Source organism: Neovison vison, chromosome 6, assembly GCF_020171115.1.
Source record: "Neovison vison isolate M4711 chromosome 6, ASM_NN_V1, whole genome shotgun sequence".
Taxonomy (NCBI): domain Eukaryota; kingdom Metazoa; phylum Chordata; class Mammalia; order Carnivora; family Mustelidae; genus Neogale; species Neogale vison.
The window spans coordinates 150,617,336-150,761,514 of NC_058096.1; positions in this window are offsets into that span (position 1 = coordinate 150,617,336).

Below are 144,179 nucleotides of genomic sequence, written 5' to 3' on the forward strand. Positions count from 1 at the left end.
GGTTTCAAAGCACTTTGCCACAAAAGATCTCCACCTTCACTCCTTTTTTTAATCTAAATATAAATGGAGGGCCCTAAGGGTTAAAGTTCGGTAAAGCCCTTTGAACATTCAAAAGAAAAAGCACTAAAGAAAAAAGTTATTTCTCATCATTATAAGATCCAAGTGGCCGAGCAGGGACCACACAGCCAGAAAACTCTCCCTCTGAAGAAAGGCCACGCCTCCACTCCAATGACACGCTTGCTAATTAAAATCACAATTAAAACCAGCAGGGAAGCTGGAGAGCAGGGGAGTAAAACGCCCTTCCCCAGAAACAGAAACACTCACGCCTGACTCATGCAGGATATATCAGATTTTCTACAGCAGGCATTTGGAGAAAAGAAAAGAAATTCGAGTCCAGGCCGCCCTCCATCTACTGACCCAGGAAACTCCATGTCTGAGTCGGTGACACATCCCTGAGTCGCAGCCACCTCAGCAGAGTCCCGGTGCTGGACGAGCCAGCTTGGCTTCCGGTGCGTGGAAACATTTGCCTCTGAGTTTTTCAGCAAAGTAAAGTCTCCAAATCTCCCCAGTTCCAGCATGTGAGTCATTAGTGGGTGTTTGTATTTTGGGTTCTGGGTTTGAGTTTCCACCCTTCCTGCTGTTGGTGTCCTCCATCCAGGGGGAGCAATGGAGAAGAGAGAAGGAGCAAGGTGTGTGATGGTAAAAGCGGGTGCCCCAGAGCGGGTCAACCCAGCAGTTGTACCAGCAGCTCGTGGTAAAGATCACTCTTCCGTCCGTAAACAAGTATCTGACATTTATAAATAACAGTGGGAAAGAGGAAGGGGGAGGAAGGAAGAGAAAGAAGTCAATAAGGATGTGATTGAGCTAAGCGGAAGTAGAGTCTAGTCGAAGTAAAAATAGGCAACTGCCTGTTTGTCCCCTAAAGGAGGGATGGGCTGCTTATGTTGATGAAACTCTGCAGTATGGCTCTGTGGTACCAGTCCTCGTGGCCTGGCAGTGTGGCCAAGGGGGGGGGTGGCATTCGTAGATGGGGCTGTCAATGTCCCAAAACAATTCTAGAATGTGGAAGACCACCCTGACTTTGCTTCCTGATGTTCTCTCCCTTCAGTGCTATGCCTGGCACCTTTTGTTCCTGGAAAGAACCTCAAGACCACCCAGAACTTCTACAACAGGAATGTTCTACAAGGTCCCTGTGCTGTGCTGAGACCAGGTGCCAAAAAACACCAGCTTGGAAAAAAAATGATCTGACAGTTTGAGCCGCACTAACAACTGGTTTTTACTTCACTGACACAGACTGTGGAAGATGTTTGGAAAAACTAAAGGTGATCATAAAAATATAAACACAAAACAAACAAACAAAAAAAACACAAAAAACCCACCAAAGTTTTAGCTCGTGGACAGTTCAAGCAGATCTGATCACAGGCTCCTGGTTTTCCTCTAAGAGAGCAGAGAGACTGCAAGTGAAAAGAACTTAAGCTTTTCAACTGGTGTGAGTGTGGAAGGCAAAACTGGACTGGTTGTATGCAGTTGGAGGCTGGATACTATGTTTCATTTCAAGAATATATAATTAAAAAGATATCTGAAGGCCCACACACTCTTGCTACATTAGGAACTCGATGAAGCTCAGGAAAACAGAGCTCCTGCCCTACCAGCATCCCAAATGTTAGCCAACCTACACAAATCCTTGGCAAAAAAGTTGAGACAATGCAAATGAACTCTGTTGTCACTCTAGACTGAATCACAAAGGAAGGAAGAAGTACTATTTGATTCAAAACATTCTTATTTGGGGGAGAAGAAATCATAATGCACATCACCACTAAACAGAAAACAAAGGGGGGCGCCTGGGTGGCTCAGTGGGTTAAGTCGCTGCCTTCGGCTCAGGTCATGATCTCGGGGTCCTGGGATAGAGTCCCGCATCAGGCTCTCTGCTCAGCGGGGAGCCTGCTTCCCTCTCTCTCTGCCTGCCTCTCCATCTACTTGTGATTTCTCTCTGTCAAATAAATACATAAAATCTTTTTAAAAAAAAAAAAGAGGAAAACAAAGGTTGTAAACTCAGGAGCTGTTTTCCTGGGACCTTGACATTTTACAATAAAAGCCTTCATTGTTTACAGAATACTTTTCATATTAATGTCTCAGTTTCTTGTTCTTCAAGACAATTATCTGTGGATATTACAGAACTTCCTGAACTACCCATTTTCTGTGGGCACATACATTTGAAAGATGCCCTAGGCATCTTTCCAAAACAAAACAAATTAAAGCACACTCCTGATTGGGACATTTTGTTTAAGTCATTATTCATGACACAGCTTTAAGAATTCTCGCAAAGAAAGTGAAGACCTAGGATTTGACTCCAGAGCTATTTCATCTTTCCCAAATAATTCTCTTAACCAACTCAGTCTTGGGTGCCACTTCTTGGAAAAGCGACTGATGAGATGTTCTCAAATCTCATGTCACCTGGGCAAATAGCTTCCCTATCCAAACTGAGCTTGTTGCGCTAAGAATATTTAAGTAAACTCATCGTGATCATGTGTTTTCTGTTAACCCTGATTCTTTAGCTATAGATTATCCATGTAAGTTCCAGACCTGACCCAAGTCAGGCCAAGTAAAGAAGTGCCTTGGAATTCTGTCAAAAGTGCAACATAGCAAAGAATCCCATACTCTCTTGATGAGAGCATGAGATGTGCAAGTCGGAGGTACAAGTTTCCTTTTTTTCCCAGAGGAAAAAGAAATGAGCTCACACCTAGAAAGGTGAGACAGAGAAGTGCTGGCTGCCTTTGAGTTTTGGGTTCCATTTGTCCCCAAGATCATTCAGCGTGTCTTCAAGCATCTGATATCCCAGAATCCTTTAAAAAATGATCTCTGCTACCCTTTCTGCCACCACCCCCAATCTCCTTACTTTTTTGACTCACCAAAAAAGAGTATCACTATTAAATATAGTGATCCATTTGATTGTGAAAAATAAATAAATCTTTAGCTAAAGACACAAGGGACTCCACAGAGATATTTATGTTGTTAAGACTCTTTCAAGTGTCTGGACAGCACATACTGGATGTGCACCCTTATAGCTGTAAGACCAGGGGACAGCATCTCCACCCTTCTAGGAGCTTAAACACTTGTCTGACTTATAATTAGCTTTGTTTGCACAGGATTTACTGCTTCTTGCTTACAGTATATTTCTGGACCCCCCCTCCGAGCCTCCCAACAGGAGCTATACAAGATAGGGATGTTGGTTTTGTTCATTGATGTATCCAAGCACCCAGAACAGGACTTTGCATACAGTAGGCTCTCAAGAAAGATTTCCTAAGTGAATGGGCCAACCTTTGTCTGTGTCCAGATCCAGTTAGGTATGTTAGCTCTTCAAGGATGCTAGATGAAACTGAAAAGAGGGAAGATAGACACGAAGATACTTGGAACAAAAAGCAACCTTAAAAGTCAAAAGAGAACTATTTTTAAATTTAAAAATTTGGAGGGGAGCCTGGGGGTGGCTCAGAAGGTTGAGCGCTGGACTCTTGGTTTCAGCTCAGATCATGATCTCAGAGTTAAAAGATCAAGCCCGGCGTCAGACTCTGGATTCAAACAGTTCTGCCTGAGATTCCCTCTCCCTCTCTCCTTCCCTCTCCACAGCCCCCCACTGTTCATGCTTGTGCTCTCTCTTGCTAAAATAAATAAAATCTTTTTTTAAAAAATTAAGAATTTGGATGCCTTTTGCTAACATCTCTGTTTTAGCAACTGATCAATAGTGAAACAAATGTATCTCTCTCCTTCCCACCTTTTAATCATCTCCGTTTTACTTACTGCCGGTTATACCATTATATATTCTTTCTTTCCTTTAGTAATAGGAGCCTTTCACTTTTAGTTAAACAAATGGCAACCCAACCAAGAAGCAGCAGCTAGAAGGTCAAGTGACTAAGCTTTGACCAATAGGATAGTAGCAGAAGTGATTTTTTTTTTTCTTTTTCTGAATTGTGCTTTTCTTTTCTTAAGGATTTATTCATTTATTTATTTGGAAAGGCCGGTGAGAGAGGAGCAGAAGGAGAGGAAGAGGGAAACTCAAGCAGACTCTGTGCTGAGTGAAGAGCCAGGGCTCCATCTCACAACCCTGAGATCTTAACCTGAGCCCAAACCAAGAGTTGGACATTTAACTGACTGTGCTACCCATGTGTCTCTGAGTTGTACCTTTAAAAGGCATGATTATGCTCACTCCTTAAACCTTTTTTTTTTTTTTCCCCATTGACTGATACAAGTATGATGGCAGAATGTTGGGCAAGGTCATCAAAGACATGACTGCTGGCTGATCCATGAGCTGGACCCAGGCACTTGGAGGCTCAGCGCCTTCCCTGTTCCTGGAACGTGGGTTCCAAATTTATTTCCCACTCCCAGAGGCTGCTCCAAGGACACAGCCTTGAGACAGTGATGTGATTTTGAGAACACCTGCACAGTACATATGGCAGAACCCAGTTAAGTTCTCTCTATGAACTTTTAAGATACGGTGGGAAGGTGGGGGGATCCATTCATCTTGCTGCTGCCCACTGCAAGCCTCATATGTAAGTTCACTTTACTCATTAAACCTGACACCCACCACCTTGGAGTGACCTGCATCTTTCTTCCATCTTTCCCTGCCCTGCACATATGGGGGTAGGTTTCAGTTTATAACCAGAAATCTCCTGAAAGGGTTGCAAACTGCAACAGAACCCAGAATACACTGCCAAAGGGAAGCTTTATGCCAAGGATGGCAGAATAAAAAAACAGAAGTTAAGGTTTATGACATCATACATGTGCCATATGAACCCCAGACAGCTCACATTTGAATAGTTAACATGAAGGAAAAGTAACTATTTTGTTTTGAGACACTTTTGTGTTTGGATCTTTGTTCTTATACCCGAAGCTGCAAAGTAACTAACACAATAATACAGTCAAAATTTTTCTGACCTGGAACTTTCCCTGTCTTCAGTTGGCTCACTCCACATTTATGTTTTTTAAGTTTTTTTTTTTCTTTAAAGTTTATTTAAATAGATTTTTACGTATATTTTTTTTTGAGATTTTATTTCTTTGAGAGAAAGAGTGAGTGAAAGAGAGAGAGAGAGAGAGAGGAAGCATGAGTGGGGGAGGGGCAGAGAGTTCCTATAAAGACTCGGCTCTGAATAGAGAGCCCACCTTCTAACCAACTGAGCCACCCAGGTGCCCCAAAGATTTTATTTTTAAGTAACCTTTAGGGCCCATGTGGGACTGGAATTTACAACCCTGAGATCAAGAGTTGTGCCGTCTTCTGACTGAGCCACCCAGGCACCCTGATAAAGTTTTTTAGAAGAGGTAGCTTAATCCAGGCCCCAAATTAAGGACAAACATTAAGGAAGCAGGGACTATTCCCGAGTTTGATGGTGGGGAGGGAGGACAGGCAGAATGAACAGCCGCCTAAAGACAGGAAAATGCATACCTTATTCAGTCAGCATTGATAGTTCACGTAGGAGGTGTAATGAACATATTTTTGGTTTTGTTTGTTTGGCTTCCTTTGCTTTCAGGAGCTGCCCCTCCATTATTGTTTGTGATTCTGATTTTTGGCCCCGCCTTCCACCTCATGGGAATGGCTTTGAGACTCAGTCTGTCCAGCCAGGGCACTCTATGCACCTGTTCTAGAACATGGAACAGCACAGGAGGAGGCAAGTGACCTACACTGAACCCATCAGAGTCCTTTGCGAAGATTAATAAAGGCTCAAGAGGAAAAGGAATTATCTTCTCTTCTGTGTGATTGCTAGCTATGAAGATGGAGTAAATTTAGTTTTGCCATGGGCATAACTGATGTTACTGAGAAAAAACCTGCCTAAGAATTAAGTCAATTTGGAAGGATAAGGAGCCTTGAGGAGAAGTAAGGAGGTCCTGAGGGCAGAGTTTGAATCCTTGGAGCCAATTGCGCCTGAAGCAAAACTCTCCTTCCACCCTGGGCTCTCCAGTTACAGGAGCCAATCAATTCTTTGTGTGCTGCTGCTTTGTTTTCAGTTTTGTCACCTGCAACTGGAAGAAACCTGAGTAGTGCCAGACTAACCAAAGATGAGATTAGAAAGTGGACACCAGGGTGTTAACGGTGGCAGCCCTATGTGCTTAACAAAAACATTTGGACTTGCCTCTGAAGACAACAAGATGAGCCCTTTATTTATTTTTTAATTTATTTTTATTTATTTATTTATTTAATAGCCAGAGATCACAAGTAGGCAGAGAGGCAGGCAGAGAGAGAGGAAGGGAAGCAGGCTCCCTGCTGAGCAGAGAGGCCAATGCAGGGCTCAATCCCAGGACCCTGAAAACATGACCTGAGCTGAAGGCAGAGGCTTTAACCCACTGAGCCACCCAAGCACCCCAGAATGAGCCCTTTAAATGAGGAAGCTGTTCAGGTGGGGTCCTGGGGATTCTTCGATGGACAGAGAACACCGGCTGCTGAGTCTAGCCTTACTGCTTCCTGCCAGTGTTTTCTGTTCTGCAGAATGGGGATAATTTCAATTCTTGCTGGGTAGCTGGGAGAAATACATTTAAAAATATATTAAGCACCTGATACATTGTCTGGTACATTTTAAGCATAATAACTCTTCCTATAGTGATAACGGAGGCGGTTGTTCTGATGATGGAAAATGGGGGAGCAGGGGAGGAGGAGGAGCAGGAGAATGGGAGGGCTGCTCCTGGTTAAGCTGGGCAGTCAAGGAAATGAATAAGGATGGTGTTGAGAGACGCTTGCAAACAGCAGGACTGTATGCAGTCTGGAAGTACCAAGTGAGGGAGAGGCAAAAGTCAGTTATGAACCAAGGTTAAAATATCTGTGGAACTGATTTCTTGAACTTTCTCTTCTTCTGCATCCATACGATGAAAAATAGGAACAACAACAGTGAAACAATGTTACATGTGTGGCTGTAGCAGTGCTTGCGAATGGGTGATAGAAGACTCCAAAGACTCCATTAAGTATTCTTTCTACCCGTTTCCCACGACAGAATTTGCAGGGTCCTGTGCAAAATGAAAATTCATGTTCTTTGTTCAAAAATTCAAGAAAACAGTTTTTTTCTTTCTTCTAAGGTCTTTTTCTTGATCTATGTAGGCATTTTTGTTTGCTTGTTTTTGCTTTTCAGTGTCACATTATCTCAGATATAGAGATACTTAACAGTGCCAGCACAAACCCTCCACGTGCCTGGGGCCCTGCCCTTCAACATGGTTAAGTGCCTGACCTCTATCCTTTCTGCACTTGTGCCCAGGCCCACTGCTGGGAGCAGAGGGCAGCAGTGGTCACTGGGCAGGGATATAGGAGCAAGCAGACAAGAACAGGAGGGGTGGGAAGAGGTGGGAGGTGGGACTTTCCAAAACTCAGCACATGCTTCAATGTCCTATTGGGTTTCGATTAGAAAATACAAATAAAAGATAAGATTGGGGTGCCTGGCTGACTCAGTCAGCACCGCATATGACTCTTGATCTCAGGATCCTAAGTTTGAGACCCAGGTTGGGTGCAGAGAGTACTTAAAAATAAAATCTTAGGGCACCTGGGTGGTTCAGTGGGTTAAGCCTCTGCCTTCTGCTCAGGTCATGATCCCAGGGTCCTGGGATTGAGTCCCGCATCGGGCTCTCTGCTTAGCAGGGAGCCTGCTTCCTCCTCTCTCTGCCTGCCTCTCTGCCTACTTGTGATCTCTCTCTGTCAAATAAACAAATAAAATCTTTAAAAAAATAAAAAATAAAATCTTAAAGAAGAGAAAAAGATAAAATTATCAAATATTTCTAGATGGTGACCACAGACTATTGAACTCCAAGCACGTATGTGATCCCCTTCTAGGATGGTTAATTTTCTATAACAACTTGACCGGCCCGTGGGGTGCCCAGATATTTGGTCAAACATTCTGTGAGTTTCTGCAAGTTTCTGCAAGAGTGTTTTTGGATGAAATTAATATTTAAATTAGTAGACTGAGTCAAGCAGACTGTCTTCTTTAATATGGATGGAACTCATCCAGGCAATTGAATAAAACAAAAAGTCTCACCCTCTTCCAAGTAAGAGTTTTTCCTGCTTTCAGACTCATACTGAAACATCAGCTGTTTCTGAGTTTTGAGCCTGCTGGCTTTTGGACTGGCACTTACACAAATGCCCCCACCCCCCAGCCCCGATTCTCAAGCACGTGGACTCAGACTGAAACTAAGCCATCAGTTTCCCTGGGTCTGCAGCTTCCTGACTCACCCACCAGATCTTGGGATTTGCCAACCTCCATAATTACATGAGTGATTGAGTCCTTATAATAAATACCCCCCATACATATACTTACATGTATGCATATCTCTATCTCTATCTATCTCTATCACTTTCTCTATCTCTGTCTCTCTATCTATCTGAATCTGGACAATCCCGACTTTCTGGGTACAGGGCTTGTGTGACTACACTGATCATATAGCTATGAAGCCGACACTGTCCCTACTTTCCCCACTTACTTCCACACCCCATACAAAGGAGGAGAGAAGGGGAAATTGACTAGTGGGGAGAAGAAATTGCCTTGGTTCTAATGAGCTGCTAGTAATATCTTGCATGATAAAGTACAAGTAAATTTTTAATGTCTAACAATAATGTTATAGACCCCATAAGACAGCGTGCAAATTTCTAGTGTTCTAAGATCACATATTGAAACCAATAGAGGTTAAAAAAAATATATACTAATTTCATATGCTAAAGGGTAAAAATTCAGAGGTAATTACTGAGTGAAGGTCCATCCTGTGTACAACGAGCTCAGCTCTTTACCCTGTGCAAGGTCAACAGGACATTTTGTGCTGTAGGATGACAAGGCCTTATCCAACACCCTGGGGCCAGACGTCAGAATTCAGAATTATCTTGGAATTTTACAAAAGTAGTACAGTGTAAGTACTGTATATTATTTACACTTGCAGCAGACTCTGGGACAGCACTCTGTGCTAAAAAGCATTAACATTTCTGAAGTTAAACACGTGAATATTTATGCTAGTTGGCCAAAGACTGTAAATAGCCTCCTGTCAGTCTAGGTAAGATTTTGCTTTCAAATGAGTTCAGGTAAGGTCAGATTTTGCTGCCAAATGAGTTACAAAAACCCAGTTTGTAGCGCTTTCTGGATTTTGGAAATGCAGGTCAGGGTTAGTGAATTTGTAGTTCCCGTTTCCATGGCTGGCCTTACCTGCCATTCATATTCACTTTCCTATTGCAAAGAAGTCTGAACAAAATGGCGGGGGAGGGGGGAGCTTGAAGGGGAGCATCCTGTGAGGAAAGGCCCCAAGGAGGGCTTAGGATTTAGCGTTGCAATTGCTTTCCACACCCTTTGGCCCAGTCACTGAGCGCTACATGAGCCTAGAAAATGAATCAGAACCAAGATGCAGGAGGCAAAAATCCCTACAACCTCTCCTGGAATTGTTTCTTCATGCACTGTAGCACACCCACAGAAACTTCCTCCCAAGGCGTCCTAATGGCAGCTGCTAGCCCTTGGGGCCCCAAACTGGGAAAAGTCATCCAGCTCTTTAAAAAGCATTCATGTCTGTCCACTGAGGGGCTGGGTCATATTTAACTTTGAGGAAAGGGTTTTAAGAGCCTGTCTGCAACATCCAGTCCCAGGGAGATTATTTGGAAGCATTGTCTTCAAATACACGGGGTGGAGGATTATCTGTGACTATCACATACACAGCTAACTCCCCAACCCACGTTCTCTCAGCATATCTCTCATCATGCTGTCAGTTCAATTGGTGTTTAAAATATAGCTGGAGGCCTTGTTAGCATTCTTCGACGCCATCTTGGAAATTCTCAGGGCACTGTAGGAACATTGTGGTTTTCTTTAGAGGATGTAATTTCCAAGCAATTGAATTTTCTTCCTGTTAAAGGTAAAGGAAGGCTTTGCCCACAGGGACCCTTCTGCATGGCAGTGCCACCTCATCCACCTTGGAATCTTACCTGCCCTCAAAGGACTAATGCCATCACTGCTGAAAAAACCAGGAACAGAGCATTTCCTGGTTCCTCCAGTTGAACTCTTACATCTGAGTTCTCACTGAACATTTTCAGGATCTCTTATGTAACATCAATTACTTTTTATCTTTCAAAATTATATCTTATCTCTAAATAAGACTGGTTTGGGGTTTTTTGTTTTTTGTTTTGTTTTTGTTTGTTTGTTTGTTTTTTTCCAGAAAGCACTCATTTTTACATCTGAGACTTCCTAGGCCACAATCTTAAATGGAAGAAAATACTTAACAATGTTCTTAACAAATGAATGATTTTGGACTTATATTCATTTTCCTTGTGGCAATCTGGGTTAAAAATTCCTAGTAACCTAGTAATTACTGCATTTTCCAGCAAATGCTCCATAAATATGTTAAGTGGTGTAACAAATTGTGTACTAAAGATTTTTCCCTTCATTATTATCAATACCTTGTTATACTCTGATTTGTTGTTATGAATACTGTGCACTTAACCTTATCTGCTTGTTTCCTTATTAGTTCACTAAGCCTGGGTGGCTCGGTCAGTTAAGCATCTGCTTTTGGCTCAGGTCATGATCCGGGGGTCCTGGGACAGAGCCCCACATCAGACTCCCTGCTCCTTAGGGAGCCTGCTCTTCCCTCTGTCTCTGCCTCCTTCTCTCTCTCTCTCTCTCTCTCACTCTCTCTCTCTCATGAATAAATAAATAACCTCTTTAAAAAAAAAAAGGAAAAGGATATCTGATAAGTTATTGGTGAAACTGGATTAGAAAGATACAGTGTATTATTTTTAAAAATCAGATTACTCGGGGCGCCTGGGTGGCTCAGTGGATTAAGCCGCTGCCTTCGGCTCAGGTCATGATCTCAGTGTCCTGGGATCGAGCCCCGCATCGGGCTCTTTGCTTGGCGGGAGCCTGCTTCTCTCTCTCTCTCTCTGCCTGACTCTCCGCCTGCTTGTGATCTCTCTCTCTCTGTCAAATAAATAAATAAAATCTTTAAAAAAAAAAAAATCAGATTACTCACTAATTACTCAATATCAGTCACTACTGATTGTGCAATAATGAAAGTAAAATTTAAAAGCAAGAGGCTCAAAAAGGAGTTAGCAAATCAGACTATGAATGGAATGTGTAAAAGAATTAGGACTAAGAAATTTTAAGACTCACAGCTGTCCCTAGGAATTTAACCAACCACAGTGTTCACAACAATAGAGTATATAAAGGAATGCATGTTATATTGGTTCACATTAAACCAGGGCTTTGAAGTGCTGAAATTCTAGTGAGAAACCTACATAATCCCCATTGCTTAAAGAAAGAGAGAGGGAAGCAATTTATTCACCACCAGTAACAAGATCATTTGCTGTATTGACATGCTAAGGCAATAAATAATCTAAGACGTGTTTGTTGGAATTAGTACATTTATCTCTTAGACATGCAGAAATCAGTATTTAATTAACAAGGAAAAGTGCCAGATAAAATCTGGAAGGCCCAGTTAACTTTGAATTTCAGGTAAACAAAAGATAATTTTTTTAGTATAAGTATGTCCCAAACATTTCACAGAGAGTTGGGATTGGTATTTCAGTTCTGATTTTTTGTCTCCTTCTAAAGTCATCATTCATTCATTCAACACTAATCATTGAGAGCCTTACTTGATGATGAGTACTATGCCTAACGTTCACCCACAGTGGTGAGCAAAACGAGATGATCTTTTCTCCATCATCCCTGCAGTTTAGCAGGCTGATACAGAAAAGTAAAAAAAACAATTGCTCTAGGGGTGCCCATCTGTCTTATTTGGAAGAGCATGTGACTCTTGAGTGTGGGGTTGTGAGTTTGAGCCCCACATTGGGTATAGAGATTTCACAAATAAAAATAAACTTTTTAAAAAGGCAATCACTCTTCAATGTGATAAACGCCACGATTCACCAATTTTTTTTTTTTTATTAGAGGGGCAGGTAGTGCAGCCTTGGGTCAGAAAAAGACTCTCAAAGGATTTGATATCTAGAGAAGCCAAAGGCAAAAATGTTGGGGAGGCAGAGACAGGTTCTTTTTTTTTTTTTTTTGAAGATTTTATTTATTTGACAGAGAGAGAGAAATCACAAGCAGTCAGAGAGGCAGGAGAGAGATGGGGAGGAAGCAGGCTCCCTGCAGAGCAGAGAGCCCCCGACGTGGGGCTTGATCCCAGAACCCTGGGATCATGACCTGAGCCAGAGACAGAGGCTTTAACCTACTGAGCCACCCAGGCACCCCCAGAGACAGGTTCTTATCAGAGAGTACCTACCACAAAGGCAAGGCTTGGGGGATGAGAGATACAATGGAACACTCAAGAAACTTAAAACTCCAATATTTAGTAAGGCTGAACCATGGTGGTGGGAAATGTGAGGAGGTAGGTCATGGCTAGATCACCGCAGGCCTTGTTTAAGTCCAACTGAATGTTCCAGGCAGCAAAAATACATAGTCATATTAACAAATTAGAAAGCTCCCACTGGCAAGAGAAGAGAGAAGCGGCTAAAAGGGAGGACAGTGTGATTGAGGGCTTGGGAATTGGTGTGGAGAGGAGGAGATACATGCAAGAGCTTGTTGGGAGGTCACTCCACAACTGTCTTGTTCTTTGGAGAAGTACAATATCTTTGAGCCTCTCCTTTGCCTTTGCTTTGATGTATATTATATAACAAGGCCCTATTCCCTCAGCTTTGCAGGATGGTTTTGCCTCAGCCATTGTTCTCTAGCCAGCTCAACTGGAAAGAAATTGGGATGATAAACCAGATGATTGAAATTACTTCTATTAACATGTATAATAATATGTACATACTTTACCCACAGTGTGGTTTTGGTTGACCTAGATGTATTGGAGAACCAGCCTGGAAATGGACACTTTGCCAGGGCTATGGACAGCAATGACCAAGGTCCTTGCTTGACTAGCTGCCTAAGAAGGTCACCAGTTATACAAACTATATCCATATGGACAGCTTGTATTAGTAGAGGGATATGCTGTAACTTTCTTGTGAGGATGAGCTATGCCCAAACATGACGAAATAATGTGAAAAGGAAATAAAAAAGAATAGTCAATGAAAGGCAAAGGAATCAAGACCAGTGATAAGCATGGATAAATGGGAAAGAAGAAGCAGCAAACAATGTCAACAGTTAAAACAAATAAGCAAATAAGGTAGTAAAGTTACCCTTTTTTGAGAGTTGACTATACACCATGATCCATTTTAGTACAGTGTAGATGTTACTTAATTTAATTTTCACAAATGTACTAAGGAATTGATCTTTGTTCCTATTTCCCAGATGAGGAAAATTGTGGCTCAGCATATTCAAGTCACTCTCCCAAGATCACACAGCATGTGAGTGTTGGAACCAATATTTACACCACAGGTTTCTCTGCCTTGAAAGGACAGCTGTGCTACTCATAGCCTCTGGCGTGGCCATGAAAGATACTTTTCTCAGGGAGGGTCAACCTGGCGTTTCTGAAGCAGCACCCTTCTGTGCTGAACAGAACAACAAAAACAGTTCATAGGCACCATTAAGTTCATGGAATGCTGGGAGGTTCAAAAGCATCCATGCATAGAGCTGACAAGGCTGATACTAGAAGTTTTTCAAGATTCAATATACCCACCTATTATTTCTTAGTTCTACTGATTAAGATGAACATGATGATTTAACCAAAAATATATATAGAAAGAGATATCTATCTATCTATAAAAATTACTGACAGTTAACTTACGAATATTTAGAGAAGAGCAACACTCATTTGCAGCCAGCATTTGGAGCTATGCTCACCAAGATGTAGTCATGTTGGACTAGTCACATTTCCACCTTATGTCTTTGCAGTTCTGCTGAGCTAGACAATCAGGGGAATGCCATAGAAATAATCTTGATTTAATTCACATTCTTAGAAAACTGCTTTCTGATATCATTGTGAACCACTGTGAGAATGGTAAGTTGAGTGCTAGCTCAGCTGAATAGAGGTATAGAAACTGAAACAATTACATCCCAAGAGGATGACAACTTAGGTGTATTTAGTGATATACTCTAGGGCATCGTACTTAGACTTGTGTTTTTCAATATATTTTGGATGACTTGGAGAATGTGATCTATCTTTGAACTTCAGTTTCATAATAAAATAATTGCTGGAAGTCTTCATATGGCCATCCGAAGCAATTCAACCTAAAATGTCCAAAACACATCATTATCCTCTCTCTCAGGCCTGCATTTCTCCAGTCCTCCTCAGCTCAGTTAATAGACTGTCATGTTAGTGGCAAGTACTTGACCTCACCTTTAACTACCTTAGGCAACAAAGTGAAAGCTCTGTCTCGGGGAATCCAAGGAATTTTGTACAATCAAATTGTAGGAGGGATGCCAATGGGCCTCTTGAACAACTGGAGCCAGGTTTCTCAAATTTTATAGAACTCTCCTCTCTGTTTCTCCCTGCCTATGGGCTTCATTTTCTTTTGCCTCAGACCACTCCTTCTATTTGGTGAAAAATAGGGCTGCTAGCTCCATCATGTATATCTTGAAACATTGTCTTACTTCAGGCTGCTGTAACAAAATACCATAGACTGGGTAGCTTAAATAATAAACAACCTGTGAGAAATATCTCACAGTTCTGGAAGGTACAGAGTCCAAAAGCAGGACAGTGTCTGATGAGTATCTGCTTCCTGGCTTGTAAATAGCCACCTTTTCACTGTATGGGAGGTACATGGCTGAAAGAGATCATTCCTCTCATATCACTTCATATAAAGGCCCTAATCCCATTTTTGAGAGCTCCATTCTCAGGACTTAATTACTTTCCAAAGGCCCACTTCCAAATACTGTCATGCTGAGGACTAGGCTTCAACATATAAATTTCGGGGGTCACAAGCATTCAGTCCATAGCAAACTTGTGTCGCTAAAAAGGCCAGACTGAAACTTGCTTTGGTTCCAAGTTCAAAATTCTGGACAAGGACTCTGATTGATTTGGTTTGAAACAGTTGCCCTCCTCTGGATTTATTACCTGGTGCCAGTAGGTTGGGGTTCTATGATTTTCAGAGGGGAGGTGTCCTCCTAGACCAATCAGTTAAGACCATGGAGCCAAAATTATGGAAAAAAATATTATCTCCCTTAAAGTAACTTGTTAACAGTTTTCGGAAGAAAAAGTTTAATTTTTTCCTCAGTAAAGAGCCATAGGTGTCTATACTATCATCATGACAAATCCATCCATTTGAATCATTGAGAGTTATCCTAGTCTCCTATCCCTCTTGAACTCCTCTAGCCATCAGCCAACAGGTCCCCAAATGTATTAAATTTGTTCCCTCCCATTTTTCCCACTAAGTTCCACTTTCTTACTTTAGATCTTCTCTATTTTTTGCCTGAAAACTGGTGATAGTTTTCTGCTGGTACTGTCTTCTGTTTTCACCATACTTCATATAACCAACAAAATGAACTTCCTAAAACACAAATCTGGTCATACTGTCAAGATTCTCCATCACCCAATGGATAAAGTTCTCATCCTCACATACAACATAAGGTCCTTCCTAACTAAACTTGGTGCCACTTCTCTAGTCTCATCACCACTGACACCTAATTTATTCATATTCCAGGATTTGAACTTGCTTTTTCTGGAAGTTTGCCGAGATGTCTAACTCAGAAAAACAAGGAACATCTACTTAACTGTGGAGTAAGACAATTATGAAGACCTCCTTTTTCAGCTGTGGATGGGGAACTGATCTCACACAGAACCTAAGGAGGAAGTAAATAAGGAGACACTAGTCCAAACTTTTTTTATTTTTACAGATGAAATACTGAGTCTGAGCAGAATAAGATTACTTTATCTATGTGCTGGTGATCGCGAACCTACACTTTCTGATTCCCATTCCGCTGCCCCAAATCCAGATGGAAGTGAAAACAAATCTTACAAATAGAAGAGCCAACAAGGGAGGAAGGGAAATATAGCCACAGGGAATAAGGATCCCAAAGAGGAGGAGAAAGTGCTTTCGTTTTCTGGAACCATGCCTGACCCCCAAATATAAAGGAAACAAGAAAAGCTTATGAAGGCTAGGGAGAAGAGGGACCAGACACTACACACAGGAAATGGAGGCATAAGAAAAGGGGGAAAGGAACAATGATGAGCTTAAGAAATCATTTCTTTAGAATGGGGTGGGTTCAGGGCCAGGAATAAAGGGCCCAGATGGTTTTAATGATCAGACTCTGCCTCTTGCCTTTCATCTGACTGTTGCAGGAACTATCACCAGTGCCATATCCTGTCAGTGGGCTGCCTCACACGCTCCCACCGGTGCCTTGGAAGTATTTCACTGAAGCTGGGATAGTTTCTCATTCCCAAACCTCACATCAAGAAGTCTGCTTACCCATTCCCAGGACTGCTCCAGTATTCAGGAATGTGATGGAATTTACATGGTTAATAATTCTCTCAGTCTTGGGAGTCTCTTTTGGTCCTGTCCTTCATTTACTTTAACATATACATGTTGGAATATGATTTATGGATCATCTCAACCTCCTTGATAAAGGAAAGAGTTGTTGACCTTTGTGAGAAGTTCAGAAATACCAAACAACCTGAGACCAAAAGGGATACTTTTTTAATCCATTTGACTCTGAGGAAAATAGCTGGTAAAAAATTCATCTAGAAAGAAATGTCCTCTCTTTTCTCCTCATTGCCTTTCCTCAACAAAAGTTGAACTACTAAGAGATTCCAATGTTGAGGCCACCTCCAAATACTGAAGTATTCATAAAAATTTTACCCCATGATAACAAAGGAGAAAAGTTACTCCAGGACTTCTGAAGTGAACCATTGGCCTTCCAGAGACTGACCCAAACTCCTTTTCCAACACTCGAGTTAATACCAGTATCCTGAGACCCCAGACTGTGTTCCTCTTTTCCTTAGTTTGGAAAGAATGACTAATCCCTGTATACTATTCTTGGACTGTTATTTTGGCCAATTTAGGAAGAATGGACAAACACTAATAATATCCTACGTTTATAGCACGTTCACAGTTTACAAAGGCTTTTTCCATTTATTCCTCACGGCAGTTCCCAGATGAAGTGACTTGACCGGGCTCATCTGTGACCAAGTGGTGAATCGAGTATATAAACACGGGTCCTCTGAACGCAGGCTTCGGTTTTAACTGTGCACTAGACAGGATACGTAATGGCCGCTGTAGCCAGCAACCCTCACCTTTCACGGGTGCGGCGCAGGAATGCGGATTCTGCTTCCTACAGTCACGCAGGGATTCATGCTCACTCCCGTGCATCACGGTTTTCCACATGCCGTCTCCAAAGCCACCGGAGAGTGGCAGGGAGGGGAGAGCACGCACGGGAGATTTTGATGGGCCAGGCCCGGAAATAGAGCACGTCACTTCCGCCCGGGCCCTTTTATCCTGAACGTCATCTCAGGAAGAGCGGCCAGGATGTAAGTCAGCTGTCTGCCCAGGTCCACGAGACTTGGGAAGGTGGATTTGAGAGCTTTGCCTTTAGAACTTTGGTTTATCAGGCCTCCATGACGTCTGTCCTGTTGAGGACACCATGTTGAGCAGTCTTTGGAAGTGACTCTTTTTCCTTTCTAGCATCTTTTCTTCCTTTCAACCCAAATGTCTGTCTAATCCTATTTTGACCCTTTCCCAGAGGCTGCCTTGATATCTATTCAGTTCTCATTTCGTTTAACTCTTCACCCGTGTATTTGTCTTTCCCTTCATGAACCATGAGCTCTTTAAAGACAAAAAGATGTCTACTAGCGCAGTATTGTGAGATACGTTTCCTCCAATCTCCTTCATCAACCTTCCACTTTTGCACCAAAACCCTCAATTTTGCCCTATTATGTACCAGAAGCTATGCCTGGAGCCATAGGCAGAAGCAAAGAGGAATTAGCCATGGGATCTTAAAAAGCTTATGAAGAAAGCTAAGGTATATATGCAACAAGGCACACAAGTACTGTGCTAAGGAAACAGAGGGAAGAGACTGATTTTGAATTGAAGGGAAGGGGACTGGAAGGACCTCACTGAAGAATTAATAATCGGGGTGCCTGGGTGGCTCAGTGGGTTAAGCCACTGCTTTCGGCTCAGGTCATGATCTCAGGGTGCTGGGATCGAGTCCCGCATCGGGCTCTCTGCTCAGCAGGGAGCCTGCTTCCTCCTCTCTCTCTCTGCCTGCCTCTCTGCCTACTTGTGATCTCTCTCTGTCAAATAAATAAATAAAATCTTAAAAAAAAAAGAATTAATAATCATTAAAGAATTAGCAGGCTGTTACTGAGTCATTATTGTGTACTAGGGACCACATGACAGTGCCCTATGTGTATTATTTCATGTTAATGTCATAGCAACCTTAGCAGATGGCACTAGTGTTGCTCCTCTTAGCAGACTGGAACAGACACTGGAAATTTTGCAATAAGGGACATTACTGGGACACTGGTGAAATATTAATATGGGCTGTAGGTTAGATAGATAATAGCATTCATTGTATGAAATAGTAACTTTCTTGATTTTGCTCATTGCTTTGTGGTTATATAGGAGAATGTTTTTGTTCATAAGAAATTCACCCTGAAGGATTTAGGAATAAAGGGGCATGATATAAATTTACTCCCAAATAGTTCAGAAAATAGTAATAATTGTGTGCAAGAGAATGGGTGTACACATGCCCACGTGTGGGTGGGGGGAGAGAGAAAAGGGAGGGGGACAGTGAGGGAAGACAGAGATAAAGGAAATGTAGCAAAATGTTAACAGTTGGTGAAAATGGAGGACAGGAGGGTTTGTGCTGCTCTTGAAATATTCTGTCGTTTTCAAATTATTTCCAAATGAAAAGGTACAAGAGAAAAGAAAGGAAATTGACAGAGTGATAACTTGCTTGGCACATACAGCTTACAAATGATGGGCAATGGTTTCCTGCAGAATCCACTGGCTTTGCCACCTGGGCACCATAAAGGACACAGATCTTCTGTGCCTCGTCATTTGCTCTGGCACTGCCCACCTCCTCAATCATGCTGCAGCTGCCAGGACGGATGAAGTGGGAAAGCTTTCCCACTTGGCTGGCACCTGCTGCTGATCAGGCAGACACTCTTCTCCCCCTGCTTCTAGATTTGGATGAAACAGCTTGCTGCAGGGCATGGGAGGGATAGAAGGGAGAGAATGATGCATCCAGGAGGGCAAGGTAGGTCCTGCCTGCGGGCCAAACTGCCCTCAAGGGGAAGCAGGAGAAAAGCTTTCCCTTTCTTTCGGTCCCCCTGCGTCCCATGGACTTGCATCCCACTTCTGTGTGAGAGAAATTCTGTGTGCTCAGGGTCACACCTGCAGGACAGCCTGTGTGCTACATGGTAAAACATCACATCTTATTGTTCCACATCTTCCCTTATCCCACTTTTCTCTCCCCATCCTTGCTGCCTTGGATCTCTGCCCCCTGCATGCAGCATCAGCATTTGAATCCTTGCTTGGGCTCTGTTTTCTAGAACATGAAGCCTGCAAAATGACAAGATGACAGTGCTCCTAATTTGAGCTGGGTCCTAAAGATGGGCCCTAGCCTGACAGGCAGAAAATTGAGATAAAGGTACTACAAGCAGAGGGAGTGGCCTGCAGGAAAGCCCCCAGGATAGAGGTGAATCATTTGGTTGGGCAGGTGAGCACAGGTAATGAAATTAAGATGTACTAGAAGATGGTGGATATGGATGCCTGTTGTAGAGTTTAGACATTATTCCGTAGGTACCAGTTTAAGCCATAAGGACTTCTTGAGGTAGGATGGATAAAACAACAACAACAATAACAACAATAACAACAACAACTAGTGTTTATTAAACACATACTATTTGCTAAACTTTGCACTAGGCATTTTTCATAATATATTTTATGTACTACTGGCCATAATCCTATGAAATGGGTACTAATTATTACTCTCTAAGGCTTAGAAAGGTTAATGAACTTGCTCAAGTCTACACAGATCGTGAACTCCAGATTCCACACTCTTTGCCACCAGAGCTGGGATTAGAGATTTAACTTCAGGGGAAGCGTTGGAGGACTGGTTGGTGGTAGAGACCTTAGAAGTAGATTTGCTCTGAGTTGAGGATTCAGCCAGACTTTCCCAAAAAAGGAAGCTGGGAGGGGGTGTAAAACACACCTTTCTTCTCCACATGCATTTTTTTCCACAATGTATTCATTCAAGATAATAGTTACAGCACAACAGGAACTGATCTTAAACCTGGGGATCAGAGAGTGAATGAAGCGGTCTCGCCTCTCCTCGTGGGACTTGCAAATTAGTGACAGAGATAGAAATTAATCAGAGAATACTGTATCTATCATCGCAGGCTGCCATGTGCTCTGGAGGAAAAACCGAGGGTGTGAAGAGGGCATATTCCCGAGATGGGCTGGTTTGGCAGATACCTCAGAAAGTAATCCCTCTACTGAGAGGCTGGGTGGCTAGTGAAAAGTAGCCAGCCAATGGAAACAGCATGTTTTCATATCTTCTAAAACTAAGCAAGTCTGTATAAGCTCCTGACTGCTTCCTACCCTTCAGTCTGACTCCAGTGGTTCTCATTCTGTTAATGAAACCACCCATCTTCCGAGTTGCCTGACGCCAAGGCATTGTAGGCACCTCTGAGTCCTGTTTCTCAGTACTCACACGGAGTCCATCGGCAGATGCCACTGTCTTCATTGAGGAAATGCACGCAGGGTCCCAGCCCTTCCCACCATCACCACCATCACCCCTGCTACCACCCTGGGCCAGTCCATGCTCGTCTCTCAGCAGGACCATTGTGATAAGCCTCCTTCACTGGCTTCCTTTCTTCTACTCTTATTCCCTACAGTCCCTTCTCAACAGTGGTCTTGTTAAAATGTCAATCACACCATGTCACCTGTGCCCAGGACCCTCCGTCAACTCCCCATGTCTGAGAAGAATCCAGAACCTTACAGTGACCCATGGGGCTCATTGTGACCCCAGAGCCTTCCCCAGTGGCTCTGCTTACCACTCTCTGCTTCTTTTACTTTACTCCAGCCATGGCAAAATACTTCCTCTTCCTTAACCCCCTCCCTCAAACTTCCATACTTCCTAGTCCATCGGCCTGGAAATCCTTGCCCCATCGCCACCCCGCTAGCATTTCCCATCCTGCTTCCTATTCCACAGGAATCCTCACCATCTTACAGACTGTGTCTTCTAATCCATTCTCTTGTTTATGGTCTGCAACCCATCATCTCTAGAATGTAAGCATTACTTTTGGCTTACTCATTGCCGTGATGCTTGCCTTGAAAATAATATCTGCCACACGGTGGACCCTCAGTAAGTAGTTTTTAAGGAAATTAATAAGAACTTTTGAGGGCTTGTTCTGCAAGGAAATTTGAAGAGAGAAGGTCCTGGAAGCCTAGGAACTCATGGATTTCCTTGGAGATCAGCAAAGTACCTGGATACATCACCTTGGGGTAGACATTGTGATGCATACCTCATATCACACTGCAGGAATGAAGTTCTTATGCTTTCAGCACAACCCCTTCTAGGGATTTCCTCAGCTCAAGACAGCTGTTCCCACCCCCACCCATCATGGCATCTCTCTCCCAGATCCATGCAAACCCAATGGCTCACTGATGTCTGGCATAAAGGCCCTGCCCTCTTGCCCCAGTCCAGAGCTCTGAAGGATCCTCCCATCTTGAGAACTCCCTGTGAGGTTGGCTGAGGCCCTCACTGGCCCCACATGATGGCTCTCCCTCCCCATCTGCCTGACTGTACTTCATTTCCTTCCCTTCCCATCCCCAGATGGGGATCCCGGGAGCCCTCCCCTGTGAGCCTCCTGTTAGCCTCTTACATACTACCTCCATCTCAGCGTGTGCTTTCCTGGAGACCCAGCCTGTAACACTCCCCCCTCCCCAAATCAAGATGCATCTCTGATTTGGATATCCATATTCAATTTCATCGAATTGGTCATTATAGGCAAAAACAGGCTATCTCATAGAAAAAGACTGTTGGCTTCATAAAGGCCAAGAGGTCACTCACCTCTGATTTTAAAATCAGAGCATGCCATTAAGGAGAAAACATGAAGAACTTAATAGCATGCCATTAAGGAGAAAACATGAAGAACTTCCAAGAAGCTCTAGAGAAAGGGGATGTTGTCATCTGGGGACTATGGGAATTTAGTGACATGCTCAGGTAACATAGATGCTTTCAACTGGGACCTCCTGGAGATAGTTCATGCCCCTTTGCGAGGAGGATGGGAAGGCTGTGGTCTTCTCTGTACCTTGACTTCCAAAAATAATGAGGGTTAATGGAGTTTAACTTTCAGGAAGACTGGGGTAGGGAGGGACAATGTGGGACACTCAGATTTCTAGGCATACTTGTACACACATTGTTTTAACATATCAGGAGAAGGTGTTTAAGGTTTACTCATCTGATACAAGTGAACAAAATATGTAAAGACCGTAAATAAAATACATGCTTTCTTCATGTCTTTATAACTGGTGGATGTAGGAATCTCCCTACTGAAGGCATGCCTGGTGATCCCTATTCCAGTCCTTTCTACCTACTGTTGTTCCCTACAAGAAAAATCTGAACAAGTATTAAACCATTCTAGATGCTTCTTCCAGATAGTTTTTGCTGATTACTTAATGACCAAGCTCCTTGCCACAATATTGAGTGTCTTTCAAAATAAAACCACAACCAAACATTCTGGGTTCCATTCTAATTCTTGGGACAGTTTCCCTCCTCCCTGCCCCCATGTTTCAGAATCACTTCCTGTTACTTAAAGAAGCTGGGCCCCATGGGGTGCCTGGGTGGCTCAGCGGGTTAAAGCCTCTGCCTTCCGCCCAGGTCATGATCCCAGGGTCCTGGGATCGAGCCCTGCATTGGGCTCTCTGCTCAGTACAGAGCCTGATTCTCTCTCTCTCTCTCTGCCTACTTGTGTTCTCTGTCAAATAAATAAATAAAATCTTTAAAAAAAAAAAAAAAAAAGCTGGGCCCTTTGTCCCAGCTCTTTGTTTTTGCATTTGCTAATGCTCCTTTCGCCTTTCCTCAATTCTGCCCCAGTTTTAATAACACCTGTCCACCAACCTCTGACTGTCCCCAACTCTAGCCATAATTCATTGCTTCCACCTTTGTTCTCATGCAGCACCTTGTTTGATCACTGTTTTTTCTTTTCTTTCTTTTTTTTTCTTCCTTTCTCCCTTCTTTTCTTTCTTTCTTTCAAATCACAATATAAATACATATGTGTATGTACAGAAGCTTGTGTTCATATTGTACGATATAAAAGTACATAGAATAGTAAGTATGAATCCCCACCCATGTTTTGATTCAGAAGTTGGTTGGTGAGGATAGGAGAGGTACACAGGTGTTCATCACATTATTTTGTATAACTTTTCATATCTGAATATTTCACTAAAAGGAGACGGTCTTTCCTTTTCTTTGCCACTCATTGTCAGCCAGAAGTACTGTTAACAGTTTATTGTGCACTGGTTTTCCTAGACCTATGGCTGTGTTTTCAAACATATAAATAGTCACATATACACACGCAATTATTTTTTTATTCAAATAGAATCATACCATTCCTATTCTATAATTTTTTAGTTAATAGACTTATTTCATAGAGCAGGTTCAGGTTTAAAGGAAATTGAGCAGAGTACAGAGAGTTTGCCTTGATTCTGCTTCCCTATCAGTATCCCCCTGCTATCGTCTTGTGTGGTTCATGTGTTAGAACTGATGAGCTAATATTGATACATTATTAACTGCAGTCCGCAGTGTCTATTAGGGTTCACCCTTTCTGTTGGGTTCTCTGGGTTTGCCAGATACATCATGTCACCGAGCCACCGTGACAGTATCATACAGAATGGTTCCCCTTCCTGAGTACCTGCTGGGCTCTACCTGTTCATCCCCATGCCCCACCTCCCGCCCCCACCCATCTCAGCCGCTGGCAGCCATTGATCCCACTGTATTTGTTCTTTTACCTTTTCCAGAATGCCAAAGAGTTGGAATCACAAAGCACAAATTCTTTCCAGACTGTTTTCTTTCACTTAGCAATATACATTTTCGGCTTTTAGGTGTCTTTACATGGCTATAATTTACTTTTTTCATTGACATTGATTTTTTCCCCCACATCCTTACCCATATGTGTACATTTTCTCTTTAATAGCTATTATATCTATTATATAGCTAAGTATATCTCATAGTGGGTGATTGTAAAAACTTCTGTATCCTTTTCCTCCCCAAGGGACATGTGGGTTTTTCAAGTTTTCTAAGTGTATATTTACATTTCTTTGACTCCCCATAAACTTTGTACTCCTTAACCAATAAAACATGGTGTTCAATAAACAGCATTGCTTCTGTCCACAAAGAAGAATTGTACACAAGGAAAGGTTCATTTCTAAAATCAAGAAGCAACCTCAGTGGGGCCCTGGCTGACTCAGACAGAAGAGCATGTGACCCTTGATCTCGGGGTCATGAATTTGAGCCCCAGGTTCAGTATAGTGATTACTAAGAAGCGTAAATGAATAAATAAACTTTAAAAAAAAAAAGGAGAAGAAACAAGCTCAGTTTACTGGTGCTGGCGTCACAACCCAGCAGCCCAGGGGCCTGGAAATATGCCCACCCTGAATGCTGCCGGCTTCTCCAGCTGCCTGGCCTCAGCCTGGGAGAGCATGTGAGGGAAAGACAGAATCACTGTTAAGTACTTTTTCTTAAGAACATGGATATGCATGGTGTGTCTCCCAGGCAGGCCCTGGCCAAAAAAGGCAAGGAGGACTGGCCTCCAGGAGTTCTCGTTCCAAAAATATTCTTTGCTTGTGGAAACCAAGTCAGTGTGGAAGGACTCCCAGGCTGATTGCCTCACTGCTCCTGGGCTGCATCTCCCAACATTTCAGACCCTCTGATACAGAATGTGCCACGGAGCAGTCCATCTTCCTCTTCTTCACCGACGGTTCCCATACTTACAGGAGCCACACCTCAGCTACCTTGATGTCCCCTGTGGTACCCACAGCCCAGAGGAACCCCTGGGGTTGGATGCTCACTGACTATATTGTTAAGAGCTACCATTCCTAATATGGATTTCCTCAGAAGCACACCCTGAAATGAGATTCCAGTGAAAGTTGTTTATTTGGGAAGTGACCCAGGAACAACTGTAGGGGAGAGGAAAGTGAGATTGAAAAGGGAGACAGCCAATACACGGCGTGTCTTTAAGCAAGTCATTTCTGTGGACAACTGGAGCCTAACCTCCCAGGGAAACTCTGGGAAGAGCGCAAAACATGTCCTGGGAATTATCCTACAAGATGGCGGAGTTATTTATATGCCAGCTCCTAAGAGTCACTGGTGGAGGGCTACTCCTAAGGGTATAATAATTTGCAGCGCTTCAGACCTGCCATACATAGGATGACAGGGTGACCTTGTACAGTTCCAGAAAAGTCCCTCAGGCTCTGAGGGGCAGATGCTGGAAGGTGGAAGTCATCCAGACCATGATGACCTGGCAAAGTCTGAGGGCCATGAGTGAGGGGAGCATTTGCTATACCACCTTTTAGGGAAAATATTAAAAAAAGACCTGAATCCCCTCTATATATTTGTGAGAAGTGGTTGTCCCCACTCCTGCCCCCATACCTGACGTTACTGGAGACTTAGCACATCCCAGGGCAAGCGACTTCAGTGTTGGCAACCCAAGTGTTAGAAGTGCTTCTCCATTTGTTCTAAATCTCCCCATCTCTGAATGCCCCATGGGCTGCTAGTGGAGCCTTCTGCAGCTACTCAGGACATCAACAGCGTGTTCCAGCCCTTCAAATATCTGAAACAGTAATCACAGTTCTTCTGCTTATCCATGGTTGCCTCTCTCTCAAGCTTCTCTAATCCCTTCAGTATAGTCCTCACCATATAATTTTGAACTCTCAGCCATCTTTCACACACCCGCCTAAGCAAAACTTTAAAAAAGAGAGAAAAAAGAAAAGAAATGATCTACTGAAGACCATGTACAAAGTTACTCTCATACGTGGCACCTGTTCAGCCCACGTTTTACAAATCGGGAGGTAGACAAACCATAAGAGACTCTTAATCTCACCAAACAAACTGAGGGTTGCTGGGAGGAGGGGGGTTGGGAGAAGGGGGTTGGGTTATGGACATTGGGGAGGGTATGCGCTATGGAGAGTGCTGTGAAATGTGTAAGCCTGATGATTCACAGACCTGTACCCCTGAGGCAAATAATACATTATATGTTAATGAAAAAAAAATCTGTGGGCATATGATCCAAGTCAGGCCCATATGTCAAATAGCTGAAAGAAAGCAAGGAGCTCCTCTTTCCAAGACAGTTGGAAAGGTGGTATGAGCAGGAATCCACTAGGAGCCACTGTGGAAAGCCTAGTAATGGAAGCATTCAAGAGGACAACTGACATGAGGAGAAAGGATGAGACCACATGACATCACTTAAGTCCCTAGGTCCAGCAGAACCTGAAGCCAAAACCTTTAGACTTTTTAGTTGTGGGATCAATACATCAATCTCAATCTCTCTACCCCAACCTTCATCTTTCCCCTCTCCCTCCTTTCTAAGCAAGTTTGAATTAAGATTTATAATTTACAGTGGAACAACCTGAAAAATTCGAACTCTTCTCCCATGATACTATACAGACCACATTTTAGTACAGACACACGCACATACATAGACAGGCACACAATCATTTATTTTCGTGGAGCACTTTGTAAAGCACCTTCAGACCCATTTGCTCCGACAAACCGCCGAGAGAAGACAGATAGTTATTAAATTGATATAGTCATTTTTATAAATAAGGAAACTGACACAGAGAGGCTAAGTGACCTAAGATCCACACAGCTAGCCAGTGGATGACAGACCTGGTAGAAGAACCCAGATCTGCTGGGTCGTAGGCCGATGTTCTTTCCACTGTATCTTGCTGGAGTTCTGGGTTCTTAACCCGTCATGGTGGTCATCAAGCTGTGGGTTCATCCTAAGAAGTTCCTCTTTTTTGGTTCAGTTTCCCATCTCTATTGCCGGGGGCCTGGCCCTGCCCAAACTTGCGTTCTGGTGCTCTATGATTTTGCTTCCTAACTCTGCCTGGGACAGGCTGGGTTGACTCTAAATCAAGGACCCTGATGACAGAACATCCCATCGTCAGTCAGAGACTCAGCACACACACACTCACACACACACCTGTCTGATGACATTAAAGTTCCAGATGGTTCTGTTCTGAGAAGAAGCAAACATCAGTAATAACCCATGGGTAACAAAATAATTGTGTAGATTCCCTGTATCCCATCTGTTCTTCCTGTTCAGAAAAAAAAAAAAAAAAAGTGCCATGTGCTATAATCCTTTGCCTTTTGGTGCTCATACAAAATGAAATAAAGCAAGCTTTGTGTTGCTGTGTTCCCCCTGACAATGAGGGAGTGTGTTCTGCATTGGCCCCTATGTCACTCCTATGGTTTTGCATTAGGAGCTAAGGGCTGGGGCTGCTGACAAACCTGTCTTCCCCCCTCAGTGTGGACGCAAGGTTCGGACACAGCTCCTAAGCCATCCACATGCTCTCCGAGCCCGGGCCTACGGCTTCTCAGGACCACAGACAGGGAAGCAGTGTGATCCCACACTAACATATTAATGAGAATTTAAAATCCACTAGAGTTCCTGCTTGTTGTGGGCGTCGCCATGGCCTTCATTTGTTTTGCAGATTCTCTTTAACCATTCTTGGGCTTTTCTTCTTCCTGGATACTGTTTTTAAAAATTTCTGAAAGGAATAGGGGCCCAAAGTCCATTTGCCTTGCTGTATTTTGTTGAACCCCAACACAATCCTTCTCGATGCCCTGCAACCTCGTGGCTCTTGCTAGAGTCAGGATCACTATGCCCCACAGAAGGTTTCGGAGATTCCCGTCTGCATGGGAAGGAGTGCGGGCTCCCCTCACCATCTTTGTTCCAGGAGCTCCGTGTGAAAGGGAGACGTTTTGTCCTGACAAGTCAGCTCATGTTCTGTACTCTGTCTGTTCTTTGGAAAATTAATATTACACAGTCATGTGATCATGCTTTAGTGGCCCAGATGTTATTTCAGAATTCAGAATGAGCTTTAGCCAGGAAGACTTTGAACCTTTACTGGGGTGGGCGGGTGGAGTGCAGAGGAGTGTAGAGCTTATTTCTGAAGTCAGAGCCCAGCAAAACAACAGCAGACTCTATTCATTATTTCATTTATAATAAGGTGTGACACAGTCTTCTGCGTGAAGGAAGGGAGGCACTTGGGGTCATTCATACTTTCTCAGGAGTCAGAGATTTCTGGATTGACCAATTATTGATGACCAAAGTGCTTCAGAGAGAGTCTTAGTGAGTCCTATATTCTGGGTGATATGCACATTTAAAAAATTTTTATTTTGTAATATGCACATCTTAATACATCCAAAACAAAGAGTGATAAAACCTCTTTTTATTTTTTTTCTTTTTGGTAAGAGAGAGAGCATAAGCAGGGGGAATGGCAGGCAGATGGAGAAGCAGGCTCCCTGCTGAACAAGGAGCTGGGTGCGGGACTCGAACCCAGGACCCTGGATCAGGACCTGAGCCAAAGGCCTACACTTAACAGATTGAGCCACTCTGGCATCCCAAGAGTGATAAACTTCCATGGTAGGTTCCCTGCACAAGCTGACAGAAGTCCAGCTCTATATTTTAAGCTTTGGATCCTCTGGTTCGATGCAGGGCAATCCCTTGACATGAACGTCAGATGCTTCATTCCCAGACCATTGGGGAGGTAAAGACCAAGAGTATTCATGGAATAGGTAGCCCCTCACAGCAGTGCCTCCTGTTCAAGTCTTTATAACCCCAGTACCAGCTCGCTGCTCCCTGATCAGGCATAGAGCCAGATTTGTTAAAGTCTCCTGAAATAACTCCCTGGTCTAATCCAACTTTGCCAGCCCTTTTAAGGGGAAGCTCAAGCCCCCATTATCACTTCTCCCATGAAGACATTCTCAATTACCTCTCTCTGGCCACAGTTAAAAGCCTACAGTTTTAAGCCTCCTACTTCCTCCTTTGCAGCCAGAATCCAATTCGTGCTTCCCACAGCCTGGCCTTGTTCTTGGTCCATAATTTGAAGTTTCTTCTTCCTCTTTCTTCTTCTTCTTCTTAACTCGCTTCTCTGGGACTCTACTCCTTGTGTCTCATCCCCTGTGTCTGCTTCAACTTGTCCCTTGGACCTGATATCGATTTGACTTCTCTAGAAATGACCACAGTTCTTCCCTTGGCTCTAGTATTGGTACTTGCCTTTTGGATTTTGTCTTCTCATGGAAGATATGGGTATGTCCCCTGACTCATTTCAGTTCCTAGAATCTACCCCAGGACTAAGCCCTATGGTCAGCTAGTTTCTGGTTCTGTCCAGAGGAACCTGGACAACCATAGCAAGCAATGTTCTTTTTCCCTATAACCAAATGCCTTTCCCAGGTGGGCAGTAACTCTCCTGAGGTAGAGCACAGGTCATGGAACAGGCAAGGCCTATACTCATGGGCTTTGGAGTTAGATGTGCCTGCGTGTTAATTCCAGCTTCTGTTGACTTCACTTACTTACTGTACAAACCGAGACAAGTCATAAGGCTCTTAGAGTCTCAGTTTCTTCATTTTTACTTCAGTGGGAATAGTAACAATAGTACCTACTTCATAGAATTAATGTGAGGATTAAATGGGGGAGGGGTAGAACTTTGAAACACTAATAAATCTCTTTGGACTTACAAACCTTTATACATGGTCCCAGTGTGTGTGTGTGTGTGTGTGTGTGCGTGTGCGTGTTTGTGTGAGTGATGAAGAACCTTCATGAAGAACCTTCATCGCCTTGAGGATCAGTGTACCAGCACATCACCAGGCAGACATTCAATAAATGAGAGCTTAAAAAAGAAAACCAATAGAGCATTGAGAATGAACAGACGAATGACCAGTCGAATGACCAGTCCTTCCAAGTCATAAAAATAGGTGGTAACCAAGGGCCATAGCTTATGGTTACTTTATAGACTTTCCACGGTTTCAACCTGCTGGGTTCAAGACTCAGATTTCTAGAGGAGAAGCTGATTCATTATATTTGACTGGAAGGGCCTAGTTTCCAGAGAGATCCAAGGACATACTGATGGGGTCCAAATTTTCTAGATGCTATTTGTTTCTGAACCCTGGGACATGCCATCTTTAGTGCAATCATCCTTCAACATCCAGATTTTTCCTGAGGTTTGAACAGAGGCTCCTGACTGAAAAACCCAAACTACTTAAAGCATGTGCTGCGCTAGTGGTGGCCAGCAAACTAAGACCTGTGGGCCATATCCAGCCCACTGATAGGGTTTGTAAATAAAATTTCATTAGAACACAGCCATGCCATTCATTTATACACTATGGCCGCTTTTGCAATACAATGAGAGAGCTGAGCAGTTGTTGACAGACACCAAATGGTCTGCAAAGCCTGAAACACTCACTCTTGGGCCCTTAGAAAATATTTGCTGACCCTTGCTGTATATCATGTGTGTTAAGAGCTCAAATATGTCAACATATAAAGATACATTCCCTTGTTTCACCACTGTTAACTTTTATTTCTGTTATAAGAAGTACAATCTTGGGGGCGCCTGGGTGGCTCAGTGGGTTAAAGCCTCTGCCATCGGCTCAGGTCATGATCCCAGGGTCCTGCTATCGAGCCCCACATCAGGCTCTCTGCTTAGCAGGGAGCTGCTTCCCACCCGCCTCTCTGCCTGCCTCTCTGCCTACTTGTAATCTGTCAAATAAATAAATAAAATCTTAAAAAAAAAAAAAAAGAAGTACAATCTTGAAGGCAAAGACCACTCACCCATGTCTTTTGTAGCTCCTACAGAAGCTTCTTAACATGCCACTCAAGGCTGCCCAGTCAAGCACCGATGGCTCCTGCCGCCTTAAGCCCCTTCAGTTTCCTACACTTTCCAATCTTTCTAGTCTAGGCAAGTCAATCATTCTTATCTTACCTTGAGTATCTTTCTCTACCCAGCTGATTTCTCCAGGACTATCTCAAGCTCCTTATCTCTCACTACGTCTGTCTTTCTCAACACTCCAGTCAGAAGGCATCCCTCCTTTGTTTGAACGTTGTCAATTGGCTTTGCCTATTTCCTGAAGGACGTAGAAACTACTTCATTCTTTAGATACTGAGTCTCCCCAAACAAGTAGTTCGAGCCTGGAGGGCAGGCACTGGGTCTTGTGGTGTTGTCTATTGTCTCCTCCCTTCCTTACTTCACAAACTATCAATTGTCTTCTTAGTAGAGGCTGTTGTGGAGGTGGGGGTGGGTAGGTCCTGGCTGACCATCAAACAAATTTGGACTTACCGTCTTAGGTAAATTAGTACCTACAAGAATCAGTTTGCATATTGTTGCTTTGCATTAGGGGAGGGTCGTTCCAAGAGGAAATTTAGTGCCTGAAGGTGAAGAGGGTGACAGGACATTTGCTACCCAAGCTGGGCCCAGGAATTCATTCGTTTGCACTCTGGGGAGGGAAGGAGCTATTGCAAAAGAAGAAGGAGTTGAATCTTAAGAGGTTGTGTAGCTCACAGGACAATAACCCTACTGCCTTGGGGCTGGGTGATGGTGTGGCATAGAGTGTGGGGTCTTTCTCCTCATTTCTATATAAAAGGAAGGACTATAAGAAATACAGCTTTTCTTTCTTTCCTTCTTTTTTTCCACCCCCCCCCAAAGGTTTTCCCCCCTCAAAGGTTTTTCCCTGCAAAGTTTTTCAGCTTTGGGAGTTCTACCAGTTCTCCCAAAGCTAAGGAGCATCTTGGCCAAGGGTCCTGATTTTCACCAAACCCTTGTTTAAAAATATAGATCCTTACTATTACTCAGATATGATGAGGCCAACAGATCAGGAGACAATTGCCACTGGAAAGATGGTTTGTTACTCATAGCTCCCGAGAGGAGGGGGTGTGGCACATCTTGCAGGGCCACAGGGGAAACACTAGGGTCAGTTATGAGGCAGAGGAGGGGGTGCAGGAAGGAGGGAAAGAGCCTTTATTGTGGTTTCCATGGAAAAGAATTTTGAGGCAGGGCCAGCAGATTTAAGACTGCCTAATTTGAATAATTTCAGCTAGTTCTGGGCTACAGGGGCTGTCTCTAATCGTCTGGCACATATCCCTGGGGTGGCTGGGGTAGGAGATAGTGACCCTGAGTGTGAAAGCCCAGGAAAAAAGGTGGTGGGATATGGGCTCTGAATGGGTTGATTTGCATATGTACGCTTGTAAGTTTGCATAAGGCATGCTTACAGGTGAATCCTTTACTATATTTAGGAATGAGCTAGCCCTGGCGCAGGGGTGGGTGTAGGAAACAGTCCTTCCACAGTCTGTAGGGCTCCAAGATGGCAAGCATCAGAAATACAAGGTTACTATAAGTCTCAACAATCATGGTTATGGTTAAAGACTGTGTTAGTTCACTGTAACAAAATGCCACAGACGGGGTGGCTTAAACAACAGAAATGTAGTTTCTCCCAGTTCTTTGAGCTGGAAATTCAAGATCAAAGTGCTGGCAGGGTGGATTTTATTCTGATAACTCCCCCTTGACTTGCAGATGGCCACTTTCTCATCGTGTCCTCTCACAGTCTTTCCTCTCTGAGTGCATCCCTGGTGTCTCCTTATGTGTCCTATTTTCCTCTTGTAAGGACATCAGTCAGATTGGATTGGGACTGACCCTAAGGACCTCGTTTTAAATTAATCACCTCTTTAAGTACTCTGTTTCCAAATACAGTCACATTCTGAGGCTTTAGGGCTTAGAGCTTCAACGTATGAACTGTGGAGGCTTCAACAATTCTGCCCATAGCAGGTACATTGCTCAAGTAGCCTGTGGGATTGCTGGAGCTAAAGGACATACGGAGAGGTGTCAGCGAGAAGACCTCTGAGGGTCACATGAGAATAAGGGCATGGACTTAGTGGACAGTGGGGAGACACAGGTGAAAGCTACAAGCCAGGGAAATCTGGGAAGTATGTAATATTATCTAGACCTATGAGCTTTGGGAGTCTTAAGGAATTTAGCGTGCTGGGACAGTTGCTCCTGGGACAGATTATCAATACATCCATACTGAAACAAAATTCCACCCATACCAAAAGCCAATGTCCACAACCCCAGGAGATCCTCTTTAAAGAGCACAGCAATCACATTTACCTGTAAGAACGGTTACTGACGTGACAATACAGAGTCTAGGTCCTCTCTTTGACCACAAAATTTCACTCCAATCTCGCAGAGAAAAATAGTGTCAACGGACTTGAGTCTCTGAAAGATAGTATATAACGTCCAGTTTTTAAAAGTTTATTGGAGAACAAATTGGTCATTTATTTCCTTCTTCTATTCCTTTCCCAAGAGAGTCTGGTACAGTCTACCTTCCTCCCTATTCCAACTCGAGAACCCACCCCTCCCCCCACACTCACATACACACACACCTTTTCTCCTCACATCTTCAACATCCACTCTTCTAGACATCCAGATTTCTTCCCTCACAAGATACCATGCAGGGCTCTGCAGAAATCTTTTTATTCCCTCTGCCCTCTGAGATGCTGGTTGGAAACAGCTGGCAAAAGCAAAGGTACTTGCCTCTCTACTCTTCTGTATGTGCCCTCCTTCTCACAGGAAGCATAGAAGCTTTATTACTAGTAGACTTTCCTTACCTAAAAAAAAAAAAAAAAGAAGAAGAAGAAGAAGAAGAAGAAGGAAGAAGAGGAAGGAGGAGGAGGAAAAGGAGGAGGAGGAGGAGCATGGATCAGGACCAAGAACTCTGACCCCAGCCCTTAGGGGGCAGGAGTCTGGATTTGCCAATTACCATGTGTTTTCAGGAGTATCAAAATCAACCAAACTGTAGGCTTGGTGGAGACAGATTTAGACACCAGTTTCTGAAAGGCTTTCTATCAGTTAAAGTTGTTGGTTGCAGTCAAGCAAAAAGAGAGGATGTCCTCAACTGAAGGGAATCAGGAGGTGGTTCACAGAGTGGACCAGAAACAAGGTTAAGGTGGCAGGATGGGGAAACAAACCTTGGAGAACAGGTTATAGTGACCCAGTTATAGCAAATAGAATGTGTAATAGATGCCACTTCCAGGCTCAGCTTATAAAAACCCTCCATTAGTGATTCTCATCCTCTTTCCTGCTCTCCTGTGTAGGAGGAAGATGGCATCCATCAGAAGCTTTTGCGTTAAAGGTGACAGAGCCCCTGACAACTTGACCCCTATATGACTGCAAGGTGGGAGGTCTCCTTGTTCATAACCCGTACCATAAACGGCAAACATTTAATGTCCGGGCTTGGGTCATTATACATTGGTAGGTACTAGTACACTTGTTTCTTTGTTTATTCTAAGGGAGACAAAGAACGAGCACAGTCCTTAGAAAGAGACAGATGTGAGTTCAACTCCATGCTCTTCTAGTAATTTCCTAGGAGCCCTTTCTTGGTCTCTGTTGTATAAAATGCGATTAGTAGTATCTATCACAAAGGGTAGATGCAAGGGTTAAATGGCATGATGAATGAAATAGCTCTCGCGATGATTGGAACACAGTAGGTACTTAGCAAGTAGTATACCATGAGCAGGGTATGGTGTGTATGGTGGGAAAGGTGTATAAATGGGAAATTAGGAGGCTAGTCTCATTCCAGCACTGCTCCTCCCTGTGTAACCTTGGAGAAATCCCTTCACCTCTTTGAACCCTTCTTTGCTTATCTATACAGCAATGGCATGGGATGACGCCTGGGGTTTTCACAGCGTGATAACTCTTGTTCCACACAATTCTGTAGGGACCCCTCTGGGGGGAGCTGAATAGAGCCAAGCAGACTCTGGTCCCTGTCTCCCTTCCAAACAGAGAAGCTCTGATTCAGTTCTGACATACTGGATTTCCAGAAAAGAGTTTGAAGAAAATTTTCACTGCTCTTGTGAAGAAATTAAATATCAGTGTACTCCAAGGTCTTCAAAATCCTTCCCCACTCCCATACTCTAGATCCTGGTTGGGTCTGAGGGGTGATAGCTTAGCCCACTGCATTTTCTTGGGAGAGGATTTGTCCTTCTTCCCTGACCTGACCAGTTTGCCAGAAGCCAAGGGCAACTTTCATTTTCCAAGACTGCCCAGGCATAAAAGTTCTCAGGTGGGCAGAATCATGACTATGAATAAGAACTAAAAATGCAATCAACAGGTACAATCCCTGGCACCAGGACATAAAGGAAAGGCAAGTACACAATGGTCCTGGTTGGAAAATGCTGAAGTCAAGTGGAAGAGTGGACATTCCCTTTCTGACCAATAAACTGAGGAGAGGAAAACAGGCAGGCTTAAGGCTCACAGAGCCATACCTAGGAGAAAGCAGCTGGCTCCTGGTCAGGACCTTCAGCGTTCTAATAGGGCTTTCTTTTCCAATACACTATAAGAAGTGTAGCCAATAACACACACATGCCACAGAAAGAGGGTTGGCCAAAGGCTACATTATTTTACTAGTCTTATGACCTTTCGGTCCCTCGGTCCACAATTATTTATTATATTCAATGTGTGCTGGATGCTGTTTTAGCTGTAGTGGGTAGAAACAGATCCCTAAATTCTATGTTCTAGTCTAGGGACACAACATAAATTAATAATCAAATAATTATATACATCGGGGGGTGATAACTGTTAAATAAAGGGGACAGAAAATAAAAGGGGGTATTACTTTATAAAGGCTCTATAAAAAAAATAAGATCTTATTTATTCATTTGAGAGAGAGTGAGACTGCTCACAAGCAGAGGGGAGAAGCAGAGGGAGAAGCAGACTCCCCAGTGAGCAGAGAGCCCAAAGCAGGGCTCCATCCCAGGACCTGCTGATCATGACCTAAGTGGAAGGCTGATGTTTAACTGACTGAGCCACTCACGTGCCCCTTGAGAGGTTCTTTTGAGGAGGTTGACATTGGGGCAGAAACATGAAGAAAGTAGGCTCTCTGGGGATGAGTTGTGCAGGCAGGGGGACAAGTAGCCGTAAAGGCCCTTAAGGCAGGTTGGTGGGGGGAGCAGAGCACTGCCAGGGAGTAAACACACAGAGGGGCAGGAGGAGGGCCATGAGGTGGGAAGCAGCAGGGGTTTACGTCACTTAGAGCCATTGGTCCTCAGTTAAGGATCTGGAATTTATTCTGAAGCCACTGAAAGATTGTGAGCAGAGGAGTGACTTAATTCTTAAAAGGGTGACCCTGGGTGATGTGTCAGCTAACGCAAAAGTGGAATGAAAGTGAGCAGTTGGGAGTTATGTAATAATTCAGGCAGGGGATAGTCCTGATGAAAATATGGCAACACCAGAGGAGATGCTAAGCAGTGGGATCCTGGATCCTTCTGGATCCATGCAGAAGGCAGAACAACTAGTCAACCAGCAACCAGGATGTCACCACTGCCTTTGTTCTTACCACAGGTTCTTCTGCTATTCCAAGAATCTCCTTCTCCCCTTCCTCCACCCAAGAGAGAATATTTCTTCTTGAGCAAAGAGCGGGGAAAGAAAGGAAAGGAAAGAGGTAGAAAACAGGATTAGACATGAGCAAGAAAACAAAAAGTAGATAGAAAGACAACAGAAGAACAAAAACAGAAGAGGCAGGAATGCCAAGAGGAAAAAAAGCAAGAAAAAGAAAGAGATATGTTCAATCATTCTAGCTCTTTCTTCTCCTTCCTTCTCTGTTGATAGCAGAAAAACCAAAGAAAGGTTAATTTTTCTATAGGTAAAGCCCTCTTGGAAAACACGGGTAACTGTTCCGTTTTCAGGGGCCGTGTGCACAATGCCAGGTTGAAGGAACAGAAATATAATTTCAGTCAAGAAAAAATGAAAGCCAGAGCTGGAGGGTGAGCTGGATGCTCAGAGACCTCAACTCAACCCATCGTCCCTTCTCATAAAGCCCCAGTCCCCTGCACAGCAATGGGTGCTGGCCTATGACTCTATTTTCCCTGTCATCTTCCGGAAAAGAAATACCTCATTTCCAAAGAGAGAGAAATTCCCCATCTCCCCTACGTCCCTTTCAAAACGGCAAAGCTGGTTTTATGAAGTGTTTCATGAAGTCATAGTACCCTTGGGGGTAACCAGAAACCATTGTTTTCACACGGGGGAGAAAAAAAATCAACCGGAAGTTACATTCTCCTGGAGAATATAATCATATCCCCTTGCCAGCGTGGGCGAGAACATTCTCTGACCATTGTAGCTTTTTGATACTGTCACTGAAGGAAATGTTGGTCATAAATCCTGATGAAAGATTACAGGAGCCATTTCCACTTTGGAGCATTGCAATGTGTTTAAGTGTTTAACATAATCTTAAAACGCAATAACAACCTTCCTCTAATTTAATCTTCGGTCTTCAGCTGTCAACACAGATGCTTTAAGCTGGTAAACGGCGAAAGGAAAAAATAAAGAAGTGGTTGTGCAGGAACCAAAGATACTTTCATTTCCCTCAAAGCCAGGCTTAATCAACAGTTTCAAAGAGGCACACAAGAAGACTGTTTGTATGAAATTTTGCCAGAAGGAATTAAGCTGAAAAAGAGTATTTTCCCTTTAGAAACTGCAAAGTTCCAACTGGGACATCTTATATAATAGATCCACTTCTCTACTGTGAACATGCAATCTACTTAGGAAACTTACTTTAATAAATGAAAAACCCAAAATAAAGGCAGGGTAAAACCAACACTGTCCACTTCCATTGCTTTCCAGTGTTTTCTGTACTCTCTCCCTCTTTGTTGCTTATTCTCTCCATACTCTTCCTTTTTCTTGTCCTACCAAACCCCATATTCCCAGAAGCATTTTCAGGTTGATCCAGAAAAGATGGTCACCACGACATCTGTGGTTTCAAGCCTGATCTCACCTTCCACCCAAACTCAGTGAAAAACCGTTCTTTTCTTAGCCTGGAATTTTGAATTAAGTTTTGTTGTCCTTACCTCAGAAAGACAGGATGAGCTTTTACCTGGGCTGAGGAGTGGGCTTTGGAAGGAAGACCAATAGCATCCACCAAGTTCTGAAACAGACAGTGGGGCCTTCTCCACCATTTGAGCTAAGGTAATTACCCCTTCTTTCTCTCTCTTTCTCTCCTCCTCCCCCACTCCCACCCCCCACCCCCGCTGCCTGCCGCACACACAAGTCTACTGGGAGAAAGCCTTTGGGTTTTATCAGTAATTTTAACTCTGGAAACTAAGCAACTATCATTTTGGCAGAATATCCTCAGGAGTTGAAGGTCAATATGCAGCTGGCTGCCTCCTACAAATTAGGTGTGCTAGTAGCTTCTCATTTTTTATCTCCTCCTGGAGCAGAATCCAGCTGAGTACATTAGATGTAAGAACAAGGCCCAGTAATCATGGACTTTGAATCATCACTTCCTAGATAGTCCACTCTCATATCTCAGAAACCAACTGGCGACAGCTAGACAAGGTAAGGAAGTCATGGGAAGGAAGCCCATAAATCACTGACCAATGATGTCAGAAGAAAGGGTTTCTGGGTAACATGTCAGAGCATTAGAAGAATGGAGCCATTTAATTACACAACGAATTAAATTACATTTTATTACACTAATTCATATAATGAGTAATACTAGACTCCCATAGGTTTTATAATTTTTTTTATAGATTTTTTTAAAAGTAATCTCTACACCCAACTTGGGGCTCAAACTTACAACCCCAGATATCAAGAGCCACATGCTCCACAGACTGAGCCAGCCAGGTGCTCTGGTTTTGTAATTTTTAAAAAGCATAGCCTTCCTCATCCTTCTCCCTAACCACCTGAACTATTTTTCTTCCCTGAAGCATCCCTCGGGGACAAGAATTTATAAGGAATCCCCAGAGAAGTGGAAATCTCAAGTGACAAAAATATGGTATTATTGAAAATGAATATTCCACTTGAAAGGATACTTGTGTGAGATTATTTTGCTAATGTGGTTCTTTCATAAATTAAAAATAAAACAAGCTTCCTTCAAAGTGAGGACCCATCTCTTCACTAAAAAAGGCTAGTTTATTTTAGGAGCAGCCAGTAAATACTACATGGTCATTCTTTCTTTTTTTTTTTCTGGAAAAAAAAAAAAGTGGTTTCCATTTTTATTCAGCAGCATTATTTATTATTCACTTAGATGTCAAATATGTATTGCTCGTGTGCTCAGTTGAAATATGTTGGAAAAAGCTAATATGTTCAATAATGGAAAATTTTATATATATAAAGTTTAATATATTATATGTATAGCTAGTATATATTAGATATATACATATAAATACATATGTAATACATACACATACATACACAATATATATTATATTGTATATGTAGACACACACAATATGGTTTACACAGATAGATACAGTTTCGCACAACCCAGTGAAAAGCCTAGAAGAGCTACTGCTTTTGAACCACAAAGGTATGAGGAAAATATAAGTGTTTCTACCAGTTCAAGTATTTCCATGATCCTTCTAGCAGATACTGCTCGTTGAGTAATCTAACATTTTCTCACCTCTTTCCTTGTTGCTTTCTTGTCACCAGATATTTGCCTTCTCCACTTCCCTTGCTGTTGGAGAGGTACCTGGTCAAGGCCTGGCCAACACGTCATAATGACAAATTTGCTGGGGACATCCCAGTAAAGTTTCGTTTTCCCAACAAAAAGCTGGATGATGCTGGCATGTTCTCTTCTTTTTCTTCTTCCTTGAATATGGATGTGACGCCCTGAGATGCAGCGGCCATCTTGTCCCTATAGAACGATGAGCATGAGTGAGGAAGGAAATGCACTGAAGATGGCTGAGCTAATGAGAGAAAGAGAGGTTCCTGGCTATTACTCAGCTATCCTGCCAACTGCTTCCTTTCAGAATGCACCCAGAAGCATTCTTAACTGACACAGAGGCTCTAAGCCCTGGACATACACTGAAACAAAACAAACTCCAGAGCTCCAGGGTGAATACAAGTAATGGCAAGATGGAAAGTGACAGATAAGAGGAAAGGGAAAGTAGGGAAACATTGTCTAACTTGCCTGGTATGACAAGAACTCAAAAAAGCCTGAGGAAACCTCATAGCACTTTGACTTGATGTTCTTTTAAGAGTTAAAGTAAGATTGGGGAGAAAATAAAAAGTCTTCAAACAACTGCACCTTGCCCATGGGAACAATCTGAGAAATTAGCTAAGTAGTCTAAAAGCAGAACCAAGGGGTGCCTGGGTGGTGCAGTCGGTTAAGTATCTAACTCTTGGTTTCAGCTCAGGTCATCATCCCAGGGTCAGGCTCCGTGCTCAGCATGGAGTCTGCCTGAGAGTCTCTCTCTCAAAAAAAAAAAAAAAAAAAATCTTAAAAAAAAGTTTTAAAAAGCACAACCAAAAACAAGCCAAACCAAAACCAAACCTGATCAGCCCACTACTCACTTGCTTAGAGGAGAACAGCGGGGGAAACAGGAGTAGAAAGCAGAAATGGAGGGAGGATGAGAAGAAAGAAGGGATGATTTTTGTCCCATCGCAGGCCCCCAGGGAGAAGCCTGCTATTGGACCAATGCCAGTGCTTCATGTATACCCGCTAGGATTCCTTTACCATTTTTGTACTTACTACTTTTTTTATGCACACAGACTCACAGGGTGCTTTCACTCCTAACAGTCAGAACCTGGGTCTCTCAGTCAGAGGACTGTCTGTAGTTCCGGGCCTCCCTTTGTTTGTGTGCGCAGATGGCCCTGAGAGCCTGGGGATTTGTGCACTCCCGAGAGAGCCTTTAGCCACTGATGGGCACAAGAGTATAAATACTTCAGCTTCCTCCTCTCTGTTTGAGACAACACCTTCTCCAGAGATCGCCTGCAGCTTTGAAGCAGTCCTTCCTTGATGAGACCATGCTTGATACTGATTTACTGACCAGCCTCCTTCTATTCCTCATCGAACCTCCCCACTGCCTTATTATGTCATCCCAAGAATTTTTCCTAATAAAACTCTTTAATTAAATCTCAGTTTCTGGGTCTACCTCTGGTGAACCCTGCCTAAAATGCCTTTTCTATGGGATATAAATAAAATGGCTCACTGAAGGCCAGCAGAGCATAAAAGCGAAAGAAGTTAGGTAGATAGTGAGTCAAAAAGAAAATGGGAAGTTTTGCCAAAAGTCAAAAATATGAGCCGTAATTCTTTGGGCTGCCCACGCAGGCCTGATTGTCACTAGAGTGAGATAGCAGTAATTTCCACAAAAGTACAAAATAAATTCAATATCCTCACTAAACATTAAGCCATTTGTACCACTTGAACAACAAAAGCTAATATTGCTTATAGCAAGTAAGGGGGGGTCAGCAAAGAATGGAGAGCAGAACGAATACCATAGCACAGATGGAAAGTGTTCCGGAGCCCGGCCCTCTTCCTTTCATGGAGACACAAGAGGAGATGCAGAGCTCTCTCTATTTATGTATGATTTTTTTCCAACCCAAGTGAGTGATTAGCTGCGAGATTGAATTAAACAGCTCTGTGTTATCCTTCTGGTTAAGGAGCTAGCCTCTAGTGACTTCAGACTCCAACCTCACAATAAGAAAATCAGATGATGGCTCAGATGATCTGAAAATTCATGTGTCTTCATGCTCTACCCTGCTTGCTGCATGGGGAGTGATTTTAGATAGAAGATACCAAGTCGGTCATCATGGAACCAAGTTAATTACATCGACAATGTAAGGACCAGTTTCTGAGGCTTTGGGAAGACTGGTTTCACATAAAGAATAAACCTTTTTTTCTTCTTCATTTTTAATTAAATAAAGAATCTGAGAACTAAAAGGCCAAGAGAAATAGGAAACCATTGTATATAGCATGAATATCAATATGTCTAACAGGTTCATTCCTAATTCACTACTCTAGAAAGAAAATATTCTGCCTTCCTGACAAAAATGAACAACTTCTAGAAAATTTTAACCCCCTTTAGTAAGAATAACACCTTTAGTAACTCAAAATGCTGACCATGTAGGTATCACCTGAGTTGAACAGACATTTCCAAATTCAATGCTACTCCCATTATTAAAGTAGGAATAACATTTAGCATTAAAAAAAAAAAAAAGAAGAAGAAGAAGGACAGGGCGCCTGGATGGCTCAATGGGTTAAGCTTCTGCCTTCTGCTCAGGTCATGGTCTCAGGATCCTGGGATCAAGCCCTGGATTGGGCTCTCTGCTCAGTGAGGAACCTGCTTCCCCCGCTCTCTCTGCCTGCCTCTCTGCCTACTTGTGATCTCTCTCTGTCAAATAAATAAATAAAATCTTTAAAAAAAAATTTAAAAAGAAGGATAAGTGGAATGAGTCAACAGAAAAGAGATGAACTTGGACCTTTCCATAGGGCTTTATCAAATGTACTTTTAGTCTAAATGATGACAGTTTGTGATTAGTCCACAGGTTGAATTGATTTCAAAATGGATTATATTAAGGAGATAAGACCAAGTTGAGTAAGGTCAAAAGTTTACTTTTTATGGCCATAGTAGGTCACTTTGCTTTCTGTACTTTCATTTTTTTGTTGAAGTATAAATGCATAGATCTTTTATTTGCAGTTTGATAACTTTTGACAAATGTATATTATCCACATAACCTTCACCAAGATCATGATTGAAAAAATTTTGGTGCCCCAGGAACTTTTCTCATGCCCCTTTCCAGTCCACATCTTGCCTCTCAGAGTAACCACTCTGTATTTCTATCACCAGTTTTCAGTCTTCACGTCAATTATATCAAGCAATGTGTGTTCTTTTGTGTCTGTCTGCTCTTGTTCAGCCTAATGTGATTGTGATTCATATACATTGCTGAATGCAATGCTAATTTGTTCATTTCTGTTGCTCAACAGTACTATTCAGTCCTACAAATGTGCTACAATGTATTTACCTATTCCCTTGTTAATGGACGTTTGCATTGTTTCTAGTATTTGGTTATCATGCATTGGGCTGCTTTGGACATGTTCATATAGGTTTGTTTGTGGATATGTTTTCAAGTCTTTTGAGTGATATCTAGAAGTAGAATTTTTCATTGTAGGATAGGATCGGCCTTAATTTTATAAGAAACTCCAACAGTTTTCCCAAATGGTTGTACCATCATCCACTCCTCCCAGTAACACAGAAAGGTTCCAGTTACTCCACATCCTGGTCAAGATTTCAAAATGAGGGTCTTTCTAATTTTAGCTACAGAATGGATGGTATAGATAGAAATAATTTTGAAAAACAAAACAGACTCAGATCTCAATTACATCCATCCCAATTTTCAGTGAATTCTTACCCCCTTTGTAGTTTTTCCTGATATTACCTCCTTTGCATTAATTATTTCATCTCTTGGCCAGTAAGAGTAAGTTACTGTTTGAAGAACTGTGGAATGAACTATTCCAAAACAGATGAAGATTTTTAAACATTCCTGTTGTTTTGTATTATTTCTACCTCTTTATTCTTTCTGTTGTTCTATTGAACACAAATTCTCATATTAACACCTCCTTTCAAAATGAGAAATGCCTTAATAGAAGAAGCTAATTTTTAAGTGGTATGGATAGAGAGCACAAATTTCTACACACCCCCACCTGGTTCTCCAAAATCATAGAAAGTATTTTCAAGAACACATTCTCATTATGATACCATACATGCAATCATCATGTTCTTAAATTTAAGCCATATAGAATGGGTCATGTTAGATAGATGTAGTTTCAGAATAAATCCTAGGTTTTGGGGGCACCTGGGTGGCTCAGTTGGTTGAGCATCTGACTCTTGATTTCAGCTCAGGTCATGATCTCAGGGTCATCAGATCAAGCTCTGTGCAGGGCTCTGTGCTGGGCATGGAGTCTGCTTAAGATTCTCTCTCCTTCTGCCATTCCCCCAGCTCGTGTGTGCTTGCTCTCTGTCTCTGTCTCTGTCTTTCTCTCTCTCATAAACAAGTAAATAAATAATACATAAATAAATTTTAACCTCTTTCTTCCTTAACTTACCCACATATAAAGCAGGGATAATAATAATATCCACATCCTAGAGATTATGAGGAATAAAGAGCTAATATGTAGTAACTGTTCAAAATTGTGTTGAACGCATTTTAAAAGCTACATAAATGTACTATTATTATTCATTTGGAAAGTATTTATTAAGTGTGGTCTAATCGAGTACAAAGATTATAGGTCCCATTTAGGTTCAGAGGTAAAGGACGCAGTTGGTTGGTGATGTCTGCCATGATGTGTGTTGCAAGTGTATGGGGAGGGGTTGATTGACTTGCAGTACACATGCCAGATATTGGTTACCTTGATTGAGGCACTCAGAATAGTGCCTTGTTTTTGAAAAACTCACACATGTGATATGGAACTATGCTCAACCTCATATTAAGCCAGAGGTTGTCCACTCATGGCCTGTGAGCTAAATATAGGCATGGGATGCAAATAGTGGCTAACCCAATGATTGGCACTAAGTAGATGGTCAGTAAAGATTTCCCAAATGAACTTAGTAAGCAAATATGTGAATAAGCATTTCTATACCATCTTCCTTTTACTACCTAATCATTTTCCCTTTCTATGGACTGGAAATTTGTGTTAGCTTCTAGATATACCTTATTCAAGGAACAGCAAGGCCTAGTACAGTGTGGTATACGCGAAGAGTAGGTACTGAATAAATTGAGTTCTCATAACCAGCAATAGATTTAGGAATAGACGGTAGATTAGAAACAATCCATTAGGCAATAGTTGGTAAAATTTAGATATGGGGAGACCTTGACTGATGCCTCAGCTCTGCAACTTGACTAGCTCTGTAAATACAGGTAAGTCAGCTGACTTTTCAATTTTCTTATCTGCAAAACAGAAATAATAATTCTTACCATAGAAGATGTTGCAAGGCTTGAACGAGTTAGCATATGTAAAGCATAGAGGCACTCAATAAATGCTAGTTCCCTCTTTCTTTATACTCTATATTTGTTGAAAACTAAAACTAGAAGAAGAGTAGTAAACTGAACATTTTTGTTGTCTCTCTCTCATTGGATAGCAACTGTGGCCTTTGTCATAGAAGGCAACTGATTTCACCTCCCGGTCCAGGTGTGGCTCATATTTGGTTAGCCCACTCTCATCCCTTTTGCTAGATTAACTGGTTTTTTGTTGTTGAACAATTATTTTAATAAAGTAAAATAGTAAATGAAAATATAGTAATACTATATGGTATTATAATTATATTATGTTATAATATACAGTATATTTTTCATAGTAAATGAAAAGTATAAAAAGCAAAGCTAGCTCCTCCCTCTTAGGGAAGCATCGAATTAGTTCGTAGCCCCAGATTAGTGATGCAGTAAGTGAACAGTCTACAGATGAACGGGCTGGGCTGACTGTCAGCTGAGGCTAGAAGCCAGGCTCCCCTACAAATCAGGCCCAAGTTACCACTGCCCAAATCGCAGCTGTGTGAGAATGAACACCGAGGAGGCAGAACCTTCCAGTAAATCTGGGCACTGGTAAAAACATGATTTAAGTCAAACTAAAAATAGTGTAACCGTGGTGGTGTAGCTTTCATCTCTCCCACCTCCAACTAAGGAATGGACAAGATAAGACACGAACTCAAAAGCATGAAGCCGTTTAGAGCATTTATAAACAGCATAGGGCACTAGCAAGCCAGCGCTCCTGGATCTCCAAAAACTTGAATTGCATCCCCCCACCACGCCTGTGGCACTGCCCCCCACCCCCAGCAGGTAGGATTCGTTGCCTGTGGGCGCACAGAGAGCAGACCTCCCTGTTCCACCCACCCAGGCCGTCAGCCCTTCGGGGAGTTGCTGGTCTCGCAATTGGGAGCAGGGCGTGGTCTCCCGGGGCATCCATGCCTGTTGCGCTATCAGTGGTCACCCGTGGACACCTTCGTGCTCTGCAGCCTCCACATCTGCTGCTTCATGCCCTCCGCTCCTGGGTCCTGCGGGGACCGCCTGTGGCCCATGCCTTACCTCTCCCCACGTGGAGCTTCCTACTCCAATCCACACTTCGCACACACACCAGCCCTCACCATGGATCCTGCACCGGGGAATTCCCCCTCATAGTCCAGGACCCCCTGTGGCTCCTCTGTGCCCAAGGGGCGGTCAAGGGCGCTGGGCTGCAGCATCCTGTGCAGGCCTCTGGGGGAGGGGGGCAGCTGCTTGGCATTGCGGCCACTGTGGAGGACAGGAGGCCACGTCCAGTGACTGGTTGTTGGTGCAGAAGGCAATCAGCGCATGGCATTTCTCCACTGCAGGATAGGATACAGGAATGGGCAGGGGCCCAAGTTATGGACAGTAATGCATGAGAAGAGGCTCTTCTGGAGCTTTGGGGAAATAAATATTCTTTCTGTCACAAAAAGAGTTCCTAGAACCTGCTTATTTCACCCTGAATACAAAAAAAAAAAAAAAAAAAAGATAATGAAGGACTGGTGGCAGCCATAAAATGGCACTGACACACATACCGGGGCTTCATGGAACTGAACTGAGATCTTGAGGTCACTGATCTGCCAGAGAAAAAACAGCTTGGACACCTCAATTACCTCTGGACTCTGCTCAAGTGAGTCCTGATATTACCTGCATTGTTTAAGGCACTTTGATCTCAAACCTAATAATGCCTGTGATCTCATGTAGGAACCAATACGGAAACCAAGGTCACATTCCATCCCCAGCACTGGTCCTGGGTCAGACTGTAAAGTCACGTAAGTTTGCCTCTAGGCATCTCCCACCTCTCTGCTGGTTTTCTATTGAAACTCTTCTTCCTTTCCTCACTCTATCACCCCTCCAATTCTGATACCCTTTTCTTTCTTTCTTTTTTTTTAAAGATTTGATTTATTTATTTGACAGACAGAGATCACAAGTAGGCAGAGAGGCAGGCAGAGAGAGAGAGGAGGAAACAGGCTTCCTGTTGAGCAGAGAGCCCAATGTGGGACTTGATCCCAGGACACTGGGATCATGACCTGAGTCGAAGGCAGAGGCTTTAACCCACTGAGCCACCCAGGCACCCCCTGATACCATTTTCTAACCCTGTTTTCCCCCTCTCCTCTCTCACTGGAAGAAAGTGGAAAAAAAAAAAGTAATAATAAGACAAAGTACAAAGTACACCATCTCAACATACTCTCAGTTGGGGGAAAAATGGGGTGGAGCCTTATTCATACTAAAGTGTAAGTGACTGATATATTTCCATGTAACAGGAGTAAAATTACAACAAAATCCAATGACCCTGATAATGGTGAGGTTGCTAACATTGTCTATAGTAAATCAATAGGCACTACTGTCCTTGAAGCCTTTCACATCATGTTGTGAAAGCAGCTACCATTTATGCCTCCACAGCTAATGTGTCTACCCCTCCACCTTATTTAATTTTTATTTTAGGCCTGCTCTATGGCAGCATCTGGAAGAAAGCCATGGCATCTTCATCCTACTGAGATCTTAGAACCTAAAAATAACAAAGGAAGTGAGCAACTGGAAAGCATCCATCATTAAATATTCAGGAACCAGAGCATATCTGATTGTGTCACCTTATAAAGTCTCTGCCCTTCAGAAGTCTACAGGATCAGAGCTGAGTATGCCAGCCAGTGGGACAAACACAGACAACGGTGTCCCTTACTCTTTGCACCTGGACTGACCCACTTCTTTTACATTAGGATTTTAACTTCTTTATCCACCAAAATGTCCCCCATTCTCACATTTTAACCATAGGACCAGCACCTACTTTCTTGCTCCCTTTGTTTAAACAGTCAAATTCTGTGGTCAACCAGATTGTTAAATCCAACTTTCTAGGGTTGGACATTTGTCCTGTACAAATTGCACAAAATTTCAAATCCTTGAAGTAGTACCTTCCAGGAGTGTGGGTCACCCAGTGAAGACCCCATCCTAAGACATTTAGGACATGGTCCTACCCATTTCTCTAGACGTGCTTTGACCACATCCTTCTTAATTCTATCTATTTTGTTAGATTTCCAAATTCCACCATGTAAAGCCCTAAGGGGTTTGATTCCACCTCAGCTATGCATCCAAAAGCCTTCAGATCTCATCAAGTATTCTTTGGCATCTAGAGAAGAATCCTTTTTACCTCTGTTATGTGCTTTGCATAAGCTGTGTAGCTAAGACCACAATGTCTCTGAACCTGTGTGATTGGGTGACCTTCTGGGTCCTTACAGTTAACCAAAGTCTCCCTCCAGCCTGAGCTCCGCTTTGACCATCCTCCCCCAAGCCTTTATCCTCACACAGAGTGAGAAGCCCCTGGGGACTGTGGTTTATCATAGCCTTGCTGTGAACGCAGCAGAACCAGAGGCAGGATGCGGCAGAATCTATTTGAGAATGGAAAATCCAGATCCGGGCAGATGAATGTTGTATTCGGAGGAAATGCCATCACATGACCAAAGTTCCTGCTCCGAGGAGAGAACATACAGATGTTCACATACCAAAGAAGTCATGGTGCTTCCCACTGGATAAAGCAACACTTAGTATTTCCCGTCCTTCGCAACCCTCAAGCCATAGGAAAACTCAGGCAATCGAAAGGAAATGAGGCTCATGAGCAAGGACAGAAGGTTTTTCTGTATCCTAAGCAATACGGTTCCTTTCTTTATACGTTTGACAACCATGAGACAGGAGGAGAAGGGTATTTATTTAGTTCTCATTAATAATGACCTTTACCTTTAGATGAGGGAAATGTATCATTGTAGTCATAATGTGATTTCAGCAGAACATTTGATACCTTCTAGAAGATTCTGATTTTGCTATTAAACATATTTGAGCTAAAAAAATAGCATTTCTCCCTTCTTTCCTTCCTACTAACCTTCCTTCCTCCCTTAGGCGACGCAGAATGAGCTGGGGTTATTCTGTGAAGATAAAGTTCAATTGCACATTTGTTAGGTTCCTACTCTGAACAGAGGCAAGTCCTGTACATACATAAGAATAAACTAGAAATTGGGGCGCCTGGGTGACTCAGTCAGTTAACCAGCTGCCTTCGGCTCAGGTCATGATCCCAGCATCCTGGGATCAAGTCCCACATCAGGCTCCTTGCTCAGAGGGGACTGTGCTTCTCCCTCTGCCTTCCACTCCCCCTGCTTGTGCTCCCTCTCTCTTGCTCTCTCTCTCTCTGGCAAATGAATAAATAAAATCTTTTTTAAAAGAATGAACTAAATAGAAATACGCCCTTAAGAAGCTTCACGTAGTTAAAGAAGGACTAAAACAAATGGATGGCAAATGACTGTAGTATAAAGGAGAGTAATAAAAATCATGACCTCAGTGGTATGGGCTCTCAAAAAGGGGAGAGTGTCATGTAAGGCATTAGACCTTGAAGGATGGACAGATTTTAGAGCAACAGAGTGGTAAAGCACAGACTCGCTGGTTTATTTCAAACCATCCTTTGAATGGTCATGATCATTGAATTTGACTGTTCATGGGTCTTGGCAAGTATTTGGGCATCACCTTCAAACCTGAGAGGTCAATTTTCCACATGTTTCAATAGGGAAGAAACCATATACATATATTAAAGAAATCTCTAAGCCCAACATGAGTCTGAGACTCACAACACTGAGATCAAGAGTCACATGCTCTATCGACTGAGACAGTCAGGTGACCCAGAACTGGATAATTTTTTAAGGGAAGGTTTTAAGGGGAGCCCAGACATTCTTCAGATGCCCTCAGAAACCTGGCTGGGGGTCATGGTGGCACAGTAATCTGGCTGGTCATATTTGTAAAGTCCAACTCTAGAGGCTCGATGAGAAAAGACAGCATAAGGAGATATCCATCACGATGGTGTGATGGGTGAAACTGGCTTGCTACTTGGCCTGCACTTTGAAAAAAGATACAAGAGCAGCCTTTTGTGGCTGTGGATATGAGTATTTTGATCAGAATTACCCAAACTTTTCTGACTAGAATGATCGTATTTTTAAAAATGAAAAAAATCTCATCACTAGATCCTGGGAAACCTGGATTCTTTTTCCATTACCAGTGCTCTCTCGGACACGTCAAAACAGGGCACTCTCAATTCCCCTTACTTCATTTCTCCCATTTTTTTATGCATCATAAGGTTGAAACAAAGTTACTAAAGGGAAGTGCTGAAAATGTGCAGATAGCTCACAGACAGCCTCTTGGCTACCTACTGTCTGTCTCTTCTTCTCCTGTATCACACTCTAGAGAAAGGAAGACTCAAACTCCAGGCACAACGCTGATGGGGACAGCCCAGGTTCAGAAGCGCAGTCAGTGGACCAAATCTTGAAACGGTGTGGACATCTACAAGACGATACTAGTGAGAGATTGCCAGAAGGAACCAAAAATGGTCGATCTCAGCAATACCAGTAGAACAGAAAACTTGAAGGGAGACTGGCAGAGCGATGGACGGGTGTGAGCCCAGGGAGCACGCCATGGGACGTCCCTTCCCTGTGTCCTCTAGACGGTTGTTGTCAACTGGGGGCAGTTTTGTTCCCCAGAGGACGAGTGGCACTGTCTGGAGATATTTTTGGTTATTGCAACTTCGAGGGGTGGGTACTGTTACTGGCAACTTCTGAGCAACAGCTTACCTTCACAAAAAGAAATGTCCAGAAGGCCAAGCTGAAGAAACCCTGCTGGAGAGCGTAGGTAACAACCAGGTTCACGGCTTTATCATATTTACTATTTTTTTCTGGTTATAAAAAGTGATCAGTCACATGGGAAAAAAATCCCTATTTAATCTAGAACATTTTATCAATACATTAAATGATGTTTTGTCATCTCACATCAATTATGCCATAGAAGTTCATAGTCTCTTCATCCACCCCCATGGCCAGAGGTTATGAACAAATGTCAACGGCTTCTTGGCTGCTGACTGTCGCCAAAGCACATGATAAAGTCCATACTTTCTCTAATCGCTTAAACCAACAGGAAATACTTCGACATTATTTTTGTAGGAAAAAAAAAAACAACACAAAAAATTGTGGTCAAACTCTTTCCAGGAAAGAGTAATTTAACATGTTGAAGAGAGAGCAACATCTCTCGAAATGTTGGAACAAATGGAATTTGTTTCAGATGCCAAGCCGGGCTCCCGGGAGCTGGCACCTGGTGCCCAAGCCCAGCACCCCGGTGGGGCCGTGGGCGGCACTGTCACCGCGGCAGCAAGAGCTGGCAGTGCGGTGATGAGAAAATTGCAGGAATTAGGAGCCCATAGAGATGAAAAGCGCCCTGATTACATTATGGTGGTGGAGGCTGAGACAAGCTGGGATGACAAAGGACCTCCTACAGGAAGGAACAATTTGGTTCGCTTTAGTGTGCTTCCAGATGTCTGCAGCCCAGACCAACACATCAGCAGCAGCTTTGAAAAGCATTCATAGGTCTGGCTGAGACTACACCAGGGGGAAGGGCACAGATTTACTTGAGAGATGGCCTGCCTCGATTTAAATCCTTATTTGCCACTTACTAGCTATGTGATGGGAGCAAATCACTTTACCCTCCAGTGCTTCATCTGTTCAGTGGATTTTGTTGTTGTAAGTCTCGCAAGAGACATTGCCCGTGTTCTGCCAGACCTTCCAGCTGCCCTTTAGCATTTTTTTGCATCCCTTCTCTGTACCTTTGCTTCCACCTGCCCATTAACACCTGCAAGTCTCTTGGGTGGATTTCCTCAGCCTCCTGGAGCTGCTCACCTGCAGGGGCAGGGAACTGGAATGCCTGGTGGTGGTGGTGTGTCTCTTTACCCTGGTCCTGAGCCGGGGACTGTGGGGTGGGGGTGGGGGCGGGGGGGGTGTTCTCACTGTGCAGGGAAGCTCAGCAATCAAGTGCCGAGGCATGATTTACACTGCAGTGCTGCTGTGTGTGATCGGTGCTGCGAGATTGTGCCAGAAAGTGCACCTACCCTCCTCCTTCTTCTTCTTCTTCTTCCTCCTCCTCCTCCTCCTCCTTGTTCTTCTTTTAAGATTTTATTTATTTATTTGATAGAGAGAGATCACAAGCAGGCAGAGAGGCAGGCGGGGGGTGGGGTGGGGCGGGCAGCAGTCTTTCTGCTGAGCAGAGAGCCCAATGTGGGACTGGATCCCAGGACCCTGGGACCTGAGGTGAAGGCAGAGCCTTAACCCACTGAACCAGGCACCCTGCATCTACCCTTCTTTTCCGTCCTGCTGCCCCTACTCCTTTAGAGGTTAAGGGAGCACTGCTCTTAATACATCCCTCATACCTGAATCTTGCCTCAGGAAACTTAAATGACTTAATTCACATAAAGTACTTAGACCACCCCTGGTGCATAATAAGAGCTTCATAAATGATCACGGATATTCCGCTTCCAACTCTTACTAAATGTTGACTTTGTGCCAAGACTGTGTCACTTACCTCACTTTGTCATGTTGTCCTGCCCTCCCCCAATCTGTCTTTTCTACATGAGGGAAGGAAAAGCCAGAAAAATAAGCCAAGCTTGAGCTGGCAGGAGACAAACGAAGATGCGGTACCAGAGTCAGTTTCAGTGTCCAGAGAATTGCAGAACAGATGCTGGGGTAAGCCAGCAGGAGCAAGTGTCAATTATTGGTAGAGCTCACAACCTGCCCATGGAAACAGGATGGGGTTGGAGCGAATCGGTGTATGGGCTGGTAAATCCTGGTAATGACCCTTCCAGTTGAAGTGGTTTTCTGACAGCTGGGAAATCTGAGCTTTAATTAAGCCATCGGGGGAGTTGCTCAGTTTTCCTGGGGATGTCCACGTGTACACATAGGCACACATGTTAATAACTTTGGCTTGTTTTTCTTCTGTTAATCTGTCTTTTATTATGGGGGTATCCACTAAGAGCTCAGAAACCTAGAGGAAACTTGTCTTTCCTCCATTACAATGGCATCTCTTCACAACTAGATGGCCTGTTCTCTGAAAGGGGGGGGCTCTATTTTATGTTTTTTGAAACCCCCTAAAGTATTTAACACTGAGCCTTCTACACAAGTGGGTCCTCAATCGTATTCATCTGATTCATGTTTCACTGTATGGGTCTATCCTATAGAAAGAGAACTGTAAAAAAAGTAAAACACCAACGTGAATTGTGTTTAATTACAATGTGGTCATCACAAATGACACTTCACAAGCTCTCTCTCTAGCTCCCATTTCCTCGACTCCTCTATGTCCTTCGTCATATTTCAAACAGGGTGGTTGTGTGTGGGTGTTTTGTTTTTGTTTTTGTTTTTATTTTATAGAAAATTGACATCTTTATTAAACTGAGTTATTTTGTCCATAAACATGGTATTTCCCTCCACTTACTTAGGTTTTAATTAATTTCCATCAACAATGTTTTGTGGTTTTCATTGTGGAGGTCTTACCAATCTTTTATTAGATTACTAGGTGTTCGATACTTTTTTAGCATTTTATCTTATTTTTCATCATGATAAATTGTACTCTTTGATCCCCATTTCCAATTTCCCCCATCCCTCCAACCACCTCCACTCTAGAAACAATCAGTTTGTTCTCTATAGTTAAGAGTCTGTTTCTTGCTTTGTCTTTTTTTTCTTTGCTCATTTGTTTTGTTTCTTAAATTCCACATGAATGAAATCACATGGTATTTGTCTTTCTCTGACTTATTTTGCTTACTGTTATACTCTCTAGCTCCATCCATGTCACCCCAAGTGGCAAGATTTCATTCTTTTTTATGGCTGAGTAATATTCCATTGTGTATGTATATATCACCCCTTCTTTATCCATTCATCTATTGATGGACACTTGGGCTGCGCCCATAATGTGGTTATTGTAAATAATGCTACAATAAACACAGGGGTGCATGTATCCCTTTGACTTAGGGTTTTTGTATTTTGGGGGTAAACGCCCAGTAGTGTGATTGCTGGATTATAGGATAGCTCTATCTTTTAAATTTTTGAGGAACCCCTGTACTATTTCCCACAGTGGCTGCACCAGTTTGCATTCCCACCAACAGTGCACTAGGGCTCCTTTATCACCACGTCCTCACCAACCCTTGTGTCTCTTATTGATTATAGTCATTCTGACAGGTGTGAGGTGATCTCTTATTACAGTTTTGATATGCATTTCCCTGATGATGACCAATGTGAGCTTCTTTTCACGTGTCTGTTGGCCACCAGGATGTCTTGGGAGAAATGTCTGTTTATGTCTTCTGCCCACTTTTTAATTGGATTATTTGGTGGAGGGGGTTGTGAGTTTTATCAGTTCTTTAAATATTTTGGATGCTAACTCTATTTTTTGGATAACTAACTCTATTTTCTATTCTTCCTGTCTTCTCAGTGTTTTCATGGTTGGTGTACTGAGACTACGTCAACAGCTTGCATCTGCCCATCTCCCCTCTTTCTCGTCCTCCCTTCCAATAACCTGAGTGTGTACGTGGAATGAGATTTCTGCTAGGGGACCAGGAAATGGAATGTGATGTGTTGGAGAAGACACGGAGGTGGCACTTGTTAGTGACTGGTTGTTTGCACCCTCCTCTAGCTTTGACACCCGATCCTCAGTATGAGGTATTAGGAAGTGGGGTCTTTGGGAGGTCATCAGGGCATAGAGGTGGGGCCCTCTGTGGGATTAGAAATGAGATTAGTGCTCTTGTAAAAGAGACCCCAGAGGGCTCCCAGCTTCTTCTTTTATGCACACAGTGAATAAACTACTGTCTTCAAACCAGAAAGCTGGTCCTCACCAGAACCCAACCAAGCCAGCACTAGAGCCTTCCAGACTCCAGAAGAGTGAGAAATCAATTTCTGTTGTTTATAGGCCACCCAGTGTATGGCAGATGGTGATAGCAGCCTGAATGGACTGAGGCTGTGACCAATGTTTTCTGTGTTTTGCTGTGCCTCGACCCAGTTGTGAGGTCCTGTGTAGGTCACTGATACGTCCCTGGACTTGATGGTGAAATGAAGGGGTTGGGCTAGATCTTCACCACCCAATAAGTAGCACTAGCCACATAATAATGGCTATTTACACTTAAATTAATTACAATTAGGGATGCCTGGGTAGCTCAGTTGGTTGGATGTCTGCTTTCAGCTCAAGTCATGATCCCAGGGTCCTGAGTTCAAGTCCTGCTTTGGGCTACTTGCTCAGTGCGGGGCCTGCTTCTCCCTCTGCCTGCCATTCTCCCTGCTTATGTGTTCTCTCTCTCTCACTCTTTGACAAATGAATTTTTAAAAATTAATAACAATTAAATAAGATTAAGAATTCATTTCTCACTTACACCAGTCACATTGGCAGAGCTCAACAGTAGCCCCTGTCTAATGGCTACCAAGCTAGACAGTACAGATGTATAACATTCCCATCCTTGCCAACAGTTCTAGACTAATGGACTCTCAGATCTTTTCTAGCTCCAGGGCCCAAAGGCTCCACACCTAGGGTAAGGAAATAAGTTCACCATAGCCTAAAAATGTGAGCCAATGAATTCAATCTCTGCATGATTTAACATAACTGTGGAAAGAGAAGTCAAATGGTCATGTATTATTAAGAGGTCTCAACGCACTGAAAACAAAACAAAAACTGTGAGGTACTGCTGATTTGAAGAGTCTTATTCTGTCTGGAATGACCCTGGAAGCACGAACATTTGGAACCAACATGGCACCATCAATACCCTGGCTGGGCGCTAATGAGATAGAATGTTTCCCAGCTGCATTAGATGGTGTTTGCCTGCTTTTCCCAGGCTTCCTCTCCATATAGCCAGGGCTAGTTGATCAGTGTGTCCTGGCTGGCTGTTGCTAGAGATGGGAGCAACTCCTCAGAGACAGTACCCAGTAGTGCCCATCCAAGACCAGCCATCACCCAAGCCGGGAAAAATCCACTCTGATTCTGAAGTCACATGTACCCTGTGTTGACTGGAGCAATTCTTAAACAAGAGGCGGTGACGTGTTCCTATCATGGTCCTCGGTGAGGAGAGCTGGCTGTGTGTTACTACCAAAGTAAGAATGTCTGCATGCTGTTTACATGATTGTTAGGTTATTAGTATTACTAAGAATAGCAATGGGTATTTATTGTTTGTGGTATTGATTATGATGTCCCAGGGACTGTGCTCAATAGCCTACATCTCGTAGCTCATTCATGCCTTGAAACAGCCCTAGGAGTGAATGTGGCTATACGTTTCCACTGCCCTGCTCTAAGGAAGATGTACGGGCCCATCAGATGTGCGCCGCACCTCTCTTAGTCCTCCTGGTGTCTACGACCCTGACCTCCATAGCTGTGGGGGAGCTCGTGAGTGTTATGGTTCAAGTGGAATACCTGCATACTTTGGAGCCAGATACGCATCACCTTGGCTATGACGATTGGGCGTCACTACCAGCTGAGGCTGGGCCGTCTTCCCTGGACGGCTCATGCAGCTACTCAGCACAGGCCATGCTTCTCCCTGGAATGGAAACTGGAGGCTCATGGCGATGAGTACCCACATAATCTCCTGGTGCCAGCAGCAGACAATGCTCATGCTGTCTGGAGGACCCTGGAGGACTCTGGGTCTCTACATGAACCCTCTAGAGCTGGTTCCTCTATCCCAAGTCCCACCAATCTATTCCCTAAGCCACAGCAGTGGTGAAACAGAGCCACACAAAGTCTAATTTTAAGGTTGTTTTGAGGAATGAATGAGATATGAGATACAGCTCATTTTGTACCATGCTTGGCACGGAATAAACATTCACTACATTGCCCCTGTTATTTCATCATTGCCTTTGTTGATAGTAGTTATAATTAGAGTAACAGTGGCATGGATAATACTAATGCTGGTATTTTATTGTTAGTAACTCCTTCTTTGCAATTCGTGAGTACAATATTGTGTGTCTGTGAGTGTTGTGGGCAAGTTCAGATAAAGATTTGCTCTGATGCATCATACCATCTTCCATGCCTTGACCTCACCCACACCCAAAGAGTATATTTCCAATGACATTTTACAGATATGGAAACTGAGGCTCAGAGATATTAAGAAGGCTGTCCAAATGGATACCTCTGGTAACATTACTCTCACTTTTTGCATTTCCACCACACATTCTTGAATGGGAAAGAAAGAGATGAAGGTGACATCTGAGTGTGACGTGAAGACAGCTTGTGGCAGTGTTCTGAGCATGAGGATTTCATTAGTGCTCTGCGTCGTGGCTGAAATACAAGTTGGAGTATTATGCCTCCATCAGAAAGGATGAATACCCAACTTTTGTAGCAACATGGACGGGACTGGAAGAGATTATGCTGAGTGAAGTAAGTCAAGCAGAGAGAGTCAATTATCATATGGTTTCACTTATTTGTGGAGCATAACAAATAACATGGAGGACAAGGGGCGTTAGAGAGGAGTAGGGAATTTGGGTAAATTGGAAGGGGAGGTGAACCATGAGAGACTATGGACTCTGAAAAACAGTCTGAGGGGTTTGAAGTGGCGGGGGGGTGGGAGGTTAGGGTACCAGGTGGTGGGTATTATAGAGGGCACGGCTTGCATGGAGCACTGGGTGTGGTGAAAAAATAATGAATACTGTTTTTCTGAAAATAAATAAATTGGAAAAAAAATAAGAAAAAAAAAAAAGAAATACAAGTTTTCTGAAAATGTAATGTGTCACTGTCAAGAATGGCTCACAGAAAGTGATGATGTGGTGTTGCTGCTGGCTGAGCTTGAAAAAAATTAAACTGACCAGCTAGCCATGGAGTCAAGAGAGACAATGACATAAGATCAACGTGGCCCATCCCTGGAATCCAGTTGTTTGCTTTGCTCTAAATCAACCCAGTTTCAAAAGCCACAACCAGCCAAAATTCTTTTAATGACTAGAGGAATGTGGAGTTAGGGTCTGTGACAATTATCTGAAAAAATGGCCCCTCAGGCTGGAAGGCCTGCCTAGACTTTGGGCTTCCAGTGGTCCTTTAAGGAAGAACCTTGGGTCGACTCCAGAATTATTTCTGGAGCATAAGCCTGGTCCCAGGGCTTATTCTTCATTCTGTCATTTTCATTATGTTTTTTGAATTGCTTTGATTAATGGATTGGCCAAGGGCTACTTCGCTGGTCACTAAGGCCAGGGTAATAAAGTTAACTTTAATGTTCATAAAGTGTATGTTCCTTGTAAGGACAGAGACCAGTTGCAGGGTGTGGTTTCCTACGAGTTAGTAGAAAGAGGAACTTAACAGCTCAGATTCCTCTGTCAGCAGAGCAGGGTCCAAGTTCAGTCCCCCTGTCCCTTGGCTATGCGATATGGAATGAGTCATTCAATCTCTTTAAGCCTCAGTTTTCCCATTTGTCAAATCAGAATCACAAGACTATCCATCTTGCAGGGTGGCTGGGAGGATTCGATGAGCAAAAGTCCTTGAGGTGCCTGGCACAGTGCCGGACAGAAGATAAAGCAGGGTTTCCCTCGGCCGTCCTCAAACTTCCAAACAGCCCATCGTCAACACATTTAACAGCTGGAATGGGGAGGGCATGGATTCATCAGAATAGATTCTGTGATAGCCAGCGTTTTGCCACTGGTTGATACTCTGTTTCTGTTATTAAGTATTTTGTATCTCATTCGTGGTATTAATTGTTCAAGCAGTGTTAACTCTGGTTATTATTATTGCTGTTCTCACAAGGAGGGGAATTAGAAATTCACAGGGCCGAGTGCCCTGCACAGTCTGTACACACCCACTGTGTGTTGTATTCCTGAGCCTCCTATCCGTCCCCCACCTTGTTGCCAGGAGGAAAGGGCTTCACCATAGCAAAGAGCGTTCATGCGCCATCCATCAGAGGAGGAACTGTTCAGCATTTTAGCCGCGCTGAAGCAGATGAGAAGATTCCCTCACTTCCATAGCTGAACACTTCCAAACGTATACAACATCATTACTAAAAAATGACCTTGTATCTTCACCAGATAGAGGCAGTTTTTCCTACCCTTTTCATGCTCAGTGGGAAAATGATGAGATCAAGCCCAGCGAAGACAGAACGAGCATGTGAGGAGACAGAGATGAAAATGATGGAGACTCCTATTTATTAGAACAAAAGCAGAAATAAGGAACAATGCCACTTTGTATTCAGATAATGGATTCATTCATGGAAGACTTACAATGGTCTGGCATGGGGGAGGAGATTATTTCCTTCATCATCTGCACCAAAAAATGTGGTTTCCAAAATACACCAGTCTTTTGATTTTCCTCCACATGGTTACTTGGGTTGTCTGATTTATCAGAGTATTGGAACAATTGCTTCTGGTGTTAGGTCATTCTTAAACACAAGCTCTCTGAAGGAGTCCAAAAGCACACACAAGCACAGGTGCCATAAAATAAGGTAAAAACGCATTAGACATATATGCAATCTTATTTTCCCTAAGGACACTAACAAGGATATTTTTATACTTTCTCTGTGAGATTAGAATACTTATGTATTCTATTCAATACAAGAGTAGAAATACTTATGCCCAGAGGACATTTCACAGGGAAGAACAGGGAATTAGAGCACTAAAAATAACTAGGTAGTTCAGTCGGTTAAGCATCTGGCTCTTGATCTCAGCTCAGGTCTTGATTTCAGGGTCATGTCATGAGTTCAAGCCCTGCATTGGAGCCTACTTAAAAAGGAAAGAAAGAAAGGAAGGAAGGAAGGAAGGAAGGAAGGAAGGAAGAAGGAGCTTAGTTGTAATAGGATTTTCAAGTTCCTCATGTCAGATTTTTGGATAGCTCATTATTATATTTAAATTTATAGCCATTTGCCCTGGAATTGAGTTAAACTCACCATTGACAGTCTATTAATATAAAGCTGTTTGTCTTAAGAAACGAAGAGGGTAAACCAGTTTTTAGGCAGATATAAACGGTCGTAGACAGTTCTTTGTGTGGCTCCATGTTTATACCCTATGCAGTTGTCTCCCCTTGAGTCTGGGAGAAATGTGTTGCTTCCTTCTAGCCAATAGACTATGACAGAACTAATGCAATGTCACTTCTGTGCTTATGCTATGATATGTATGTTGTCAGCCTTGGAGCAGACATTGGAGATGGTCTCTCTATTGCTGGCTTCGCTAAGCCCCTGGATGGAGAGAGCTATATGGAAAGGCAGTGAGGGTGGCCTCTGGAAGCTGAGCACGGAACTATATGACTGTCAGCTAGGAAACAGGAACCCCAGGCCTACAAATGAACTTGGCCAACAACTTGAAGGAGCTCGGCAATAGATTTTTTCCCAGTCAAGCCTCTTACTAGCTCGCAGTCCTGGCTGACACATGAATTGCAGTGTGGTAAAGATCCTAAAAAAGAAAACCCAGCCAAAATGGGCACTAAGTTCCAAGATTATAAGGTGTATGTGTGAAGCCACTGAGTTTATGATAATTTGTTACATAACAATAGAAGACTAAAACATAAACTTCCTTTTTTTTTCTTTAAATACATAAAACTTTCACCAGTCAGCAAGTATTGATCTCCTCTGTGATAGGCATGTAGCCAGATGGCATTGTGATTATGCAAGAAATATAGAACCCATTTCATGCTCAGAATCTAGTTGGAGACAGAGAATTCTGGGTAGATGGAGGGGACAGCATTGGCTATGAATTTCCCTGAATCTCTCAGATAAACAGAGAAAGCAGTTAGACTATTAAAGCTAAACACAGGGGGCACCTGGGTAGCTCAGTGGGTTAAGCCTCTGCCTTCGGCTCAGGTCATGATCTCAGGGTCCTGGGATTGAGTCCTGCATCGGGCTCTCTGCTTGGCGGGCAGTTGGCTTCCTCCTCTCTCTCTCTCTGCCTGCCTCTCTGCCTACTTGTGATCTCTCTCTGTCAAATAAATAAATAAAATCTTAAAAAAAAAAAACAACAAACTAAACTAAACACAGGGACACTTGGGTGGCTCAGTCAGTTAGGAGTCGGCTCAGGTCATAACCCAGGGTCCCGGAATCAAGTCCCACATTAGGGTCCTTGCTCAGTGGGGAGCCTGCTTCTCCCTCTACATGCTTCTCCCTCTGCCTGCCACTCTCCCTGCTTGTGTTCTCGCTCTCTCACAAATAAATAAATAAAATCTTAAAAAAAAAATAAATGCACTCACAAGGGAGCACAGTGGGTCAGTGTGAGAACAGCCGCTCCAACTGGAAAGCGGTTCTGCAAGATCTGTCATCAACGCCCGTGCAGGGAGATGGCAAAGCAAGAAATCTTGACAGCTCAGGGGCTTCCTGGGTCCTGAAAACCCTAAAAACTAACAGGAGCTTTCTTCCAAGGCAAAGCCCTGCAGGGAGGTGAAACCATTAGACATGGAATCCAAGCTGAGCAGGTCTAGGACACTGGGGGCAAAGGAAAAAATAAGGTCCCCATATCAGTAGGGAAGGAAGCAGCCCAGATATGAGTCAGTCTCAGAAAGTTTGAGGACACACACAGACAGACACATAGAGTTTCTTATCACTTTGTGAAAGCAATTTCAGAGCCCTGAAATTAGAAAAGCTGTCCTGGCCATCCTTCTTTTTCTAAACACAAAGGAACATTCATTTCACTTAAAAGGTTACAAACAGAAAAAAAAATCATGGTAGAAGGCTATACAAAACTATTAAAAGAAAAAAGAGAGTAAGGAGCAGAATAATATCCTTATAGACTGTGAAATCAGGCCAGGAACACAGGGCCATGTGAATTCCCAGAATTCTCTTCTTTATAAGTTTCCAGGGCCTCAAAGGAAATTTTTTGTATGTAGGATTTGGAGAGTAGACAGGAAGCAGCAGGCATGTCAGAAGGCTGGGGCAGGTGTTTTTTGGCAGCACACAGACGCTGTTGTTTATCTGCTGGATTGTATGGCTGGCATTGGCAGAAGCCAGGCCTGCGCCTTCTCCTGGGTCCTCCTGCAGCTTCTCTAAGTCCCGGCCCACGTGTATGAAGTTTGTAGGTAGTGAAACCGACATAGAGTTCCAACTCATACTCATGGATTCCAGCCTCACACCTATCTTCCTTTCCTGCCTACCTCACATCTATCTACCTTTCTACCTATCCACCTTTCCTGCCATGGACTCCAAGCCCCAGTGTCTGATACCTAGTCTTACAGAGATTGCTTAACCAGTCAGCACAATTGCACACAAGTAAATCCCTTTTTAATTAGATTTAATTTTCAAATGGTTCTATATAATTGAACTCTGATATGGAGAAGTTACTCGGAATGATTTCAACACCCACTGTACAATCTCAGTTATCAGTGTAAAGATATGTAAAGACAAATAGATTAATGAAACAAAACATAAATTCCTATGGTTGATTGATTTTTGATAAAAGGCTTAATGCAATTCAATGGTACAAAAGATAATCTCTAACAAATGCTGCTGGAATAATTTGATATCTATAAGGAAAAAAATTACCTTCTACCTGGATATTACACCATACACACACAAATTTATTTAAATGGTTCATACTTCAAAGCATGAGAGTAAACCTATACATTCTAGAGGAAAACATGAGATAAAAATCTTTGTGAACCTGAGATAGAGAAAGCTTTTTTATTTTTTAAAAATTTTATTTATTTATTTGAGAGAGAGACAGAGTGAGAGAGCATGAGAGGGGAGGTCAGAGGGAGAAGCAGACTCCCCATGGAGCTGGGAGCCTGATGTGGGACTCCATCCCAGGACTCTGGGATCATGACCTGAGCTGAAGGCAGTCGCTCAATGAACTGAGCCACCCAGGCGCCCCAGAGAAAGCATTTTTATTTTTTTAAAAAGATTTGACTTATTTATTTGACAGGCAGAGATCACAAGTAGGCAGAGAGGCAGGCAAATAGAGAGATGGAAGCAGGCTCCCCGCTGAGCAGAGAGCCCGATGTGGGACTTGATCCCAGGACCCTGGGATCATGACCTGAGCTGAAGGCAGAGGCTTTAATCCACTGAGCCACCCAGGTGCCCTGAGAAAGCATTTTCAGATAGAACACTAAAAGCATTGCATATAAAGGAAAAAGTAATACATTTACATTCATTGAAATTGAAATTTTCTTTTCCAAAGCATCATTAAGAAAATAAAAAATGAAAAAACAAGCCACAGACTGGGAAAAAATATACACGATACCTAGATCTGACAAAGGATTTGTGTTCAGAATTTTTAAAGAACTTTCACAAGTCAATCATGAGAGACAAGCACCTAAATAAAAAATGGTAAAGTCAAAACAACTGTAATTTTAAAAATGGATTTCTTTTTTCCAGGTGTTTGTTGTCTGGTTTTTATTTTAATGTGGTAAGAAACCAGTCAGTTTCAAGTAGGGAAACGATGCAATCTGATGATTTACATAAATTACCCTTTTTCTGTTTCGTATAACTCCTAGTACTGGCACATAACTTAAAAATTAACAAATTAGCTCACCAATATTTTAAAAAAAGTATCACAGACATTAAACAGCCACATCACATACAGACACAAACATATATGTGGCCAAATAGCACATGTTAAAGCGTTCATATAAGAGATGAAAAGAAAACCACAATGAAATTTTCTTCATGCTGAGTATAATAGCTAAAATGAAAACTTCTGATAATATCAATTGTTGGTGGAGATATGGAGCAACTGGAAAGCTCATTAATTTTTTTATTGGGAGTGTTAGATGACATTACTTTGGAAAGCATTTCAACACTTTCTTAGGAAGTCAAACTTTACACATTTATCAAGCGATCCAGCAATTACATTTCTAGGTATTTATCAAAGAGAAATGAAAATATATGCTCAGTAATAGATTTGTATGCATGACATTATTCATAATAGTCCCACACTGGAAACAAACCAAACATAATCATTATAACCATCAATGGGTGAATAGATAAGCAAATTGTAGTACAGATATACATTGGAGAACTACTTGGCAGTAAAAATGAATGCATTATTGATATACACAATATCATGGATGAATCTCAAAAATATGCAGAACAGAAGAATGTACTTGAGAGTACATACTGTCTCCATTTATATGAACTTCTAGAAGAATCAAAGCCAATGTATAGTGATATAAATCAGATCAGTGATTGCCTGAGAGAAAGAGGGAAGACAGTGACAAAGGAATTTTTTTTAGAATGATAGAAATTTAATAAAATCTTTAAAAGGGGGGGGGCATGTGGTTGGTTCAGTCAGTTAAGCATCTGCCTTCGGGTTGAATCATGATCCCAGGGTCCTGGGATTGAGTTCCGCGTGGGGCTCCTTGTTTTCAAGGAGCCTGTTTCTCCCTCTGCCTGTCACTGCCCCTGCAAGTTCTTGCTCTCTCTCTCACTGATGAATAAATAAAATCTTTAAAAAAAAAAAAAAAAAAGAATGGGGCACGTGGGTGGCTCAATGGGTTAAGCCTCTGCCTTCAGCTCGGGTCATGATCTCAGAGTCCAGGGATCAAAGCCCACATCGGGCTTTCTGCTCAGCAGGGAGCCTGCTTCTCCCTTTTTTGCCTGCCTCTCCGCCTACTTGTGATCTCTCTCTCTGTAAAATAAATAAATAAAATCTTAAAAAAAAAAAATCAAGTGGCAACTGCTTAAAAAAAATAGAATGATGGAAATTCTCTATATTTTGGTAAGAGTGATACTTGTATAGATGTAAACTTTGTCAAACATCTTCACCTGTATACTTAAAATGTGCACACTTGATTGCATATTAATCACACATCAATCAAACTGTTACAAAAGAAACATGTATTTCTTAGGTCTGCCCATTGAAAAGGCCTAGCAACAGTGATTAACCATTGTCAATGGATACCTTAGCACTTTGACTGTGATGCCTTGGAAAATTGCTAATTCCAGTCAGAAGCATGTACATTTCCATACCCAAAACGAGCTTCCTGCATTTTGTCATGCCATAAAGCAAGATAGTTCTAAAGACTACTAGGGTTATTTCAAAACAACAAATGTCATATGAAAGCTCCAGTCAAAGATGTAGCAAATTAGCACCAAAGATGTAGCAAATTAGCACCAATAATAAGTTAAACCCTCAGATATGTTTAAATCCGTAAATTCCTTACAATACTTGAAGAACATCAACTCAACTAATTGGATTCCTTTGGATGTTAAAGAACTACTTCATTATTTTTTAAACTGGAAAATAAAAAAAATCAAATGTTTATCCTGCCTTTACTAAGCAAAAAATGACCAAATAGTTGATATGGGAAGTTATTCTTTATAGAAAAGTTGCAGCTAATAAATAAAAATAAATAAAGGATGAGTGATAGGGGCAAGTGCTTGGCTCAGTGGGCTGAGCATCTGGCTCTTGGTTTGGGCTCAGGTCGTGATCCAGGGTTCTGAGATGAAGCCCTATTGGGCTCTGCGCTCAGCAGTGAGGCGAGTCTGCTTCTCTCCTTCTCCCTCTAACCCTCCCCCCTCCACTTGCATGTGCTCTCTCTCTCAAATAAATTAATAAATCCTAAAAAAAAAAAAAGGAATGAGTAGAAGAGTTAGAATACTACCACCTGTATTACTGGGTGATTAATCACCACTAAGGGTTGATACGATCACAAAAGGAGAAAAACCAGACATTCCATACCTCCCAGGAGACATGCACAGTACCACCTGAGGTGTACTTTTGCCAAAATAATAAAAATTGAGCTAACCCTGATTAAGTTTCCTGAACTTAAACATTTACGGGAAACACAAGGCATAGAGAAACATGTTTAATAACACTACAGGGATGCAGCAACAAAATTCAGACTGCGGGAAAGTTTGTCAAACAACTCAAGTTACTTCTACAGAAAACTGTAAGAAGAAAAAAAATAAAAGAATGTTAGAAAAATCTATAGGTTAGAGATGAAACAAATCAAACAATCACAATCTATGGACATTATTTTGATCCAGAGTGAAATAAACAAAATGTGAAAACTATGTAAAATCAAAATGTGAACACTGGATGTTCCTTTATATTAAGGGATTATTGTTAATTTTTTTCAAGTTTAGAAATGGTGTTGTGTTGGGGGAGCATTGAGATACTAACAGATGAGATGATATAATGTCTGAAATTTGCCTCAAAATAATCAGGGTGGGGGGACTGGGTGTGGATATAGGTGAAGTAAGTTTGGGCATCTATTGATTATTGCTGAAGATGGGTTATAGCTATGTCTGATTTATTAAGCCAGTGTCTCTATGTTTTGTATATGTATAAGAATTTCCATACAAAAAGTGGGAAATATAAACAATGTACTTGAGGGTGGAAGAAAAAAACTGACACATCTGAAACAGTTAGCAAATCATGCCAACAGTTCGATGTTAGGACCTATATACAGGCTCAAAAGATCAAATTTTATTGCCCAAACTATGTTTCTTTTAGTAAGGGGGTGAGTGGTCTTAAATTCTAGCCCTTGTGGGTCTCTGTCATGGGTCTCTATCTCAATTAATTTATTCTGAACAGCAAAATATTAATGGGGAACAATATACTAACTTGGAACAACTTCAGTCAATACTGGTTTGAAATTTACAGATATCAACTAGTGAAGCTGTTTTAAAAGCAATGCAGAAATTTAATAAAGATGTAATAATTATTCTGCTCAGTTATAAATGTTGTTGGTTTATTTTAAAGAAGCTAGTTTAAAACAAGATCATTTTTTAAAAGATTTTATTTATTTATTTGACACAGAGAGATCATAAGTAGGCATAGAGGCAGGCAGAGATAGAGAGTGGGGGAAGCAGGCTCCCCGCTGAGCAGAGAGCCCAATGCTGGACTCAATGCCAGGACCCCGGGATCATGACCTGAGCTGAAGGCAGAGGCTTAACCCACTGAGCCACCCAGGTACCCTACAAGATCATTTTTTTAAAAACAACTCCGTGATTACACTGAGGAAATTGCAAATGTAAGCAAGCAGTCCTACTATTAGGTAAATAGCTACCTGAAGCTTGGGATATATTTCCTAGCAATAGCCCCATAAGGGATCTCAAAAGGGACTTATTTGGAAGTAAAGGCTTAGTGGGAAGTAAAGATGATATCATCTGGACATTGCAATTAATGACTCAAAATGTAGCCCAAGTGATGACTAAGAACTTTAGTTGCAATGAAGTTCTAAATAAAACTGTCTCAGGAAATGTGAAATAAGACCAAAAGGGAGTATTTCCAAATCAAGATACGATTTTACATAAAAAGCTATTTTAAAAACTTCTCGGTGTTTAAATGAATACATTAAACATGGTTAAGTAGACATTTGGCTATTTCTTCTATATCACCAAAAGCTTATGAAACCAAATTGGTCAAATCTCTTTTTTCTCTGGCAGGGGCAGTTTCCCATCAGGAAAATAAGTGCTTGCTTCCCACCTGGGGTTGCCTGTTATCCTGGTATGTACGGTAAATTCACTCTGCTGTAGGGTAGAACCTAGATAAATGCAGGCGGTGGCAGTCAGGGAAGTGTTCATGACGAATTGTGGGATTAAAATGGGTAGGTTCTGTACTAGTAGCATGGAGAGCTTTCCAGATGTGGAAGAAGGGATGACTAAAGACATTACCAAACGAAAATTTGACTTGGGGCTCTCACCCAAATAATAGTTGGGAAAGGACCAGGTTGTCTAGCATGGAGGGTCCAAGCAGAAGAAAATTAGTAATAAGCTGTCCATGTGGAATGGACAGGTGTGAATCTTCCTGACAGTCAGCCAGAGGGCTTTGGATAAATTACAGTCAGGACCACAATGTGACTTTCCCAGGCCCTTGGCACTTTTGTCTTTGTGGATCCCTTCCTTCACAAAAAATATAAAAACATATATTTTATGACTATATAGTATAAAGATTAACGTAGTCCAAACTGAATTTATTATTACATACATATTATTACAGTTATTTTTTCTTCCTATTTTAAAAGAAATTAAAATTAAAACATTTTTCCAGTCCCCTACAAGTATCATAGGCCTTTGGCATTGTGCCTGTTGTGTCTGGTAGATAAATTGGCCTTGATTAATGTTGGTTAATGCATGTTTTATATATGTCACAGGGATTTTATGGTTAAATAATTGTTCTGGCCATTTTTTATATGTGGACCAACCATTTTCTGAATATGGAAAGGTAGGTCTCACCTGGATCACAAAATGCTTCCACGATAGCAAAGCTGGTTCAGGAAGGATGAGATCATTTGTTGTGTCTACTGTTTGCCATGACATGTGCTCTGACCCCTGCCCCGCGCCCACCAAATGGAAAGCAGAACTTAATGGGAGAATGCAGTGTATCTGAAAGGTCTATCTGAAAGGTTTTTTAATCTGGGTCTAGTCACTGGGGAAACATCAGGACACTAGAAATGAGACAATGCTCATAATAATGGAAGTTGGAGTTGGGAAAGAAAGTTGGATGTCTTCTAAGTAAATTATACTGGGCTTTGGGGCTGGAGTGTATTGCCTTAAGATCAGATGCTTGAGTCTGATTCCCATAACATCCTTTAGAATTTCTAAGACTACTTCCTTTTTGTGCTAACTAAAACCAAAAAATAAGGAGGGGGAGTTTGGGCCTTTCTCATTTTAAAATGGCAGCAGAGCACCCTTTGGGCTGGTGTGATACTGCAGCAGAGATCACAACTGGAAATAGACTGCACAGGAGCTCCTGGGTACTCAGTGGGTTAAAGCCTCTGCCTTTGGGTCCTGGGATGGAGCCTTGCATCAGGCTCTCTGCTTACAGAGAGCCTGCCTCCCTGCCCCCCTCCCACCCCCGCCTGCATCTCTGCCTACTTGTGATCTCTGTCTGTCAAATAAATAAATAAAATCTTAAAAAAAAAAAAAAAAGAAACAGACTGCGCAGACAATGGGGGGGATCAGGAGGAGCCTGAATGTTTACCTATGTTTACCTGCTCAGTGGAGCTGCTCCAGAAGGGTCAACTAGTCAATACTCACCGCCCCCCCACCCCTGCAAACTGTTCGAGTGCTCTGCATCACTTTCCATTTCAGGGAGGTTTATTGATCCCTTTTTGAAACCACCAGGGCTGTACTGAAGAAACATTTATCTGCCAGTGAGCGACAGGAAGGCCTGGGAAAGAGAGACTCACCTGCAGGGACAGTAAGGTTAGAGGTTGGAGGGTAGAAAGGAGGGTGGTTCGAATTGAGGGGAAGGTGAGGAGGAGAGCATAGGCTAGGGCCTTACTGCTCAAAGTGTGGTCTTTGGACCAACAGGATCTGCACTAGAATATATATTTTAACAAAATCCCCAGAAGATTTATCAAAATAGTTGAAATCTGGGGAGCACTGCACCAAGATGTTAGCTGAGAGAAGGAGGGAAGGGTAGATTTGAAAAGCATAAGAAGGTAACAACAAAAAACACCTGGGTGGCTCAGCTGGTTGAGCGTCTGCCTTTGGCTTGGTTGTGATCCTAGGGTTCTGGGATCAGGTCCCACATAGGGCTCTTTGCTCAGTGGAGAGTCTGCTTCTCCCTCTGTCTGCTGCTCTCTCTCTCTGACAAATAAATAAACAAAACGTTTTTTTGTTTTGTTTTGTTTTGGTTTGGTTTGGTTTGGTTTTTTTAAAAAGAAGGTAACAACGAGCAGGCTTTGGAACCTCAATATTTCTAGAGATGGAGATGACTCAAATATGACTCCAAGAATACAAATTTGGGAGACTAGAAAACAAGTAATTTCCCAACACTCATTTGCCTACAGATAATTGACGGTCTAATTAAAAATTGTATCCATTAATTAAAGCACTGTCAGATCACATGTTTTGTTTGCCTAGTTTGATGTACCCATTAGCATTATTTTTATGCACTTGAGAATAATTAAGTTGTCTTTTCCTGCTTGCTAAGTCAAATGCTGGTTGTGCTTATTCATGTCCACTTCCTTCTTCATTATTTAATCTGGATTTTCTTTCTAATGCCGCCTTGGACATTGCTCATTGCTAGGGCCTTTGCTAAAGAGATGTAAGCTTCCTCAGTGTGTAACCTACTCAGTTACAATTAGACAGCATGAGTGTTAGACGTGTACTTCAACATGAGCCCCCATAGAGGACCAGTGGGGCACCTGGGGGCTCAGTCAGTTAAGTGTCTGCCTTCAGCTCAAGTCAAGATCCCAGGGTCCTGGGTTGGAGCCCCATATCGGGCTCCCTGCTCAGCGGGGAGCCTGCTTCTTCCTCTCCCTCCGCTGCTTCCCCTGCCTGTGCTCTCTCACTCTCTTTGTCCAATAAATAAATAAATAAAATCAAATCTGTAAAAAAAAAAATAGAGAGAGGATCAGTAAGAATGATCTGGCATCTTGGGGCTATGATAGGTTTAAACTAGCCATCATGGATGACTTATTAATAGTACAGGAATTCTAAATTGAGTGACTCTGGATTCCTCTGTTGGGCAAAAGAATGAAGAAAGGGACAGGCATTGCATCTGTATGGGGAAAGAGCGCCCTGTTGGTACTCATCTGCCAGGCAGATACCCAGAGGTTGACAGTTTCAGTGACTCATCCAATGTTTTGACTGCATGATACCAGCTTCACAGATATTTGCAAATATCCTATAACTGAATACTTCCCATTCCCATCCCATCATTTCCTTTCACCAGGTAGGCACTGCTCTACCTCTTTCCCTCTCTCCTCAGAGGCAGGGGGGAAAGCACCACTGAACATAACCCACCCATCATCACCAGGCTTCTTCCGAATTAGAAATTCTAATTTGGACAAGGAAAAGTGTTCTCGGAATCTTTTTCTCCCTGGACCAAAGGAGAGAATACAGTTGCTTTCTGACTGCTAAAGCGAGGGGATGATGAAAGCAGCATGCATTGCTTTTCACAGTACGTGTGATCTGTTCTTCAAGAAAAAGAAGTAACTCAGATGAGGGTTGGTGCCTGGGATGCTGAGAGGGATGCTGGGATGCTCATCTCTCAGGAAACAATTGCAAAGCGAGTTCAGTGGCCTACAGCTTACTTTACAAGCCTGGCGAACTGCACTTCCCAGACATTCTTGTTTCCCATCTCAGGTTCCAAATGTGTAGCCTGAAGGCTAGATCTGGCCTGCGGACATGTTTAGTTTGGACTATCCAGTGTTTTTACAAAACTTCAGCCAAAATTTAAAAATAGGGAAGTCACACATTCTTTGTAGGACAAGGATCAGCTGGAACTGGCTAGTGAGTACCTCAGGATACCATGGTCCCCACCATTCCCAGTCACTTCCCTGACCTTGAGGCCAAGAGCCTACGAAGTAACGGTACAGAACTACAGAGATAAATATATCTATATATTGGTCTCTGACTCTGTTTCCTGGCACAGAGCTCCTAAAACCCTTGTAAGTTCCTAAGTCACAGAGCATTAGGATCATCTTTTATTCTAATATTTGACCCTTGACCCCAGTTCCTGACACGGGGGCTTTTAAATCCCTTGTAATTTCCTGGGTGATAATAGTGTCTTTTATTCCAATGAGGTGACTCTCTGTGGGCTCCAGGATGGGGGCTGGTCACTAGAATGACCAGGCCATGATTAGAAGCTTGGAACTTTCAGTCCTGCCCCCAGTCTCCAGAGAGGGGAGAGGACTAGAAAAGGGCTTAATGGTCCATCCTGTCTACATAGTGAACCCCCCATAAAAATGCCAAAGTATGGGATCTGGAGAGCTTCCTGGATGGCAAACACATCTACATGCTGGTAGAGTATACCCCAACTGCATGAGGACAGAAGCTTGCATGCTTGGGACCCTTCCAGACCTCACCTTCTGTCTCCCTTCCTGTGGCTTTTCATCTGCGTCCATTATCATACCTTATATGGTAGAATAAATGGTAAATGTGTTTCCCTGAGTTTTGTGAATTGTTCTTGCAAATAATCAAATCCAAGGGGAGGTTCGTGAGAACCTCTGATTTGTAGCCAAGTTGAACAGAAGTTGTGGGTCACCTGAGAACCTACCACTTGGTGATTAGCGTCTGAAGGTGGGGGCAGTCTAACGGGATTGAGTCCTTCACCTGCACAGTCTGCCTTACCTCCAGTTAGTCTCAGAATTGGATTGACTTGTAGAACACCCAGCTGGTTTCATAATTACTTGGTATTTTGGGGGGGGCGGCGATCCACACCTCTGGCGTCAGAAGTGTAAGTGTGGCAGTAGCATGAGAGTAAGGGAGAAATACGAGAAGTGAATTTTCCTATTCAGTGCTGGTTTTCATTTGTTGATTTTTGTTTTTGCTGTAATTTTTCTAGAAGTAGAGAAATATTTCTCTGGGCCCATGACTTTATTAAGAGGGAAGTACCAAAAAGACAGAATAATGATTCAAGGAAAAGGGGAGTGTATGAATTTCTTTTTGGACTTCTGGAACATTCCTGCATATTCCGTATGGAGACTGTATGTGTGTCTGAAAGACAACTTGGGACCCTGGTGATGGCCTGGACCCCACGGTCAGGTGAATGAAAGGCTCCGTCCTCTCCCAGATCTGGAAAGGAGTTCATAACTTGGCAGTGACAAAACTAAGTTTGCAAAACCACATGACAGTGCATGATACGTTCCCACAGGTGCGCACCTTGAGCTGGAGCAGCAGGAGCTGGTGCTGTTCAGTGGTGTGATATAGGAAGTGTCACAGTATTTTCATTTCTGCCTTTCTTGGGGGAAAACCTTCTCAGCTCAGACTTCAGTCAGGAAATAACTCATGTCAAAGGCAGCCAAATAAAGATCTCTGCCACCCTCCCTCAGACCTGTAACACAGCACATTAAATAAGACTGCTGTCTGAATGAGGTTGCTCGTAACAGAGGACCATAGCCTGAGTGGTCTCCGAACAACAGAAACCGGTTTCTCACAGTTCTGGCGCTGGCATTCGGTGTCAGGGGCTGGCATCGTCAGGCACTGGTCAGAGCGCTCTTCCGGGTTGTAGACCGCCGACTTCTCCCTGTATCTTCACACCGCGGAGAGCTGAGCTCGGGACTCCAATGGGGATACTAATCTCATCATGAAGGCTTCACCCTGATGATTTCATCTAATCCTAATTACCTCCCAAAGGCCCCACCTCCTAATACCATCATCTGGTTGGGGGTGGGTGAGGGGTGGGATTTCAACATCGGAAGTTTGCAGGGGCGCCACCAGCCTGTAGTCCACAACACCGGCCCCCGCCCAGGTTAGAGAGCTGACCTGCAGCGTCTTGCAAACAGAAGGCAAATCCACCTGGGATAATGAGTGGACTAGCAGCCCAGATTCCCAGAGCGTATCGGCAGGTTCTCACCTTTGAAGAAAGCAAGACGAAGATAAGAAAAAAATTCAAACGTTAAGTAAATGCATAAGCAGACCTGAGCGTTGGGATCTTGCCGCGCGAACAGACAGAAGACAATTGGTAGAACCCTGAAGGAGAAGAATCCAGACCATAGCAGAAGGGAGTGATTCCCTCAGCTAAGACCCCTCAGCGACCCCACTCAACAGTAATTCTTGAGCGGAAAGAACCAGAAATTGCTACAGATTGCTCTTGATGGGGTGCCCAGTGGAGCAGAAACTATGCTCTTTTTTGTTATTTTGTGAGGGAGTGGGGACAGGGCAGTGAAAACGGCCAGCTTTTTAATGTTCAGGGAAGTCTCTTCAGGAATCCTTAGGAGCAAAGGATCGTGATGAGGCACTCACTGCTCTGGAGCTTTCCCCCTTACTGAGCTGTCCCCCAAGGGGAGGCAGGAGAATTTTGTAGGGGACAAGACAAGACGTATTGAGAAGCTCCAGCTCTTCTTCTTTTGAGATTCAATATGTTGAGAATCTCTCTCCAGTTGAGGTAGGTCCACTGATAGCTGCACTCAGGAGAAAGCCCCAGAAAGAACTCATGAGAGGGAGTAGGATGTCGGGGGAGGGGGGTGGGTAACTAACTTTCAGAGCAGAGAGAAGTGGGAGAGAGTGTGGGGGAGGGTTAGCAGGGCACGGCGTACAGCCGAAGGCAAATACACACCTTGGGAGTTATGTGAAGCCTATGAAGGTTAATTAACAGAGCCGTAATCTTGAATCAATCCAGAGTCGGGGCACTGTGGGCCCAGGCATCCCTGGACCGGTAAGAGTCCCACTGTCATGGGGGATAAAGTTCCCTCAGCCTGTGTAGCATCAGACTCAACAGCCATACCCCCAGCCAAGGCCCCAGTGGTTGGGACTCTGTGGTACCTTGCAGCTCTCTCCCCTACTTTGGGTTGAATAAGTCCCTGAGGTTCTTAGACAATTCAAGGAGTGGTGAGGTGGTCCTTGAGAGAGATGCTGTGTTACTTGATAATATCAGTAGGGTTGAATCCCCTTGAGCTGACCAACTGGGCCATAAGTTACCTGGTCTGGGTAAAACATAAAAGCCAAATGCCTATGGTTTTCATCCTGTCGCCTAGATTCAGTCTTTCTTGACCAAACCCTTGACTGTTTTCACGTGACTCTGAGTCAAAGGAAAGCTCATACCTGGACAAGGAGGACCCTACTGAACCCTTGTACATGTGACTCAGTGGGTGAAGCAGGTGATCAGGCCCGCCTTGCTAATTTCTGCCTTAATCTGGAAATACAGTATGGTTCACGTGCTCAGGTGTCTGAGGTGGGAGAGGAGTGGGCTGAAGATGAGTGTCAATGGGGAAGAGATGTTTGCCTTCCCTAAGACCACCGGGCTGCCAGAGGGTGGCGACAATCACCCGTGGCAGGTACATTGCTTACACCTACTCAAGGCAAGCCCTGAGCAAGGCTGATGGGGTGGGGGGAGTATGCCAGCCCCCCTCCTGCCCCCCGGGAATGGGCTTCAAGCACAGAAGCCAACACAGGAGTGGGGACTGGCTCATTTCAAAACCCCACCCTAAGCTATGGGAGCACCCGACTTGGGAAACACAGTCGCCGGTCAGATGCATCTGGGGACGTTTTGGCATGTTTCAAGGTATACGGATCAAGTTAGCACATACCAGCACAGCTCAAAATAGCAGATAATAAGCATTAATCTCCCTAATAAATTCATTAGTCAGCTGTACGGTCTTGAAAGAGGTTTGTACACTCAGATCATAAATTAAGCCCTGGATAGACATTAACCTTCTCTGCTTTGCTCTGCAAATCTCTTAGTAGCTCTAATGGGATCAAAAGTTTCTTGAACCTTCCATAAGATCCAGCTTTCCTCTGCCTAATTACACTGATACAGAGCTTTGCAGAACGTCTTTATGGTATAGTAAAAAAAAAAAAAAAAAAAAAAGTAGCGCCTAATCTAATGTCTATGGGCATACTTACTAGAGAAAAAGAGTGACAATGTACCTAGTCACTTGGGATCCTGGGATCCCTATTTCTGGGAAGAGATATTCCCTAGGCCATCTTTGTAGGGAGCTGGGAAAAGCTACCCATCACCCACGTGGCACTTCCTTTGGGGTGGGCTCCCTTCATACCTGGGGCAGCAGGCTCTTCGTCCATAAGGCCAGCCAACTGGCCAGTTGTCTTTCTCTGGCTGTTCCAACCCGTATTTCCAGGGTGTAGTACAATATCTCCCTTACAGGGTATTTTTTTTTTTAAGAAGGGTATTTTTTTTAAGTAAACTCTACCCCAATACGGTATCAAGAGTTGTGTGCTCTACCAGTTGAGCCAGCCAGGTATCCCATAGGGTGTGTTTGTTTGTTTGTTTGTTTTTTGAGATTTTATTTATTTATTCAAGAATGGGGGGGTGGGAGGTTGGGGGAACCAGGTGGTGGGTATTAGAGAGGGCATGTATTGCATGGAGCACTGGGTGTGGTGCAAAAACAATGAATACTGTTACACTGAAAAGAAATAAAAAATTTTAAAAATAATAATAAAAAAATTTAAAAAAAAAAGAATGAGAGAGAGACAGCATGCATGTGCAGACGTGCAAGGGGAAGGGCAGAGGGAGAAGGAGAGAGAAGGTCAAGCTGATTCTGTGCTGAGTGCAGGGCCTGACATAAGTCTTGATTCCACTACCCTGAGATCATAACCTGAGCCAAAACTGAGAGTCTGACATTTCACTGACTGAGCCACCAGGTGCCTCCCATGGGATATTTTCAAGCTTAATTATACATCATCTAGTCAACACTTTGCATTCTGTGGACTAGCAAAGCTTAGGGAGATACTGGGAACTGCTGACAAAATGGCTTTTCTGCCATTTTTCTGCCAGTTATTCCTCTCCCTCAATCCCGGTTTCCTTTTTCCTTTCCCTCTGCCGTGTACTGCCTGCTCAACTGAGAAAATCCTACTTTTGCTCCCCATTCTCTCACATCTTCACTCTGAATTGTGGCACAGACATTCTGAATGCTCTCCTTTCCTGATTCTCCCTCAACTCAACCCCTAAACCCAATCCTTGCAAACTCTGCCAGCAAGCTCTGCTATTCACTGAAACCTTTCCAGATGGTCCCTTGTCCCTTTAAAAAAACATAGAAAGGTTCCTCCCCCCCCCACTGTACTTTAATATATCCCTGATGAAAACATAAGTACCAGTATTCTATTAAGAATGTCATTGTCAGGGGCGCCTGGGTGGCTCAGTGGGTTAAAGCCTCTGCCTTCTGCTCAGGTCATGGTCCCAGGGTCCTGGAATCAAGTGCCACATCAGGCTCTCTGCTCAGCAGGGAGCCTGCTTCCTCCTCTCTCTCTGCCTGCCTCTCTGCCTACTTGTGATCTCTGTCTGTCAAATAAATAAATAAAATCTTAAAAAAAAAAAAAAAGAATGTCATTGTCGGGGCACCTGGGTGGCTCAGTGGGTTAAGCCTCTCTGGTGCATGGGCTGTGCATGGGCTCTCTGCTCAGCAGAAAGTGTGCTTCCCGCCTCTCTCTCTACCTGGCTCTCTGCCTAGTCGTGATCTGTCAAATAAATAAAATCTTAAAAAAAAAAAAAAAGAATGTCATTGTCAACAAAAGGAAGATCAACAAATGTTTAGATAATTTATGGTATCCTGCTGATGGATTTACCCTTATAAGGAATTTTTTTTCCTAAGTAATCTCTTTGCCCAATGTGGGGCTTAAAAACCCTGAGATCATGTTCTACCACCTAAAGGTTCCCCTTCTAAAGAATTTATAATGGAATCTAAGATCACTTGCATCTGGAAAACTCTCTTATTTTACACAGATAAATACATTTATTTATGCACTCCTTATTAGTGTTTTTTTTTTTTTAGATTTTATTTATTTATTTATTTGACAGAGAGAGAGAGATCACAAGTAGGCAGAGAGAGAAGCAGAGAGGGGAGGGGAGCAGGCTCCCTGCTGAGCAGAGAGCCTGGTGCAGAGCTGAATCCCAAGACCCTGGGATCATGACCTGAGCTGAAGGCAGAGGCTTTAACCCACTGAGCCACCCAGGTGCCTCTCCTTATTGCTTTTTAAAAATTTTTCTATGTATTTGTTTTTTTATAGTATAATGCAAAATGTAAGTTTTTAAGGGCAGATAACAGAAGAGAGTGTGGGTATATTTTCAGTCCTTTGGTGTACTAGTTGCATGAACTTAGAGGTGACAGTCAAATATTTAAGAACACTTAAAGTCAGGACCTGGTCATTCAGAACAAGTCTGGCCTTGTCGAAGTGTATCAGCTGAACATAAGTCCCCGAGTGAGTCCTCCAAACTGTCTCCTCTCAGCTAAAGGGGAACAAATGAAATTGAATACGCACATATTATTAGTCTGTAAATATGAGCGCCAACATGTTTTTTGATGGTTTGTTTACTTTTGGTCAATGCAGCATTGCAGAAAATTAGAAAGAGTGTGCATTTTCCAGTTGTCAAGGCCTCCCCCTGTATTGTGTTTTCATCATTTGTATAACCAGCCATCATACTTGCCTGGCCCATGACGGTCTCTGAATTTGCAGGTCCTGAATTTGAAACTTTCCTAGGTCCCCATTCAGTGCTGACATTGCTGGCTCTGGTTCGTTCTCACTGCCTGCTTAGCATTGTGCTGTTTAAACAGGACAGAGCAAGTGCCATGGGAGACAAGAGTTAAATATATTACTTCTGGATGCCTCTAAAACTCCATCCTCTGTCTTCCCAGTGATTTGGGTTCTGGGTGCAATTTTATTCCTGAGAGAGGCAGTGACCAATTTTTCAGCATATTTGAAATGTGAAACCCAGACATTAAGAGTAATATGGGCACAGAAACTTCTCCCCTTTCCTCATCCACCCAAAGAACTTTCACTTTCTTGGGATTGGTTAGATAGGACTGTTTCCGGTTCGTTGCACGTGTGTCAGTCTAGGACAGAAGGCAGGAGTCAGCTGCATGGAGGGATCTTAATGAATTTCTGGTCCAGTGTGGCTCCCTTCTTAGGGGACGGTTTTGGGGGCTGGCGATGAAAAGAGAAATTGGGAAGTTGTTCAGTTTCATATCATTGAGATCCCTGTTGTCATGGCCTGAGATACCATACTGAGGCAGCCCAAGGTCATCCTCAAATTTAAAAAACCTTTTTTGGGAGCACCTGGGTGGCTCAATCATTAACCCCAAACTGGTCTCCCTGCTCAGCAGAAAGTCTACTTCTCCCTCTCCCACTCTGCAGCTTGTGTTCCTTCTCTTGCTGTGTCTCTCTCTGTCAAACAAATAAAATAAAATAAAATAAAATAAATCTTAAAAAAAACCCATAACTTTTTCAAAGTGTATTCCCAGAGCCACCTGAACAGTACATTAAAATGCAGATTCTGCTCATCATCACTGGGCATCAGGGAAATGCAAATCAAAACCACAATGAGATACCATCTCACACCTGTCAGAGTGGCTAAAATGAACAACTCAGGAAATGACAGTTGTTAGTGAGGATGTGGAGAAAGGGGAACCCTCCTACACAGTTGGTGGGATACAAGCTGGTGCAACCACTCTGGAAAACAGTATGGATGTTCATTAAGAAGTTGAAGTTAAGAAGTTGAAAATAGAGCTACCCTACAACTTAGCAATTGTACTGATAAGGATTTATCAAAAGGATACAAACATAGTGATTTGAAGGGGCACGTGCACCCCAATGTTTATAGCAGCAATGTCCACAGTAGCCAAACTATGGAAAGAGCCCAGCTGTTCATCAACAGATGAATGGATAAAGAAGATGTGATATATACTATATCTATGTAGATATATATCTACATACATATCTACATGTAGATATATATCTACATAGATATATATGTACATCGACATATATATCTGTTCATCGACAGATGAATGGATAAAGAAGATGTGATATATACTATATCTATGTAGATATATATCTACATACATATCTACATGTAGATATATATCTACATAGATATAGATATCTCAGCCATCAAAAAGAATGAAATCTTGTCATTTACAACAATGTGGATGGAACTAGAGTTTAGTGAAATAAGTCAGTCAGAGAAAGACAAATACCACATGATTTCACTCATATGTGGAGATAAAGAAACAAAACACATGAACATAAAGGAAGGGAAGGAAAAATAAAATAAGATTAAAATTGAGAGGGACACAAGGCGTAAGAGATGGTGAGCTCTAGGAAACAAACTGAGGGTGAATGGAGGGGAAGGGGTGAGGGGATGGGGTAACTGGGTGATGGGCATTAAGGAGGGCACTTCATGAAATGAGTCCTGGGTATTATATGCAACTGATCAGTCACTAAAATCTACCTCTGAACTAATAAGACACTATATGTTACCTAAATTAAATTTAAGTAAAACATTTAAATATATATATGGCATATTCCTATCAAAGCTCTGCCCAAATCCCTATGACCCACCTCAGAGTTTGACTGCAGCTCTAATGGATGGTTTCCTGCACTAATCTTTCCACTATTCTGCCCAAGGGCTTTTTCTGGCTTCTGAGGAATGTGTAAGTGACACGGAATTCAAGCTCAGCAAGACACCCTCAGCCAAGAAGGGGAAGGAGTCGGAGTACCTCCCCCAGCTTCTCCAACTTCAGTAGGGCAATTCTAAGGCATGTTCCTCGTGGTCCTTTGGACGGTCCCCAGGACTACTGAGCCCTGGTTACCATGCCAACAACCAGCGCGCTAATGCACACTTTCCCTGCCTCGCTTTCCTGCTTGCTTGTTTGTGTCTCTGGAACCATCAGTCCAGTAAATTGCCTACATGCACATCTTTGTTTCAGGGGCTCCCTTAGGGGAACTAAGAGTGAAGAGCCTCAGTGGACAAGAGGTGGTGAATGATATTGGGTAACAGACTTTGGAGCCAACTGCCTGGTTGCACATCCAGGCTCCACCACCTACTAGTTCATAACTAGTAACTAGATATCAGTCACTCCCGGTGTCAGGTTCTTTGTCTGTAGAATAGGAATGACAATAGTGGGTGCCTCATATGATTGTTGTGAGGATTAAAACAGTCATACAAGTGAAGTGCTTAGGATAGAGCCGGGCACACGGTAAATGTGTAATAAATGCTTGCTATTCTTATTATCTAATAAATCGAAGTTTCTTGGGTGGTGCCCAGAAATATGCTTTTTAAAGAAGCTCACCAAGTGATTCTCATGCACAGTAAAACTTGGGAACCGCTGAACTAGAGACACACCCCTCAGCACTCCTACTCACAAAGAGAACATTCTAGAAAGCCTGCTCTAGTCCAACAGACAAGCCGCTGAGCATCTTTTGCATGAGCAGCCTTGAGAAACAAAGAGTTTCTTTTGCAGCGAGGGAGAAAACAATGACAGGTGATTTCAGGCTTGTGGGCTCACACTCATCCTCCCTTCTTCAACCCACGGTTTTAGCCATGTCCTCATTGACTATTAGGTAAAATAAATCCTAAAATACACTAGTCCTTTCAAACAATGGGAAGTGGTTCCCAAAGGATGGCAGCACCAGATCATCCAGGAGCTTTATTAGAAATACAATTCTCTGAAAAACAATCTGAGGGGTTTGAAGTGGCGGGGGGCGGGGGTGGGAGGTTGGGGTAACAGGTTGTGGGTATTATAGAGGGCACGGATTGCATAGAGCACTGGGTGTGGTGAAAAAATAATGAATACTGTTATGCTGAAAATAAAAAATAAAAAAAATTTTAAAAATAAAGAAATGCAATTCTTAGGGTGCCTGGGTGGCTCAGTCAGAGAAGTGGCTGCCTTTGGCTCAGGTCATGATCCCAGGGTCCTGGGATGAGTCCTGCATCCGACTCTCTGCTCAATGCGAAGCCTGCTTCTGCCTCTCCACTTGCTCTGCCTACTTGTGCTCTCTGTGTCAAATAAATAAATAAACATTAAAAAAAAAAAAAGAAATGCAATTCTTGGGGCACCTGGGTGGCCCAGTCGGTTAAGTGTCCAACTCCTGATTCCCGCTCAAGTGTTGATCTCAGGGTTGTGAATTCAATCCCCGTGGCGGGGGCGGGGGGTGGTTCGTGATCAGCAGGGAGTCTACTGGAGACTCTCTCCTCTCCCACGAGATTCTCTTGCAGGATAAGATTGAGAATTATTGTCCTAAATTGAAGGAATTCTTGAAAACCTCTCTCCTTTTGTTGCCAGCGAGATACAAAAGATTTTTTTGGCAAGTGTTCCTTTCAATCAGATACCAGAAATGCAGTTTTTTTTTTTTTAATGAAATCTCAACTCTGCTTAGTACTTTAATCCTGCTTAGTAATAACTGTGACTAAAGGGGCTCAAAGGTAAAGCGTCCAAGGGTTATGTGCTTGAAGGAATACTCCTGAATTTTGTAATACTAGGAATATTAGAAAAATATGATTGTTTATTCATACTAAGTCATAAATATTTCTTGCATCTAGCTGGGCAAGGCATCTCACAGACGAGATTCTTCTGACTCAGAAAGAACACAGAATAACAACAAAGTGGAAGCAATGGAATAACTTAGGAACTTAGTCCCACTGGGACTTACGAACTGCAGGTTCATTTCACCTCTTTTTATCCATCTCTGACTTCTTGGCCTATTTTCAGACTCCTAACTAAAAGAATTTTGGTGGTGGTGGAAACTGATTTTTTCCAGGTTATTTCTGGAACATTTGAGAAGATCTCTACTGTTTGAGTATAATCTTGTTTAATCCTCACATTGTCCCTGTGATACATCATGACTCTCGTTTTACAGAGGAAGAAACTGAGGCACAAAAGTTAAATGACTTGTCTGAGGTCACATATAATGAGGAGGATTAAATCCAGGCAGCCCGAGTCCCCACCTGCTGCTGCTAACTAGTAAAACATAAGCTAGCAGGGATGCTGGGTGACTCCATTGGTTAAGAGTCTGCCTTTGGCTCATGTCATGATCCCAGGGTCCTGGCATCAAGTCCCACATCGGGCTTCTTGCTCAACAGGCAGCCCGCTTCTGCCTCTGCCTACTGTTCTCCCTGCTTGTGCTTGCTCTCTCTCTCTCACACACACTCACACAAATAAATAAAAAAAGAAAGAAAATCTTAAAAAAAAAAAAAAGGATGGATTTACTTAAAAAAGAACAAGCTAGCAACTATTAACAATTTCTTTCAATACCAGAAATAATTTGAACACTTGTAAAATACTAGGATAGAGGATCTGAAATTACAAAATACTGAATTATAAAATACTTAGGATAGACAGATCTGAAATTTTAGAGCCACTGTAGATTTATAGAAAATTTGCAAAAATACAGGAAGTCCCAGATATCCTTCACCCATATTCTTCCAATGTTAACATCTAACCACGACACATTTAACAAAAATAAGAGATTGACACTGTTAACTTGGCTACAGCCTTTACTCCAGTTTTAACAGTTTTACATTGAATATCTTTTTGTGTTGCAAGATCTAATCCAGAACACCGTGTTGCATTTCGCTGTCCTGCTTCCCCAAACCCCTCCAGTTCATGAGAGTTTCTCAGTATTTCCTTGATATCTATAATCTTAAGTTTTGCCGAGAACCGGGGCAAGCGTTTTGCAGATGCCCCTCAGTTTGGGTTTGTCCGACAAGTTTTCTCATGACGAGACTGGGGAACTGGTTTGGGGGGAAGAAAACCAGTGAGATGAAGAGCCCTCCTCATCTCATTACATTAGGGAGGGTATGATACCAACATGACTTGTCACTGGTGATCTTAACCTTGACCATCTGGTTATGGGTATGTGAGCTATCTTCTGTTTTCCATGCTCTATTCATTGGAAGTGAATCACAGTTAAGTACAGCCCATACTCAAGGAAAGAGGAATTAAGTTTCACTTTCTGGAATGGGGCATCTTTACATTTACTAACTGGAATTCTTCTGCGTAGAAGATCTGTGCCTTCTCCCTCATTCATTTTTCATTCATTTTTTACATCAAGGATACTTGATGTACTCAAGGATATTAAGTTTATTCCTCATGTTATAACCCAATATTATCATTATTTATTTTGTTGCTCATATTATTCCAGTTTTGGCCATTGGGAGCAATTGCAGCTTTGTTCCTATGTCCCGGTGACATGCTCAATTCCTTTTGTGTGTGTGGTAGAAGGTGGGGTGTGAGAATTTGTTCATTTCTGAAACTATAAGATAATCCAAGCTCATTTTCCCTGCGCCAGCCATTTCTCTAAGCAGCCCTGTTTTTTTTTTTCTCTAAGCAGCCCTTTTTTTTTCTTTTTTGATGAAAACCTTTAGAAACCAAGATCTTCTCTTTTTTCTTTTTTTAGATTTTTATTTATTTGGCAGACAGAGATCACAAGTAGGCAGAGAGGCAGGCAGAGAGAGAGAAAGGGAAGTAAGCTTCCTGCTGAGCAGAGAGGTGCGCAATGCGGGGCTTGATCCCAGGACTCTGGGATCATGACCGGAGCCGAAGGCAGAGGCTTTAACCCAGTGAGCCACCCAGGCGCCTCTAGAAACCAAGATCTTGATGCTGGTTTTGTTCATGGCTGCTGAGTGTCTTACGTCTAGGCCCTGTGAGCTGACAGAGCAAGGAAACATATGTGTGCATATTATCCCATGTATGTATACATATCTATATTTTTGTATTTAGCCACCTGCATGTATGTATATTAAAATATATATTAAAATAAATTACATATGTATATATTAAATATATATTAATGTGCCTAACTTAAAGATATATTTATATATCCTACTCTAATCTAACACCGCAAAGCACATTCTAGCCCTTCCCTCCTGGGTGTTTACAACTTCTTTCTCTGACAGTAGTACTTCTTCATTCAGTCCAGTATATACTGTTAACCCACAGTCCTGGAAGAAACAAATTTGCTAACTGGAGTAAGGTGCTTATGCAGAATTCTTTTTGTCTGTGGGCTTACAGTACCCAAAGTACCATTTTCAGAAGCTACTGTGGCTCAGCTCCTTTCCCACCCACTTTGGAGGATATAGCTTAGATTTGTGAAACAATTAAATTCATTTATCACAGTTAGTGTGCCATTCTAGGATGTGAGAGATTTTTATGATGTGAGAGATTTTTAGAGTCCATTTGAACAAGGATTTATCAACTATTAAGATTCCTAGAAGGTTGGGGAGAAGGGAGTGGGGTTATGGACATTGGGGAGGGTATGTGCTTTGGTGAGTGCTGTGAAGTGTGTAAACCTGGTGATTCACAGACCTGTACCCCTGGGGATAAAAATATATGTTTATAAAAAATACAAAATTTAAAATACAAAAAAAAAAAAAAGATTCCTAGAAGCCATATAATGCTTTGTATGTTTTCAGTGCATTTCAGCGTATGTATATATGTAAAGCTCCATATATCATTGTTCCAATGGAGAAAAGTATCCATAAATACAGGAAAACAAAGACCAATAATAATAATAATAATAAGGCACCAGGGGGTCTATTGCGTGGAAATAACCACTGTCAAAATTTTAGGATACTTTTGGGGTGCTTGGGTGGTTCAGTGGGTTAAGCCTCTGCCTTAGGCTCAGGGAATGATCTCGGGGTCTTGGGATTGAGCCCCCGCATCAGGCTTTCTGCTCAGCAGGGAGCCTGCTTCCCCCCCGCCCCTCTGCCTACTTGTGATCTCTCTCTTTGTCAAATAAATAAATAAAATCTTTAAAAAAATTTTTTTTAGGATTCTTTCTTCTAGAATCATTTAGTTAATAAATAAAAAATACCATTACGCAATTCATATTGTTTTGAATCTGCTTTTTTTCCTCGGTATATCATGAACATAAGAGAATATTTTGATATATAAAAACATAAATTAAAAAAAAAAAAACTTTTGTCCCCCTTTCTCCAGGAATTTCAGATTTATAATTAGAGATGCCAGCAAATGCTAATATATCCCTACCAATAAGCAACTAAGACTTCTCCTGACAACAGGAACTGATTAATACAATGTGTGCAAACATTAATTGATGGTGTGAATTAAGAATCGAATCCCTGCTTTAAAGATGTTATACACGCAGTGCAATCAAGAAAAGCATTTAACCAGATTTGTTCATGAATTTCATTGTGTGCTGCTGAATAGCTAATTTATCATTGCATCTGTAAAATAATCTATTAATAAAATTGGAAGTAAAATTGGGCATAGATTCATTATCTCAGTCAGTTGTGGATGCTCACTAAAGAACAATTTCCCTACAGATGAGATGCAGACCTCATTCTCATTCTCAGCAGAATGGAGAGTGCATTTCTGTCCTTTATTCTTCCTGTGCTGAGTAACATTCCAGCAACTCAACTAATTCATTAAAGTTAGTGGAAAACTTGAGTGCATGCTTAATCTTCTTTGGTGTTAATTAGTGTTGTCGATGGCTTAAGAAATGTTTCATAAGTTACTGAATTGAAAAATCAATTGCTTATCAGCTTTGTAAGGGTAACTGCATTTTCAGCTAGTGGCTCTTAGCTTTTGTGGAGAAAAAGCTGGGCCCTTGGGTCATCATTGCTTTTCAGAACCTTTGCTTTCCCATCACTGTATGGACTCATTAAAAGTCAGAATAAAAAAACCTAGAGAATCTATCTAGGGACTATTATTAAGATTTGATTCAGAGAAATCTAAAAAATTCACAACTAAATGAGAGAGGAGTGAAGAGCCTGAAGTGAAGTATTTATTCAACCAACCAACCAACCAACCAACCATCACTGATTCAGGACTGACAGCATGGGGCATCATGGCTGCACCACCCCCCTTCCAGCTGTGAGGGGGAGGGGGAAGAAGGGGAGAAGGGGAGGATTGGAGGAGCTGGCCCTGCATGCACTCCAAACCTGGGAGACTGAGGACCCAATGCTGGGGGCCCAGGCCAACATGGGCAGCCACAGCGAGGCCAAGAGTGAGACAGGCAATGCTGACATTGTGACTTCCACCCCTCCCAGAACCAGCCCCAAACGCTGGCAGGGGCCCATGCCTGCCCCTAGGGTCTGCTGGAGAGGCCAAGTGTCAACTGCCCAGGAGTGATTATCTGTCCTCCTCATCTCCCGGAAGATGATCAGATATTTCTTCAGACAAAACACAAGATAGACAAGAGCCACAGAGTCTCACTAGTGATGGTGAGGGAGAACGGAGGCTCCTTGTCTAGGCTGGCTGCCAACACCCAAGAGCTTGGCAACTGCCTCTAAACCTAGAGACAGCCTTCTGCTCCATGTCTAAACTAGAAGTTCTCTTCAGCCTTGTTCAGAAGAAAATTAAGCTGCTGGTCACTGACCACTTGCTGTCTCCAGTCATCTGTCCTGCCAGCTACTCGCCTCCCTGTAGGAACATGAAGAAAGTGTTCCACTGCCCATTTCTTCTTCAACATTGTTTGTATCCACAATGACTCTTATGTGGAGGAGAAGACAAGCTGGAAGGACCCCTTCGCCTCCACGCTCAGTCTGGAGACTGGATACCAAGGTACCAGTTACACGGAGGCAGCAGTGCTAACTGGGCCAGATTTTGAGCTGTGCAACTGTATGGTCAAGCTATCAGCTCATACACTGCAGTGCCCCTGCCAGACCTTCCTACAGCCTGCTGGAGGAGGAGGACGGACCCTCTGAACATCCTTGTACATTTTCACCTTCTTGTACAACAAAACCCTTGGCCGAGAGTGCTGGTTCTCAAAGAGGCTCCATGGGACCCTTGGGAGCATTGTTCCAGGGGACGTCTAGGACACCAGAAGGACTCCAGAAGGATATCCAAGACTCCAGGCAGCGTTTCAAGGACTCTAGGCACCCATTACCCACGTTGCCTGGCCCACACTTTATTCCCACTCTGTCAGTTATAATTTTCATTCTTCCCTGTGATATTTTGTCATCACAAGAAAAATCGAAGTTTCCCCAATTCAGGTCCACATAACAACAAGAACAGCAGCAACAACAACAACAACAACAAAAGATATGGTTGATAAGAGCACGGGAAAGCGAGCACTCTCACAGAACACTGATGGAAAAGTCAATCAATATATTTTTTCATGAAGGGTGGCAGAAATTTGACCGTATCTGTTAGTCCTTGAAGTATATATATAATCCGTTATCCAACAAGTCCAAATCTAAGATATATCCTATGAAATATAGTTGATCCTTCTTTTTCATGAATTCTGCATTTTCAGATTTGTCTACTCACTGTCATGAATTTGTAAACCCCAAATCGTTACTCTGGACACTATCACGGTCATCCACGGGCGTAGAGCAGCAAAAACTTTGAGTTCAGAATTGATTGCCTGTATACCTACAGATGTGAAGACGGCCCATGTTCATTGAGTTCTTTCATTAAACGTGTTGAAAATAGCAGCATAGGCATTTGGAATTCATGAAGCAAACAGAAAGAGAACTGCCCTTGCAGAGTTCACATTCTGGCAGAAGAAAGGTCACTGCAGAAGAGTTTGAGAAAACAGAAAATTTAGGAAAAAAACCTCAATGTCCCATAAGAGATGACTGACAGCTGATAGCCCCGGTGATCCCCTTTGTAGGTACATCTCAAGAAAAATGAGGCGTATGTCCAAAAAACACATGTGCAAGAGAGTACTTAGCAGCTTTATTTGTAGTACAAGGCTGATCAAATTATGATACATACATATAAGGGAACATACCGCAGACCCTGAAAATGACATACATTCATGGACATAGAACAAGTCCAGGAGTCACTGCTGACAGAAAAAGTCAGTTTCAAAATAACATGGTACTTTACGCCCAAGTTTGTGAAAATACATAGTTATATTAAAACACACACACACATTTGTAGAGGTCTATTTGGAAGATTTTTACAAGGGCTTTCTCTTGGTAGAGGGATTTCAGAAAATGTGTACTTTGTTATTTTATCTTCCTGCACCGTTTCATTTTTTTAAAAAGATTTTATTTATTAATTTGAGAGAGACAGAGAGAGCATGGGGGTAGGGTGCAGAGGGAGAGGGAGAAGCAGACTCCTTCAGGGCTCGATTCCAGGACCCTGAGATCATGACCTGAGCTGAAGACAGATGCTTAGCCACCTGAGCCACCCAGGTGTCCCTCAGTTTTGTGGTGTTTTTTTTTTTTTTTTTTTTTTGTAATGTTGTATATGAGAGTACAAGTAGTGCCATTTCCTAGTGTAAATCTGCAGTGGGCACGCTTTCAAGGATTTATACACTTTACCAGTGCTCCTTTTCTAGGAATTTCTCAGAGTATAATACATTTGTTCTTCAAGGAGTTCTGACTTTCCTGGTCTTTTGTCTGATGGTAGAGAACAGAAACCCCCCACATGTCCAGAAACCTTCCACAAATGTCACTTTTCACCCCTTCCACTGAAACCCTAGGTGAAGCTCCCTTCAAGGCCTGGTCTCTTTCAGGAGCCACCACTCTAGGTAGCAAAATTAGGCATCTGTTCCAGCCACTTCCCCGTGCTCCCCACTCTTCTACCAAATGAGCAACTCACCTTTTTTTTTTTTTTTTTAATTGGAAAATACATATGAGAGAGATTGTGTTTTCAAGCTCCCTAGCCAGCAAACCCAAGCCCCAGATGTGAAGAACTGTGTTGGGGGAGGTGCAATGCTTCACTCTGGCATTCCAGGCCCAGATAAGAGAGAATGGCTTCTGAAACACCTGTGAAAATCCAGGGTGCGGGGGAGGGGGATGGAATTGGTCCCAGAGCTGTTTGTGATCATCTTGTTAGCTGTCTTGTTAAAGAACCTTTGTTTGGCGACTGTGGCCATTGCTGCTATAAATATTGGGGTACAGATGGCCCTTCTTTTCACTACACCTGTATCTTTGGGGTAAGAACCAAGACACCCTTCAGTAGACGAATGGATAAGGAAGATGTGGTCCATATACACTATGGAGTATTATGCCTCCATCAGAAAGGATGAATACCCAACTTTTGTATCAACATGGGTGGGACTGGAAGAGATTATGCTGAGTGAAATAAGTCAAGCAGAGAGAGTCAACTATCATATGGTTTCACTTATTTGTGGAGCACAACAAGTAACACGGAGGACATGGGGAGTTAGAGAGGAGAAGGGAGTTGAGGGAAATTGGAAGGGGAGGTGAACCATGAGAGACTATGGACCCTGAAAAACAATCTGAGGGTTTTGAAGGGGCGGAGGGGTGGGAGGTTGGGGGAGCCAGGTGGTGGGTATTAAGGAGGGCACAGATTGCATGGAGCACTGGGTGTGGTGCAAAAACAATGAATACTGTTACGCTGAAAAGAAATTAAAAAAAAAATCATATTAGAAAAACATAAAAAATAAAGAACCTTTGTTCCTGTGTATGTGTATGCACACGTGTGTGTTTAGTGCTACTCAACTCAAACACGTTCCCAATCATAAAAGGGGGGTTTTGTTGGAAAAAATGGGTCATGGCTCATAGCATAAATTCATGCTCAGAAACAGCTGGTAAGCAAATGGACAGACTACTCATATCCGTTTCGGCTGACCGTATGCTTAAAATGTCTGCTTAGTTGTTTAGTTAAGACGGTTCAGTCATTTGAGGGTTTGACTCTTGATCTCAGCTCAGGTCTTGATCTCAGGGTCCTGAGTTTAAGCCCCGTGTTGGGCTCCACCCTGGGCGTGGAGCCAACTTAAAAAAAATTAATAAAAATTGACATGTCACATGTCAGCCTGTTACCAAGGTCCACATTCTGAGACATGTCTGTGCTATTTTTGAAGCAGAGTTAGAGGCCCTGAGAGGGCACACTGCACCTCACATGGTCTGAGGGGCATCGACATTGACAACTGCAAGGTCTCCACAGCCAGCTTGCTTGGTCTCAGGCAAATGCCCTCTCTAGCCCCGTAAGTGGGGTGCAGAGCTTGTTGTCAGTCTCTACGCTGCATTTCAGGGGGATTCTTGAGAGCTGGTTCTCAGACTTCACTGAGTGCTGTAATCTCCTGGGACATTTTAAGAAACAATGGAGCCTACGTCCGTCCTCCAAATAATCTGATTAAACTGGTCTGGGTACAGTCTGAGCACCTGGATTTTTAAAAACTTCCCAGGTGGCTATGATGGGCAGCCGTATCCTTGAGTCACTGTCTCAGAGGGCAACTTGTGGGGCCAGACTGTATGGGGGACTGTATGTCTCCTTCTCAGAGGCTTCTCAGAGGTACTTCTCATCCAGTCTAATGATGATCTCTTATTCAGAGAGGCTACAGAAATCATGAAAGCAGCAGCTTCTCATAACCATGCTGTTTACACACAGAGGCAGAGACAGCACAGTGCAAGTCATGCACGGAGCTGAATGGCAGCAGCTAAACCTCTCCTCACCTTCTCATGAGGTAACCCAAGGATGCACCTGACAGGGAATAATGCGACGTTATGCCATATTCCAAACAACTGAAGCAAAAATGCTTTAGGGTGCCATCAAGCTCATCCCATGACTTGTCAAAAATAGCAGTTGGCTCCAACTGTGGCGCAAAATAATCAGAAGGAATGCCTTCCAAGTTATGTTCTCTATGCTTCATGCATTGTTACAAATGCAATCTTTTATTCTCACAAATGACGCCTCTTAATAAAGAGGAGATGCATTGAGCACCGAGACGTAGGGCAGAATGCAAGACGAGAGGCATTCCCAGTATGGAAAAGACTTTGCTTTCATCACATCACTCAAGATGCCTGCTCCCACCTCCCACTACCTCTTTAATTTGGCCTTCCAAGCAACTAAAGGATCCTCAAGACAGAAGCTATATGCTTTAATAAAGAGATACCACCTTGTATCTGAAGTTGTGCCTGCCACAATGCCAAAGACTCATCTACAGATTTCCAAGTGTAGTCACCAGTCTAAGGCAGGGAGCCATTGTGTTTATTGTTCAAAAGCAGTACCCCAAGGGTGTGGAAAGCAGGACTTTTACTCTCTCCCCCACCCCAGGTTGGCCCATCTCTCACTGATTTAAGCTGAAGGAACAATTGGCTCGGCTACAGTTTAATCTCATTTCAAACACTCCACCCAATACGTCATTAATCCTCAGTGTTGCCTAAATCAGCAATAAGGTACAAAGGTTTCCTCAAACTGGCAGTTTTAGACCGGATACCATCATAAATCCAGAGGCTTAAATATAGTTCAAGGGTTATGAAGGAGAGAAAAACAAATCTCAAATGGACCTCCTTCAAACTCAAGGGTTACAGTGAAACAAAAGGTGATTTTAATGGCGTTTTGGCTCCAGGAAGAAATCCTTGAACATAACCCCCTTGTTCCGGTTCCTGATCCTTTGTCTCCTTTACCTTTTCCTCCCACGTTGTCCTTGACAAGGGAACAGTACTTGAAGTTCTTGAATTGGACTCCTAGAATATCCTCTTAGGTGTGGTTCATCTTGTCTGTCTCTTTGGAGATCACTGATTGTCATTAGAACTTTTCCTTAGAATTGACGGAGGGGCTCCATTTGATCCTGCAAAGTCACGAAGGACTCAGTTTAGGAGAACAATAGTGTTCACCGTTCAAGCAAAAGGTCCTCGAGCCTCATACCCCCCTTACATGTTTAAAACTGCTCTTGCTGCTTCCTGTCGAGCAGCTTCAGAGCTTGAGGCCGTTGGCCTTACAGCTCTCATCATTTGGTCCAGCAATGAGAAGGTTTATTTCTGGCCCACTTCCCCATTCCCTTGCCTTCTCCGCTGACTTCCAGCAGGAATAGGGAAGGGGCTTCTATTAGGGAAAAGGACACCAAAGTTGTTCACAGCCAGCTCTAAAGAATTAAAAAATCTGACCCACAAAGTTCAGGAGCTATTTCAAGAATATGAGGCAAGAGGTAGAGTAGGGAGTGAGGGATACACGATGTTACAGGCCCCTTGTGGTGCTCAGTTAAGGAAACACTGGCTGCTGGCACTAGGAGCAGACGAGAACCAACCCGACCCGACCACCCTTGCTATCCGGCTCCCTCCTCCAGCCCCAGAATTTATTTTTCCCCTCACAGCAGCCAGATAAATGCCATATCATATCTAAATGAGTCGGAAGAAACTAGATTCTGAGTTTTTCAAAAGCCACATTCAAGGTTAACATCTTAATCCTCCAAAAGCTGAATGTGTGTTGGAGATTTCCCAAACATCATAATATTGAGGGCCTGGGGAGCCTGGGTGGCTCAGTTGGTTAAGCATCCAACTCTTGGTTTTAGATGAGGTCTTCATCTCAGGGTCATGAGTTCAAGTCCCAGGATGGGTTCCATGTTGGGTGTGGAGCCTGCAAGGAAAGGAAGGAAGGAAGGAATACTAGGAGCCTGACAGGGGTGGGGCTAGCTTTCCCACTTTTTCTGTAAAATGACTCCAAGGCACAAGTCCAGAATTCTCTGCCCCATCACTCAGCACCTTGCTGCCTGGACAACGAGTCACATATCAGGATTCCCTGGTTTTAAATGATTATCACTATTTCCAACCCCCCAAAGGAGGTGAAATGCCAAGGACCAGTGTTTTTCAGAACATTGTTTGGGCAGCTGCTGTGTGTGGACCTGAGCTAGATAGAGTCAGTGCATCTCCCTTATGTTCAAGAGGCTTGGCTGATGACCTTTGGGTTGCCAGCCAAGGTACAACACATCACTGGATGCCTTAAGTCCTCACTTGGCTTCTTAGGGTTAACCCCAAGTGCAGAATTGCACAGGAAGTTAGGCCTGGGGCCATCTTTGAGCATAACCAGCCTGCCTTCACGTGGATCATTGAGTAAACAAGCCCAGAGTGATCAAGTGACTGGGTGGACCAGTTAGTTTCACAAAGCTGTTCACAGTGTCTGGCCACAACTCCAGATTTTCTGACCTGTGGACCAAACAGATGTATTACCCTTGGCTTTCTTCACGAGACACTCAGGTTGGCACTAATGAACAGTATGCCTCTGGGTGACAACACTCTCCTTGCTCCCCGGATGTCCCCTTCCTCTTTTTCATCTTACTATTTCCTACTCTTCTTTCAGAATTCAGCTCCTCAAGGCTTCTCTGGCCCCAGGTATGAGACTGGGGATCCTCTACGTGGCCCGCTGTGTTCCCTGCTTACACAACACCCACAACATGGCACTGGAACCCTCCACTAGCCTGTAAATTCCTTGAGGGTGAAGATTATGACTGCTTTGATTTATGCAAAAACAATGCCCAACGCAATATCTGACGCAGGTCGGTGGCTCATTCATGTCTGGTGAGGGACAATATGAGCTACATTATCATCAGTGCATGACACAGCCCCAGGTATGTGGTGATAAGCTTTACTTTATGGGCTCTCTAGAATTCAATAGTCCACACTGATGGCAATGACAATTGGTTATTTAAAACATAAATAAAAACTCACGAGTGTGTTAAGCAAGGTCCTGGAGTGGTAAAAGCCCCTTTTCCAGATGAGGACAAGGAAGGGGAAGTCCACAGAGGAGCTGAGGTCATTTAACACCTTAGTAGCCAGACTTGAACTTCAAGCGCCTGTTAAGGAACCCATGCTCTTGTCACTAAATTTGCTGCTTTCAGTGTCACTTAGACAAGAAGCTTTTCTCTGTAGGGTCTTCCATCCTCTGCCCTTTAGGAAGAGAGAAGAGTGTGGGTTTCCCCAGTCCTGTACCCAATGTCTTCTATTATCTTGTCTGACCAAGGTTAAAGTGTAACCAAACCGCTAAGACTTCTTAGGTTCTTATCACTAGAAACATCAGCTTTGGAGGCTGAAATGGGCCCAAAGACTTCTTAGATGTGAGATCTGTGAGTCAGGGTGTACCTATTATAACTATGTCAGGGGATGGATGGAAAGGAAGAGTGGCTTCCCTTCCTGGCTTGGATCAGAGGAAACTGTTGGCTTCTTGCAGCCCTCCCCCACTTCCCCCAATGAGGTTAACTCAATCAGCCACCTGGAAAAGAAATGCTGTCTAGATTAGGACCGAAGTGTCATAAGGTAATTATTGTGAATAATAAGCATTCTTCACAATCTGTCAATTATATAGCAGTTAACACTAATAGTAGCCATTACTATTTATTACTAGTATTTATTTCTACATCAGACTTAAGGTGGAGATGGAGAATGAGGCTTGGAAAGAATAACTAGTGAGAGGCTCTGAGGTTGGATGGAAACCCTCAGCTTCTTCTCCTCAATTCTGCAGCCTGGAGGCCTAAGGCCTGGGCAGCCACTAAGTGCCACAGCCCCCTGCTGGCCTCAAGCTAAAGTGACTTTGCTGAACTTCCCTTGAAGACCCACTCCAGAGGAGCACTAGGGGTGGTGGAATGGAGAAGAGACCTCACTTACAAAGCTCACCCCACTTATTACAGCCAGAGACTGAAATGGACACAGCCAGGTGCTCCTAGAGCCCCCCAAATTGCAAATGTTGATGGAAAGTATGTCCCTTCCTGTACACTGTTGAGTGCTTCCTTGGAGAATCAGGATGGCTGTAAGTAGCAGCTTAAAGGTTTAGAATTTGTCCTCAACATTTATGAAGTCCTAACATACTACTTCCTCTTTATTTCATTTTTTAAAAAAAATAAAATGTCTTGTTTTATTAACAAGCAAAATATAAAAATCTAACTCCTGTAGTAATAACTTGTATAGGAACATCAGCCATCTGAAGGATATGTGGGGAGTGAGTAGAAAAAATTCTAGGCATTGTGGTCAAACACAAGAAACTTCGTGAATCTCTTCCCTAGAGTTAAGTCATTCTAAGAAAACTTCATTACATGGTTTTCTAGCCCCAGCTAGAAAAGAGAAGGGAATTAACAAAGGAAATGTGAGCACTATTGGAGTGAGTAAACTGCCACAGGAAAAAAATGGAGCAATGACAAAAACCTCTAGGAACCCAGCCCCACAATGAGGCGAGCACTGAGTTGGGTTATCAAATGCCCAATATACCTCCATAACCCTTGAGTGGGAATGGACTCAGATTTTGTAGGATCTGAAGCTTATACAATTTAAAGGACTTTTTTTTTTTTTAAGATATATTTATTTATTTCAGGGGGTGGGGAAGAGAGAGACTGTAAGGAGGAGGGGCAAAAGGAGAGGGAGAGAGAGAGTTCCAAGCAGACTCTGAGCTAAGCACAGAGCCAGACATGGGGCTCGATCTCATGACCCCAATATCATGACCGAGCTGAAACCAAGAGGCTATGACTTAACCAACTGAGCCACCCAGGCACCCCCAAGGGACTTTCCTTAGGAAAAAGAATAGAAGGGGCGCCTGAGTGGCTCAGGGGGTGAAGCATCTACCTTTGGCTCAGGTCATGATCTCAGGGTTCTGGGATAGAGCCCCACGTTGCACTCCTTGCTTAGCAGGGAGCCAGCTTCTCCCTCTGCCTGCCACTCCCCCGTTCTCTCAAATAAATAAATAAGATCTTTAAAAAAAGAATAGAAATATGAAATGCACAATTAAATATAAAAGTGAATATTTACTTCCAATGGCAAAAACACACACATACCAAATTACTAGAGTTCTGAAGAGTTACGTCTGCTTTTACTGAGATTTCTCAGCAACTTACTGGAAATGTTTACATGCAAATAATTCCTTTGCAACCTTGTTTTTTAAGGGCATCCCCCCCACCATGCCATCCCATTCCATCTATCTGCAGGAGGTAGGTTTCTCTCTGTTTTAATAATGATGTAATAATAATAAAACAAATGTACCATCCAAACTAGGTTTATAGAGCTATACAAAGAGGATTTTTCTCCCATAGATTTCTATGTCTTTTGTCCTTTTTTTTTTTATGATTTTATTTATTTACTTGACAGAGAGAGTGCACAAGCAGGGGGAGTGGCAGGCAGAGCAGGCAGAGGGAGAAGCAGGATCCCTCTGGGCAAGGAGCTGGATGTGGTGTACATCCCAGGACCCTGGGATGATGACTTGAGCTGAAGGCAGAACTTAACCAACTAAGCCACCTAGGTGTTTGCCTTTTGTCCTTTTTTGGTAGGGATTTACCCAACTGATAGGGATTTAATCCCCTACATGAAAACAGGTTCCTCTTGAGCTTCCCTATATAGCGTGTTTCCTAACTCAGGGACTGAAAAGAACATGGAAATTTCTCTGGTTAATGGTGGATACCCAGAGATATCTAGCAACCATATAGCTGAGAACCGAGAATTAGGAAGTGAGCCCCCAAATATCTCTGGAGCTCACAAAATTCTGTGCTCTAGAGGAGTCCAAGATTGTGGAGAGGTAGGAGACTGAGTTTTGTCTGGTCCCAGGAATTCAGCAAAAGAGCTATCAGATCATTCTGAAAGCCTGCGAACTCTACTGGAGATCAAAGAAAAGAACAGCTGCAACTCTACAAATAGAAAAACAACTATTTTCTGCAAGGTAGGCAGTGCAGTGAAGTGAATCCGAGGCGATACATGGGAAGAGAAACTGCGGAGGGGGAGGAAGTCTCCGTTAGCTGGCTCACGGCAAGTGGCAGAGCAGCAGAGCACAAAATTGGAACTTTTAGAAGTCTGCTCCACTGAGGGAGGGGACTCCAGAAGCTAATCAGGGAGTGGAGCCCTTGCGGGAACAGTGTAGTCTCAGGGCCCTGGGGGTCATAGAAAGACAGGGGTGGGGGGTGGGGGGTGGTGTCTGAGTGTGGCAGAGCTCCCAGGTATCAGGGCAGGGAAGCCAGCTACAGAGACAGCGCCGAGGAGTTGGTTCTCAGCTCGGGGTTACCTCAAACCGTGATCTAAGGCAGAGTTGGGCCAAGGGTCTTCAAGAAGTGACCCCACAAGTGGCAGATCTGGGGAGACTCCCCTTCCTCCTCTGGGAGGAGCTGCGTGGGAACACACTGCAGGAATTGGCTGGGTTTGGTGACTCCAAATGGGGCCATTCACCAGAGATAGAAATGCTCTGTCACAGGCTGGTGAGCTTGGAGTGCTGCTGGAGGCGGGGAAGATAGGAGAGATTAACTGCTTTTCTCTGAGGACTCACCGAGGAGTGGGGTCCCAAGCTCTTGCGTCCTCCCGGCTGGAGACTGGGAAGCCACCATTTTTCATTCCCATCCTCCAGAGCTCTACAGAAAGCATTCAGGGAACAAAAGCTCCCAAGAGCGAACCAGCACAGATTGCTTAGCCCGGCCCCTGGCAAGGGCAGTGCAATTCTGCCTCAGGCAGAGACACTTGAGAATCACTACAACAGGCCCCTCCCCAAGAAGGGGAGCAAGAACATCCAGCAAGAACATCCAGCCAAGACCAAGCTCACCGATGATTTCTTAAGAAATTAAAAATAGAGATACCCTATGACCCTGCAATTACACTACTGGGTATTTTCCCCAAAGATACAGATGTAGTGAAAAGAAGGGCCATCTATACCCTGATGTTCATAGTAGGAATGTCTATAGTCACCAAACTGTGGAAAGAACCAAGATGCCCTTCAACAGACAAATGAATAAAGAAGATATGGTCCATATAGACCATGGAGTATTATGCCTTCATCAAAAAGGATGAATACCCAACTTTTGAATCAACATGGACGGGACTGGAGGGATTATGCTGACTGAAATAAGTCAAGCAGAGAAAGTCAATTATCATATGGTTTCACTTACTTGTGGAGCATAAGGAATAACACAGAGGACAATGGGAGATGGAGAGGAGAAGGGAGTTGGGGAAATTGGAGGGGGAGACAAACCATGAGAGACTGTGGACTCTGAGAAACAACCTGAGGGTTTTGGACGGGAGAGGGGTGGGAGGTTGGGTGAACCTGGTGGTGGGTATTAAGGAGGACACGTATTGCATGGAGCACTGGGTGTGGTGCATAAACAATGAATTTTGGAACACACATATACAAATATTAAATTTAAAAAAAAACTGCAGAACTCCAGCACTAAGGGAATACAGAATATTGAATTCATGGCTTTCCCCCCAAGATTCTTTAGTTCTTCAATTTTAATTCTTTAAAAATTTTTTTTCTTTCCTTTTTCAACCAATTTCTTATCAAGTTTTTAAAAAAACTTTTTAAATTTTCACTTTTATAGTTACATTCTCTCCCTTCATTGTATTTAATTTTATTTTTGTATATATATGTTTTTCTTTTTTTTTTTTTTACAATTTTGGGATGCAGTTTCTTCTAATAGACAAAATACACCCAAAATCTAGTGTATGGCTCAGTTCTATTCACCTGTCTGATCATATTTTCTCTCTTTCTTTTTTCTTCTTCCTTTTTTTTTTGTTTTGTTAAAGTCTTTAAATTTTCATTTTTACAGGTACATTCTATCCTTTCAATGTATTTAATTTTATTTTTGTATATATGTAAGTTTTTCTTTCTTTACAATTTTGGAATCTAGTTTTCTAACAAACAGACCAAAACACACACAGGATCCAGTATATTGCACTATTCTATTCACCTCTTTGATTATATTCTCTTTTTTAAAATTTAAAAAAAAATGTACTCTTTTTATTTTTAGTTTTGGATCTTTTCTGATTTGTTTAGTGTATGTTTCTCTGGGATAATTGTCATTTTAGTATTTTGTTCTCTTGTTCATCTATTCTTCTTTGGACAGAATGACAAGACAGGAAAACTCACCTCAAAGAGAATAAGAAGCAGTACTGACTGCCAGGGACCTAGTTAGTATAGACAGAATTAATACCTTTTTAATTCCTATTCTTCTGAAGCAGTTTCAAAAAATAGAAAGGGAAAGAAAACTTCCAAACTCATTTTATCAGGCAAGCATTACCTCGATCCCAAAATCAAGACCCCACCAAAGAGAATTACAGACCAATATCCATGAGGCTAGAATTACCTTGATCCCAAAACCAAAGACCCCACCAAAAAGGAGAATTACAGACCAATTTGCATAGATGCAAAAATTCTCACCAAAATACTAGTCAATAGGATCCAACCATACCTTAAAAGGGTTATTGACCATGACCAAATGAGATTTATTCCTGGCCCGCAAGGATGGTTCGACATCTGCAAATCAATCATTGTGATACACTGCATTAATAAAAGAAGGTCGAGGGCACCTGGGTGGCTCAGTGGGTTAAAGCCTCGGTCTTTGGCTCAGGTCATGATCCCAGGGTGTTGGGATTAAGCCCTGCATCGGGGTCTCTGCTTGGCGGGGAGCCTGCTTCCCGCCCCCTCTGACTGCTTGTGCCTACTTGTGATCTCGGTCAAATAAATAAATAAAATATTAAAAAAAATAAAAGAAGGTCAAGAACCATATAATCCTCTCAATTGATGCAGAAAAAGCATTTGACAAAGTACAGCATCCTTTCTTGATTAAAACTCTTCATAGGGTAGGAATAGAGGGAATATACCTGAATATCACAAAAACCATCTGTGAAAAGCCCGCAGCAAGTATCATTATTAAAGAGGAAAAATTGAGAGCTTTTCCCCCAAAGTCAGAAACATGCCAGATATGTTCACTATCACCACTGCTGTTCAGTATAGTTGCAGAAGTCCTAGCCTCAGGAATCGACAACAAAAAGAAAGAAAATGCATCCGAATTGGCAAAGAAGTCAAATTCTCACTCTTCATAGATGACATGATACTCTATGTGGAAAATGCAGAAGACTCGACCCCAAAATTGCTAGAACTCATACAGGAATTCAGCAAAGTGGCATAAAATCAATGCACAGAAATCATTTGCTTTTCCAAACACTAACAATGAGACAGAAGAAAGAGAAATTAGAGTCGATCCCTTACAATTGCCCCCCAAACCATGAGATAACTTAGGAATAAACCTAACCAAAGAGGCAAAGGATCTGTACTCAGAAAACTACAGAATACTCATGAAAGAAATTGAAGAAGACACAAATAAATGGAAAATCATTTCATGCTTATAGATTGGAAGAACAAATATTGTTAAAATGTCTATGCTACCTAGCCACTGCATATCTCTGCAATCTACACATTAAAGCGATCCCTGTCAAAATACCATCAACTTTTTTTCACAGAGGTGGAACAAATAATCCTAAAATACACATACGGAATCAGAAAAGACCGTGAATAGCCAAATGAATGTTGAAAAAAAACCCCAAAACTGGTGGTATCACAATTCCAGACTTCAAGCTCTATTACAAAGCTGTGATCATCAACACAGTATGGTACTGGCACAAAAACAGTCACATAGATCAATGGAACAGAACAGAGAACCCAGAAATGGCCCTCAACTCTATGGTCAACTAATATTTATCAAAACAATAAAGAATGTCCAATGGAAAAACGACAGTCTCTTCAACAAACGGTGTTGGGAAAATTGGACCGCCACATGCAGAAGAATGAAACTGGACCATTTCCTTACACCACACACAAAAATAGACTCAAAATGAATGAAAGACCTAAATGTGAGACAGGAATCCATCAAAATCTTAGAGAAAAACACAGGCAGCAACCTCTTCAGCCTCAGCTGCAGCAACTTCTTGCTAGACACGTCTCCAAAGACAAGGGAAACAAAGGCAAAAATGAACTATTGAGAATTCATCAAGATAAAAAGTTTTCACACAGCAAATGAAACAGTCAACAAAACCAAAAGACAACCGACAGAATAGGAAAAGATATTTGCAAATGACATACCAGATAAAGGGCTAGTATCAAATATTTAAAAGAACTCGTCAAACTCAACACTCAGAGAATAAATTATTCAGACAAGAAATGGACAAAGGACATGAACAGACATTTCTCCAAAGAAGACTTAAAAATGGTCAATAGAGGGCGCCTGGGTGGCTCAGTGGGTTAAGCCGCTGCCTTCGGCTCTGGTCGTGATCTCAGGGTCCTGGGATCGAGGCCTGCATCGGGCTCTCTGCTCAGCGGGGAGCCTGCTTCCTCCTCTCTCTCTGCCTGCCTCTCAGCCTGCTTGTGATCTCTCTCTGTCAAATAAATAAATAAAATCTTTAAAAAAAAATGGTCAATAGACACATAAAAGACTGCTCAACATCACTGGGCATCATGGAAATACAAAACAAAACCATGAGATACCACCTCACACCAGTCAGAATTGGCTAAATTAACAAGATAGGAAATAACCGGTGTTGGCAAGGATGCCAACACAAAGAAAGGGGAGCCCTCCTACACTCTTGGTGGGAATGCAAGCTGGTGCAGCCACTCTGGAAAACAGTATGGAGATTTCTCAAAAAGTTGAAAATAGAGCTACCCATTACTCAGCAACTGCACTACTGGGTATTTACCCCAAAGATACAAATGTTGTGACCTGAAAGGGTATCTGTACCCCAATGCTGTTTACAGCAGCAATGTCTGTAATAGCCAAACTGTGGAAAGAGCCCAGATATCCATCGACAGGTGAATGGATAAAGAAGATGTGGTGTATATATACAATGGAATATTACTCAGCCATTAAGAGGAAACGAAATTTTGCCATTTACAGTGATGTGGATGGAACTAAAATGTATTATGCTAAATGAAATATATCAATTGGAGAAAGACAATTATCATATGATCTCACTGATACGTGAAATTTAAGAAACAAAACAGGATCATAAGAGAAGAGAAGAAAAAATAAAACAAGATGAAACCAGAAAGGAAGACAAACCATAAGAGACTCTTAATCATGGAAAACAAACTGAGAGTTACTGGAAGGGCGGGGGATGGGGTAACTGTGTGGTGGGTATTAAAGAGGGTATAAGATATAATGAGCTCTGGATATTATATAAGACTGAAGAATCACTGACCTCTACCTCTGAAACCAAGAATATATTATATGCTAATTAATTAAATTAAAATTAAAAAAAGAATCCCATGCTCTAGGTGAACTCACTGTACCCTATAGACAAAGAGAAGACTGGAAAGGACAAGGCTGTTATTAGTCCTTTCCTTAGGATAAAAAGATCTGACATCCATAAAGGAGAGGACCATCGGGAAACAAAACAAAATAAAATATGGGACACCTGGCTGGCTCAGTCAGTAGAACATGCAACTCTTGATGTCAGGGTTGGGAGTTAGGAAGGAAAGAAGGGAGGGAGGGAGAGAGGGAGGGAGGAAGGTAAGGAAGGAAGGAAGGTAGAAGGGAAGGAAGGAAGGAAAGAGAGGAGGGAAGGAGGGAGGAAGGAAGAGAGAAAGGAAGAGAGGAGAAGAGAAAGAGAGGAAAGGAAGGAAGGAAGGAAGAAAAAAAGAAAGGAAGAAAAGTTGCATCTGTTCTTTCTCTTCTGGTGCCGTAAAACCTTCATGTACTCAGGAAACAATTCTTTTTTTTTTTTTTAAGATTTTATTTATTTATTTGACAGAGAGAAATCACAAGTAGGCAGAGAGGCAGGCAGAGAGAGAGGAGGAAGCAGGCTCCCTGCTGAGCAGAGAGCCCGACGCGGGACTCGATCCCAGGACCCTGGGATCATGACCTGAGCCGAAAGCAGCGGCTTAACCCACTGAGCCACCCAGGCGCCCCTCAGGAAACAATTCTTGACAATTTACTTATGTCACAGGATGGGATTGTGGGTCATGTATGATGTTTCTCCCAATTTTCCTAGACTTGTGAATAAGGGTCATCACTGAAAACAAAAGTCACCAGGGAGTACAGAGTCTCACATCACAGAACCCACAGAAGCTGGGGCCAACTGCCTCCTTCGAAGACTTTACCAGAAGGGGCCATCTTAGCAGAACCATCTCCTTCCTTCAATGCGCCCCAATCCTCACAAGAGGGACCTGAGGAAAGAAGGAGGTTCACCTTTTGGGGTGGACAAGTGGGAAGCATTAGCAAAATGAAGCTATTTTGCCTTTCCTCCTCCTGCTTCCACACCCCCAAACCAAGTGCAGGGGAACTTAAGAGAATCCCCTGGGATGGTTGAGGCTGGCTGGCAACCATTTTATTTTTTGTGTTGCCACCACACTTGCCAGCCTGCCTGTGTGCCACCAGGACTGGGGAAATAACATGGAGAAAGGCAGTGGCGTGGGGGGTGCTGTCAGCCATGCACACTTGCCGTCCTGCACCACACTCCACTTTCCCTGCCCCAGGAGGTAAGAAAGAGACACACGCATGCCCAAATGCCCAAGGGATGGAAGGTGAGCTCTATGGCTTCAGCTTTGCCTAAGACTATCACAGGATGCACAAGGGGTGCCCCCAAGACTGACCAAGACTGCCACGAGCTAGGGGTCTGCCAGACAAAGTGGCTGGATTTCCAGAGGGACTACTCATGCCTCGAAGGGCTACTTAGAGGCACCCCCTGTCAGCAGGAACCACTGGAGCTCACAGAGAAGAGTGAGGGCAAAGGCTTACAAGTCCCGCCACCCTTACTTCACTCCTAACTGGTAGACCCCCAGGTCTAGTCTATGCGGGATGGTTGAGAAGGAGGAGAAATCGCGTGAATCAGAATTTTCAGACCAAAATGAGTTCTTTTACAAATGAAAAGTAAAAGGTCATCGTGTTAGGGGGGTGGATTTATGCCAGCACAGACCATTGAAATGATGGGGAAAACATGTCATCCTTTGGATTCTTCAATATACTGAGTATTCATACCGTTCTTGCGCCATCCCCAGTCACTGACAAGATAGAGCATAATTTCTAATAAAATTACAGCTTCAAAAATAGGCCAAAAAAAAGAAACATATAAAATATATATAAAAGGATGTTGTTAACAAGGCGTGCTGGCTGAGGAGAATCACACCGGGAACATCAGTGTAGCTCGGAGCTTCCAGCAGCCATGTGACATGCACTGTCCATCAGTAGGAAAAGAAAATAAGCCACCGTTCACGAAGAGAAAGAAATAAACATTTCCTCGGCCCCGAGTTCTCAGAATTTGTCATCAGACTCTTACTTATTAGGAAGTTTCCCTACAGCCGTGTTTACAGGAAAGGCAAGACGTTTCCCACGTGACTTTGGTGCAAAGCCCAGTAAACAGCAGTCCTGAAAACAATGCTGGAGGAACAAGTCCTCCCCGGCAGCCTCCAGTCCTCGACTGAACACGACACACTTGTGGCTTGTTTCTGGGCTCAACAGGAATGATTCTTCCCTCACACAAAGGAGCTCATAAGACCAAGTTCCTCTTGCTGACCCCCGAAGCATTTCTGTGGCAGGAGAACAAGAGACCAAGGGTAGGCTCCTGCTATTTTAAGAACCATTTAACAAGGTGACTTGGGTTCACACAGGGCCCAGGCCTCCCCCCTTCCACCATCATGAATCTTAGGGACACAAAATCCCTACAGAAAAGCAAGCTCTATAAACTCAATGACAGCAGCATAAAATGAAGAGGCAAGGGGCACAGCACAAAATTAAAGTGGAAATGTTCTGGAGTATTCCCTCTGCCGCTTCCCATCAGCCATGGCCACGAAGGGGGTGGAGGCCTCAAGGGAGAAACAGATCTGCCTCCACCCACCTAGAAACCTGTCATAAATTGAAAATATCCTAAGTCAAAATGCATTTAGTATCCCTAACCTACCAAACATCACAGCTTAGCCCCGCTGGTCTTCAGTGTGCCCATGACACTTCTATAAGCTCACGGGTGGGCAAAATCACCTCACACAAAGCCTACTTGGTAACAAAGTGTTGGCTCTCTCGTGTAATTGGGTGAATATTCAGCTGAAAGTGATAAACAGAATGGCTCTATGGGTAGACATTGTCAGTGTCCCTACGGATTGTTTGTGCTGGGGAGCGTGTGGCCTACTGGGAGCAGGGGCTGCCACTTCTCAGCGTCACTGCAGAGGATCTTACCGCATAGCCCAGGAGAAGATCCAAGTTCAAAACTCAAAGTTTCGACTGAAGGCCGATCACTTTCACAACATCATAAAATAGAAAACTTGTAAGTTGTGAGTCAGGGACCGTCTGTAGTAGCACATGCTGAAATTGTTTTTGTGGATGGTTACCATGGAAACCTGCCTCTCTGCTCAAAAGCCGAGAGCCTTTCAGTATCACATCCTTATGTTCTATGCGCCAAGAGGAAAAGTACTAGAAAGGAGCTGTAGTGAGGGGGAGCGGTGAGGACTGGTGAAGGATGGGAAGCAAATAGACAGATTTGCCTGCCCTAATGAAGGTCTCAAGAGAGAGGCAGAAGATGGGCTTTTGGTGTGGGTCCTACGCTATATCCTGGAACAAATTCCTTCATTCGTTGATGTATGCACTTTCTCCTTCTTACATTAAATTTTATGGAGCACCAACCATACTCCAGATACTATACTGGACATTAGAAATATGTAGACAAATAATATACAGTCCCCACACAGAGGGAGCTCATTGTCCACATGGGGGACACACACACACACACACACATGCACTCAATTAGTCATAATACAATTAGTGCAAAAATACATGTAAAATAAATGCCATGGAATTGAAAAACTGAGAGCAATGATTTCTTAGGGTTGATGTGAGGGCTGGTAAGGGAAAGCTGTATTGAGAGGTTAATACTTGAGTGGGGTTTTGAGTGAGACATTTGTTAAATGCTCTGAGAAAGGAGAATATTGTCCGGGCAGGGCACAACACAAGCGCGCGCCAGGTGTTCCACATGTGATGAACTCCAAAACGAGCAATAATGGCCGCAATTTCAGCACGCCCAGCTTCTGTTCAATGTGCTTTAGGGGCATTCTCTCGTTTGCTCCTCACAGTGACTCCAGAGATGAAGTCACGCTATACCATTTTACAGGTAAAGTAAGTGAAGCACAGAGAGGTCAAATCATTTGCCAAAGATCACACTGGTATTAGCATTGGGTGGCAGAGCCATGCCTCTCGTTCCAAAGCCCGTGTTCCCAACCTTGGTGTTATTATGCTCATCCCACTGCTCTGGAAAGGCCAGATCACAGGACACATGGGGAGGGGGAGAAATAAGACAAAACTGCTGAGCAGCAAAGCTCAGGCCTCAGTCATGATATCCTCAAGTACCATTTTAAAAAGCTGGAAGTTGGGGGTTCGGGATGATGAGAAGCCATCATGGGTTTTTAAGCTGGAAAGGTTCATAACGAGAATGATAGTATGGCCATGATTTGGGAAGCCATGTGTAGAATAGAATGGAGAGGAAACAGACTGAAGATTTCAACGGCGAGGAGGAAGAAAGAGGTAGAGAGCATGTGTCATTCCAAATAGGCAAGACCCGTGTCATCTGGTTCGTTGCAGTGCCACATCCAATAGATCACATCCAATAAATGTTGGTTAAATGAATGTTTCAAAGTTGTCTTAGTTGGCTTCCCCTGGAAGCAGACCTTGAAATATGGGTGCTGGGGCAAGAAGTTGTTTAGGAGGTGCAGGAAACACCAGTAGGAAGTGGGAATTGAGGCAGGGAAGGAAGACAGTCAATCAGTAGTATGTTTACTGAGGCAGCTACGTACTGAGGAGCGTAACCCTGTGGGGCAACTTTGGGAGTCAGTACCACACAGAGACTTCAGTCATCCCATGAGAAGAGTGAGGGTGTTGGGGTATTTACACAACATCGGTTTGTAGCTGAGGGTTGCTTTTGGGGACTGTTAATTTCCTGATACCAGAACAGAGATGTGTGTGGTTGGGGAAAGGGAGACAGGCACAGAGGTGTATCTGGAAATCACTGGGGTCATGCTGACCTTATCAGGTGCATGCATGCGAATGGGGAGGGGTAGGGTCTGCTATAAAATCAATCTTGCATCAGCACATTTAAAGAGAGTAGAAGCTGAATTGTGAGATATTGTTTCTCCTCAGAGACCTTTCCCCTTGAGTTTCTTTTGGTTTACCCTCACCAGAACAGAGACATGTTTTCCTTTTTCCAAAAAGAGCTGTGTTCTCAGTTGTGGGAGTTTTAGACCCTTGAACTTTATTACTTGGGTAAACACCAGAAAACTTCACTACACAGAATGGGTAGCTTCTGTAGAAGATTATGTCATTCACAACTGAAAACTGGAAACTCCAGGAAAAAGTATTTACATCAGAGCTTGAGTAAGTAGGAGAGAAGGAAGAGGAAGAAGGGGAGGAGGCAGAGAGGGGAGGGAAGAAAAAAGACTTTTGCTAAAATAAGCAAGCCCCAAACCCAACGCTGGTATCTGTTTGCACAAAACGTAGAATAGCACATAAAGTTTCTAAACCAAGGGAACCAGAAACTAACATGAAATTTTTGTTTCCCCAGCTAAGCTTGAAGCTTTTATCTGAGAAGCCACACTCCTCCCCATTCCCAGCCTTCTCCCTCACCTTGATATCCTCCTCACCTTCCCACCCACCAAGATCTGGTCTACATGAGTTCTTGTTCTCCATCACAACGCATCCTCTGAAGGTAGGTGTCTATCGATTCTTCAGATTGAAGAGATAAAAACCAATAATCCCCAAACTTGTAACACGACTGTGTGCACTCCAGCAGTTGATAAAAGAACACAGACCCATGTGCATGGTTGTGCAAAAACCATGTTTGTTTCAAAGCATGCTCCTAGGGCTATGTCAGAGATCGATGTCATGGCTATGGGGCTAGATTGTTAAATTAAGATGGTGTATTGAGTACCTCAAATAAATGATACTGTCAATGCACTTTTCAAACTTGAAGACAATTTTGCTAGTAAGACTCTTGTATCCAACTTATCATTGGCAGAAAACGGGTGACCAGACTGCAGAGTAGAGACAGGAGGGCAGTTCAGAGACATACAGCGGGAGAATTATGTTCTCAGTACTGCTCTGCTAGTCAGCACCCACTTCTTTTGGCAAATGAAAATTGCCTCAAATAGTCTCATAAGAAAAAAATTATAGCCAATATCAAAACAAACAAATGGGTTTATTTCACAAGTCAGTATCAAAGTCAAACCCATCAAAACAAAGACAATTTATTTTTTTTAAATATTTTATTCATTTATTTGACAGAGAGGGATCACAAGCAGGGAGAGAGAGAGATGGGGAAGCAGGCTCCTCGCTGCGCAGAGAGCCCCACCTGGGGCTCGATCCCAGAACCCTGAGATCGTGACCTGAGCCGAAGGCAGAGGCTTAACCCACTGAGCCACCTGGGTGCCCCAAAACAGAGACAATTTAAAATCGTGTGTAGACCACAGTGCAAGTGTACCCTTGCCCACCTTTGACATGCGTTCCAATCACTTTCCAGACATTGCCTCATTTACTCTCCAATCCTCAGGAGAGAGGACAGTTCTGGCAAGTTATAAGTATTTCCTGTCCTGGGGTGGCATGAGATGGGAAAGTATGGCTGGTGGTTGGAAATTTTGAAAAGCACAGCAGAAAACACCAAGAATCACTCCCACTATGGTGAAAGAAAGAACAAAGACACGGGTGTCATTTGAGGACAGTCGGTGAGAGACAGCATTTTACAGAGCAGAGTATCAAACAGAGCTCATTAGGCCTGGCAAGACTTCATTAAAGAGAGTTTTTGACAGGGCACTGACTCACGGGAGGCAGCTCCAGTGTGGTCTGGGGTGGCAGGTCCTCCCTGAGGCTGCAACCGACGACAAGACGGTGATGGAAGGTGGGGGAGCTATCTGTCAGTGTCTTCAGGTGCCTCCGTCTGGGGTGAAGCCATGGTGTTCTGGCAGGTGATCACAGAGAGTGTGGTTCTGCCCCACAGCCCAGCACGTTGACTGCTCAAGACAACCTGTATAAACAGGCAGGTGATGACCATCATCTCCCGGATGAGTAAGGGCTCTACCACTCACATTTATTTATAGTTTGGTTCTACTAATTAGCAAATAATAAATGAAAAAGAGGTGATGATATAAGACAAATATATAAAAACCAGACCACCTGGGTGTAATTCCAGGCTCTGTTACTATGACCACTATCATCTTGGGCAAGTAACCACTCTGGGCCTCAGTCTCCTTATCTGTGCCATCAGATTTTATAAGAATCTTGTAACAATTAAATAAGATGGCAGATGCAAAGAATTTAGTATAATACCTCTCAGTAAATGGGAACTATTATCATGATAGTAATAAGTCATACCTAGGTAAGAGCAAAACTGATGTGGAAAATTATAGTCTAGATACAAATGCAAATACAAATACAGTTTAAAGGATGTGGAGGGGGGAGGGTAGTGGTGGTAAGTGATGGTTATTATATCAGCCCAAAGTAGGCCAATACAGTTACTTAGGACATGATATTAAGCTCTGAGCTTCCTAGACTCTAAGGGAAAAAAGACAGTCATTAAGGCCAAGTTATTCTTATTGTTATTAAATACATAATTAATACATTATTCATTCTCAATAAATTTGTGTGGAATGCAGGAGTTACACTAACCCTTCTCTCGCCCCAGCCTGCTTCTCTCTCCCTTCCCTTCTCCTGAGAGAACTACCTGAATTTACCTTTCAGGAGCATTGCCACTTTAAGCCCTGCTTCTAGGGGACCTGATCAAAGGTACCCCTGTGACAGGGAACCCAGATTTCCTCTACAGCCATCTCATCAGCGCTGGTCAGGCCATGATCATTTTTAGCCACAATTTCTTTGTGATCCCTCCAGAACGGATATTAGGTGAGTATGTGTAGGAAGGCCTAGCATCATTATTTATTTCTGATTGCGCAGGTCCAGAGGAGAGATCTGAATTTTAAAATTTCATTTTCTTGGGAATAAATTGTACTTGCCTTATGCATGTCTTCAGTAAACTCCACAAAGGTGGGAAGACTCTTATCTTCTTTCCCACATGTTATTGTGAGTGTTCACACAAAGAAGAATTTGGTTATCTGAGTGTTGAGAGATTAAATTGAGAGTCACTTTCAGAAGAAGATAATTAGGTAACACCACCAGAGATACTGTAATTACACTAAGAACCAAGGATGTTATGGGGCTCTTTAAGGAGATTGATCTTTTAGCATTTGAGAATTAATGACATGTTGGAGGGATTTTGCTCACTAAATGGTATCTATGCATCCTGAAAGGAAAATTTCATGGTCCCCAAATGAGTATGTGACTTCATATTTGTCTCTTCTTTATTTTTACATCTTTATTGAAGGTTCTTACACTTCGTTAGCAGGAGTAAAAACTAGTGGGATCTTTTGGAAAATTCTACCAAAATTACACAATTTAATATGCATATTGATCCCAGAAATTTTGGTTCTAAAAATGTATACTGCGGGTGACTTAACATATGCACGTGGATATTCTACTGCAAGATTGATTATAATAGAAAAAGACAGGAAATGACCCAAATGCTTGACGGTGACAAACTAGTTAAATGTATCTACATAAAGAAATGGAGCTTCAAAAAAAAAAAAAAAGATGAAAAGACCTTAATGAATTCATACAGAGAGTACAGAGAGATTTTTAAGACTGCTCAATTTTTGAAAATCAAGTATATAGACCTAGCTACCATATTTATGGGGGAGTAATGGGGGGTAACCTGGCTAGCATAGTCTGTGGAGCACATGATTCTTGATCTTGGGATCATGGGTTCAAGCCCCATGTTGGGATAGAGCTCACTTAAACAAAATAAACAAATAAACATATAGAAAAGAAAAAGAATGAGAAATGTCTCTTATTTGCATGCACATCCATCAAAAATCTTTGCGACTGCCTTCGGCTCAGGGCGTGATCCTGGAGTCCCGGGATCGAGTCCCACATCAGGCTCCCAGCTCCATGGGGAGTCTGCTTCGCTCTCTGACCTTCTCCTCGCTCATGCTCTCTCTCACTGTCTCTCTCTCAAATAAATAAATTAAATCTTTAAAAAAAAAATCTTTGGAAATAGAAACTAATAACAGTCATTTCCTTATTTCAAGTTAGGAAGAAAATTGGGCAGTTGCACAGTGGTGGAAGAAAGACTTTCTCTGCATTACATATTATATGCTTGATTTTGAGTTATGTTTAATACATTTCTATTTCAAGACAAATAAAGGTAATTTAAGATAATCTTTTAAAATGTGTATTATGTGCAGAGGGCTTTGATCATCACACAGCCCTGCTTTCTAGGAATTTCTAACCCAGTTGATGAGTTAGAAGGTGACCAGTAATCATAATGTATTATCAATATACCACATTTCACCAAATCTAAAACCATTAATTTTAAGTCACGGATTATATAATGTGTCACTAGGAAAAGAAAGAATGTGGCAAATTAAATTATGGCACAATGCTTCCTTTTCATTTAGAATTTGTACTTAATACCCAAAGAGAGATCTCTTTTAAACACTCATTTATACACTGACTTTTATCATATATCACTCTTGCATGATATATGATGTACAAGGCAAAGTGAAATAAATTAGTTAAAGAATTCTTAAAACTTTTTCTTATTACAGTCTAACTCTTCTGAATCTTTTTCACACTGTATTGTCCCTTGTTCTTACAAAAGCTTTGGTGATATAGCATTTTTGGAAAGTGTTCCACTGATATTTCCAGAATTTTCTTCGAAGCTGCTGAATGCTTAGGTGCAAATTTTGATACACATACCCAGGCAAACACAACCGTATCATAACCATTGCATAGCCAATAGTGATTGTAACATGAATCCAAATTCCAGAAGTATTTAAATGTGGGGGGGAAAGTGCTCCTTATAATTGCTTAATGTAGGAGAGGGATAATTTCAAGACAGAAGACATCCCTGGGATATCATGGAAGACTCCTTTAGGGGCCAGAATTGAGGCTGGAGTTTAAAGAATGAGAGAGATTTTGGAGTCAGAGATGAGCAGGATGAATGAGTCATGTAAGCAAAATAGCCTGACAAAGGAAGTGGAAATTGCATCTGGGGGAGGGAAAGATGATGATATGGCCTTGTAAAGGGAAGAAATGGAGTTATGGACATATAGGGGAGATTGGGACCCAACTGTAGTGCCCTGAACGGCTGGCTCGGAGGCTCAGACGTCATTCCATAAGGAAACAGGGAACCTGCATAGAGCTGGAGATTGGACACCAGCATTTGGGAGAGCCATCAATACTGAAGTCTGGGAAGCACTAATCTTGAGTTGATGATATCAGCCAGGGACAAATCCAGAGACTTAAGCTGGCTGAACAGTGGAGGGAACAAACAAACCGAGCATCAAAAGAAAACAGGAAAAAATATGTACTGAGAGAATCTTGGGCCACAGAATTTTAGTGCCTAGAGGACTATTGAAGATTATCTAGTTCATGTTTTCCATTTTACAGATAAAGAGAACTTCCTAGAAGGCACATTATGGCTTCCAAGTGGCAGGGCCAGGTCTCAAAATTGGGTCTTGTCATCTCCTGAGCGGTGCTCCTCCTTATGGAGTGAGACAGACAGCAAACAGCAAAGGAAATAGTTTCAAGGAGGCAAGTAATCAATAAAGTCCAGTGATGGTGAGCGACAAAACATAAGCCTAAAGAAGCCATCGATCTGACCATTGCAGATTCCTAATGACCTTCAAATGTGTATCTTTGGGGGCAGTCTGGGTTGGAACACGATTGTGAAAAGTCAAAGAAAGGGAGATAGATATTTTGCAATTAGAGGCACCATCAGGAAAAAGTTTCTTACTTTTCAATGTTTTCTTTCAAAGGACTCAGTACAGTTCACAAAGGACTGTAGGTTCAATATTAGTATTTCCTGGAAATCCTGCAAAATCATGTGACACATTGCCCCTTGGGCAAGACAAAAAAAAAAAAATCTACAGGTGGCAGGCACACAGATTTCAAATCTAGCCTTCCAACTCTGTAAAGAATCCATTGTTTTCTCATAAATAGAAATGGACTAACAAACATGTTAATCAATAACAGTCTGGCCTGTGGATTTCCAAATTGCGCCTCTCTGGAACTTTCTTCACTACCTAGTTATCAGGTATTGCTCTCCTGTACATCTGCAACACTAAACATAGTATATGTGGATGTCTGAACTGAGTTTCTTTCAGGGGAACAAAAAATCCTGTCATAGGAAAGTCATCCTGCTAAGTTGGCCACTACCAGAGCCAGAGTGAGCCCCTTAATATCTCTGGGTGGTGGCTTTGTCTTAAGTACATCCTCACTAACAACTGAAGAAATTTAAATTAAAGCAATGAGGTGGCATTTCATATTGGCAAATATGTATTTGACTGACCAAAATGTAAAATATTAACAATGTGCAGGGAATTGAGATTAATTATTACATCTGGAGTTTTTTGACAGTTAACTAATATTTATTAAAACTAAATATGAAGGGTGCTTCGTTGGCTCAGGCCATTGAACATCTGACTTTAGATTTAGACTCAGGTTGTGATCCCAAGGTCCAGAAAAGCCCCGCTTTCCAGCTCTGCCTGAGTATTCTCCCTCCCCCTCTGCCCACCCCCGCTTGTACATGCATGCGTGTGTGTGTGTGTGTGCCTACACACACGCTCACTCACTCTAAAATAAATAAATCTTTAAAAAAACACAACTAAAAATGAGCACTCCCTATGACTTAGACACTCTGCATTTCTATCTACAGAAAATTTACGCACATGCATAAGGAGAAATGTTTGAGGATATTTAAACAGTTTTGTTTATAACGGGGAAAGATTAGAAACAACCCATATGTCCATAAAATGAAGTCTGGCTAAATGTATGTGTGGTAAAAATTTCAGTAGATCTAAAAGACATATGGTTGAATTTTAAAAAGCAAGTTGTAAACAGATATATTCAGTATAAAATCATCTATTTAAATATACATTGAATACTGTCAAGTTTCTATGGATATAGTTACATGTATATGTGCATGAGTGTGCAAGCACGTATTCCAAAACAGGGAACAGAAACAGAGCTAACCAGGGAGAAGGTGGGGTGACATTCCAAGACTGGGAGTTAGGGGTTGGGAGAAAGGAGAATTTTAGCTTTATCTATAATGGTTGATTTTTTTTTTTAAAAGGAGAATGTAGTTATGTATAGCATCAAATTTAAATTATTTTTTTAAGGAAAGAAAATCTTGTTAAGTGCTGTCAAAAACCTCTGATTCGTTTAGGAAACTTCAAATGTGGTGGCATTATATAGGTATGGCCTGGGACTAAGATGAACATTAAAAACATTTTTCTACATCTACATGTACATAGTGCTGTATCTGTCACTGTCTGGTCAAGATGGTAAAGACTTTAAAAATATTTTCTATTTAAAATGAAGATTGAAAACAAAGAATAAACAGAGCAGCAAATCAACATGAGGCTCCTTTGAACCCTGACATAGTTTTGAGTCTGAAAGATATATGTTACTTCAGTTAAAGACTCAAGTACTGGGGAACCCGGGTGGCTCAATCAGTTAACCATCTGCCTTCGGCTTAGGTCAAGATCCCAGAGTCCCAGGATTGAGCCCCAAGGCGATGCCACATCTGGCTCTATTCTCCACAGGGAGTCTGCTTGTCCCTCTCCTTCTGCCCCTCCTCCTGCTCATTCTCCCTCTCTCACACATAAAAAAATAATTTTTTAAAAAAGGCCTGAGTACTAATGTCTAGAGGAACAAGTTGTCTTGTAGTTTCAAACAACAGATGAGTGCTTTTGCTAAGTTTCTGAGACCCTCATGATACAGATGCTGAGTGTAGCTTTAGGCATCTTTCATCAATGCCAAGCCTTCAGAACAGAAAAGAACATGGCTCATTGCCAAATACATTTGCCAAGTCCCAATTTGCAAGCACAATTCAGCTCATTTGCTCTTCTATCTTGATCCTGAGTGTTTCTCTATTAAGAAATAATAGAACAATGACATTGTCTCTTGGTTGGAGAGAGCTATGATTTTGGTCGCTACCATCCTTAGGGACAAAAATATCCAGAAATATATGTAGATTTCCATTTCCTATTGGATTAAATGCTCTCCCGTGTTGACCTCTTAGGCAAACTCACTGGGGTGCACCATGAATGCCAAAGTAGTATTTTATCTCAGTAATTTGGTAAAACAAGCATTCATAGCTAGAGGGAAATAGTGCAGTCCTAATTTCTTGAATGAGGATTTTCTAGTGTTCTTTCTTTGAGGGCCTGAATTAATCATCAAATGGATCTCCTATCAATAAAAATGTAGAAGAGACCCCTGCGGTCTGAGATTTAGAGTTAAGTATTGAGAATATGTTGTGTTCAGGAACCTCTGATACTCGTATAAAGGAAGTATAAAACTCAAAGAGTTGATATGAACCATTGCCAACAGATTGCTAATGGGTGAGACGACAGGGGACATCTGCTGTTTTCCCCTACCCAGACATGATTCCTTTCTTCTGGCAGTGGCATCTTGATTTCCCCTCTCCCACTCTCAGCTCACGAGGTTTAGGTTGGACTGTCCCCACCACCTGGCTCTAGGAGTGCACATGACTCAGATCATGAGTCAAAGAATTCCATGCTGTTGGTCATGGTCATTGACTCATGATAGACCCTTGATCCAAGCCAGGCTCATGAGAGTCCCTGAAGCACTGTTGAGCTGCTGGGGGAATTCTGGAGCCTAAGTAGCCCTATCTATGCAGAGGGCCCACCTGAAAACAAAGCCAACGCTTGGAAGAACACGGCCAAAGGAAGAGTAACAGTGTCCCGATGGTGTCTCTGAGAACCGAAGCCAGCGCGATGCCTTGAATTTCTGTTATATGCGTCGTTTAGATTTGTCTGTAATTCGAGTGGGTTTTGGTCTGGACACCAAAAGAATTCTGACTGACAAAACCAGTCATACAATATACTCAGTATTAAGGAAGCCTATACGGACATTACCCTTCTACTCTGCTTACCTGAGTCCTAATTCTTTTTAAGATTTTATTTATTTGTCAGAGAAAGCACACAAACACAAGCAAGGGGAACGGCAGGCAGAGAAGGCAGAGGGAGAAGCAGACTCCCCACTGAGCAAGGAGCCCAATGCGGGACTTGATCCCAAGACACTGGGATCATGACCTGAGCCAAAGGCAGCCCTCAAGTGACTAACCCACCCAGGCATCCCTACCTGAGTCCTAATTTTGCTTCAAATTCCAGTTACAGTATGGTTTTATCCTTCTTCTAAGTCTTCTAGAATCCCACCAGCCCTGAGGTGGGTCTCATCCTCCTTCCTCATCTGAATTTCTGAAATATTGGCTCTTGTCAGTTACCATCCTGTTTGTTTCTAGTATATTCACATATCCTCTTTCTCCACATTAATGATAATGGATCTCAAGGTTAGGAACCACATGTACTACACCTCTTTATCGCAGCAACTCGTGGAAGTTAAGGCCTGAAGAAATGTTCATTGGTGACACACATAAAGGGCCACAGCCTCCGTGATCCAGCTTTGTGGTTTCGTCTCCAAGGCCCCCAACATATGCCCATCCCCCCAACCAAACATCCCCTTATCCTGAAGTCACTGAGGCAGAATGGGTTCCATGCTCTGTGCTGCCTTGAATCCCCATTTGCGAGAGGACAGCTCCAGCAGCCGAGCTCCTTAGGGTTCAGTCAGGGCTTGACTACCGTGACACAACTGTTTGGTTTCTTCACCCTGTCCCAATGGGGAAATTCAGACGAGCAAGAAGGGAGAGAACAAGCTGAGCAGAAAGGAGAGTCCCAGTGAGTAATCCCCACCCAAACGAGGGGAAAGCCTGTGCTGTGAACCCGCGCCCGAGGAAAACCAGTGAGATGAAGTTTTGCTGCGTCATAAGTACATGTTAGAGCAAACACACAGATTCGCCAGGCACAGGCCCTGAAATAAATTACACAGGACTTGTAAGGAACAGGATCTGGGCGGGTGAGAATTTTAATAGCAACACAAAGTATGACTCAGGCCTTGGCTCTGCCCCTTAGGGCCTTCCAACTCTCTGACCTTGGTTTCATCATTGCTTCTGCTGGCTAGACTGGAAAAGGCCTCCACAGAGCGAGGCGTATTTACATTCCCTTTCTTCCAGCTTCTCTGTGTGAGTGGTGCGAAAGTCACACAAGGCAACCTCTACCAAAGAGAGAAAACGAGTTTTTAAAAGGTTTTCGGGTGGGGGATGGGCTAGATGGGGGTTGGGAGTTAAGGAGGACACGTGTTGTGTTGAGCGCTGGGGGTTATATGTCAGTGATGAATCCCTAGTCTGTTCCTGAAACCAGTATTATGCTGTATTTTAACTAACAAGAATTTAAATAAAAAATGTGGGGGACAAAAGGAAAATAAAAACATTTTAAAACTTTTTTTTTTTTTTGAGAAAGAGAGAGAACGCACAAGCAAGGGGTGCGGGGAAGGGCAGAGGGAGGGAGAGGAAGAGAGAGAATCCCAAACAGGCTCCACTCAGTCAGCGTGGAGCCCAACACAGAGCTCCATCCCGCAACCCTGAGACCATGACCTGAGCTGAAATCAAGAGCTGGGTGCTTCACCAACTGAGTCACCAGGCTCCCCTAAAATAAAAAAGTTTTATTTTATTTTTTAAAAGACTTTATTTATTCAACAGAGAAAGAGAGATTACAAGTAGGCACAGAGGCAGGCAGAGAGAGAGGGGGAAGCAGGCTCCCCAGGGAGCCCGATTCAGGACTCCATCCCAGGACCCTGAGATCATGACCTGAGACGAAGGCAGACGCTTAATTGACTGAACCACCCAGGCGCCCCAATAAAAACGTTTTAAAGAAAACAGTTAACAAGTGGGAACACTCAGGGTGTAGAAGTCAGCAAGAGGGGCGTGTTTCAGTAGCTATTGCCGTCACAGATTTATGAAGGGACTCCCTGAATTTCTCAAGCGCTAACAGGACAGCCATTCTCTCCTGAGCATGTGTAGTGGGCCCAGCATCACACTAAGCACTTCACAAACGCCCCTCCACTCAACCCTTTCCCCAGCTATTACTTACATTGTTTCAGAATTCTGGTTTTACACATGGGGAGGCTGAGGCTGTGAGAGAAACAGTCCTAGAGCTCAGAATCCTCTTACTCCCGCCTTTGAACTGCTCCATAGTATTTACTGTGAGTATTTACTTCGTGAAATAAATGGTACCCAGAGACAGAGCTTTTCTCTTTTCTTGGCAGAAAACCTTACGTAAGATGCACCATAAAATGACAAAAGTCCAGGTTGCTAAGAACCTCCAGTGCCCAGTGGGTAAATGATGGCCTTAAGTTACTTCCACAGAGCAGCCTAAATTCCCAGCCCCCAGTACGTATCCATCCTGGCTCCCTGTGCCTCCTTTCATGGAACTTGCTGTGAGTAGCCTGTTGTTTCCACTGACAACAAAACAGATAGGGATGGGGGACAAGCCATCAGACATAAAGAATTGAGTTTTGAAAAGCAAGGTGCTCAGAAAGGACAGAACCAAGAAATGTCACATACATTCAAATGACAGAGGTGAGCCTAAGGTCTACCACGCAAAATAGGCGTCAAATAGCACCTTTGCTTGGGAATGGAGCCAAACAAGAGAGACCCGTTCTTTCCACATAGATATATACACATTTAGTCCCCAAGATTGTGGTTTTAGTTCTGGAGAAGGGCATGATGTCCTTGCATTCACCCCAGCTGGACTTGGAGCCCCTGTGATCGGGTTCAGCTATAAGCCACTTAGGAAAGGCTGTGCAAAACAGAAGCTCCAGGCTTCCAGTACCTTCAGAAAGGCAACTCACATAGCTGGATCATCCGTCTCCCCTTTCCCCATCCCCCACCAAATCCAAGTAGTGTGTAATAGGAATCGGGGCCTGCCAGACTGACAATGACACAGACATGGGCGCTTTGCCTTATCCTGTTGGGGCTCGTCAGGGAATACCAGCTGCCTGGGAGCATGCCCAGCAAGCCTGGCCATGGACATCTGTCCCACAGCTCTCTACTGCAACTTAGCTGGGAGCAGATCACCTTTGTGAGCCCCTGAGCACAGGTCCTCAATTAGAGTTGCACATTTTCTCATTATTCTTAGCACCAGGCTTGAGGACTCCAAGCCAAGAGAAGAACCCATCCTGCTCCCAAGTCTTGTGTTACCAGCTCCTAATTCCTATGTCTCTGGGTCCCTACCCTAGTGGCTGGACATTTCACAAAGAGGAAGAAGCAGGAACAGATTATCTTGGAATCATCATTTCCTTCACTTTCTGCAGAAGTAAGAAAGTGATCATAGGGCGCGAGGTCCTCAAAATGTGCCTAAGATTTTTTTTTCTGATCTTCCATCTCATCAGTTGCTTCCCAGGGAGGTAAGATCTCTCACATTTTAATTTTCTGGACAGTATTTGCTCTCAGCTTGTGGTTCTTTCTGCCTGCTCCACTGGCATCATTTTTCTGCGCTTGAAAAAAAGAGAGTGGTGACACAAATCTGCCCTCTAGTGGGCAATGAGAGCATTTAAAGCATAAAAACAAAACAAAACAAAACAAAAAAAACTCCCAGAGAAGCCAGATGCTTAAAGTTTTACTGCAGTTCCCCAAACTGACCAGCAGATTGAGATTTTGCCAACGCTGCTCAGATTGAATATGCAGACCACGTCTACAAAAGTTGACTTGTAACTCTAGAAGCGTAATGGGTTGTGGGAAAATAGAGAAATTACATCAAGAAGTGGGAAATCAGGGTTGCCTGGGTGGCTCAGTGGGTTAAAGCCTCTGCCTTTGGCTCAGGTCATGATCCCAGGGTCCTAGGATGGAGCCCCACATAAGGCTCTCTGCTCGGCAGGGAGCCTGCTTCCTCCTCTCTCTCTCTCTCTGCCTGCCTCTAGGCATACTTGGGATCTCTGTCTGTCAAATAAATAAATAAAATCTTAAAAAAAAAAAAAAAAGTGGGAAATCAGGGGCACCTGGGTGGCTCAGTGGATTAAGCCTCTGCTTTCCGCTCAGTTCATGATCCTAGGGTCCTGGGATTGAGCCCTGCATTGGGCTCTCTGCTCAGCAGGGAGCCTGCTTCCCTTCATCTCTGCCTGCCTCTCTGCCTACTTGTGATCTGTCAAATAAATAAATAAAATCTTTAAAAAAAGAAAAAAGGAAGTGGAAAATCACTGAGCTTGGAATCAGCTTTGCGGACACCGAAGAGTCGTGTGACTTTTAGATCACTCAACTATCAGTGATCTTGGTCCAATTGATAATAGTACCTATATTGTGAGAATGAAGGACATTCTGGAACACATGATTTGTGCTAAGATTGCACTTCATGGACCCACCCCATGGCACAGTCTTTAAGCACTGAGATTCAGCAGCCTGAATGCCTGGGTTGAAACTTCAGCTCTGCCATTTGCTGGATAAATGATCTGGGCATGTTTTCTGACCCTCTGTACATCAGTGCCTCCTTTTACATGAGGATCACATACTTTGCTCATAGGGTCATTCTGAGCAATAAGTGAATCAATGTTTGCAAAGTGGTTACACAGTATCTAACACGATATTTGCAAATACTTGTTTAAAATTCAGTATATTCCACAGTCGAACTAAAAAGGGTATGTTGACCACCTATGAATGCGTGCACAGAGTTAGAGGTACAAGACTGTTTACAATCCTGTCCCAGAATAGCAGTAAAAATAGCAAAGATTTATTAAGCACTTATAAGGTGGCAGGCTTAGAACTATGTATTTCTTTGTTTAACATTAATATTAAAGAGCAGCTAGAAACAAAACAGCGCACACTGTATGATTCATTTATATGAAGTTGTGGAAAGTTAAAAGGATGGAACACAAATTAGTGGATACCTTAGGCCAGGGCGTGGAGATTGGGTCTGGACCAGTAAAAGACACAAAGATATCTTCTGAGATCAGAGAAATGTTTTATGTTATACATTTGTTAAGACTCATTCAACTGCATACTTAAAATGTGTTCATTTTATTTATGTAAATTCTACTCCAGTAAAGTTAGTTTAAAAAAAAAAGAAACCTGAAAAACATTAATAAATTGAAATGTAGGAATTTAGCTGAGTCTAGAAGGAAGGTTAAAAAAATATTTGAGACAATCAGATACTTATAAGAAAATCCGTGGCCTTAAATGTTTTTATCAGTAAAAGTTAAAAAGTGAAAATAATGAACTAAATAGGCATAAAAACTACAAATTGTATAAGCCCCTGATCAGGAGAATTTAATAAAAAATAAAATTAGGGCTTAATTAAACAGAGAAGAACCAAACACTGATTTTAAAAAGAAAAATATATATAACTCTAAAAAACCATGGGAAAACAGAGAACAAATACAAGTATGCAACATTAGAAATTATTTTTAAAAAAGCTATAAACACAGGCATATCTGAATATAAAATGGTTATAAGAGAATACTAAAAGAAGTGAATGATTTTTAACAGAACAGCACTACAGGTAACCCAAAGAAAGGCAAATATTTTGAAGCAATTTTTAAAAGAATAGCATGCAAATATGCTGATCAGTAAACAGCCAGCGCCTCCCAGATGCCCCCAACTGCCACAGCTTCTTCCCTAGGGACCCCCTAGAAACCCTCCACAATAAATACACACACACACACACACACACACACACAAATATAATCCATCAATCAAAGGGTTAATGGTTAGCACAGTGGTGGGCCACCAGCTCTAATGCTGGTGTCCATTTTATTGGTCAGCATGTACCTTATCATATTATACTACTTGCAAAAGAACAACCTTTTAATAACAATCTGAACCCAGAATGTAGTTCCATTTTACATATAAGAACAAAAGTAGCATTATTCTGATGCCAAAAATCAGATAAGGACTCCACTAAAAATGAGAACTTACAGGCCAATATACCTGATGAACACAGGTGCAAAAATTCTCAGTAAGAAGATGGCGGAGAAGTAGCAGGCTGAGACTACTTCAGCTAGCAGGAGATCAGCTAGAGAGCTTATCTAAAGAGTGCAAACACCTGCAAATCCATCGGCAGATCGAAGAGAAGAAGAACAGCAATTCTAGAAACAGAAAAACAACCACTTTCTGAAAGGTAGGACTGGCGGAGAAGTGAATCCAAAGCGACAGGAAGATAGACCCCGGGGGGAGGGGCCGGCTCCCGGCAAGCGGCGGAGCAACGGAGCACAGAATCAGGACTTTTAAAAGTCTGTTCTGCTGAGGGACATCACTCCGGAGGCTAAACCGGGGCGAAGCCCACACGGGGTCGGCGTGACCTCAGGTCCCGCGGGGTCACAGAAGGATCGGGGGTGTCTGAGTGTCGCAGAGCTTGCGGATATTGGAACGGGAAAGCCGGCTGCAGAGACAGAGCCGACAGTAAGCTCGCAGCTCGGGGTTACCTTGAACCGGTCGCAAGCTCGGTGAGCTCGGAGCGCGGCCAGAGGTTAGGCAGACGTGAGTTACTAGGAGCTGTTCGCTGAGGGCGCACAGGGGAGCGGGGCCCTGGGCTCTCAGCTCCTCCGGGCCGGAGACCAGGAGGCCGCCATTTGTATTCCCGTCCTCCGGAACTCTACGGAAAGCGCTCAGGGAACAAAAGCTCCTGAAAGCAAAGCCGAGCAGATCACTTAGCCCGGCCCCTGGTAAGGGCAGTGTAATTCCGCCTGGGGCAAAGACACTTGAGAATCACTACACCAGGCCCCTCCCCCAGAAGATCAACAAGAAATCCAGGCAAGACCAAGTTCACCTACCAAGGAGTGCAGTTTCAATACCAAGGAGAGAGCAGCAGAATTCCAGAGGAGGAGAAAACAAACCACGGAACTCATGGCTTTCTGCCTGTGATTTTTTAGTCTTGCAGTTAATTTTTTTTTTCTTTTTCATTTTTTTTTCTCTTCTTCTAAAATTTTTTATAATTTTACCCTTTTCTTTTTTAACGTTTTTTAACTAGATTATCTAATATATATATATTTTGCTTTTTTATACTTTTCTTTATTCATTTTCTTTTTTTTTAATTCTTTTTTTTTCTTTCTTTCTTTTTGAACCTCTTTTTATCCCCAAATCAGAAGAGATCCTAATCTCTTCAATCTTTTTTTTTCTTAATTCTTTTTTAAATTCTTGACTGAATTTTTAATTCAATCTCTTTTTTTTAATTCTTTTTTTCTTTTTTTCTTTCTTTCTTTTTGAACCTCTTTTTATCCCCAAATCAGAAGAGATCCCAATCAAAAGAGATTGGGAGATCCCAATCAGAAGAGATTGGGAGATCCCAATCAAAGGAGATCCCAATCAGAGGAGATCCCTCACCCAATCGTGAGGGAGGAGAAATCCCCCCGCATGATTTGGGATCTCTTCTGATTTGGTTAAAGCATATTTTCCTGGGATTGTTGCCACCCTTTTAGTATTTTACTTGCTCCTTCATATACTCTTAGCTGGACAAAATGACAAGGCGGAAAAATTCACAACAAAAAAAAGAACAAGAGGCAGTACCGAAGGCTAGGGACCTAATCAATACAGACATTGGTAATATGTCAGATCTAGAGTTCAAAATGACAATTCTCAAGGTTATAGCCGGGCTTGAAAAAGGCATGGAAGATATTAGAGAAACCCTCTCCAGAGATATAAAAGCCCTTTCTGGAGAAATAAAAGAACTAAAATCTAACCAAATTGAAATAAAAAAAGCTATTAATGAAGTTCAATCAAAAATGGAGGCTCTCACTGCTAGGATAAATGAGGCAGAAGAAAGAATTAGTGATATAGAAGACCAAATGACAGAGAATAAAGAAGCTGAGCAAAAGAGGGACAAACAGCTACTGGACCATGAGGGGAGAATTCGAGAGATAAGTGACACCATAAGATGAAACAACATTAGAATAATTGGGATTCCAGAAGAAGAAGAAAGAGAGAGGGGAGCAGAAAGTATACTGGAGAGAATTATTGGGGAGAATTTCCCCAATATGGCAAAGGGAACGAGCATCAAAATTCAGGAGGTTCAGAGAACGCCCCTCAAAATCAATAAGAATAGGCCCACACCCCGTCACCTAATAGTAAAATTTACAAGCCTTAGTGACAAAGAGAAAATCCTGAAAGCAGCCCGGGAAAAGAAGTCTGTAACATACAATGGTAAAAGTATTAGATTGGCAACTGACTTATCCATAGAGACCTGGCAGGCCAGAAAGAGCTGGCATGACATTTTCAGAGCACTAAACGAGAAAAACATGCAGCCAAGAATACTATATCCAGCTAGGCTATCATTGAAAATAGAAGGAGAGATTAAAAGCTTCCAGGACAAACAAAAACTGAAAGAATTTGCAAACACCAAACCAGCTCTACAGGAAATACTGAAAGGGGTCCTCTAAGCAAAGAGAGAGCCTACAAATGGTAGATCAGAAAGGAACAGAGACAATATACAGTAACAGTCACCTTTCAGGCAATACAATGGCACTAAAATCATATCTCTCAATAGTTACCCTGAATGTTAATGAGCTAAATGCCCCAATCAAAAGACACAGGGTATCAGAATGGATAAAAAAACAAAAGCCATCTATATGTTGCCTCCAAGAAACTCATTTTAAACCCGAAGACACCTCCAGACTTAAAGTGAGGGGGTGGAAAAGAATTTACCATGCTAATGGACATCAGAAAAAAGCAGGAGTGGCAATCCTTATATCAGATCAATTAGATTTTAAGCCAAAGACTATAATAAGAGATGAGGAAGGACACTATATCATACTCAAAGGGTCTGTCCAACAAGAAGATCTAACAATTTTAAATATCTATGCCCCCAACGTGGGCGCAGCCAACTATATAAACCAATTAATAACAAAATCAAAGAAACACATCAACAATAATACAATAATAGTAGGGGACTTTAACACTCCCCTCACTGAAATGGACAGATCATCCAAGCAAAAGATCAACAGGGAAATAAAGGCCTTAAATGATACACTGAATGAGATGGACATCACAGATATATTCAGAACATTTCATCCCAAAGCAACAGAATACACATTCTTCTCTAGTGCACATGGAACATTCTCCAGAATAGATCACATCCTCGGTCCTAAATCAGGTCTCAACCGGTATCAAAAGATTGGGATCATTCCCTGCATATTTTCAGACCACAATGCTCTGAAGCTAGAACTCAACCACAAGAGGAAGTTTGGAAAGAACACAAATACATGGAGACTAAACAGCATCCTTCTAAAGAATGAATGGGTCAACCGGGAAATTAAAGAAGAATTGAAAAAAATCATGGAAACAAATGATAATGAAAATACAACGGTTCAAAATCTGTGGGACACAACAAAGGCAGTCCTGAGAGGAAAGTATATAGCGGTACAAGCTTTTCTCAAGAAACAAGAAAGGTCTCAGGTACACAACCTAACCCTACACCTAAAGGAGCTGGAGAAAGAACAAGAAAGAAACCCTAAGCCCAGTAGGAGAAGAGAAATCATAAAGATCAGAGCAGAAATCAATGAAATAGAAACCAAAAAAACAATAGAACAAATCAACCAAACTAGGAGCTGGTTCTTTGAAAGAATTAATAAAATTGATAACCCCCTGGCCAGACTTATCAAAAAGAAAAGAGAAAGGACCCAAATAAATAAAATCATGAATGAAAGAGGAGAGATCACAACTAACACCAAAGAAATACAAACTATTATAAGAACATACTATGAGCAACTCTACGCCAACAAATTTGACAATCTGGAAGAAATGGATGCATTCCTAGAAACATATAAACTACCAAAATTGAACCAGGAAGAAATAGAAAGCCTGAACAGACCCATAACCAGTAAGGAGATTGAAACAGTCATTAAAAATCTCCAAAGAAACAAAAGCCCAGGGCCAGATGGCTTCCCGGGGGAATTCTACCAAACATTTAAAGAAGAACTAATTCCTATTCTCCTGAAACTGTTCCAAAAAATAGAAATGGAAGGAAAACTCCCAAACTCATTTTATGAGGCCAGCATCACCTTGATCCCAAAACCAGACAAGGATCCCATCAAAAAAGAGAGCTATAGACCAATATCCTTGATGAACACAGATGCAAAAATTCTCACCAAAATACTAGCCAATAGGATTCAACAGTACATTAAAAGGATTATTCACCACGACCAAGTGGGATTTATCCCAGGGCTGCAAGGTTGGTTCAACGTCCGCAAATCAGTCAATGTGATACAACACATCAATAAAAGAAAGAACAAGAACCATATGATACTCTCAATAGATGCTGAAAAAGCATTTGACAAAGTACAGCATCCCTTCCTGATCAAAACCCTTCAAAGTGTAGGGATAGAGGGCACATACCTCAATATCATCAAAGCCATCTATGAAAAACCCACTGCAAATATCATTCTCAATGGAGAAAAACTGAAAGCTTTTCCACTAAGGTCAGGAACACGGCAGGGATGTCCATTATCACCACTGCTATTCAACATAGTACTAGAAGTCCTAGCCTCAGCAATCAGACAACAAAAGGAAATTAAAGGCATCCAAATCGGCAAAGAAGAAGTCAAATTATCACTCTTCGCAGATGATATGATACTCTATGTGGAAAACCCAAAAGACTGCACTCCAAAACTGCTAGAACTTATACAGGAATTCAGTAAAGTGTCAGGATATAAGATCAATGCACAGAAATCAGTTGCATTTCTCTACACCAACAACAAGACAGAAGAAAGAGAAATTAAGGAGTCAATCCCATTTACAATTGCACCCCAAACCATAAGATACCTAGGAATAAACCTAACCAAAGAGGCTAAGAATCTATACTCAGAAAACTATAAAGTACTCATGAAAGAAATTGAGGAAGACACAAAGAAATGGAAAAATGTTCCATGCTCCTGGATTGGAAGAATAAATATTGTGAAAATGTCTATGCTACCTAAAGCAATCTACACATTTAATGCAATTCCTATCAAAGTACCATCCATTTTTTTCAAAGAAATGGAACAAATAGTTTTAAAATTTATATGGAACCAGAAAAGACCTCGAATAGCCAAAGGGATATTGAAAAACAAAGCCAAAGTTGGTGGCATCACAATTCCGGACTTCAAGCTTTATTACAAAGCTGCCATCATGAATACTGTTTTTCTGAAAATAAATAAATTGGGAAAAAAAAAAACAAAAAAAAAATAAAATAAAAAAAAAATACATCAAATTATATAAAAAAAAAAAAAAAAAAAAAGCTGCCATCATCAAGACAGCATGGTACTGGCACAAAAACAGACACATAGACCAATGGAACAGAATAGAGAGCCCAGAAATAGACCCTCAACTCTATGGTCAACTAATCTTCGACAAAGCAGGAAAGAATGTCCAATGGAAAAAAGACAGCCTCTTCAATAAATGGTGTTGGGAAAATTGGACAGCCACGTGCAGAAAAATGAAATTGGACCATTTCCTTACACCACACACAAAAATAGATTCAAAATGGATTAAGGACCTCAATGTGAGAAAGGAATCCATCAAAATCCTTGAGGAGAACACAGGCAGCAACCTCTTCGACCTCAGCCGCAGCAACATCTTCCTAGGAACATCGCCAAAGGCAAGGGAAGCAAGGGCAAAAATGAACTTTTGGGATTTCATCAAAATCAAAAGCTTTTGCACAGCAAAGGAAACAGTTAACAAAACCAAAAGACAACTGACAGAATGGGAGAAGATATTTGCAAACGACATATCAGATAAAGGACTAGTGTCCAAAATCTATAAAGAACTTAACAAACTCAACACCCAAAGAACAAATAATCCAATCAAGAAATGGGCAGAGGACATGAACAGACGTTTCTGCAAAGAAGACATCCAGATGGCCAACAGACACATGAAAAAGTGCTCCATATCACTCGGCATCAGGGAAATACAAATCAAAACCACAATGAGATATCACCTCACACCAGTCAGAATGGCTAAAATCAACAAGTCAGGAAATGACAGATGCTGGCGAGGATGCGGAGAAAGGGGAACCCTCCTACACTGTTGGTGGGAATGCAAGCTGGTGCAACCACTCTGGAAAACAGCATGGAGGTTCCTCAAAATGTTGAAAATAGAACTGCCCTATGACCCAGCAATTGCACTACTGGGAATTTACCCTAAAGATACAAACGTAGTGATCCAAAGGGGCACGTGCACCCGAATGTTTATAGCAGCAATGTCCACAATAGCCAAACTATGGAAAGAACCTAGATGTCCATCAACAGATGAATGGATCAAGAAGATGTGGTATATATACACAATGGAATACTATGCAGCCATCAAAAGAAACGAAATCTTGCCATTTGCGACAACATGGATGGAACTAGAGGGTATCATGCTTAGTGAAATAAGTCAAGCGGAGAAAGACAGCTATCATATGATCTCCCTGATATGAGGAAGTGGTGATGCAACATGAGGGCTTAAGTGGGTAGGAGAAGAATCCATGAAACAAGATGGGATAGGGAGGGAGACAAACCATAAGTGACTCTTAATCTCACGAAACAAACTGTGGGTTGCTGGGGGGAGGGGGGTTGGGAGAAGGGGGGTAGGGTTATGGACATTGGGGAGGGTATGTGCTTTTGGGTAAATTGGAAGGGGAGGTGAACCATGAGAGACTATGGACTCTGAAAAACAATCTGAGGGGTTTGAAGTGGTGGGGGGGCGTGGGAGGTTGGGGTACCAGGTGGTGGGTATTATAGAGGGCACATCTTGCATGGAGCACTGGGTGTGGTGAAAAAATAATGAATACTGTTTTTCTGAAAATAAATAAATTGGAAAAAGAAAAAAAAAACATGTGATTTAGATTGGACTAAAAAAAGTAACAAAATAAAACCAGCTGAGTTAACATCATAAGAAAAAAAAAAAATTCTCAGTAAATACTGGCAAACCGAATCCAATAATACATTTTAAAAAGCATTCACCATGATCAAGTGGGATTTATTCCTGAGTTGCAAGGGTTGTTCAAATTGGTCAACGTGAAACACCATATTAATAAAGAAAATGAGAAGAACCATATGATCATTTCAATAGAGCCAGAAAAAACATGTGACAAAGTACAACATCCATTCATGATAAAACCCCCCGATAAAGTGGGGTTAGAGGGAACATACCTCAACATAATAAAAGCCATATACAAAAAACCCACAGCTGACATCATCTTCAATGAGAGCTTTTCCTCTATGGTCCACTCTTACCACTGTTATTTAACGTAGTATTAGAAGTCTTAGCCACAGCAGTCAGACAACAAAAGGAAATAAAAAGCATCCATTTTGGTAAGGAAGAAGTAAAACTTTTATCATTTGCAGATGATATGATTTTTTTTTCTTTTCAACTCCATTCTGTGTTGATTCTTTTTTAATTGTGATTAACTGTGATTCAGATGATATGACATTCTATGCAGAAAATGCAAAAAACTGCTAGAACTGATAAGCGAATTCAGTAAAGTTGCAAGATATAAAACAAACAGACAGAAATCTGTTCCATTTTTATACACCAATAAAGAATCAGCAGAAAGAAATTTAGGAATCAATCCCAGTTACCATTTCACCAAAACAACAGGAGACCTGGGAATAAACCTAACCAAAGAGGTGAATGACCAGTACTCTAAGAACTATATGACACTGCTGGAAGAAATTGAAGATGACCCCAAAAATGGAAAGACACTCCAATCTGATGGACTGGAAGAACAAATATTGTTAAAATGTCTATACAACCCAAAGCCATCTACACATTTAAAACAATCCTTATCAAAACACTACCAGCAGTTTTCACAGAGCTGAAACAAACAATTTAAAAATCTGTGTGGAACCACAAAAAACTCCAAAGAGCCAAAGCAACCTTGAAAAAGGGAAGCAAAGCCAGAGGCATCACAGTTTCCAACTTTAAGTTGTATTACAAGGCTGTAGTGATCAAAACAGTATGGTACCGGCACAAAAACAGACATATAGATCAATAAGACAGAATAGAGAGCCCAGAAATGGACCCTTGACTCTATGGTCAACTAATCTTCGGCAAAGCAGGAAAGAATGTCCAGTGGAAGAAAGACAATCTCTTCAACAAATGGTGTTGGGAAAACTGGACAGCCACATGCAGAAGGAAACTGCACCACTTTCTTAAACCATTAACAAAAATAAACTCAAAATGCATGAAAGACCTAAATGTGAGACATGAAGCCATAAAAATCCTAGAAAAGAACACAGGCAGTAACCTCTTTGACATTGGCCATAGCAACTTCTTTCTAGATATACGTCCCGAGGCAAGGGAAACAAAAGCAAAAATACACTATTTGGACTTCGTCAAAATAAAAAACTTCTGCACAGCAAAGGAAACAATCAGGCAGCCTAGGGAATGGAAGAAGATATTTGCAAATGACCTCTCATAAAGGGTTAGTATCCAAAATATATAAAAACACTTACAAAACTCAACACCACAAAAATGAATAATTGAATTTAAAAATGAGCAGAAGACACGAATAGACATTTTTCCAAAGAAGATATACCATTGGCCAAGAGACACATGAAAAGATGATCAGTATGCCTGGGTATCTCAGTCAGTTAAGCATCTGCCTTTGGCTCAGGTCATGATTCCAGGGTCCTAGGATGGAGCTTCACAGTCGGTCTCCTCCCTTAGCAGGGAGACCACTTCTCCCTCCCCCTCTGCCTACCTCTCCCCTTGCCTGTGCTCTCTCTCAAATGAATAAATAAAACCTTTAAAAAAGAAAAGATGCTCAATATCATTGATCATCAGGGAAATGCAAATCAAAACTACAGTGAGATACTATCTCACACCTGTCAGAATGTCAAAAATCAACAACGTGAGAAACAACAGGTGTTGCTGAGGATGTGGGGAAAGGGGAATCCTCTTGCACCATTGGTGGGAAAGCAGGCACTGTGGAAAATAATATGGAGGTTCCTCAGTGTGTAAACCTGGCGATTCACAGACCTGTACCCCTGGAGATAAAAATATATGTTTATACAAAATAAAAAAATTATTAAAAAAATGGAAGTTCCTCAAAAGGTTAAAAATAGAATTATACTATGATCCAACAAATGCACTACCAGGTACTCACCCAAAGAATACAAACATACTAATTAAAAGGGATACATGCACCCCAATGTTTATAGTAGCATTATATACAATAGCTAAGTTTTGGAAGCACTCCAAGTGTCCATTGACTGGTGAATGGATAAAGAGAATATGATAAATATATACAAGGAATATTACTCGGTCATAAAAAAAGGAATGTACTCTTGCCATTTGCAAGAACGTGGAAGGAGCTAGAAAGGATTATTCCAAGTGAAGTAAGTCAGTTAAAGACAAATATCATGTAATTGCATTCATATATGGAATTTAAGAAACAAAACAAATGAGCAAAGAGGGAACCCCCCCCTTTTTTTTCCCTCTCTGAGGGAGGGGCAAACCAAGAAACAGACTTCTCAATTATAGAGAACAAATTGGTGGTTACCAGAGGGTAGGGTAGGGGTAGGGGGATGTGTTAAACAGGTGATGGGGATTCAGGAGTGCACTTTTAAAAAAATATTTTATTTATTTTGATAGGCAGAGATCACAAATAGGCAGAGAGACAGGCAGATAGAGAGGAGGAAGCAGGCTCCCCGCCGAGCAGAAAGCCCAACACGGGACTTAATCCCAGGACCCCGAGACCACCATCCAAGTCGAAAGCAGGGGCCTCAACGCACTGAGCCTCGCAGGTGCCCCCAGGAGTGCAGTTTTGATGAGGATTCAGGAGTGCACCAAGTGTTACATGGAAGTGTTAATCACTATATTGTATACCTGAAACTTATATTACACATATGTTAACTAACTGGAAAATTTTTTTAAAGATTTTATTTATTTATTTGACAGAGAGAGAGATCACAAGTAGGCAGAGAGGCAGGCAGAGAGATAGAGGGGGACGCAGACTCCCCACCGAGCAAAGAGCCTGATGTGGGTCCATGATCCCAGGATCCTGGGATCATGACCTGAGCTGAAGGCAGAGGTTTTAACCCACTGAGCCACCCAGGCACCCCAACTAACTGGAATTTAAGTAAAGACTTAAATAGAAAAGAAAATACTAGGGGTGCCTGTGTGGCTCAGTCTGCTAAGCATCTGCCTTCTGCTCAGGTCATAATCCCGGGATCCTGGGATTGAACCCTGCACCGGGTGCCTTGTTTGGCAGGGGAGGCTGCTTCTCCCTCTCCCTCTGCCCCTCCTCCCATTTTTGCGCGCGTGTTCGCTCTCTCTCTCTCTCTCTCAAATAAATAAATAAAATCTTGAAAAAGAGAAAATACTAGATTCATAAATGCAGATAAAGCACAAGTATTATATAAAAACAACCCCCCCATCAAATAGCACGGTTCTAATAATAACTGAATGTATAGACACACAATTATCATTTAAATAAACAGAAGATTGTATTTTGTTTGGATCAAAACGTTAGTAGGAGTTGTTTTTCATTTCAACTTCATGATATTTGAATCACCAACCCATCCACAAAAGTCAGTCTACATTTTATATACGTATAGTCATGGAATTTCTACATGTAGTTAAATTTTTTTTAATATTTTTATTTATTTATTTGAGAGAGAGAGAGAGAGAGAACATAGAAGGAGAGTGAGAGCAAAAAGCAGACTCCCTGATGAGCAGGGAGCCCAATGCACGGCTTGATCCCAGGACCCTGAGATCATGACCCAAGCCAAAGGCAGACAATTAACCGACTGCGCCACCCAGGCACCCCTGTAGTTAAATATTTAACTACTCATATTTTCTAGTAGATTTGTACTCTCACACTCTTGTCAATGTATCATTTTATTATGAATTACTTTTTAAATGTCTCCTTTATACTTCAGGTGATCATATTCACTTCATAAAATTGTGAACATAGGCAGTATACTATTTATGAATTTTATTTCAGAATAATAAAGGCGGTGCTAGGAATTGAATTGTGTCCTTCCTCCCAAATACAGTTGTTGGAGACTTCAACCCCAGTGTGATGGTGTTTGGAAATGAGGCCATTTGGAAAGGGTGAGGGTGACAGGAGTCATGGGGTAGGGGCTGTCATGATGGGATTAGTGCCCCTTTAAGAAGAGATGGAAGAGATCCCAGCCTGCTCTCTCTCCCTTCACACAGGCACTGAGGAAAGGCCATGTGAGCTCCCGGTGAGGGGATGGCTACCTACCAGCACCCACGTTGCCAGCACCTTGGCCTTGGCCTTCCAGCCTCCAGCACTATGATAAATTAAGTTCTGTTGTTTCAGCCACCCAGTCTGTGGTATTTCATTATGACAGCAGGATCAGATTAATACAGGGGATGTTATGGAATGTTCTTAATGAAGGCAACAGAGCTTTAGGACTAATGGGATCAGGAGCACTGATATCATACCCAAGCTATTCTGACAAGAAGTCCATTCAAGGAGAAATTTTTCATTTTTTGAAACCTGGCATCCATTCTGGTCTTTCTCATGTGCATACTTTTTACTCTAGTGCATTGTGTCTGGATTACTTGACCTCCCAATTGGAAAGTTGACAGACACCGATATCCTTTCATTGGCCTCATATTGCCGAGTATAAGTAAAAAAGCCAAGCTCAGCCAGTTGCAATCGTCTTCCATGACTTCGAACCTTGAAAAGACTATGTATAAATGGAAGAAAATATCAAGTAATGCCCTAGTGTCAAGCATGGTTCCTCAGCTTTTGTCAACCCCTGGTCAATAAATTCTCCCTGTGGTTTAAGGAGACATTGTTTTAGAGAACCTACCTAAAGTAGTAAGAACAGAAAACAAAATCAGTATTATGTATAATAGAAATAAAGAAACAAGATCTCCTTTATTTGTTGATTTCATGATGACTATCTAGAAACACCAAGAAACTTTATTATAAAGTTTTAGTGTAAACTAGAGAATTGGGTAAAAGAGCTGAATACAAGTTGTATAAGGAAAAATCAAGAGCTTTAAAAATATCATTAATAAATTTTAAAATGAAAAATAAAAAACTTCCTCATTCATGATTAATTGATATAATACATAAGAATAAGTTTTCAGCAACAAATTAGAATCTATAAAAAGAAAAGCACAACATATTTTTAAAAGATATAAAATATCACTTCAGTAAGTAGGCATACTGGCTAGAAATGCTTAGTATCTCAAAAATATAAATTTGATCCAAATTAATATAACCAAGAGTCACAACCTTTTTTTTTTCTTGAGTGAGGACACAAAGGTGTAAAACTTCTAGAGATTAATATCTCCCCCATTCCATGGCTTGTCTTTTTACTCTCTTAGCAATGCCTTTCAAAGAGCAGAAGTTCTGGGATCCCTGGGTGGCTCAGTGAGTGAAGCGGCTGCCTTCAGCTTGGGTCATGATCCCAGGGTCCTGGGATGGAGTCCTACATTGGGCTCCTTGCTCAGCAAGGACCCTGCTTCTCTCTCTGCCTCTGCCTGCCATTCTGCCTACTTGTGCTTCCTGTCTGATAAATAAATAAATAAAGTCTTTAAAAAAAAAAGAGAGAGAGAGAGAGAGAAGTTCTTACTTTAAAATTTTTTTTTTTTTTAAGATTTTACTTATTCATTTGACAGAGAGAGACACAGCAAGAGAGGGACCACAAGCAGGGGGAGTTGGCGAGGGAGAAGCGGGCTTCCTGCTAAGCAGAGAACCCGATGTGGGGCTCGATCCCAAGACCCTCGGATCATGACCTGAGCCAAAGGCAGATGCTTAACAACTGAGCCATCCAGGTGCCCCTGTTCTTACTTTTGATAAAGTCCAATGTACCAGTATTTTCTTCTAAAAATAGTACATTTGATGTCAGACCTTAGAAGTCTTCGCTTGACCAAGATCACAAAGCTTTTCTACTATGTATTCTGTAAATGCTGTAATACTAGGTTTATGGGTAAGTCTATTATCCATTATGAACAGATACTTAAATACAGTGTGAAACATAGATTGCATATGATTATCCAAGTATCCTGGCACCTTTTAAGAAGACTACCCTCCACCACTGGATTGTTTTGCACTGTCGTTGAAAGTCAGGTATCAGTTGTGAAGACCTACATCTAAACACCCTATTGAATTCCACTGGTCTATCTGTCTGGCTTTATGCCAACTGAATGTGTACATATACATATACATATACATATACATATGTATTTATATACAAACTGACTTGATTAGTGCAGTTTTATAAAAAACCTTAAAGACAAAATCCCTTTTTTTCAAGTTTTTTTGGCTATTCTAAGTCTTTTTCACTTCCAAAGGAATTTTAGAATCAGCTTGTCAATTTAAAAGAAAAAAAAAAAAAGCCTGCTCAATTTATGTATCAATTTGGGAAAATTAACTTTTTAACAATATCGAGCCTTTTGATATGAACACAATATATCTCCCTGTTTATTTAGGCCTTCTTTAAGTGTTCTCATCACCGTTTTATAGTTTTTAAAGCATAGGTCTTATACATCTTTTGTCAGTTCTGTATCTAAGAATTTTGTATTTTTGATACTATGTGTAAGTAGTATTTTTAATTCAATTTCTGATTGTTGCTACTATGTAAAAAATACAATAAACTTGTGTGTACTGATCATTTATCCTACAGCTTTATTGAAATAACATATTAGTTTTAATGACCATAGAATTTTTGTCCATTTATGATCATGTTATCTGCAAACAAAAACAGATTCGCTTCAACCTTTCTAACCTGGGAGGTTTTTATTGATTTTTCTTCTTTCTTACACTGTTTTAGAACCTCCAGTATCACACTGAGTAGAAACAGTGAGAGGAAACATTGTTCCTGATCTGGTGGAGAATATATTCTTATTTTTGCTATTAAGTATGATGTTCGTTCTGGGTTTCTCATGGATGTCCTGTAATACGGTTGAGGAAATTCAGTTCTATTTCAAGATTGCCAAGAGGTTTTGCCAAGAATGAATATCAGATTTTATCAAATGCTTTTTCTTTATCTATGGAGACAATCATAGTTTTTCATTTCATCTATGGAGACAACCATGATAATTTCATTGATGGGGGGGTCATTGATTTTTTTTAATGTTACCGAAACCTGGGATAAGTCTTTGTTATTAGATTCATAAACGCTTAGAATTATTATGATCTACTGATAAATTTCATTATCATTATGAAATAATCTGCTTTATTCTTTACTCTAAAGTCTACTGTGATATTAATATAGCCACTCCAGATTGCTTTTGATTAGTATTAGCACATATATCTCTTTAATATTTTACATTTTAACCTGAGTATGTTTTTATATTTAAAGTGAGCATCTTATAGGCAACATATAGTTATGTCCTGCTTTTTAATCTGATATGACAACCTCTGAATTTTATTTGGTGTGGTTAAACCATTTACATTTAACATGATTACTGTTATTTTGAGTTTAAACCTATCATATTGCTATTCGTTTTTTATTTGTCCAATCTATTCTTTGTTTCCTTTTTCTTCTTTTTGCACCTTCTTTGGATTACTGAAATATTTTTATGATTCCATTTTATCTCCTTCGTTGGCTTATTAACTGTAATTCTTTATTTTGTTATTTTAATGGTTGCTTTAGGATTTTTCGTAAACATCTTTAACATATCACAGTTTACCTTCAAGGGCTACTATATCACTTGTACAGAATAAGAACTCACAATAATATACTTTCATTTCTCTCCTCCCAGCCCTTGTGTTATAATCATATATTTTACTTTCATATATGTTGTAAATACAGCAATATCTTGTTTTCACTTTATTTTTTAAAAATATTTTATTTATTTGTCAGAGAGAGAGCACAAGCAGGGAGAGCAGCAGGCAGAGGGAGAAGCAGGCTCCCCACTGAGCAAGGAGCTGAATGTGAGACTTGAACTCAGGAACCTGGGATCATGACCTGAGCTCAAGGCAGCCATTTAACGGACTGAGTCACACAGGCATCCCTTATTATAATTTTAAACAGTTGATTTTCTTTTAAAGAGACTTTGAAAATAAGAAAACAGGTATTTTATATTTACCCAGGTAGTTCCCATTCCCAAGGCTCTTAATTCCTTTATGTAGATCCCATATTTCCATCTGATATCATTTTCCTTCTACATGAAGCATTTCTTTCTTTCTTTCTGTCTTTCTCTCTCTCTTTCTTTCTTTCTTTCAATATTATTTGTTTATTTACTTATTTGACACACAGAGAGAGAGCGAGAGAGCACAAGCAAGCAGAACAACAGGCAGAGGGAGAGGGAGAATCAGGTTTCCCACTGAGCAGAGAGCCCAACATGGGCTTAAACCCAGGTCCCTGAGATCATGACCCAAGCAGAAGGCAGATGCTTAACTGACTCAGCCACCCAGCCCCTCAAAGTGTGTTTTTCAACATCTCTTATAGTGCAGTCTTCTAGTGATGAATTCTCTCAGTTTTCATGTGTCTGAAGAAGTTTTCATGTCACCTTTGTTTTCGAAAGATATTTTCATGGGGTATAGAATTCTAAGTTGATGGTTTTATTCTTTCTGTACTCTAAAGATATTTCACTGTCATCTAGTGTACTTATTTTCTCCTGTGATTCTCATTTTTTTCCTTTGCACATAGTGCATCATGTCCCCCCCAGGTGACTTTTGCATTTTCTTGTTATCACCAGTTTTAAGGAATTTGATAAACATGAGCCTTTTGTTGTTTTCTTCATGTTTCCTGTGGATTAGTTTGATTGCGCTTGCACATTTGGATTGATGAAGTTATAATTTTCATTGAATTAAAAAAAATGTAACGATTTATTTATTTGACAGAGAGAGAGAGTACAACCAGGGAAGCTGCAGGCAGAAGGAGAAGCAGGCTCCCTGCTGAGCAGGGAGCCCAATGGGAGACTTGGTCCCAGCATCCCAGGATTGTGACCCAAGCTGTAGGCAGACTCTCAACTGACTGAGTCATCCAGGTGTCCCAAATTTGAAAAATTTTGATGATTATTTCTTAAATATGTTTTCTGTGCCATTCTCTTTGGTAAAATACTTGTAAATAAGGTTGTTTAAAAATTTTCCACAGCTCACTGAAGCTCTACTCCCCCCTTTTTGGGTATTTTTTAAAATTTCGGTTTTATTGAGGTATAATTGACATAAAAAGTTGTAAGACATTTAAAGTATACGTTGTGGTGATTTGATATGCATACACATTGTGAAACAGCCTCCACCATTGAGTCAGTTAACATATCCATCACCTCACATATTTATTTTTGTGTATGTGTGAGAACATTTAAGTTCTACTCTCTCAGCAAATTTTATTCATTACATTGTTATCAACTATAGTCACTGTGTTTTACATTTGATGCTCAGAACTTATTCATATTACAGCTGAAAGTTTGTATCCTTTTATAAACCTTTTTCTATTTCCCTTAAGTGCCAGCCTCTGGCAACCCCTCTCTACTCTGATTCTATGATACTGACACTTTCTTTCCTTTCTTCTTTTCTTTTCTTTCCTTCTTTTCTTTCTTTTATTTTCCTTCTTCCTTCCTTCCTTCCTTCCTTCTTTCCTTTTTAGATTCCACATGTCAGTGATATCATGGAATAATTGTCTTTCTCTGTCTGGCTTATTTCCTTTAGCACAATGCCTTACAGGTCCATCCATGTTATCACAGATGGCAGGATTTCCTTCTTTCTCACAGCAGAATAATATTCCTGTGTGTGTGTGTGCGTGTGTGTGCGTGTGTGTGTGAGATATCTTGTTTATTCATCTCAAACAATACTTAGGTTGTTTCCATATCTTGGCTATTGTGAATAACATGCTGCGATGAACATGAAGGTGTGTATAGTCCTTTGGTATCTTATTTTCAGATCTATACCCCAAGGTGGGACTGCTGGATCATACAGTAGTTCTATTTTTTAAAAAAAGATTTTATTCATTTTGAGAGAGAGAGGGTGTGTGAGCATGAGTCGGGGAGGGACACAGGCAGAGAGAGAGAGAGAATCTGAAACAGATTCTCTCCACACTGTGTGCAGAGCCTGACATGGGGCTCAGTATCACGACCATTAGATCATGACCTCAGCCAAAATCAAGAGTCTGACACTTAAACGACTGAACCACGCAGGCACACTGGGTAGTTCTATTTTTAATTTTTTGAGGAACCTCCAAATTGTTTTCCATAGTGGTTGCAGCAATTTAATCTTTTTTTCTTATGTTTCATTTTGTAGTTTCTATTGCTATCCTTTCAAGTTTGCTAATCTTTTCTTCTGCAATGCCACTAATCTCCTCCAGTGTATTTTTCATTTCAAACATTATAGTTTTCACCTCTAAAAGTACAGTTTGGCTCTTTTTTGTATCATCATTGTCTTTGCCTGTCATGCTCAGTCTTTCCTTTTTTTATTTTCTTTTTTTAAAATGTTTTTCATAACTTTGACCATTTTAAAATTGAGTTATTTATATTTTTTATTATTGAGTTGTAAGTTTTCTTTGTATATTCTGGATACCAGACTCTTTTGTTATTATTATTATTATGTTCAATTAGCCAACATATAGTACATCATTAGTTTCTGAGATAGTGTTCAATGATTCATTCTTTTTTAGCTTCTTTTTTTTTTAAATTTTATTTATATATTTGACAGACAGAAATCACAAGCAGGCAGAGAGGCAGGCAGAGAGAGAGGAGGAAGCAGGCTCCCTGCTGAGCAGAGAGCCCGATGTGGGTCTCGATCCCAGGACCCTGGATCATGACCTGAGCTGAAGGCAGAGGCTTTAACCCATTGAGCCACCCAGGTGCCCCTTTTTTGGCTTCTTGAACATATGGAATATAATTTTAATAACTACTATTCTTATCTAGTAATTCTATCATCTGTGTAATTTTGTGTTGGTTTTGATATATTTCTCCTTCATTTGGATCATATTTTTCTGCTTCTTTGTATGTCTGGTATTTTTGATGGAATGCCACAAATTTTTAATTTTTTCTTGTTATGTGTTGGTTGTTATTTTTTATTATTATAAATATAGTTGAGCTTTCTTCTGGGAGGTAGTTAAGTTCCAACTTTTACTTTTTGGTTGTATTAGATAAGACTGAATCAACATTTAGTCTAGAGCTAGTTTAGCCCACTACTGAGACTGGGCCCTTTTGAGTACTCTTCCCAATACCTCATGAATCATGAAGTTTTATACTCCAGCCAGTGGGAACAGGAACAACTCTAGTCAGAAGGAGTGGTGGGGCCTATAGTTCTCCGCTGGGGGCAATTCTTCTCCACAAAGGATATTTGGCAATGTCTGGAAACACTTTTGGTTTTCACAACTCAGAAATGGGTTTGTTGCTGCTGACATCTAGTTGGGAAAAGCCAGGATGTCTTTAAACATCCTATAACACAGCCTCTAAAAAAAGACATATCTGTCCCAAAATAGTGTTGAGGTTGAGAAACCCTGCCTAATACTCCTGCATGATTTTTCCCTGGGCTTCAGGTATTTTCTTCACATGCATGTTCTGATCAGTAGTTTGAGAGTTCAGGGGGACCCTCGTCAGTTCTTGGGGGTTTCTCTGTGTAGCATCCTCCTCTCAGAGCTCTGCCCTGAGAACTCTAGTCATCTTGGTCTCTCAGCCTTACAACTCTGTTTCCTTAGCTCCAGAAGACTGATGGGTTTTGTCTGAACCCCAAAACTAATCCTGAGCTGCGGTCTGGAAGCTCTCCAGGCGGTAAGTTTAGCAATCTTAGGGATCTCCTCATTTGTTTCTCTTCTTTACCAAATGCTTATTCTACATTGCTTGTTGTTCAATGTCTTGGAAGCCATTTTTTCCTTATATTTTGTCTGGTTTTAGTTGACAAAAGTTTTTCCCAGGCGTAAAGATAAATCATATCTCTGTTACTCCATTTTGTTTTGAAGCAGAAGCCCCGCTTTTGACATTTTTGAGATTCAGTTAGAATTAAATCTAGCTAGCTGTTCTATAGCTGAATCTTTCTCAAGAGTGTTTGGTGTTTTCAAATAAGTTGTCAATCCTCAAAAATAATGGAATTTTCATATAAGAATCCAGATTTCCAGCTATCCTTGAAACATCTTCTCTTGAACAATCTCAAGTCCACTTGTTGGAAGTCTAACTTTTAGCAATTGAGGCATTGGGGATGAGTTGGTGAGGGTAAGACCTGGGCTTCACTTCTTTTTCATTGCCCCAGGTTCACTCTCCATTCTTCTCCATCCCTTCCTGTGTCCAGGAGCCTGACCTCTATGACTTGATCAGAAGACTTCCTGACGCTCTTGCTTCCCAGTGGTGTCAGCCTATCAGAAACACTGGCAGGGGATAGGGTGGGAGGTGGCAGGATGAGAGTCTGGCTTCCTCTTTGCTAGCTTACTACAGGTTGACCAAGTCTGTCTTTCTTTCTTTCTTTAAAAACATTTTATTCATTTATTTGACAGAGAGAGATCACAAGTAAGCAGAGAGGCAGGCTGGGGGTGGGGGGAAGCAGGCTCCCTGCTGAGCAGAGACCCCCAATGCAGGGCTTGATCCCAGGACCCTAAGACCATGACCTGAGCCAAAGGCAGAGGCTCAACCCACTGAGCCACCCAGGTGCCCCCAAGTCCTTCTTTCAAAGGCAGCAGCTTTTGGAAAATGGCCTTACACACACTGTTCTCTCTGGATTCCAGTGACCCTACCTAAGTACAAGGGGGCTAGGAAACATAGAGAAACCAGTGGGATATTTAGTGGGTATTATTGCCCTAACTTTAAAAGATTTCTACAGGAACATTTCTTCCTCAGTGCCAAGCTAAATTCTTTTTGCTGAAAGGGACAGAGTAGCGGGAAAAAGTTATTTATGGTATCCACCTCCAGATTAAGATTTAATTGTATTCCTAGAAACTCTCTTTGTGTCTGTTCTTTCAGAAGAGAGTTTCATCAGTATGATGAGGATCATCTCCCTCAGTCTAGTGTACTTACACAATCTGTTTTGACAGCTCTGGGCAGAAAAGTCCCTAAAGGAAATATTAGATATCACCATATCATTCTATTCTAATCATATTCTATATTCTGTAGTCATAGCTTAATGATATTTTGCTCTGGAGCACAAATACACACTCCCACATCCAAGCATGCATATGCATTTTTGTACACTACTTCAATTCATTTTCTCTGTGCTTTTCCAAAGCAGCTATGTGGTCTCTGTCTATTGCCCACTACATATTTAGTGATGAATGCAATCAGTTGATTCATTAGATCAACAATCACTTTTTTCTTTTCTTTTTTTTTTTACACAAGAAAAAGCTGGAATCCTGAAAGAAGTCAAATGTTAAAGAATGTTCTTGGATTTTAGATTTATAAAGTAAGGATAACTGCCTGCCAATGTTAAGAATACCAACAAATATGTAGGACACAAGACATATGTTCTGTGGATTCACTACCCCAGAGCGGAGTATTGGTCAAAGTGCTAGAAAAAATAGGCATCACTTCATGACAGGCTTAGGTTGTATTTTTTTTTAAAGATTTATTTGTTTGTTTTAGAGAGAGAGAGAGAGAGAGAGAGAGACAGCGTGGGCAGGAGGGGGAAGTTGGGGAGGAAGAGAGAGAGACAATCTCAAGCAGACTCCACACTGAGCATGGAGCCTGATGTGGGGCTTGATCCCATGACCCTGAGCCAGCCAAGAGTCAATGCTTAACCGACTGTACCACCCAGGTGCCTCTTAGAAAAAATAAAGAAGCAGAAAGATTCATTATTAATTATTGATCCATTTTGATCTCAGAATCTTGTTCATTCCCTGAAAAGCAACAATACACTAATAAAAATTAATGCTTTAGAATATAATGTTTTCATGATTATTTTACAGGCCTCTGAAATGTTTTGTTTAAAACATAAGGTCCAACTCATGGTATGTTGCAGAGCTCAAGCAGTCCTTGGGGGCCATAGCCTGCCTGGGAGCATTGTGGCTCTCAGCTCTGCCTCTATGTGATGGGATGGATGGTATCAGAGCCATGTCCGAGGTGCCTCCTAGCTCTCTGGTTCAGTGACTCCGGGAATGCTGATTGGTTTGGGGACTTAGGAAGAAGTCCTACTTAACAGAAAGCCAGGTTCTCAGGACGTTAAAACTGGACATTACAAAAGATATGGGGACAATCACAGAGTGATATAATTTTCCTGGTGGCCTGTGGAATAGGCTCCAATTCTGTATCTGTGATGGGGAAGGGGGTAGGACCCTAGCTACAGCATCTACACATTAACATCTACCTTTGATCTTTTTAGAATTACCATGATATTCTCAGTCACTAATTCCATCTCAGTTTCAGAAGTTTGGGACTGTGAATTGTAGCTAGTACACTGGCAGTCCCACGGACTCTCCCCGACTCTTCCCTTCCTTAGATCTCCTCCTCAAACCTTCCTTTCACTCCAAACAAAGTGGTAGAAACCACTTTTCTTTACTTGGCGTGTACAAAATCATCACCTCCCTAGAACAACCATCATGTTATCTGATAGTCCTTTTCATCACTTATGATCTGCCTATGAGGCTTCATCTTGTCAATTCTTGAAATATACCTTTAAGGAGATTAGGAGATGGATAATTTGCCCTGGGAGCCCAAAAGTGAAGAGAAACATATTTTATCAATTTGTTATGCACTGGTTTCATGTGATTCCTTAGCAATTTGTGTGCAGCAAACTCTTTCAATAAATGTTTATCATCTGCTAAATCTTACCAATTCATGAACTTTGTCCATTTTCTCATTCAATTTGCTATGTCCCATGTTCCCCAAGGGCCATAGCTCTTTTCTTGTGATGATATATAAAGGCCGGAGACCTTGGCTTTTTGGTTTACTCCATTTATCACATTCAAAGTGTCATTGAGAATCACTAGCCTGAAGAGATCCTTGTAACTTCACGTTCATTGCAATATCATTCACGGTAGCTCAAACATGGAAGTAACCTAAGTGTAACTGATAGATGAATGGCTAATAAAAACTGGCATATATATTCCTGCCTTTTGTGACAACATGAGTCAGCCTAGAGGGTGTTACCTTAAGTGAAATAAATCAGACAAAGACCAACACTGTATGATCTCACTTACATGTGGAATATAAACAAGCCAAACTCATAGAAATAGAGAATATATAAAATGATGTGTGCCAGGCGCTGGTGGCAGGGGCCTAAGGAAAATGGGGAGATATTGACCAAAGGGTGGAAGATTATAAAGGGTCTAGTTATAAGTGAGTTCTGAGGATCTAATGTATGGAAAAATGGTGACCATAGTTAACGATACTATATTAGATACTTGAAAGTTGCTGAAAGAGTAGACCTTAAATGTCCTCAGCACACACAAAACAAGTGGTTATTATGTGATGTGATGGAAGTCTTAACTTAGTGTGGTAATCGTTTCACAATATATACATGTCTTAAATCATCAGGTTGTAGCCCCTAAACTTACACAGTATTATATGTCCATTGTATCCCAAAAATATATGTTACAAAAACTGTCATTGATTCAACTTTCTCTTGTAAATGGAATTGGTAATAATAGATGTACTGAAATTCAATTCCTTTGTGAAAGCCTTAGTGAAATAATGGATCTAGTCGACAATCATTGATGGACAACCGCATGCCTCCAGGAGAGATAAGCCAGACATCACCAGAGTCCTGATGAACTATTACTACCTGTGAAGTATTAATGCCATAGTATTAAAAGTAGTATTTAAAGAAAGTAGAGCTTGAATCAGATCAAGTCTTCATTTGTAATTACCAAATAACTGGAAATACAAGGACCAGGAGATCCTGTTGTTACCAGGGGGATTGAATCAGCAAAGTCCAGAACCTGGACAATGAGACAGAATGAACGCTCAGACTTCTGCAATATATTGAATAGAAAAATAAGAGAGGAGAACAAGGAGAAAATGCCCTGACTGAGAGAATTAAGTACACATCAACCATATGTATGGGACTTGTTTGGATCCTGACTCAGACAAGCCAACTGTCGAAAATGAACAAGACAGAAGAATAACAGCAAAAACTTTGAGATAATAAAGGAAACATGCTTGGATATTTCATGATATTAAGAAATTATTGTTAATTCTATAGGCGTGATTAATTATAAATCTCTGTGTGTGTGTATTTTTTTTTGAAGAATCTTTATGTTTAGAACCAAGTATGGGAATAATTGTGGGTTAGATGTCAGGGTCTCTGGGATTTGTGAATGAGGTGGGGATTATAGGAGGAAACAAGAGCAGTCATTAGTTGGTGGTTGTTGTAGCTGGAAGACAGATAAATGAGGGTCCATTGCTCTTTGGTGTATGTTTGAAAATTCCAGTAATTTTTTGTATTAATAAAGAATCTTTCATTTGCCAAAGCATTTGAGTTCGCCATCACATATCATGTATAAGATAAGTAATTAATAATGCATACCAACACTTGGAGCTACGCAATAGCTTACAAAGCAATTCATTTACAATCTCATTTCTTCCTCCAGGTTACTACTGGGCGTGGTCGGTGTTGTTCAAATCCCCACTTCTCAGAAATGAATGAACCTCAAGGAAGCCCAGGGCAA